The sequence below is a fragment of the Pagrus major genome, chromosome 24, assembly GCF_040436345.1.
Source record: "Pagrus major chromosome 24, Pma_NU_1.0".
NCBI lineage: Eukaryota > Metazoa > Chordata > Actinopteri > Spariformes > Sparidae > Pagrus > Pagrus major.
In genome coordinates, this window is record NC_133238.1 from 4,335,538 (window position 1) to 4,479,716 (window position 144,179).

The 144,179-nt window shown below is 42.0% G+C and overlaps 2 protein-coding genes across 2 annotated transcripts in view; one reads left to right on the forward strand and one right to left on the reverse strand.

Moving 5' to 3' along the window:
- Positions 1-2,147: 2,147 nt before the first annotated feature.
- On the reverse strand, positions 2,148-98,578 carry ptgfrnb (prostaglandin F2 receptor inhibitor b). The gene is made up of 15 exons (XM_073462205.1): positions 98,294-98,578; positions 86,701-86,813; positions 85,310-85,568; positions 76,468-76,875; positions 70,740-71,168; positions 49,849-49,995; positions 49,571-49,731; positions 47,251-47,371; positions 45,785-46,004; positions 44,353-44,540; positions 31,682-31,789; positions 8,679-8,865; positions 8,238-8,356; positions 7,879-7,929; positions 2,148-6,215 (listed from the first exon to the last, which is right to left on the reverse strand). Exons 1-15 carry the CDS (start codon positions 98,337-98,339, stop codon positions 6,103-6,105), a joined length of 2,670 nt encoding a protein of 889 aa, XP_073318306.1. The 5' UTR covers positions 98,340-98,578; the 3' UTR covers positions 2,148-6,102.
- A 42,956-nt stretch (positions 98,579-141,534) lies between these two features.
- Positions 141,535-144,179, forward strand: part of LOC140992435 (uncharacterized) — a 3,352-nt gene continuing 707 nt past the window's right edge. Inside the window, 2 exon segments of the mRNA XM_073462735.1 lie at positions 141,535-143,881; positions 144,063-144,179. The exon segment at positions 144,063-144,179 is cut by the window's right edge and continues 707 nt beyond it. Of these exon segments, the coding sequence (XP_073318836.1) occupies positions 141,535-143,881; positions 144,063-144,179 (2,464 nt within the window).

Sequence of the window (144,179 nt, forward strand, 5' to 3'; positions counted from 1 at the left end):
TACTTCCTTCTGGCACAATCCTGACATGTCTTGAAACCTGTTTTCCAGGATGAATCAAAGTGACAATGTCAACATGTCCTCATACCCAAAGACTGTAGAACATGTAGATTGTCAGTGACTCCTAAAACGACACATCACTGTTCTCGAAAACATGACCATTGACGCGTACCAGCGATGGCCGTACAGGATCTTCATCATGCAGACACAGTTTGATTAGTTTTAGGCAGTAAGATGACTTGTTTCTGTTCATGGAAACATTGTGGTTTGAATTAAAGTAACTATGTTGCTCATGTAACTTCAGTTGCAAACATACCTATGTTAGGTACATGTTGTAGCTTCATTATGCTAGTAAGTTAAAGTAACTCACTGACATATGGTTACACACTGGCCATGAATAGTGGTCTCCTCTTGAACTGTTTCACTCTGACTTCCTCCTTTACTGCCGTGATAATTACTACGGCCACTAGAGGTTGCCGCCTTACAAGAAATGTAAATATTAGTTGTATAATCGTGGTTTTTCTGATAAGGATGGGTTGGACAGTGTTGGTGCTGTAACTCGACTGTTTCAATATCTGTGCACATACTAAACACACTTGGCTGCATCAGCCTGAAGGCTAACATGTTGACTTCTGCTTAGTCCTGTCTGTCATTCAAGCACTGGCAGCTGGGCCCATGAAGCTAACAGCTAACACGAGCTAGCCCACCTCCTTTTTTAAATGCCTAATTGACACAGCAGTGAGTGCGCAGGAGCTGCTGATGACTCAGCAGGAGTTGAAATAACATGAACAAAGCTAGCGTCAAATGGAGAGGGAAGGCTAGGAAGCTAACTTGCTAACATTGGCACAGTTTCTCAAGTGTAATGTAAATTAAACAGCATGATTGGTTGGCCAAATGTTGAATGTAAAATTGACAGTTGACAGTTAAATTGCTAATGGCTGGTTTACCTTGTGAGGCAGCTGCAAGTCCCCAGGAAGAGCACCAGGCTTTGAAGCCAACTTTGGTAGTGGCTAAAGCGTGTAATTACATTGTCACGTGATGCACTGGGGCCCATAAGCGAAATCACAAACCATAAGCTAGCCAACATGGTGAAAGAAGCATTTCTAAAACAGTGGATACATTTTTGTGTCATAACCCCCTCGAAATGACTTGTTTCACTGTCTATAAGAGCTGCAAATTTAAATTATTTTATCTCCATTCAAGTTAGCCAGGCGCTAAACTGGAAATTTGCCGGCTCGATCAGTGGAAGTCTCCAGTGCGCACACTCTATGGGACCCACAATGCGGCAGCTATGCGACAGACAGTCGAGTCATTTTGGTTTCATGTCCCACTGAGCAGCTTTTATAGAAATGAATGGGACTTCGCCTCCATGGCTGTGTCCAGGTATAATTATAACGCCCTTGGGCAGTTGGACTCATGAATCCATCCTACCACGCTTGAAGCTCTGTGCTTGTGGCCAGACCACAGTGGTTTTGAACAATTATCATCCTATGAGGAACTACTTGTAACTATAGGCTTGGTTTAGATGTGAAAGAAGTGACTTTATGATGAAAACAACAATTGCGGGTCCTGAAGATGTTAGCATAGATGCTGCTAAAGCAGTTATATCAGAACTGATGAGCCTTGAACAGTGGCCCTCAGACATCAGTCAGCTGCTGTTGTGGGAATCACCCAGTCAGAGGTTTCTAGAGATATTGTCCAAAACTCCATGGAAATATCTGCAGTATCATTATTATAAGTTTATGTTTCCTCTACAAAAAGTGAAGAGAATCATATTTTCAGGTTGGCTTTAACATTTTTCAGGAACAGCCTTTATTTGCTTGGCCTCTGAGAGAAATTGCGCATTAATTAACTCATCATCTCTTTCTTTAAAGAAAATAATCTGCACACAAACGGTAATGTAAAACGAAAAAGTTGTGGCTTTGAGGGGAGTTTACAGTCTTTGTCTATTCTTTTGTCAAATAATCATTTCTTTGTCAACGGACAGCAGCTACTGGTACAACTGTGACAAGCATTTTCAAGATGAAGCACACAGACATCACTGGGACCGTGGCTTTCACTTTTTGGCATCATATCAAAAACTACATAATCAATGACAATCAATTAATAACACAATAAAATCACACCACATAATTAATTTACAAAATGAATGCATCTTACAAATCTATTTATTTAAAAAACAGGATTCATCATACTCATTGCAATAAAATGACAAAATCAAAGGACACTGGGGAAGTCTTGCAGTGACATGTTCAGTTGTGTATCAATGCTACGTGTGTGTGTGTGTGTTAATGTTTAGAGCATTTGGCACAGAGCCCTATTATTCACCTGTGTGCTCCAGTACTGTGAATGTGTGTGTGCGTGTGTGTGTATTGAAGATAGTGATAAAACCTATACTGAATACTATGCACACACACACACACACACACACACACACACACACACACACACACACACACACACACACACACACACACACACACACACACACACACACACACACACACACACACACACACACACACACACACACACACACACACACACGGAGTGAGTTTATGGAGACTTACTGGAAGTTTCTGAAGTAAATCTCAACATTAATCCAAAACACACACATTGTATAAATATTTCTCAGAGTGGATTTTCAGCCGAGTCTCTCGGTGTCCCTGCTGAAGGAAACAGAACAGCAGCACTTTCGGAGGATCTCTGGTGTCCCGTGGCTTCTTTTACTTGAAGCTGACTGCATTCAGACTAAATCTGCTTATTAAGATTCACTACAAATGTCATCTGTAAAGGTTTGTGTTGGTGAAATTAACCCTGTGGGTATCATCAGTCAGAGACATTTAGAGATGTGGGTGTTGCATTCTGATTACATTATAGTTATAGTTCACACCGTGTCCTGTCTACATGCCACGTGAGCGAGTGTCTGCGACAAAATCAGTTTGATTTCTTTGTTTCCTGTTTTAGTATCTTTACTGGCTGGAAGTGACGCAGAGCAGCGCAACATGGAGCACTTTTTGAGCCTGACGCCATGTTTCTGTTCCAGTAGAGAAACATCTGAATGTCACTGTATAAAACCTGTGTTTTCTGTTTAAAAGTACAAACGTACAAAGATAGGCTGTCTTAACAAACTTAACCCTCTATTACTTGAGTGGTCTCCAGTCTGATGTACAGGACAGCGAGCATCTCACATCACATCAAGTTAGACACTCGCAGGCAGTCAGGACACAGTGTTAAACTAATCTTAACTTTGAGCGTTTTCGCTCTGACTCAGGGTGAAAAATATGTAATGAGTACAGCTTCACACGTGCTGTGACCTGACTACATCATCATATTGCTCAGAAAGTTCAGAATGTTGCTTATAATACCTCTATAAAACCATTTAAACATCAGATAAAGCCCAGTTGGTTCAGGAGGAAGCAGGACTGAAGCCTCCTCACTTCGCGTGTGTTCACACAGCCGTCTACATGATACAACAGTCACGATTCATTCATCTGCTATAAAAACAGCACAGAAACAAGCTCTGAACACGTCTGATTCTCAGGTCTGGCTGCTCACGGTGAGGAAACACCAATTTTCTCTGGGAAGAGTAGAGACCAGACAATTCTAATCAACTGGAAAAGGAACATTTGAGCACTGGAACCATTTTACTGAACTTGGATTTTCTGGATACATTTCAAGCTAGTAAGCAACTTTTAAGGAACAGTTTGACATTTTGAGAAATATGGCAGCTAAACAGAACAAATCTGCCGACTGGTGATGACAGTGTAAAAGCAGAAAAAAATAAAAATAAGGAAATTAGTTATTTAAATGCTAATTGTTACATTTCTGATGGGGCTAGGCTAGCATTTTCCCCGTTTCCTGTCTGTGCTTAGCTAGGCTAAGCACGGCTAGGCTAACCACATGTCAAATCTCAGACAGGGCTTAAACTGATGTCTGTCTTCTCATCTGAGTCTGATTATGAGAGCAAACGTGGATTTCCCACAATGTTAGACTGCTACTTAAACTCCATGAAGTCATGTGATTTTAAAGCAACAGTTCAACATTTAAGCCAATTTGCTGTCTTTTTAAGATATAAATTAAAAAAAGAGAATTAGATAAGAAGATTGATATTATGTCTGTGTGCTGGATACAAAGCTGGAGTCAGAGCATGGCTCGGTTAGCTTAGCATAAAGACTGTAAGCTGAGAGAAACAGCCAGCCTCGGTCTGTCCATAACCCATAAAAATGTCTTCCGAGTACCTCTTATTAACAGTCTCTAATTAACAAAGAGTCCAGCTTGTCTGATCTGTATACAAACATTAATGTAAAAATAATGATAATAAATAATAGACAAGAAAACAGATGTTTCCCCCTGCTTCCTGCCTGTATGCTAAGCTAGGCTAACCACATCCTGACTTTAGCTCCATACTTAATGGGTTACTCCACCAACTGAACACACTGAAGTGTGTTTACAGGTTTTAAACAGGAATATGAATGTGTAGAATAAAACAGCTGATATCTCTGGTTCTTCTGTAGATCATGTGTTTTTAATGAGTCCAACAGTGTTACAGGAGTGCAATGATAGACCTGTGGACTTCCTGTAAACACACTTGAATGTGTAAAACTGGTGGAGTTACCCTTTAATCCACCGATGTGAGTATTACATCGATTTTATAATCCAACCTTTGTAAAAAAAAGTGATAAATGTATTTCGCAAAATATTTTCCTGTTCCTTAAAAGCACAAACTGAAACAGAGAAACATGCACCATCTTCCTGTGCCAACTCTGCAGCTGCTAACAATGGAAGTAACTGAGTTTGTTGCACCGCCCACACTCTCTCACTGTGAGCACATGAGTACATTAGTGGAGCGACAGGTTGAGAATCTGATGGAGACTTAACCCTGAAAGAGGCTTGTTGCTTGTTGCTCATGAGTGACATCAGTGTGTCATTATAAAACAATACATGCAACTGTCTCACATACTGTAGCACAGCACTCACACAGGAACACACACAACAGCTGGATACATTTCTGAATATTTAGAAAAGAAGAGTGCTTGCTGTCACCACTTTGAGTGGCTGTTCAAGTGTTGATCTGGCGATATGAACCAAGCACACGTCTGTTAGTTCAAATATTGGCACCATGTACAGTATATCTCACACACAAACAAACACACTGACTGCATATCTCCTTGTAAAGCTTAAAAATGTCTCTCAGTTTAAAATCTCTCAATTTTCATAAAACTAGAGTTGAGAATAAGGGTAAGTCATTGTCCTCTTGTTAAGGTAGGAATACTCTGGGGTGGAAGTTCTAGTGCAATACCTCACTTTCGTTTTCTGGGATTTCTGCTGCCTGCGTGAACAAGACGTTTAGTCCATGACAGACGTATGGCTCAGGCTGCCTCAACCAACCAGTCTGCGGTTACCACATCACTGTGACTGAACTGGGATATGTTGATACAATGTTCAATCAGACAAGTAAATTAACTTCTGTCTCTCCAACCCCAACCACCCCTCGAACTTCCTGTTCTTCCTCAAGAAGAAGAGGAAGTCCAGGGGGTGCAGTGGTGTCGATGTTAATTTGACAGACTTCATTTCTATCAGAACACAGAGTGGTTGTTCTTAGCAGGGAGCCTTAGCATTGGAAGAAAAAAAAAGGTTGTAGCCTGAGCACTTCATGTGTTATCCCTGGTGGTTACAGAGGTGCTCCTTTATCCCCAAGTGGCAGTGATGTCTAAGAGCCTCCCGCTCCTCAAAAATGTAACACCACATTCTTCAGAGTCTCTCGTGGTGCGGTGGTCTTACAGGGAGCAAATATATCTGTGTAAAAAAAAAGAAATCACTGGAAGCGCCACAGATTTGAATGGATCTTCATAGAAACTGAAGTCTCAAAGGCTAAAAGTCCCCAGCTCCACCACTGCAGAGCTGGAGAGTCCTGGGCACCCCTTAAAGCACTGAGACCAATTGGTCAGGCTTCCATCTCCAGAATGACGCGCCGCTTTATTCCCAACGTCCGTCACCCGGAAACAACTGGGTGTCCCAGAAATCGTCCGTGGGCGTGTGTCTGTTGTGTGTGTGGTGTTTCCTGTGAGCGCTGCAGTGTGTGGGTGCGGGGGAAAGTGTTTGTCAGTCCATCTCCAGGTCCATCAGTTTGTTGCGTGAGCGTGGAGTGTGCGTGGTGTTGCGGCAGCAGCACTGGGCGCAGACCAGACCCAGGACCAGAGAGAAGAGGCCCACACCTGGAGACACAGGACAGGGTAACACATGGATGACACATCAGATTACAGGACAGATACCTCTACTGATTTTAGACTGTTATGGGGTAGGAGACTACAGACTCTGAGATATTGGATATCATTATATCATGATAAGTGTTGTTCACTTACTTACAGTAAATGATGTCATTTTCTGAACCTAGACTGTTCTAATACTTGTCTTTCATTATATCGAAATACTGATGATTATTGATCAAAAATCTCATTATGTTCATATTTTGTTACCAATAGTCATGCCTACAATGCAGTGTTGCAATATCAGTACTGTAATTAGTCATAAATATTGCAATATTTGATTTTGTCATCCAGTCTCCAGAGGAGATTAAATATCTGAATATATATTGTGTCAAAATAAAGCCTACAAATATTGTAATACTATTTTCAATTGTCTAATCTTCTCAGCTTTTACAGGTGTGGTGGAGATGGAAACAGAAATGTGTAATGTGTCAAATGTTTTGATCCAGAGTTCACTCCTGTGGCAGGACGTCTTTATGAAAGTGTTTTAATAAAACTAACTATAACAGCTCCAGATCACGTCTCTTTATCTTGTCCGTTGAGCTGTTAATCTCAAAGTTAGCTGATGTCCAAAGATAACCTCTTCTTTAGTCTGAGTGGCTCCATGTTCAGGAGCATCTGTTCCTGACTGGCAGAAAACAGCAGTTTGAGACATTACTCTAACCATTACAGCTACAGTACTACTGCTACACCAACTACTGACACTACAGCTGCATAGAAGCCAAGATCTCCTTTATTAATAGCAGCTGGGGATGTCCTCCTTACAACATCAGCCTCTGTGCCAATTAAGGCATATTTTATTGATTGCTATTGGGCTTTATTGAGGCCAATAAAATTCAGGTTTTTGTCTTATTTAAATCCACTGTGCACTGACAATGCCAGCTGTCACATGTGTCCTAAATAAGCACAAGCATTGTCAGCTAGTCAAGTGCAGAGTGGCACAAAATACTGTTTCAGTGGAGACGTTCTCACTGACAGCGAACATCAGTGAGCCAAGTGAACAAAGAAAACTCACTTTTAGCCATTTTCAGGACATCATGCTGCTGCTTGTGGCTGAAAACTGAATTTAAACACCAGTGTTCTGTTTGTGCTACCTCGACGTTTCAGTAAGGTAGCTCACGAAAACAGACTTTAATAGTTGGTCACCGTTAAGTTGTGTTGTTGTTTACAAAATGTCTCCACAGAATCAGTACGCAATACTACTGTAGAGGGGATTTGCCAGTCAACAGTAGAAGAAACCATGACAGGAAGCGGTCAGACATGTTGGCAGCTGGCAGACACTCAATATCTAAGGACATGTACCGTATGGGATTAAGTCAGCCAAAAATTAATATTCAGTCATCATCTCCTCCCTCCATGCTGATTTGCATTAAACATCTAGAAAATAACTAAAAGAAGACTCACTACTAGAGAAAACAGCCCAAAATCTAAAACTGACCAGTGCCTGGAAAAAATGTTTTCACCTGCAGTGTCTCCCCTTTAAATCCTGAATAGTAATATTGAAATGAAATACTAGTGTTTAAACAGAGGCTCAAGCAAACACCTGAAAATACAACATGGATGTTATGTACACATTGTCACTTTTACATTAGAGTGTTGATGATTACATTACCTAATGAGGCTGATAGACCATATAAGAGAGGTAACTTCAGGGACTCCCACACTGCAGAAGGGACAGAAAGAGAGATTTATGCTTAACAGGGACAAATCATGTAAACATAACATTCTTTTACATTTCATGTATAAATATGTGAATGTTCATTTTAATCTCATGTCCACAGTAATGCATCCGTTTCTGTCTGTTCTGGCCTACGATCCACACTCAGCTGCTGTTTTCCAGTAGAATAATAACAAAACAGCAATTTGTCAATAAAAAATGAAAATGTTTAAAACTAAATGTCAATTGTATCAACATCAGTGTGGTCATGGTTCATGTGTGAAGTGTGATCAAGTCTAGCACACACTCCTCACCAGCAAATCGGACTGTCAGGAAGATTCGAGAAGACGTCAGATCTCCAGCTTGAGTCCAGGCTCCTGTTGAAGCCGACAGGTACCAGGGAGTGGCCATGCAGTGATACTCACCACTGTCACTGGAAACACACACGCACACACGCACACACGCACACACACACACACACACACACACACACACACACACACACACACACACACACACACACACACACAGTAAGACACTGCAGCTCAGATTGTGGTTGTTATATGATGATACACTGTTAATATTTCAGCCAACAAAGAGTTCACAAAGAAAAAAAACATTTGCAAATGACCCATCACTGTTTACACACACACACACACACACACACACACACACACACACACACACACACACACACACACACACACACACACACACACACACACACACACACACACACACACACACACACTCACCTGTCCTGAGTGCCATGAATGTTCAACATGTAGGTGTGTGTGTCTTTGCGCTCTATTGAAATGTCACTGGATGAGTTACGAGCTTCTTTCCTCACAACTCCAAAGCGGTCGACACTGGCCACCTGTGTCGTCGTCTCTCCACCGCGCAGCCTGGTGAAAAACCAACGCACCTCGTACGCCAGGTCATCTGAGACAGACAGACAGACAGACAGAGAGGGGGAGAGAGGGGGACAGAGGGAGAGAGAGACGGTTAAGTAGAGCTGTGAAACAGTCTTTAAAAAGTGCACTGTTTGCTTGGTAAAACGCATATTTTTTGCAATTTTTTGGGAGCAAGCGTCTTCTGCCCGCTTTCAGTATTTGTGCTACGCTAGGCTAAACCCACCATACACCTCCACTATCTTCACCCTAGAAACACAGATTCAATTTGTACTGGATTCTCAAGATCACCTAATCTTGCAAATGCATCTTTCCAGGCTTCAACATGTGTGTTTGTAGCTGAACACACAGTAGTTCAACCAATGAGAGACTACTGCCAACTGTTTGGAAAAAAACAACAAACAATGGTGGCTCCTCATGATGTTAGCATAGCTACTACAGCATCAGTTCTATCAGAAGTGGAGAGTTTATTTCATTAAAGAAGGACAAAGAACAACACTGAAGGCTTCTCTCCATGACAACATGTTTTTGCTCTCCTGACTGACATATCTATATATCTATATCTATCTATATATATCTATCTATATCTATCTATATATATCTATATCTATATCTACAGTCCTGCTCACCATTATTGGCACCCCTTCATTTTTTGCATAACCTCTACAGTATCGTCAGAAATAAATGGAAATGTACCAAATTTATATCATCAGGATCTTTTAATCGGAGGTCCAAAGTAATTTAACAAAGAAAATTGTTTTTTCAACTTACATATTGTAATTTCAAAGAAGAAACAGAAAAAACAGCATGTGCAGCAATAATGGCACCCCTCTTTAATATCTGGTTGCACACCCTTTGGCAGTGATGACAGCCTCCAAACGTTTCTTATACGCTTCTATAAGCTTCTTGCACTTCTCAGCTGGTATTTTCTCCCACTCTGTCTTTGCAAATTGTTCAAGCTCTTGAACGTTTGCAGGTTTCTTTTCCCCAATGGCAGATTTCAGCTCATACCAAAGATTTTCAATCGGATTGAGATCAGGACTCATGGCTGGCCATTTTAAAACAGTCCATTTTTTCCCTTTCAACCATTCCTGCGTGCTTTTGGATGTGTGCTTTGGGTCTTTGTCTTGCTGGAGGACCCATGATCTTCGACTCAAACCAAGTTTTCTTACACTGGGTAGGACATTTCGCTCTAAAATCTCTTGATAATTCTCTGATTTCATGATTCCTGTGATACGGTCAAGGCCTCCAGTACCAGATGCAGCAAAGCAGCCCCACAGCATTATGGATCCTCCACCATGCTTAACTGTTGGTAGGGTGTTCTTTTCCTTGTAGGCTTCATTGTGTAGTCTATAAAAAAACTGTGGGTGTGCATTGCCAAAAAGTTCTATTTTTGTTTCATCTGTCCACAGAACATTTTCCCAGAAGGATTGTGGTTTGTCCAGGTACTCTTTGGCAAAGATTAGTTGTTCCTTTTTATGTCTTTTCCTCAGCAGTGATGTCTTCCTTGGCCTTCGCCCATGAAGCCCTGTTTGGTTTAGTGTGCGGCGTATGGTACTTGTTGAAACCATGACTCCAGACTGTTCCAGGTTGGCCTTCAGGTCTTTGGATGTTTGACGTGGTGTTTTTTCCACCATTCGCACCAACTTTCGAAGACTTCTCTCATCAATTTTTCTCTTCCCCCCACGCCCAGGGAGGTTCTTGACAGTTCCATGCTTGGCAAACTTCTTAATAACATTACGCACTGTTGAAACAGGGACACCAAGGTCTTTGGAGATGGCCTTATACCCTTTGGAGGTCTTGTGTTTGCCAATTATCGCACTTCTGATGTCCTCAGACAGCTCCTTTGTCTTCACCATTGTGACAAAGGAACAGGGGATAACAGATGGCTTTTTAAAACAGGGAAGTCATCATTCATTGGCTAATTCATGTCACATGGGCACAGACAATTTATCACAGATGATTCTCATTTGTGATTTACCACAGGTGAGTCACAATGTGTTTCCATACTGATTTACAGCAAAGGGTGCCAATACCAGTGACACAGCAAGCTTTAAGTTTTTCTATTTTTTCCTCCCATTGTTAATTGTTTTATATTGTTGTTTATCATTTGCTCTTTTGTATCAAACACGAGTTCTCTATAGAAAAAAAATGTTTCACTTGATTCATTTTTTTCAGAAAATATTCCACATTATGTACTTAAACTTCATGGGTGCCAATAATGGTGAGCAGGACTGTATATAGATATATATATACACACTATACTACTATATAGTGCACTATATGTTACACTATATATTACACTACGTATAACACTATGTATTACACTATGTATTACACTATGTTACACTACGTATTACACTATATGTTACACTATGTATTACACTATATATTACACTATATATTACACTATGTTACACTATGTATTACACTATGTTACACTATATATTACACTATATTACACTATGTATTACACTATATATTACACTACGTAGTACACTACGTATTACACTATATGTTACACTATGTATTACACTATGTGTTACACTATGTATTACACTATGTATTACACTATATGTTACACTATATGTTACACTATATGTTACACTATGTATTACACTATATATTACACTATGTTACACTACGTATTACACTATGTTACACTATGTATTACACTATGTTACACTATGTATTACACTATGTATTACACTATGTTACATTACGTATTACACTATATGTTACACTATGTATTACACTATATGTTACTCTATATATTACACAATATGTTAAACTATATGTTAAAGACGGTTAAAGGATGTCCCTGTGGGATATGCAACAGTTTTGCACACGTGTTGTTTTCTATGTACTTAGAAGTTAAAGAGTGGAGCACAGTTAGCATCACCTGCATCAGTTAAAAACAGTAAAATACACATTTTGTCTGGCTGATGAGGTGTCATTACTGCCTGCATCTGATGTATTTCAAGCCAGTGAAGGGCCAATGATCAGCGTGAATGGCAGGCCTGTTAGTTATGGAGAAGAGGGACGTTTAATTTGATAGCGTGGGTGAAAGGCATGACTGTTGATAGATTTGTGATAACTTTATTGGTTGTACTTCTCAGTTGCTCCAACTTGTGCAGGACGACATCACTGCCATACTGTGAAAGTTTCAAAATGCTGAATCCATGTAGAAATGCTCACAGCCTGTATTCAGATACTGTGCCTTTAAACCAGCTTTCAGGACTTCTGTAAGGTGTACAGTCATCGCCCACAGCTGTGGTTGTAAAAACACTGACAGAGCTGATGTGGAAACACAGTGGGCGGTGCCTGCTCAGGCCTGTGACGGCTGACCAATCAGCGCAGAATGGGCTTTTCAGGAGGGGGTCTTAAAGAGACAGGAACTAAAACAGCTTTCAGACAGAGGGTGAATAGAGGTGCTGCAGCAGTGGACAGTATGAGAAAAAACAATATGTTATTTGAACATTAAAGCATGTAAACATTTAAAACATGAACCTAAAAAATAATATAATATGGGAAGTTTCCACATGCTATTATTAGAAGGATAGACTAGGTTTCATATTTACAGAGAACACTTATTGTAGTTTTTACATTGGGGAAATTGAGGAAGAGAGTATGTTATTTTTGGATATACATTGTAGCCCTAATTTCACTCTGATGACAGAACAGAAGGAGATAACCAAAAACCAGGAAAATCAGCTCAAACCAACATAACAATGGCATTATAACCTCATTAAAACACACACTCACATCACAGACACACACACCGTCTGCTGTTCCTTCTCCTACAGTCAGAGGAAAGATGGGAAAAGACAGGGAGATGGACGTGCAACAGAAAAAGGAGGATAGTGATGACAAAAGAGAGAAAATGGGGACAAGAGAGAATTTGTGATAATAGATGTAATCTTTGGAAAGGGGGGTGAGCGAGCTCATTATCTCCAAGAGCAAGATGGAGAGAGAGAGACAGACAGAAAGACAGAGAGAGAGAGAGAGAGAGAGAGAGAGAGAGAGAGAGAGAGAGACAGACAGACAGACAGACAGACAGACAAAGAGAGAGAGAGAGAGAGAGAGAGAGAGAGAGAGAGAGAGAGAGAGAGAGAAAGAGAGAGAGAGAGAGAGAGTAAAGCACAAACTAGTCATTAGTCTGTCAGGGAGAGAGGGACTATTATCACTGTACCTCCTACATGCACACACACATGCGCACACACACCACAAACACACACACACAGCACAATAAAAACCCCATGGAGTCTTAGTCATCCTCTGTCATTTAGGAGACAAATAGAGGATAGAGATGAAGAAAATAAAGAGAACATTTGTGAACGACAACATGGAAGAAAAGACAAATGATGATGAAAAACAATTATGATAAGAAAAAGCGAAGAATGAGAGACGGAGAAATGAGGAGGATGGAGGAAGAGAATGGAGCGAATATAATGAAGAGAGCGACTGAGGAGAGGAGTGAAGTCAGCCAGAGCAGAGTAATGAATCACATCTCAATTTCTCTCTCCCTCTCTTCACTAATGATTTTAATGTTCAAGTGCTACATCATTAAAATCTGTAGTAGAACTGTAGCAGCAGTAAGAACACCAGCTCTGGTTTTAGTTCAGTGTCCAGTGCTGGCGCTGTGGAAGATCACATGTTTTCATTGTTTTATTTGATTTAACAATACCACAAGTTTACTGCTGCTGACATTCCTCTTTCTAACTGCCCGTTTTTGGTGGCATCTCTCCAATCACTGTGCCAGTGTCAGCTATTTGTACATGGTACACCACCTGCCCTTATATGGTATTGTTGGGACCCACAGAAGAGGTTGTTCATTGTGGATTTCAAAATGGACTCTGAACTGAACTCAGTTCCCCAGAATTCCCCAGTTTTCACACCTAGGTGCAAAGACTGCCAAGATACCGAGCTTTTAGCTACTATTGGTCAGGATGACAGACCCCCCACTGATCAGATAGTCAAAACTTCAGCTCCTTCCTTTGTTCTTGCTCTTCTTCACCTCTCTCCCCATGGGGCTGCCTGCCCCCAAGTTCTCTTCTCCTGGACTCTTCTGGGACCAATAGCTGCTGAGAGCTGCAAGCTACATTTCCAGCAGGCCCAAAGAACTTGTCCTCACAACAGTGACGCGAGGTGCTGATAGTATTCCAGCTCAGTAGCACCAGCAGCTGTGACGCAAAGCTTACAAGCTAACTCCACAATCTGAGGAACACAAAGTAAGTTAGCACCGAGCTGCTATCCCTGCAAAAGCAAAGGAGCAACCAGTTTCCTCCATCCACTGTCTTTCATCGGACCTTGCACAGCAAGAACAGCACTGTTCAACATTGGAATTACAACCTTCTCCTGCTTGGCTCATCAGCCAAGGAACCACCAGCACCTTTTCTTCAAAGACTGGTAACGTTGAACTGGGCCTTGATAGCACACAGCATAGCATAGCACAGCTAAGCACGGGACCTTTAACTCTAGTTGATGTAATGCACATGTTCAATCTCTGTGTTTGTTTACTGTTCAGGTGTTATTGTGATCTCTGTGTAGTGAGGATATTGGCTAATTTGACGTTAGTTGAATTATGTGTCACACAGACTCAGGGTCTTTGCATGCAACTAACCATCTTCTATAACCTGGCAACACACACACACACACACACACACACACACACACACACACACACACCTTCAGCCTGGACCATATCACACCTACTTGTGATATCAGTGAGCATATGGTGTGAGCACCACCATTGTTTCTTTGTTCTCTCCTATCAATGTGAGTGGTGAGCCACCATCCAACCCTTCGATCAGCCATCTTGCAGTCTCCCTTTGATCAGCAACACACCTGTATATAGTACATGTTAGTTAGATCATCTTTGAGTTAAATAAAAGACTTTTGAACCTTCATGCTGTCTATTTAATATTGTACAAGAGTGAATGTTGCCAACCTCTACTCTGTCAAGAACTCCAAAATCCTTTCACCATTACAGCTGTTATGGTAATTTTGGTTGTAGTAATTAAGTTAATTATTAATCAGAGTTACAAACAGTTTATTACCTTTTTATGAGACTGATTTGGTGAATTGGCTATCTTTTCCCTTCTTTAAGGGTGGTGCCCCGAGGTGATCTAATGTAAATTGGATCTTATTATTTATCATAATTAATAATTATCCCTGATAATCAATAATTATTCTTGATAGCTAAATTAAACCTAAACTTCCTATTAATGTAATATAAAGCACTACAGTGTTTAGTAGGCATTACCTATGCTAATTACAAACAATCGGCCATGTGCCTCCAACTTATGATCAAGTGGGATTCATCATTCAGCACACCTGGATTAGAGCAGATTTGGATGGTAAGAACATTTGGTGCATCTGGAGTTGACTTCTCTTATTTTTTCTCTTGACTAAAAAGTAATAGAAAACACAAGAGACATTTAAGAGAATGTTGCTGCATGAGGCCCATTTTGTAAAAAATTACCCAAAAGTCATACTATGGTAAAGATATGGTGTTAAAATATTTCTTTGAAAGTCAGCCATATAAATAGTACTCAAGTAAAAGTCTTGAAGTATCGAATATTAAATGCATTTAAGTATCAAAAGTACAAGTTAGCATAAAATCATACATACGTTTACATATGTAGATAATTTATACTATGGGTCAGATCTGATATTCAGCAGTCTCAGTCTCAAGTCTTTGAGGGGCAAGTCCAAGTCAAGTCTGAAGACTCTTATGGTTGTAATGAGCTTTCTATCATCTGCTGCATGTCATCCGGTCTGCTTAGAACACTGCAAAGTTATATCTAAGGAATTCAAAGCATGTACTGTATTGTCATCCCTCCTTTATCTATTAGCATAGAGTATTATCAGCACTGATTAGTTGTTTGGTATATGATCACTTTAAATAGGCTATTGCAATGCAATATGAAAAAAAAACACACAATGAAAGCTTTCCTTTAAAATTAATAACTATTTTGCTTTGAAATGAATAAATACACAGCTACAGTAGCTAAATGCAAAACACAGTTGCTGCAAAATTATCTATCGGTATTTACATCCAGCTGTGAGTTTCAAAGTTTCAAATCACTAGTGCAGGCAGATCCCTCTTGTGTTTGTGTGTCGCTCCGTCGCTCACAGCAGGATGTAAATACCGGTGTGTATCTATCGCGAGTTCTGTTAATCTTGTCTGGCGCGACTTCTGTAGTGCATACGGCTGTGAGGGAGACTCGCGTGCACGCAGGAGCGTGCCTCTAGGCAAATATAGTATAGTGACTGTTTAGGCTAGAAAAATGTACTAAATGACGTCGTTTCGAGTAAACTCTGGATGTCGCCACTTCAGGACACTTGGATTGCAGCGGACGAGCAGTATGGAGGAATATTACAAAGTTTTTGTGTAGTTTTATGGACCTTTTCGTCTTGGACGCCATTTACGCCCGTTATATGGATTATTGCTGCCGGAGGGTACCCCCGCGGGTCTCCAGCTGTACTTTGAGGAATAAGAAACTACACCGGACTTTTCATCAGCATGAGGGTGAGTCGATAATGACTGAATTTCGCTCTAGAGTGAACTATTCCTTTAAGTCCTTTTCTTACAGAAAAGAACATTTTTGTGGATACAATTATCTGTGTTGTTTAACAGTGAACATCAGCTGACTTTTATTCCTGAAAGAAATGTTTGTGTTTTGGAATGAGGCCCATCAAAACCGTGCTTTCTCTAAGAACCTCACTTAGCTACAAAGCTAGTAGCAAGCTCTCACCAGATGCGTAAGGTTACGCATGAGGGAATGATGTTCAGCTCATCAAACATTTTCTTAATGTTGATGCACCAAAAAAATAAAATAAAGATTGTTTACGAGTCCCAAATCTCGAGTCAGAGTTGAGTCTCAAGTCTTTTGAGGGTGAGTCTCAAGTCAAGTCTCAAGTCACTGAGTGTGCGACTTAAGTGCAACTCGAGTCCAAATCACAAACTTGAGTCCCCATCTTTGGTAGCTGCATCTTACTGTCTGAATAATTTGTCCTTTAAATATCAGGAAACAGACTGCACCTTTGACTTTAGACCAGTTTCTTGTTGGTCTATGACGCTGACACTTTCTGCTGCCTCAAGATAGCAATCCACCATCAGTGCGCCTCACCAGACCTCACTTCAAGACCAACACAATTTAAAACAGACTAAAGTCAAAAATAACAAGAAGATTCCAGATTTTAAAGGTAAAGGAAATAATGAAGCTCACACCATATTGATGTCAAATGCCAGAGATAGAAAAGAAAGATAAACTTAAAATACCACAGCTCCTCATCAACACTCCAACTTAAAAGTCTCCCTCCACACTGTTCTAAAGTGACTAAATAGATGGGACGAGGATGATGGTGATGATGAAGATGCATTAGGACAGTGGAGAGAGGGGCACCATTTTTTTGCACAAAGACAAGTAGACAAGCGCTCCATCCAGCCAAAGAGGAGGAAACAGGAGGTGACACTAAGTGAGGTGGTGAATGGGTTGACTGACCAGACACACACACACACACACACCCCTCCAGACTCGCTGACCAGAATCAACTGATGAGTAAAGTTCTGACAAAGCAAGCGCTTTACTTTACAATGCATTAGATGACCTCACCTCAGCCTATTGGCAATTATAATGGACATTTTTCAGTTTCATGTTGTTTTATAGACAAAACAATTACTCGATTAGTCAAGACCAGTGAGAATAATATGCAAGCATTAATGTTAAAGGAAAAACATGCCTATAAGTTTTACATAAGGACGACTGAATTAAAGCAAAACTAGGAAATATTTTTCAATTTAATCATCAGGCAAAAATGCCAAATATTTGAGGATTCTGGCCTCTCAAATTTGAGGGTTTGCTGTTTTTCACTGTTTTATATCTTTTAAAATGGAATATCTTTGATTTTTTGACACTGGGTTTGACAAAACACGCTCTCTGAAGACATGACTTATAAATATAGAATTAACAACGGAAATTATTGTCATAAAATCTAAAATCTATAATGGAAATCTATGTTGTCATAAAATCTAAATAATAAACCAACCCAAAAGTAATCCCACACTTTTGCTGAGCCTATTAAATCAAAAGTCCTTCCCTAGTGATTGTGGACTATGATTGTCCACAATTGAAGACTGATGCTTATTTCTTACTGTATGTACCCTGGTGCGATCTTTACTGCTGTTGAAGCCCCCTGACCTCCGATTTTGCCAAGAATACTGCTTGAAATACTTCTGTTTAAAAGTGAGTCAGACATATTGTTCACATATGCAGCTTGCCTCACAGTAAGCCTATACTCCACTGAGACCGTCTGCATGGGCGTGGTTGAAGGCTTTTCTGACAGAGGGACACCCCCACCAAACCTGACCCTTCTATTAGTCAGGGCTCCCACTGGTCCATGCTTCAGGAAAGGAAAACAGGCTGAGTTCATGAGATAGATGAAGGATGGCCCGGATAAGAATGATGATCTCTTGGGGTGTGGACTCAGTGTGACCTGATGGAAGAATTATGTCCCGACCTGGATGGATGGATTACAGCAGGAGAGGTTCAAAAAAGGAACAAGCGTATTTTTTTTATTATTATCTAATCTGCAGATATTTTTAATCTGTGACTGATCAAGAACTTGTTTTAAAAAAATGCCCATCCAAATTTCCCCAGAGTTTAATGGCAGGATACTTTTACATTAGCCGTAAGCTAACATTAGCGAGCAATGGCACACACGAATGGTGTGTGTCTGTGAAGTTAAATTCAGGACAACTCTCTGTGAATTCAGTACCCTACTCATCAGGGACTCTGGTTGCCTCTCTTCTTTTTCCCCTCTCCTCTCTGTAACGTTACATTCATAAAGTAAAGTACATTTCCCCTCCAGCTCCCGTCATCAGTCAACATTAGAGAACAGGTCACCTCACTGATCACTGCTGCAGCCAGGTTGATAAACAGGAGTGAAGATAAATCCACTTTTTAATCCTAAAAGTTAAAAAGTCATCGCTGAGCTCTCCTCCTGTCAATAAACGGCTCCGGGTCAGAGCAGAATTTGATGTGACTGGGTGTTAATTCCTCCAGAGGGTCTGCTTTCCTGCTCTAAGCAGCTGAGCAATGGCTCTTGCCCTCCACACTCCGCAGACATCTTTAGTTAGATACAGAGGCCCCTAGCGGCAGAAAATACACATTGTACACTTAAATAGTAAGTTATTTCTTCTCTCATTGGGAGAGAGAACTCTATTCTTTAGTGATTTTATTGGTTGGTAGAGTTGTATTTTCACTTCAGTAAGTAAAAATAACTGACATTATAGTGGCAACACATTAATAGATTTACTTGAACAGAGATGTGACATAATGTATGAAAACTATTTGATTCCCTTTAATAATCACTCTGACTACACTCTTATATAATCACATCATTATAAAACAACGTGGCTGACAGTCAAAGGTGTGTTTCTCTGACGTTCTGATAACACCAGGTTAGTGTCTGACACTGCCGTTACTGATCAAAGACGCATTTTGCATAATTCTGCAGAACTGACGCATGAACTCCGGTTGCTTGTTTCAGCAGCGACACCCATATTGGAGGAATGGAGCTATAATTAGAAAGCCTCTGCTTTCTCACAGTTAGCCTCCATCCTTGACTTTCTTTGTTCTTGATGGCAGACAGGACGGAGCATGAGGAGAGGGACGGCGGGAGAGAAGGGGATTTGAAAATACTTAGTGACTGAGGAGATTATTTTGTTTATCACACAGCCATGAATCAACAGCAAGAGGCACTGAGCAATGTGACAACATCTCAAGCTGTCTTTTTGGAGAGCAAAGAGTATCAGCAGAGACACCCCCACCCTGTGCTTGTGAGAGGTGCTATAGGAGTATCTGATCCTCCACCAGCAGGCTGACACACAGCTTCTTGCCCACAGCTGTTCCTCTGCAGTCCCCCCATACGGACCTCTCTACCCCCCTATATGAACTCACTGACTCCCACCCCACAGTCATCTGATAAGCTACAGGCTCTGTTTACAGCAACTTACAGCACAGCTACCCTGTCTGCACAGAGGGGACAGAAACAGGAAGCTGTGGATATGTTTCTACATGAGCAGTTGCAGACAACTTTTACACTGGTTCCTTTTTAATGAACAAAAAATCATTCAAAATGTTAGATATTAGGGAGAGGGGCCTTTGGTAGATGAATGTGGGATAATCAGGCCATAACAGGTAATCATTGTTCCACATTCAGGCTGGGCGATATATTGATATCAATAGAATCAGCTTAGACTTTCTTTATTGTTATATCAACATATTGCAAAAGTGTTGTCTTTTCCTGGTTTTAAAGGATGCAGTACAGTAAAATGCCATTTTAACCCAAATATGCCAAATTTTCATTAATTTTTTCATTCAGATCCATGCATTATTTCCTGAGAAGTTAACGAAAATGTCAAAAACACAAATGATGGAAATGTTGAAGAATTGGAGAAAAGATTCCTGGGTCCGTCCTTTTACCTGGATCCACACCAAAAGTTAATGGGGTCTATTCTGGACCAAGACCCATCCTCCATCCAAGTGTGGTGGAAATCTGCTTAGTAGTTTAAGTGTAATCTATCCAACCATCCAACCGTCCAATCAATCAACCAACCAACCAACCAACCGTCCAATCAACCATCTGACCGTCCAAACAAACAAACAAACAAACAAACAAACAAACAAACAACCAACCAACTGTCCAATCAACCATCCCACCGTCCAACCAATCAACCGTGCAATCAACCATCTGACCGTCCAACCAACCAACCAACCAACCAAACAACCATCCCCCCGTCCAACCAACCAACCAACCAATTGTCCAATCAACAATCCCACTGTCCAACCAACCAACCGTCCAACCAACCAACCAACCAATCAATAATTGGATCCGCAATACTGGCTTGACAATAATAAAAGGACACTAATGAAATTGTATGTCAGTGATGTGAGCAGTCAGCAGCTGAAAGACTAGCTGATGACTTAGTTTGACAACATGATCTGTCAAAACTTTACAATTATGTGAGCTCCATCTCTAATAACACTGTGTTAGGTGGTGAAGCAGCTTCAGTAGGAAGGAGGGCTGGGGGTGGGGGTTTCTTGTGATTGGATGGCAGAAGAGGAACTACAGTGCATCTCTAATAGAATATCTGGCTGCCTGAGCTAATAAAACTAAAATGGCTGTCTGTGGAAATGAAGACAGTCTGATTGGATTTCTCTGGATTAATCCCTTGAGGAGTGTCCAAGGCGTAAAACTGCCTGAAACACACACACACACGTGTACACACACACACACACACACACACACACACACACACACACACACACACACACACACACACACACACACACACACACACACACACACACACACACACACACACACACAAGAGAATGACAATTACCACCAGTGCTTCTAATGAAACTGTGTGTGTGTTCTCTGCTCCATAAAGCAGGACAGCTCTGGTAGAGTGGAATACTAAACACTATAAAAACACCATTTAGCCTCACAGAAACAAAGCCGCTTGGAAGCAAAGTTTCCCTCATTACTTGCTGCATGCTTAATAAGAGCTCCAGTAAATGAATGCAAATGTTACTTGATATTTGCCATGTTTTACTCACAGATGCCTTCTGAATACATGACCAATAACCTGATGCTGGCCAGTATTCTTCATTAGGCAGACAGCAGTGTTTATTGATTTCTGTGCCGATTTCAAGACATTAAATACTGCTTTGATATTTTTTTATCTATAGCAGGGTGTAAAAACTGTCTGAATGGAAAAAGTTAAGTACTACAAGCTTCGAGCATAAAGCATGAAATAAAGAACAAAAAAAGAAATGCATACATGTCATACATTAACTTAGAGTATGCAAATCTCATGTTACAGTCCTTAAATACTCTGTGTGGCTGTGTGAATATTAAACATCAACAATTGCAGTAACCACTTTAGCTACATAACACTAGAATCTCTGTGTTCACAGTAATACAGGGTATTGAGAGCATTTAGCTAAACACTAGGCGAGGCTGATTTCCGACCAGGCTAATTACTGAAATGAGTTTTTACTGATATCACAGCGGTGGAGAATAAAGAATTATTGTGCCTCGTGAAGCTTATAGCAGTAATATTACAAATCACATTGTCAGTGATTTCAACATCATCATCACCGTAACTAAGAAGGTGAAACAAACCTGTGATTTCAAAATAAAGGTCTCTGAATTCACAACATTTTGACACCAACATTAGTCAAAGCCAGTCCTTGTGACTTGTGACACTCTGGGGTTCCTCCTGCTCCATGTCCCCCCTCAGTGCAGCCAAGATGCTTTATCGCTGCATGCTGAAAACTTCTGATGAAAACTGCTGTCGTCCTGCTCTGATCACACTGAAATCTGCAATTTCCAAGGCTTCCTTTGAAGCTGCATCTCGGCTCCCTTTCCTGTTTAACTGGAAGAACTAATGGAGTGAAAATGATGGCAGTGCTCTGCTGTTCACCACTATCTGCTCAACATTTTCAATTTGTCCTCTCCTCTCCTCTCCTCTCCTCTCCTCTCCTCTCCTCTCCTCTCCTCTCCTCTCCTCTCCTCTCCTCTCAGCTACATTTGCTTTACGGTAGTTTTTTACTTCAGTATTAATATCCAGAGTGAGACAATGTTTGATGCTTTGAATCAAGACTCTTCTTTAACTTCTGCTGAACACCTGAAAAGAAGTTTTTGCAGTCATCTCGAGGCCACTGAAAACTAAAGGATTTCTTGACAACAAATGAATAAATGACTAGTGAATAATTTGCATGAAACTGTTCTTCTGATCTGAATCTTTTCTCATGTCTTGCTACAGTTTGAAATCAAAATGGGGTGAACCAGTAAAGAACGAGCTGTGGGTTTAATCCCCCATAACTGAAAAATTAATTAGATTTGATCATTTTTTATCACTTTCTTGCAATGAGCATTCAGCTTAGTGTGAGAATGAAACTGAATCATTAATCTTTCACTGTCCAAATAGCATGAAAGATAACAGGAAGTTTTCACCAATATGGGCTTTTGGGTTCTTGACATAGAGGCCAAATCTGCATAACACGGTCAGTCAACCACTAGCTTTATTACAGCTGCTTTATGAATAATGGACACTGGTGGCTCCAACTGGAACAGTTAGAAAACCAGAGAGTGTCTGTATTGTATTCTGTGCAAACATCAGTACACAATGCATTTTTCCAGAGATGAAATGGCAACAGGAATGAGTAACATTCTCTATTAGGTCTCAACTTAATCTTGTCGTCAATGGGACCTACGAAACTGGGAAAAAATGGAAGACAGATGATCATATAGAACTACATTTTTTTCCTCAAATTGTTGTGATACACAGCAGGAAAATGCCACATGTTCAAAAAGGTATGACCTCCAATTCAACTGTTCCATATTTCCTGGGTTTTACGGTTATTTTAAAAAAAAGAAAAAAGTATAAAAGGTGTCAGGTGAACCAAACAACCGTATATTCATACTCTGCCTGAGTTTTCCTCAGTACATTTGCTAGCAGAGGTGGCAACCTCCCATCACACAGACCTAAAATATTTATTGATCAGGAACGGGGAAATCAGTGTGGCACGGTTCGATTCATCCAAAAGCGGAAATGGATAAGCTCCAATTAGGTAATCAAAATCATAAAAGCTTAAAAAAATTTCAATTCAACTGTACTGTCATTATGAAATATTATCCTGTCACTCCGAGATAATGTATCTCACTAAAACAGAGAAGAAAAAACAGAACTTAAAAGAATGGCATCATAATAAAAAGCACATAAACTGAAGTGCATTATTAAAGAAAATGGTGGATTATTAAAAAATAGTGTACATACAAAGTCTCCACAGTGTTTGGTGGGTAGCTGAGTTGTTGAGCCTGTTTTGGAGCAGAGATGTGTGGGCTCTGAGGCACCTGTAGCACTGCCCAGATGGCTGATAGTTTGGGAGCAGCATGGAGAGAGTGCTTGCTAATTTGCTTATTACTGCTTCTAAGAAAGTGGCTGATAGCTGGATATTCATGGTGCACTGCACTTTGTTTCAGCCTAAAATGTTAGAATAGTTTCTTATATAGTTTTTAAACTTGAAATTATTGAACTCAACTTACCGTAGTGTTTTATAATCTGCAGTTGTTACTGACTGACCAGATACAGTTAATGGAGAGAAAAGCATTTGGTGTTCCAGTCACCCGCTCTCATCCCTTCACCACTTCTGTCCTCTTCATCCCTCCCTCTCCTCTCTGTTCAACAACTCTTCCCATTCTCTCTCTTGCCTCTTTGGTAGAATTCCCTGCCTTCCTCTCCTTTCTCTCTCTCGTTAGGAAACTTTGCATGCTGTTCTCGAGCCACTCTTCCTCCATTTACTGCCTCCTCTATTCACTCTCTTCCACTCTTGCTCACTTTAACAATCTGTTTCGCTCCCTCCACTTTCCCCCATTCACTCCCACCTTCTCTCCCTCTCTCTCCATCTCGCCATCTATTCTTTCCCTACCTCGTTCTGTCTCCCCAGCCGGCTAACGGAGCGTGAGATTGGCTAATTAACGGCTGCCTGTCGGCCCTGCAAAGACAGCTGGGTAATTTGGTGAGAGTGGAGTGGAGGGAGGGAGGGAGAGAGAAGAGACTGAGGAGGAAGTGAGGAGTAGAGGAGCCAAAAGAGGAGAGAAGGAGGAAGGAGTTATTTTAAAATACTGGTATTGTGTTTTTAAAATATAATTTAGGTTTTCAGGTGTGAATCACCTGTTCCTGTGTGTGTGTGTGTGTGTGTGTGTGTGTGTGTGTGTGTGTGTGTGTGTTCTTTATTTTTGCTGTACACTGAAAACATTTGGGTTTGACACCAAAAGATGAATATGAGACAAGAAATCAGTATGTCAGCATCCATTTCCAGGTATTTACATCTATATCTGTTACAAAACTTAGAAGAGCACCCACCCAAGTGAGCAAAATTATTGGAACACGTGACTGACAGGTGTTTTTTGCTACCCAGGTGTGTCCTATTACATTGATTATTCAAACAATAAATAGGGCTAAATGTCAACTCTCAGTTTCAGCTTTGGGTTTTGCCTTTGTAGACTGCATTTATATTTAAAAAGGTGTAACCAACATGAAGACCAGAGAGCTGTCTATGGGAGAAAAGCAAGCAATTTTGAAGCTGAGAGAAGATGGAAAATCAATCAGAGGTATTGCACAAACATTGGCCATAGCCAGTACAACCATTTAGAATGTCCTGAAGAAGAAAAAAAACACTGGTGTACTCAGCACCAGACGTCGAACTGGTAGACGAAGGAAAACATCAGCAGTTGATGACAGAAACATTGTGAGAGGGCGGCCGTGGCTCAGGGGTAGAGCCAGCATCTTGTTATCGGAGGTCGCTAGTTTGATTCCCCTGGTCTGCATGTTGAAGTGTCCTTGGGCAAGATACTGAACCCCAAACTGCTCCTGATGTGCTGGTCGGCACCTTGCATGGCAGCCACCGCCGTCAGTGTATGAATATATGTATGAATTACTGTAAGTCGCTTTGGACAAAAGCGTCTGCTAAATGCTCTAAACGTAAATGACGCAGTCACTGAAGACTTCAGGAACAAAAGTACAGAGGCTACACTAAAAGATACAAACCACTCATCAGCAACAAGAATAGGAAGGCCAGATTGGATTTGCCAAAAAGTACAGAAACAAGGCTCAAAAGTTCTGGGACAAAGTATTATGGACTGATGAGACAAAGATTAACCTTTACCAAAGTGATGGAAAGGCTAATGTGTGGGGAAAGAAAGATCTGCTCATGATCCCAAACACACAAGCTCATCTTTGAAACAAGGTGGAGGTAATATCATGGCTTGGGCTGCATGGCTTCTTCTGGGACAGGCTCATTGATCTTCATTGATGATGGCAGCAGCAAAATAAACACCAGACTGATCGGGAGGTCCTTCATCATGCAGCAAGACAACGAGTTCATCAGGGGAAAGAAGTGGAAGGTTTTAGACTGGCCAAGTCAATCTCCAGACTTAAACTCCATTGAGCATGGGTTAGGGTCACAAATGTGACTTTCCAATATTAGCCTAATTATTCTCATTCCTGTGTGACTGATGCCATCTTTGGAGGCTACATGAAGTGTGTGTGTGTGTGTGTGTGTGTGTGTGTGTACCAGTGAAGTACAAAGCTTTATTTTCTCCCAGGAGGAGCAGACTGGTATGCTGTTATTTTAACAAAAGAATTTCAGAGCAGAAAAACAGTGATATATGTAGAAGACACAAACTGTGACAGTTTCACTGGTCGTACTTCAAAAAGGAGAGAAAATATCTGTAATGGTGATGTCATCTCACTACCACTGACTTCAAGTCAGCAGCGTCTCACTAACACACACAGCGACGACTGCAACAACATGCCAGTCATTCCAGTGATAATGAATGCTGTGTGTCCACATGCAGCAGCACACTGATGGTGGGCAATGACTTACATTCATTAGATTAAATTCATTTTGATTCCCACAACCTGCTGGACCCCACGCTGTGAGTGGGCTTCCTGTTTTGGGGACCCACAAAAATAGAAAAACAAAGCCACAAACACACACACACACACACACACACGTGTTTTCATCACTTTTTGGAAGATTAGACATAAAATCATTTCCTGGACACCTACCCTGTCCATAACCACCATTTCCCTTAATCTCACCTTACCCTAAACTTAAACCAAGTCTTCACATGTAATGATTCACGAAATGGGGACTTGATGAATGATTACTGAGCTACAATAATGATCCAGTTACTGTTCAGGACAGAGGATGTTACTTGTGTAAAATAACTAAGATTCCAGTGGTCACAAACTGGGGAAGAAGAGAACATAAACTCTTCAGATTTTTACATATTTGTCCACATTCAGTTCTGGCATCAATATTGTCACTGTGGGAAATCTCCAGACTGGAAGTAAAAAGTTAAAGTTTAAAAGTAAACTGAAAGCATCATCATGTCTGAACCTCTCTGAAGCTCACACTCGAGCAGGATTTCTGAGAAACAATTAACCACCATCTGCTGTCTGGGTGTCGGTGTGTGAAACTGCTTAGTGCAGTGTAAATATAAACAAGTTTAAAAGTCGAAATACTACTTCTGGGAGCCTTAACAAGACAAGAGTCTGCTCTTACAAACACTGGCGCTTAGAGCGAAATGCTAATGTCATCATGCTAACATGTTAATATTGATGGATTGATTAAGGACACGTGTGAGCTCTGAGTTTCAGAGCTCGAAACTCAGAGCTCACATGTTTGCCTATGATACAGCACTACAACTAACATGTTCAATTCATCCTATGGGGAACATGGATGTTGCAAATGTCATGGCAATCCATCCCACAGATCTTGGGATATTTTGCTCTGAACCATAATGTCAAAATCATTGAACTCAAGGCTACTGATCAACATTGTCATCCCAAGAGGGATGGCTGAACATTTTGAACTGGCCCTTTGGGTGGAGAGAGCAGTAAGCCAATGACATGAAATTCAACTCCTCTTGGGAGCATGAATGTGCATCGCATTTGTGATGACAATCTTATTATTTGATAATTAGGTATCTTGAATTCAGTTGGACGTTTTGGTGTGGTGACAGCAAAGCTCATGTATAGACCTAATCACCTCTAGTCACTTCAGGGTAGACAGCTGGTGGTTGATTTGCATTGTGCAGATATGAGAAGTTGGCAAACTTGTTTATTTTGGTCATTTCTCATTTTCAGCAGTAACAAATATGATGGTTTGACCCATCTGATGTTTCTACTGTGCTTATTTTATCTACTGTGTTGCTTTGTTAGCATTTTTTATATCTTCCCAACAGAGACATCTCAGAGTAACTGCTGGTTTTGGGTAAACTCAAGCTGTCATTTTCTGTAACAGGTAAATTAGTTCTCTAACTTCACAGTAGTGGAAGTCTTTCTATTAATGAAATATGAAAGGATCAATACATTTCAGATGAATAAGATGTATACACTCTGAAACTCACATTGGGATTGGTTCTAATAGGGAACAAGTCCTAACTGGATTTAGATATTTCTCGTTTTAAAGTTGACATTTATTTCTTTTTCTAGACCTCAGTGTCAGACAGACTAACCCAATCGCCCAACAACCAGAGCAGGTCATGTAAGGTCACACCCCGACACTCACAGTTGTGCTGTTAGTAGTTTATAGCTTCACTGATAAAAGGCTCAATCTGCACCACAGTGAACATTAAGTGACTAAGCAGGAGGAATAATGAGGGATATTTTCACCATGTTTCACCATGCCCGTCATAAAAACAAGCTGCAACAGGAGAGACATTTCAGCCATTTATAAGGAATGTGTCACACACACACACACACACACACAACACACACACACACACACACACACACACACACACACACACACACACACACACACACGCACACACACACACACACACACACACACACACACACACGCACACAGATACATGTTTGAACAGTGTGTATGGCACTGCTAAGATTACTCAATTGGTCTTCACTCTGAACACCAGTACATGCAGAAACAAAGGCGCTGCTTTATTGTGTTATATGCTGTCACACCCAACACAAAGGTGTTTTTACTGTATGTGTGTGTGTGTGTGTGTGTGTGTGTACAGGTTAGTAAGAACACCTGAGGAAGTGAAGGTTTGGCCGTCGTCCAGGCTGAGCCAACAGAAACACCACACCTTTATTGATACAAGGCACTCGATACCAGTTTGCTAACTGGTCCATTACCTAACGTTTTACCCATGTGCCATTCACACTGGTGACTCTGTCAGTTACTTTCGCACAGTCACCCCAGTCACACAGAGCCAGCCTAGAAGTACTGACACCAGTGAAGGTCACTCAACGACGACCATACTCAACCGTTGGTACACGCAAAAAGTTATGTTACCAAAAAGGTATCTATGGAAATATGACCGAGCATCAGCAGTCTCTATATAGAGACAATAGATGTGTTATTGTTAACAGTTATGTCAAGACCACTGGTGCCTATCGGTGATATTCTATAGTATTTAGTGTCAATAGTCAAAGATCAAAACCACAGAGCTCCATTGTTGAGCCACACTGTTACCATGAACACACACACTGTAGTTTACTGCGACTCACTCCCACACACACACACACACACCGCCCTGCTGCGGATTAATCCACATTTGCTGCCCTAAAGAATATTTCCAGTAACTTCTTAGTCCTGTTTGAGTAACAACAAAACTACAGTCCCCAGCTGTTCAGGAGGAGGTGACTCGACAACTTGTGAAAGTGTATCAGGTGTTAAGTGGAACAGATCTTCTGATTAAATTACCTACACTGGCATATAAAGTATGTGAAGAGTATCTCTTCGCTCAAGAAGTGAGAAGTGATTGGACAGGACATGTAACTGGACAGCCACTTAGTAACAGTTTACTTTGAGAGCTGACCACAGGAGACACACACGTCACACACACGCCCTGAGGTGTGACATGAGACATGAGTCACAGTGACTGCACAGGAAACAGCCTAATGAAGAAGAGAAGATAAAGGAACCACATCCTGAAATATTTTTAAAGGGGAACACAAAAGCACAATTAAAAATCTTCACCTCTGGCAGTTTCAGGCCTTGAAGTTTCATTTTATGCAGAGTTTTTTAGATATCCGTCTCTCAAACGTTACAGCTGAAAAAAGGAAAATGTCTTTCAGAACAGTGTCCCTATTACTGTGGATATTCAGCAGAGCTCACTGGGGACACTCCAACAAAAGGTAGTCCCAATGAAAACTGTTCACAATGAGATGAGATACAGAGTAACCAGGACACTGTTTTCTTTAAACACATTCCTGCGTTTTGCTCACCTTAAGCCCCTTAAGACTTTATTTATAATTAACATTAACAATAACACATATGATGAATTGTGTACATTCTAAAAATTGACCAGACCACATTGTGTGGAGAAGAGATTTAGGTTACAGTTTTAATAAACGGTTTCTCAAAAAAAAACACTTGATGGTTTACTGTTTTATCTTCATTTAGTTTAATTATCATTTATTGTTGACTTATTCATGACCCGATTTCATTTTTATTTATCAAAGGTCAGAGTGGCCTCACCCTAAAAATGACTCATTTCCAGGCGTCAGATTTGCTTTATTAGTTATTTTTATGCACCACAGCTGCCCGTCATTAGTTGGAATGACAATGAAACTAACTTCTAAAACACTGTTCACAACAATAATAACACAACACAATCATGTATACTACAACACCCCTTCCCTCCCATTGCGAACACATCCATGCATAACCTCCCTGTCAGCTGTGATACTGAGGGGGGAGCAGCTGTCTGAGAGAGCATGCTCCACAACCACCAGTCCACCAATCCCTGCAGGGCTCCACCGCTGAGAGGGAAGATTTGTGTTTCTATATGGGTGAACGTTACATGGACACATACAAACATACATTCCTGTGAGGACACAGGTGCATAGAAACACATGTCCCAACACTCCAGGAAATGCTTTTCGGCTCTGCCTGTGTTTGCAAGATTATTTTCTAAACAACCAAACACAGACGTAACACAGACGTAACACAGACGTAACACAGACGTACACACACACACACACACACACACACACACACACACACACACACACAGTGAGGAGGTGTGTGATGTGTTTTGTCAGCACACTATGAGAATATAATATAGAAACCACATGTTAGATGTATGGAAAGGGAGAGGCAGAGAGAGATGGTGACAGATGGACAGAGGGAGGTGGTGAGCGATGTATGACATCATGTGATATGCTTAAGTTAAAGAGTATGGAGTGATGAGGAAGAGGAGGGAGGACAGAAGATGGATGGATGTTTAGAGTGAGGGAGGAGAGGAAATGAGGGGGATGAACAGAAGGAGAATTAGATAAATGGAGTGAGGTGGGGAATAACGCTTTGCACATAACTCCTTTTAACAGCATCCAACATCTCTATTCTATGGGGAATGTAACCAAATACATTCTCTGTGCTGTGCAGTTTTGATGATTTGTATTTGAATATTTTCATTTTATAGTATCTTTCCTTTTACTTCATCACATTTCAAAGGGCACTGTACTTCACTACATTTATCTGACAGATTTAGTTACTGATTTCACAGATTGACGAACAATATCTGGCTCTTTAGCTGCTAAATGCTCCACTGTGTTCACCAGCTAGATGCTAACTTCTTCTGGTGGTGATGGGCAGGTAGTGTACTGTGAGTTTATCAGAGCTGAAAACTGCAGCTTGCAGCGTCTAGAATCAACACTGATCAGAGCGGTGAGACTGAACTAAAACAGCTGGTGGTATAACCAAAATAATGAGCTGACAGATGCTGAAAGCTGCAGTGTGATCTGATGAAAATAAGCTCATTTCAGATGTGAAAGGTGATAGTTAATCTACAGTATGACAGGTAACCACGATTTTAAGCTGCAAACATCCACCCACAAAAGAAAGTGAAAGCATTTCAAGGGCTTTGTGTGTCTGTTTGTGTATGTACATGTCCCAACAAGAGCGAGACAGAGTCTATTTCATGTATAAAACCATTTGAAATGAAGGAGTCACATCATTCTTATTAGCAGTGCTGTTGACAGGTTGGCAGGTGAAGAACACAGCAGAAGAATGTCCGTGTGAGTGTATGTGTGTGTGTTACAACTGTTACTTTGCAAGTAACAATCAGCCAACCAAAAAGACAATCAGCCAACTCAAGAAAAAAACAGAAACAGTAACTGGTAGTGATTTATGAGTGTATGTGAGAAAACATCTACAAGTATGTGTGGTCTACCTATGTGTGCGCTCGTCGGTGTGTGTGTGTGAGTGCACATTGGGTTGTACCAGTCTTTGGTGAAGATCCAAGGACACTGAGGGAACACTCCATCTTGGCCGTTTCCCATGGATAAACACTGCTGTCATCTGATTGGATGGCGATGGAGAAGGACGGGCCTGCAATACCAACACATCAGCTCCAATAAGCTTTATTCAAAAAACATTTGACATCTCAACACCGACTGTTTTTAAACTTAACTATACTATGATTCTGCATGCATGTCCCCGAGGACCGGCAGTAGATGTGAGCTTAGTGGGAGAAAATTGTGTTCAGCTCAGCTTTCAGATAGTAAACACTGCTTTAAAGTCACAGTCTGCAATCTCTCTGATATGCTGCAATCCACGAGGAGGAAACAGCTGTGGTGGAGATGAAAAGAAATCCACACAAATAAATATCAGAGTAACTAGCATAAATGTACTCAGTAATGCAGATAAAAATGCCAGTAACAATTCTGGGGTTGAGAGTAAAGTTGAAAAAATTATTGCTAATGCAATCCTGATCCTGCCCCATTTCATGATGTCATAAAGAAGATTTAGAAGCAGATTTCCATATATATCCGCAATGTAGAAAAATGTTTGGAGCACCAAGTAAAAGTATGAGTTTGGGTTCAGGACAGTTTATCACATTAAGTTTCTGTTTCAGATCAGATTCTGTTCTGGTTATTACTCCGCCAAGTAGGTTCTGTTTGTGTCCATTTGTCTGTTTGTTGGTTTGTCAGCAGAATTACACAAAAACTACTGAACAGATTTGGATGGAGAATGGCTCTCAGTCCAAAATAGACCATGTTAATGTTTGGTGCAGGCACAGACAGTGCAGCCAATCATTGGGGTTAGGGTTACTCATTATCAAAAATATAACTTTGGGTCTTTGATCAGGTTCTGGTCTCATATTTGTTTGATTTGTTGTTGATTATGTATTTATTATGTATAGGGAGTCATGCTATGCGGGGTAGAGGTGAAGTCTGAACAAGTGAGTCTTGAGTCTTTTGCGGAAGATGGCGATTGACTCTGCTGTCCTGACATTGGTCGGGAGTTCGTTCCACCACTGGGGTGACAGACCAGAGAAGAGTCGCATCTTTGCTGAGCGGCCTTTGTTTGCTCTTAGCGATGGTGGTAACAGCCAGCCAGCTGATGTAGTAGAGCGAAGTGCTCACGCTGGGGCGTGTGGTCTGACCAGTGTGTTTGGAGGTAGATGGGTGCAGTTCCGTTGACGGCCTTGAAGGCCAGCACCATGGTCTTGAATCGGATGCGGGCTGCAACAGAAAGCCAGTGGAGGTCACGGAGGAGGGGGGTCACATGGGAGAATTTGGGTAGATTGAAAACGAGGCACGCTGCAGTGTTCTGGATACGTTGCAACGGTTTAGTTGCAGAGGCTGGGAGTCCAGCCAAGAGCAAGGATTACACCCAGGTTCCTCACAGTCAATGAAGGCGATACCGTGACGTCCTCGACAGTGACTTACAGGTCCATCTGAGGGCAGTCTTTTCCTGGGATGAAGAGGAGTTCAGTTTTACTAAGGTTGAGCTTGAGATGATGCACAGTTGTCCAAGCGGAGATGTCTGCCAGACATTCCGAGATGCGCGTGGCAACATGGGTATTGGAGGATGGGGGGGAAGGAGAGGAACAGTTGGGTGTCGTCAGCATAACAGTGGTAAGAGAATCCATGTGATGTGATTGCAGAGCCTAGTGATCTAGTGTGATCTGAGCCTTGAGGGACACCAGTTTCCAGAGAGTAGGGTTTGGACAAGGAGCCATTCCACGTGACCTGAAAGGTGCGATTTGTCAGGTATGATGTGAACCAGGTTAGAGCAGAGTCAGTGATGCCAAGTTCGCCAGAGTGGAGGGGAGGATTTGGTGGGGGACTGTGTCAAACGCAGAGGATAAGTCGAGGAGAATGAGGACTGGCGAGTGGGACGAGGCTCTGGCGGCACGGAGGGACTTAGTCACTGTGAGAAGGGCCGTCTCAGTGGAGTGAGCAGTCCTGAAGCCTGACTGATTCGGGTCAAGGAGGTCGTTTTGTGAAAGATAGGAGTACAGTTGGTTGTAGATGGCACGTTCCAGGGTTTTAGAAAGGAATGAAAGAAGAGATACAGGTCTGTAGTTTTGGATGTCAGCTGAGTCTAGGGTGGGTTTCTTTAGGAGTGGCTTTACTGTAGCTGTCTTGAAAGGAGCTGGAATAAGGCCTGAAGTGAGGGAGGAGTTGATCAGGGTGGTGAGGAAAGGCAAGATGTCGTGTGAGATGTTTTGGAGAAGAGAGGAGGGAATCGGGTCAAGGGAACAGGTGGTGGCACGGCTAGACGTCACTAGTGTGTGAACATCTTCAGAGGAGAGAGGGCTGAAGCAGGTAAGGCTGTCATAGGTGAGGGTTGGGGGAGGTGCTTTCTGGAAGGGCATAGGAGTAAATGAGGAGCTTATATATTTTACTTTCTTGGTAAAGTAAGTTGCAAAGTCATCAGCAGTGAGGGAGGGGCGGGGTAGGAGGGGTGAGGAGGGAAGAGAATATGGAGAATAGTTTCCTGGGGTTGGAGGCAGAGGAGTTGATCTGCCTGGGTAATGACATATCTGTCGTGTAAAGTTGTAAAGGTCTTTTAATGGCCGAACTTTTAACTAAACCTGATGTGCAAGGTCGCTCTTGACACAAATCTGGGAAGTTGGAGCTAGAAACTGTTTGGAAAAGAGCACACACTTTCAAAAAATACTTGGCAGGTGACTGGACGATCAATCTGTCCATCACCATATATCTACGATTAACTTAGATCAACAGTTGGAGAGCAATACCACCAGCAGAGCCAGATGGTAAATCAAACTCTTACCAGATCCAGCCGAGTAGAGTAAAAACAAGTTTTCATGGAGAAAAGCCTTCACTGTCATTCTTTGCTCTTCCTTCAATTAAATAAACTCTCCAGTTCTGATAGAACTGATGCTGTAGCAGCTACACTCACTTCTGGACGAGCTGCCATTATTGTCGCCTTTCTTTACTGATTATCACACTTGAACCACACCCTTAGCTGCTTTCTTTAGCCGCCAGTAATTTCTAAAAGGATGCTGATTAGTTTAACTCTGTGTGTTTGTCCACAAGTACATAGCTTGAAGCCTAGTAAGATGGATTTGCAAGATCAAATGATCCAATGATGTCACAAACCTGCTATGCAAGGTGCATTTTGACCTGTCATGATTGAAAAGCACCTGAATTACTAATAACATTAATACAGTACTAGTAAGCCATGACAGTGTGACAGTTGGCCTGCACAATGCCAGGTTGCTTTCTGACTGTCATGTGACTTCCTCAATGAAAAAGACCTATTCTGTGCATTGTATTTTGATATTTCTTGTCAAAATTTTGGACTGATGGTCCTCCTAGAAACTAAAGTCACACAGGTGACCAAATCTTTGACAAGGAGGAACTTTGACTCGGATGTGTCAGCGGAGGATAGGTTATCTGGGGTCACCCACCAAATATCACTGCAGACTTTAATATTTTCCTCTGGACTCATTGGGGACAGATGGCTTGGCGGACAGACACATGGGCAGATGAACCAACTGCTAATCTTAGACCAAGACACTAGTGTTCAGTGGTTCTTTGTTCACTGCTCTGTTAGGAAATAAGTGCTGGCTGAATGTTTGCTTGTTAAGCAGTCATTAACTCTTATGTACACATTAATTCATGTTTGAGTGTGAACAAGTTGATGAGAGCAGCTACAGAAAGAAAGAAGAAAGCTGTCATGGTTTTCAGTGTGATTGTCTTTGATAACATTTCCCTAACAATGCTGTATTACTCATGCTGTCATGCAGACTAATCACTGTATAACACATACACTCTGTGGATAAGACATGGTCCCTGGGTGTTGGCGCTGGTGAATTGTAAGTGAGCAAACCAGCCTTCTGCTGAATCTAACAGGAGAATTCAAGTAACACTTGAGAGAGCCCAGTCCCAAAATGTTCTCTACATAAGACATGTTCATGTTGGGAATCATGGCTACTGTATAATTTCTATCTATATTATGTATATATTGTATTACTGGTGTTTTCTGAGCTCTCTGTCATGAGACTGCTGTGAATATGTTGTCCCCTTTCCTACACTTCTGTAGTACAAAACAATAATGCCTTTTAAATTAATTTGAATGGATGAATGTTGTATTGCCAATTTCAGCTTTCTAACCACACAGATTTCAGAATAATGATGTCAAAAACAACATGAATGTCTCATTAGCTTCCAAGAAGAGCAATGCAGAATTCGGTACAGGCACAATAAATGAATCAAACTGAATATAATCCAGGCCATTAAACAATGAAGATATATGACTAAATCTCTTTGAACAATCTGGGTCTGGTTTGGCTATTAGTGATAATATTTACCCACACATTTCAAAGCAAAGACCTGAATTTGTCCCTAATTTAGCCAAAGTATGTAACCCTCTTAGTTGGAACATACCTCAAGCAATTACAGTGAGAAAAGCAAGTCAAACCAGAGGGCAAATTCTGATCAGTATTTGAATAATATCTTCAACATCATATAACCTGTTCTCATTCCTGGAAAGCAACATAAAATTATCTTCTATCCCAGTCTTGCCCAAAGTAAATTCAAAGCTGTTGAACCATTTGGAGTACAGGCATGGTTTTGGGTTCTTTTGAAAGGTGAATGTGAAAGAAAAAGCTGATGTTTTTTCCCCCAAGCAGTAAGAAGCTCTGTAAGTGCTTCTGGCATTAATCTATAGTAGTTTGAATATATATAGTAGTTTAATTTTTTAATCCAAAAATCAGCCTGCAGATGACCTGTCACTGCCCCTATTCGCTGCAAAAACGCAATGGGTCCACGTCCACGTCATATAGTTTAACATTGTCCAAGTTCAAATTAGATAACAATATCAATGAAAATTAACATTTAACATGTTTTTCTGAGGAAAGATTCAGGTGCTTGGTAAAAAAAATGCCATGTAACAGAGAGAAATACTCATTGTAATTCTTTCTTTCTTTCTTTCTTTCTTTCTACTAAGTTTGTGCTTAGGTGGAAAAACAGCCTAGTCAAAGAGAAAAACACACAAAACTTCATAAACATGCATAAATTCCAGGTTTAGGGCTTTATAAACTGATATAAACTATACATTACTGGATTTGAAATCACATTGGCTACATGATGCATCAATCATCCAGAGTCTGGTGTTTAACTGGTTCAGGAGGGAAGAGAAGGAAGAATGTGTCACTTGTCTACACAATCACTCATTGGCTATTTCAGGCTCTAGGGCGGACATACAAGCTCCTATTTGCTCGCTCAAATGAGCTGTAAATCAAACAGCTGCCATCTCAGGATCTCTGGTGTAGAGGGATTATGGAGTGTGCTGTGAAATGAGGAGTCTTTTTACAAGGAAAGGTGTGTTTTGGGCTAAATATGTTTGGATCTACTGGACATTTGTGAATGAGAGAAGACAGCTTTTGTTGGAGTATGATGTACTGGAGCACTTTATTGGTGCACTGGTATAACTTCATACATGCTAGTTTGCTAGCTTGTTTGTACTGTTTATGTACATTATGTAGCTTTTTTACCTTCAAAATCATATGAATATTAACAGTGATTTGTAATAGCAGGTTGTATGGTGTCTCATACTGTTGCAACCCTACTTGAACTTAAATGATTTAAAACTTTGTAGAGTCACTGTGTGCTCAGATGTCAGTGGTGAAGTCAGAGGTAAGAGTTAGAGGAATGATATCCTGAAGTATAAAAATTAGATCCAGGTTATAAAAATATAGATTTCCCCTGAACATTTGGGAATATTGGAAATGTCTGAACGGTCGGATTTTAAAATGTTACCATCCATCTACAGAAGTCACTTACACTGAATTATTTAACAATTTATGTGCTCGTGAGACTTTGCATTGCCATATACGTCCTCACAGAGGATCCCTGTACAGGCAGAATACCACAACACGTCTGAAACATTCAAGATACAGCTGGAACTGGAGGGTTGCCAGATTGTGGATGTGCTTGTAACACACACACACACACACACACACACACACACACACACACACACACACACACACACACACACACACACAAGTGCACAGACGTTCAGTCCCCTAAGGCGAGTATAAGGGGTTCTTGAAAACTGCTCAGCTTGAAGCTTGAAAGCAGTCAGTGTGTCGGTTTGTGTGTGTGTGTGTGTGTGTGTGTGTGTGTGTGTGTGTGTGTGTGTTGAGGTGAGGAGGGAGCTCTGTGTGGGGTCAGCTCAAAATGTTCAACTTGGATACACAAGCTTGAACACTTGAAAGATTACACACACACACACAGGCAGGCAGAGAAAGAAAAGGAAAGCAGCGGTGCAGATCTCCGCAGCTGGCTGATTGGCCAAAGGGCTTCACTTTGAAGATGTCCCTGTGAGAGAGGGAGAGAGGGGCGAGAGAGGTAGAGGGAGACAGTGGGGGTGAGAGAGTGAAAAGATGGTGGAGAGAACGGGGGAGGAAAAACAGCATATGATAGAGAGAGAAAGAGGAAGTAATGCTCACGGGCTCCTGTCCTCCCCAGAGAGAGAGAGAAGATATCTTCAGTCTATCGCTCTCTCCTTTGCCATCTCCTTTCTTTCTCTCCTTCTTCATCTCAAAGCCTTTCTACCTCCTACAAACCTCCTTCACATGGTTCAAAATGCTGCAGCTCATCTTCTAGAAAAGATGTGGAACACACTGATGTGTAGGGAGGGTCTAAATGCTCCATGAGCAGATTTAGCAGTTTTGTATTGCATGTAGTTGCCAGCTTGCCAGTATCCACTCCCAACAGAGCTCAACATGTTTTGAAGCTAATGCAAATCTAAATATTCTAGATTTAAACGTACTACAAGGAGTTTCTAACAGGTTGGTAACAGTCTCAGTTTAATACTGATGACACTATATGAATACATCAGCAAACAAGACCACCAGTGAGAACATTGGCTGTTGGCTAAACAGTTATTATAGTTCTTCTTAATGCCTCACCTGGTCGGATTTGGTTTTATCCAGGTCTAGTAGGTGTTTCTTGTAGCCACTTTTTAAAAAAATAATATCATCATATAATCATACATTAGTTTTTAACATATACAAATATATATCATTTAAATCCCTTACATTTGTATTGGGGCTCAATGTAACAATTTAATTCAACTTTATTGTATTAATCATTTATTTATTGGCCAAAAGCAAGGAGATTATATCGTGCTGTAAAAAATGAGACCTTCCTCGTCTCTCTCTGTTGTCTCTACAAGCCGTGGATGATGTGTTGAAGTTGTTTAATGCTGCTGGACTCTCCATTTCTTTGTGAAGGACATGGGTCAGATTTTCCACGACAGTCCAAAGGATGTGGCTTTATACACGTTCTCGAGTGCCTCGTCTCAGAGCCTCTCTCCGCTCCGCTAACGGAGAGCAACAGTAGCTAACATTTAGAAATGGAGTCTGCTAACTTTAACTAACAAAGGGAAAGCTTTTGCTTTTTTCTGAGTGGAACACCACTGTGGTAAATACAAATCCCAGGTGTGTAAGAGTTTGTCAGACATAATGTAGGTGCTAACTACAAACAAAACTTGTGACATCATAACAATGTGATGTGTTGAAAACAGCATACAGTTCAATTTACCAATTTGTTTTTGCTTGTTTATTTGTCTAGTCTTATCTTGTCTTGCTATCCACATTGTTTACACTCTTTTTTGTCTTTTTTTGTTAGTGTTGTTTGTATCATGTCTCTCACTTGTCTTGTGTTGCATCACTTAATAAAAAAAAAAGAAAACTTGTATGTTGAAATAAACACATATGTAACGCTGTGATCCTACCCCGCTGTGATCCTACCCGCTGTGATCCTACCCTGAACTGACATAGTGCAGAAACAAGTGACAGAGACACCATTCACCCTGTTACAAGACACTAATCAAAATCCAGAACTTTCCCAGCTCACAAAATGGATTTTCTCAACAAAAAAAAAAAAAAAAAAAACTAATGTTGAAAGTTTTATCAAATTTATGGGACCTTACAAAATCAAACTGTGACCTGCACATTTCCTGAACCCAATGGAAAACAGACAGGTATCACAGAAAGATAGAAAACCTTCAACTCATCACAGTACAAATATCTACAGAGAAAATAAAAGCACTGAATGTGATGTTACAGACAGTTTTTATATATTTTTAAAATATCAACACTTTCACAAGCAAAGGTTTCAAGGAAATTAAAATAATCCTTTGTGGGAATATCTACAGTCAAAATAACCAGAAAAGTGTATTTTTCAGCTCTGAAGCAATATTTAACTAGATCTGGGGCACTTTATGTAGGACCAAATAACTTCTAGATGTAACAGAGCTACAGTAACACTACACAGAACTACAGTAACACTACACAGAGCTACAGTAATACTACACAGAGCTATAGTAATACTACACAGAGCTACAGTAACACTACACAGAGCTACAGTAATACTACACAGAGCTACAGTAGCACTACACAGAGCTACAGTAATACTACACAGAGCTACAGTAACACTACACAGAGCTACAGTAATACTACACAGAGCTACAGTAGCACTACACAGAGCTACAGTAGCACTACACAGAGCTACAGTAAGACTACACAGAGCTACAGTAATACTACACAGAGCTACAGTAACACTACACAGAGCTACAGTAGCACTACACAGAGCTACAGTAACACTACACCGAGCTACAGTAATACTACACAGAGCTACATTAACACTACACAGAGCTACAGTAATACTACACAGAGCTACATTAACACTACACAGAGCTACATTAATACTACACAGAGCTACAGTAATACTACACAGCTACAGTAATACTACACAGCTACAGTAACACTACACAGAGCTACATTAATACTACACAGAGCTACAGTAATACTACACAGCTACAGTAACACTACACAGAGCTACATTAATACTACACAGAGCTACATTAACACTACACAGAGCTACATTAACACTACAGAGCTGCAGTAATACTACACAGAGCTACAGTAATACTACACAGCTACAGTAACACTACACAGAGCTACATTAATACTACACAGAGCTACATTAACACTACACAGAGCTACATTAACACTACAGAGCTGCAGTAATACTACACAGAGCTACATTAACACTACACAGAACTACATTAATACTAAAGAGAACCAACATTCTGATTCTGGTGCCAAATGTGAAAACTAGTGGAGATTTTTGAAAAAAAACCCCAAAAAGACTCCCTATGATGAAAGTGATTACTGTAACCATTCAACAACAGCTATTTATATAAATGCATGTTGCCAAGTTTCCTTAGGGTCTCTTGGATATTCAGGACATTTTTCAATTCAATCCAGTGAAAAATCAGAGATTGCTAAGGTTTAAACTACACATATAAAGACTCATAAAAATGCTGAAATTTAGCTCAGAGGGCCAAACTTCCAAAAATCATAACTTAAAAATAATTTGGAGTACAGCTACAGGATTTGGCCAGGTCCCGTGAATTTTTGAAGTTTTAACATACATTTTTTGAGAAAATCCTTGACAGACAGACAGTTCCACTTGGCTCCTCCCCTGAAATAAAATAATACAAAATAAATGTTTTATTTTTCTCTAAAAAACATTGAGTTAAATAGAGTGTTTTTATGGACTTATTGGTAATCTGTCTGTTTCTGTCGATTTAACAGCTTCGAAGCTTTCAACAGCCATATTTATGTCTGACATAACAGTTTGAACTCCAATTAAAAAAACATCTTCAAAACAAATCTTCATGGCAGCACTGAACCATGATCAGTTTCTTCCGTGCACTATATTTGCTGCCTTTCCCCTTAAAATGTTGAAATACTTCGATATTCAAAACTCTCTGATCATCTTATTCAAGTGACAACTATTTAAAACTTTAATACTCATTAATTCTCACTTTTCTGATCTCATCTTGTGTTTTACATCAATTCTATGACATTATTATATTAATTCTTGGTTGGTCTTGTGTGTTACTACCTACCTTGATACTTTGTGTTAAAGGCTTTAATTATGAAGAACCTTGTAACTTTTATCTTGATAAGTGCTATAATATTTTACTGTACTCCTCTACCTTTGCCCCTTTCTCTATTCTATCTATCCATCAATTAATCCTTCCATTTCCTTCTCCCTTCCTTTAGTGTCCTTCCTCTTTTTCCGTTCCCATATGTCCCCACTTTGTCTCTCTCCACTTTGTTTCTGTTTCTCTCCCTCTGCCTCACCCTTTGTCTTCGTCTCCTTTCCACGTCCAACTCACCACCTCCTTCTTTGTCTTCCTCCCTGTTGCCCCCTTCTTCTTCCTCCTATGCTTTCTAATGCTCCTGTTCCTCTTGCTCCTCCCACTGTCCCACTGTCTCCCACTTCCCAGTCAGATCAAAGACAGTTAAGTAGGCCAGTGGCTGTGGTGGGCGTCAAAGGGCTTAGGGTGTGTGTGTGTGTGCGTCTTTATTGTGCACATATTATTAGAGAACTGGTGTTGGTTATCATTAACTAACATTAGTCACTGTGTAGGTGGAGTGTAAGTGTGTATATTGTGTCTACAAATGTACAGAGCAGAACTAATACATACATTCTACTGAGAGACAGTTAATATAGGATTTACAGATAAGAAACACAGACTTATTCTCGTATTTGTTTGATTGTTTTGAAAGTGGTTGAATGTCTGGATAATGGTTTTAAAATTAATGTTGAATCTCACCACAGAGCTAAAAAATATTTAGTCTTCTGTTATTCTCTTTGTACACAGACGTAGGATATTTCAATAAATAAGCACAATGTATTAAAAAGAAAAGACTGCTTCAAGAACAACGAGTGAGACAGACCCAAAGGGTTAAAGATGGGACACAATTAGAAACAGGAAGTAGTCGGACAGTGCGCAGAGGAAGTTTTTCACCCTATCAACCTGTGTTCAACACAGCTGCTGGCATTTTCACATGAGAACATTAACTCTCACTGTTCCTCTTCACGCAACTATCAGAGCCTCGTGAATCATTTTAATAAGGGTGTCACGATTTCGATTTTGAATCGAAATCGATCAAAATTAATTCACAATCTCGAACTTTGAATTAAAAAATAGAATCGTCGATGCTGCCACACCCCCATGTCACGTCCGGTCGGCTTGCCAAGGGGAAAAAAACACACACGTGTTGAAGTGCTGCGAGTCAACCTCCTCTAACTTAGCTACTAGCTAAGCCAGTAGCTATTAGCTACAGCCAGTCAAACGATAGCATGGTGTTACACCATTCCTGTTCGGCTCCCGGACCGTGGTCGGGAAGCACAGGGGAGATGATTTCCTCCAGGGCCGAAGTTTATGTTTACCTTCGGGGTGAACCCCCTTTCACGTGTTAAGCTGGTCGGGAAATAATACCAGGGAGCTTTGCTGTATCTTGAGGAGCCGTCTCCTTTAATCACAGCCAAACTGCAGCCTATATTGTACACTTTATTGCTGTCGCTACTACTGCTACTCCTTTCGCTTCTCCTTCCTCTCCCATTCATTCACTGTCCGCACGTACGCACGCTCCCTCACTCTCGCTCGCCCACTCACACCTTACATATACAAGCTTGTATATGTCCAACTGTTCGGAAATAGTTTGTTAAGACACTTAATTGTTCAGAGAAGACTGTGGACATGGCTGTTTTATTTTTTTGTTTGTTTCGTTGTGAACTTGAATGTCATCTTCTGTGAAGAAGACTGCAGTTACAAAAGAGAAACTAGATGGCAGGTTATTTTGTTTAAGTTTCCAGTTGACTTAAGATATAAGTTATTGTTACATTATGTTGTTAATAAATGTTTTAAATTTGACAATATAGTGTGGTACATTGCGAACAAAGGTCAGATATTATATTGCATAAAAGTCTAGTTTAAAAATGGCATAGCAACCTGTGCTTTAAAAAAAATAAATGTAAAAATCGAGAATCGAATCGAACCGTGACCTTAGAATCGAAAATTTAATCGAATAGAGGATTTGGAGAATCGTGACACCCCTACATTTTAATGATACTATTTTTTTTGTTTCAACTTCACCTCTGAGAACAACAGTTTGTCCATGAGATGGCATGCCACTTAATACTACAGTACACATGAACCACTTTGAATTGCAGTAGAGAACACAAGGGCTGGAAGCATTAAATCAGAAACCTGGTCAGAATCCTCCAGTCTGGGTAAAGTATGAAAAAAGGCAAAGACACACAATCAGAACTGACCAAAATGGATCTGAATTCCTAAAGTGCTCTAGAAAGAAAAATGTTCCACAAAGCTCTACATTTGACTTTTAGCAAAATAATTATTTTGTATGGCTCTGCGCACCAGTCAAGTTGTAGTTTACATCCATGTGTGTCCAGACTCACTCTCAGATATAATTCTGTATATGTAGAGAAGGCCCTGAAGGAATTAACAATTAGGTGTAGTTCTTGATGAAATGGAAGATGTTTGGCCAAGTCAGTGATGCAAATGCTTAAAGTAGTTTATTACATTGATGCAAAAATAAAATCTGAGATCTCTGGGGCTTTGAACAACAATTCTGTGGGTTCTGGGGAAATATCCCACACATCCAAGTGTTGGAAACATCACATGACTTTCCAAAGATGTGATTGGCCAATCAGTGTTTTCAGCTTTGACAAAGTAATGAAATGTTTTGAAACTCAGTGCAAGTTGTGTGGACAAATGAACACATCACAAACGCATTGACCTACCATTTTCTTGAAAGTCGATCTTGACTTTGTTAGACTCTGCGCTAGTGGCTCTGGTCCATGTTTGTCCTGGCTGCTGTTTTGTCCACGCAGTGATGTCACACCAGTAGTAACCTCTGTCAGACAACTGGACACCTGCCAGGCGAAACCGGAACTCTGCTGGACCAGACTTTGTCAGAACCAGACTGTCTCTGAGTAGAGGTAGAGGGTGACAGAGAGAGAGAGAGAGAGAGAGAGAGAGAGAGAGAGAGAGGGGGAGAGAAATGCATTTCAAAACAATTAATTAATCAATCAATCAATCAATCAATCAATCAATCAATAATTCAAACTTTATTAATATAGCACCTTTCAAAGAAATCAAAATGCAATTCCAAGTGCTTTACAAGTGACTGACAAAAAAAAACATGGGAGATTAATGCACAAGAATTGCAATAAAATGCATAGTTAAAATAATAAAAGATACAAACAAGCAATTAAAACAACAATAAAGATAAAAATGACAAAAAATATTGCATGTAAAAGCTGATTTAAAACTAGAGAAGGCAATTTCAGAAGAAATTGCAGTGTGAATGCTGGATGTGGAAAAACTGACACTAAACTGCATTGCTGGCTTTAAAAGTTGACTATTACCAGTAATGTATGGAAGATGCAGAATAGGCTGATGCTAAACTGCACTGCTGAATTTATTTTAGTTGAAGTAGCATCTGAAGGAGTTCTAGTTGTAGTATTAAAGTGCAGTGAGGTTGAAGGATTCAAAATACACTATAGGCTGGGAGTTAAACTGCATTGCAGGCTTGAATTTGTATGGAGAAGCAGCAGAAAGAGTATGACGGGTTGTAACTTTGGGAGTCAATTCCAATGAACGCGGCTGAAAAGTTGAATAAATCTCATAATGTATCACAGATGGAGAATATACTAAGCTTAAAATGGAGTTTCTGGCTGTAAGAATGAAGAATCATGTAAAAGTTGAATAAAGAAGAAATGGCCGGTTAAGTGTGAAGGGAATGAAGGGTGCAAAATATACTATAAGCTCGGAGCTAAACTGCATGGCTTGAGTAACAGCAGGCAGTTAACTGCATCGCTGGCTTGAATTTGTATGTAGACACAGCTGAAGTAGACTGAAGAGTTGTAAAAGTGGGGAAGGGATGAAAGATGCAGTATATAGTGTAAGCCGGAAGCTAAACTGCATGGCTTGAGTAATAGCTTGGAGCTACACTGCAAAGCTGGCTTTGTTTGTATCAAGAAGCAACTGAAGAAGAATAAATACTTGGAAAAATTAAAGTCAATTCTTATAATTACAACAGAAAAGTTGAATAAATCTCAAAGATGTGGAACATTATAAAGTCTTGATGGAGTTTGTGGCTTAAAGTATGAACAAGGAGATAAAAGTTGAAAATAATGTGCATTAATGTTAACCATGTAACCAGGTGTGTACCTCCTGTTGGGGTCTGTAGCTCCTCCGTGCTGCAGGACATTGTCAGGACTGAGAGTCATGATGGTTCTCACATTGCTCTCCAGACTGTCCTGTGATTGGATGAGCACTGAGTAGCCCACCTCCCCAAGGTTCTCAGTTGCCACGGTACAGCTCACCTCAAAGGTAGCCCCACCCACTGAGGCTGCACGGACTTGTTTGGCAACGACGTTCAGAGAGGGACCTGAAAATACAGACAGTCCATCAGTGATCAACTGATTAATCAATTCGCTTTAAGAAGGACATCATTCAGCCCAGCAGAGCGTCTGAGGGGGGAAATCCCCCACAGTGGGCAGCAGGAAGTGATAGGCGATGACACTATGAACTTATTCTGCTTGCTCCCTCACACACAAGTTTAAAAGCAAACTGCTTTTTGGGGTTTAAAACAAAACTGGGGGAGAGTTCCTGCCTCAAGTGGAGGAGTTTAAGTATCTCGGGGTCTTGTTCACGAGTGAGGGAAGGATGGAGCGTGAGATTGACAGGCGGATCGGTGCGGCGGCCGCAGTAATGCGGTCGTTGTATCGGTCTGTCGTGGTGAAGAGAGAGCTGAGCCGAAAGGCGAAGCTCTCGATTTACCGGTCAGTCTACGTTCCTACCCTCACCTATGGTCATGAACTTTGGGTCATGACCGAAAGAATAAGATCCCGGATACAAGCGGCCGAAATGAGTTTCCTCCGCAGGGTGGCAGGGCGCTCCCTTAGAGATAGGGTGAGGAGCTCTGTCACACGGGAGGAGCTCGAAGTAGAACCGCTGCTCCTCCACATCGAGAGGAGTCAGCTGAGGTGGCTCGGGCATCTGTATCGGATGCCCCCTGGACGCCTCCCTCGGGAGGTGTTCCAGGCATGCCCCACCGGGAGGAAGAGACCCCGAGGAAGACCCAGGACACGCTGGAGTGACTATGTCACCCGGCTGACCTGGGAACGCCTTGGGATCCTCCCGGAGGAGCTGGAGGAAGTGTCTGGGGAGAGGGAAGTCTGGGTATCCCTGCTCAGGCAGCTGCCCCCGCGACCCAGCCCCGGATAAGCGGCAGATAATGGATGGATGGATGGAAAACAAAACTCATGGTTCTGTTACTAGCATGTTTTTTTCTGATTATGTCACATAACCTTTTAAGGTAATGTGTTAAGGAATCCAGGAGGAATTTAAACTAATGAATTTGAAAGTAAAGTTGGTTCTGGCACCATCACAAAACACTATCCATTAAGATTATTTTGCTGATCAAAAATCTCTAAGAGGTTCTAATTGAGTGTTCCAAGGTTAAGTCCTTTTGCTTTCTTGACAGGACATGCAGACAAAGATGCAAAGATATATACAAACAGAACATTAGCTTTCTTTGGATTTATCAAATGACATCAAATGACTCAATAATTCAATAATAAAACTCAACAAACAATAGAAATCAGAAGGGCAGATAAATTAATTTTTCTTACGTTTGGTAACCCATTGTACAGTGTGCGGTGAGCTCTGGTGCTCAGCGGTCTTCACCATGTCACCCTGGCTGTTAACACTCCAAGCAGACACAGTGCAGACATACTGGCCCATGTCGATCTCCTACAGACAGAGTAAAATTAAGACAGTGGTCACCAGTTTCAGTTTTTAGAATTTAAGCTCTAACGATGTTGTTTAGCCCTGGGACTTGCCCTTGGGCTGCGTTTTTCTGCCTGGACCCAGTCCGAGAGAGTAGTAACCAAGTCCGACCCAAACTGTACCCAAAGCAAACCAAAGCCAACTTGAGCCCAATACAATCAATGTATGCTGAAACACTAAGTTTGTGTTACCCATTTCACTCAGTTGTTATGACTTATTTTTACATTATATGTATTTATTTTGACAATATATTGTCACTAAAAGAACTTGTAAGCCCCATGTCAAACGATGAGACCGAATTCGACCCGAACCTGGAAATCATTTCTAAACTTTGGTCCAAACCCAGCCAGGCCTGTGGGGTCCTGACAGGTCCTGGCAGTTTGGGTTAGGTATCCATATCCATGCTCTAGAATCAAGAAGGCAAGTTGTTAAGTCACTATTTTATAGTGTAGTTCAACATCTGTTCTTCTGATTAATTCCAAATATTGTGTGTCCTTTAGATTTGCATTGTTGCATTGTTTAATCATATACAGTTGTGTTCGAAATAATAGCAGTGTGTTTGAGTAAAGCTCAAAATCGTTACAATAGCTTTTATTTCCATACACGCAAATGCACTGGGAACACTGCACATTCTATTCCAAATCAAAACATGAAGAAAAATCTATCAGATTTGTTATTACTTTACAAAAAGGAATATTAATGTGTTAGTGTTTACTGTATAAACTGAAAAATACTTGAAGATTTAGCTTTCCTGTGAATCACTAAACAAATATTTAGTTGTATAACCACTGTTTCTGAGAACTGCTTCACATCTGTGTTGCATGGAGTCGACTAACTTCTGGCCTGTGAACAGGTATTCCAGCCCAGGTCGATTGGACTACCTTCCACAATTCCTCTGCATTTCTTGGTTTTGCCACAGAAACAGCATTTTTGATGTCACCCCACAAGTTTTCTATTGGATTAAGGTCCGGGGATTGGGCTGGCCACTCCATAACATTAATCTTTTTGGTCTGGAACCAAGATGCTGCTCGCTTACTGGTGTGTTTGGGGTCGTTGTCTTGTTGAAACACCCATTTCAAGGGCGTTTCCTCTTCGGCATAAGGCAACATGACCTCTTCAAGTATTTTGATGTATTCAAACTGATCCATGATCCCTGGTATGCGATAAATAGGCCCGACACCATAGTATGAGAAACATCCCCATATTATGATGCTTGCGCCACCATGCTTCACTGTCTTCACAATGTACTGTGCAGACCTGCCAACCTTGTAGAAATTTTATGCGTACAATTGCATTGGCTGAGAACTATAGGGATACAGGCGATTAGCAGTGACAGCAAGCGGGCGAAGTGGGATCGGTTATCCAGCCACTCTGGCTTGCTTGAGGCACTGAATTGAATTGAACACGCGAAGCATTTGGCTAGGAGGAGCAGGTGAGCGAGGGTGTTAACATGTAGCGCTCTGATGGCCAAAAGCTTTTCACTCCACTTACACGCAGATTGTTGTGGCTCAGCGGCAGAATCAACTTCATAGATTGAACCTGCATAGAAACTGAAAGCGGTGAACTGCGAGATGCAACAAAATGCGTACCTGGAGAGCAGCAATTCGTACAAGCACACTTAAAGTGAAACTCTCGCCAAAATGCAACCTAGGCTTTTTTTGTGAAGGAACCCAAGTCAAACCTTCGTGTAAAAGCATAATTATGACGAAAAAGCCACTTTTAAGATTTACCGTATTTTCGTTTTCGGGTCAAAATCATTTTCAATTGCGTGCTAGGGGCAACTTTACGGTAGCATCAAAATCGCTATTTTTAAAACACTAAGAAGACTCGACACAGCATGAAACTTTGCTCGTAGTATCACCAGGGTCTCTACACATGAACACGAGCATTGAGAACATTGTTTGTGTACACAGAGTTTACTAAAAAGAAGGTTCCCAGAGTGCAACGTAACATGGAGCTTTCCACCTTTACTCTCCTCCATGTTACGTCGCACTTGGGGATCGACGCTTCTCGACTGCCAGGAGGGTGGCGAGCAGAGCAAGCTACTGCTAGTGTGAGTTGTTCAAAAACCTTCTTTTTAGTAAACTAATCACAGGTACATTAATAGTACTCCAACACTTCTTCCATCGGTTATTATGTTCACAGCTCTCTCTCTGTTGCTACCTGTGTGCGAAGGAATCGCAGTTTGAATGTGTTGGGCTGGACTCTGGTCAGAGACAACAAGCCGCTCTTCAGCCTGTCAGAATAAGTCGATCCTGGCAACAGGTTGCCATTGCCATCCAGGGAGCCAATGGGATGTGAGGTCTGAGGATCATCCCCTATACCTGCGGGTGATTGGACAGATTGAGAAACAAATTAGTGAGTCTGTTAGAGCTTTTGTAGTATTTTTAAGTCTGTGGAAATCACATTATGGATTTGGACAAAGGCTGAAGTAAAAGTACCAGGAAGTGTGGTGTGCTCCCAGGTGACACCCAGTCTGCCTCCATGGGGTAAATGAGTAATATTGGTCACATGACATGCCAGTTCTGTGGGTTCAGCTGCCATCTGGGGGTTCAGGATGGGTTCCAGGGTCAGTGTAAAGCTAGGTTCTGGGAAGAAAAAGGGAGGAAGTACAAAGTTAAACTCAATTTGTTGATGAATTTCAAACAGAGAGTTAAACTGACAAAACAAGTACTAAAAGGATAATGAAGTATTTGTGAAATGTCTGATAATTCCGCTGAATTCATTTGTAATGTCTTTGCCCAAATGTGAAATAATCACCTTTTTTACACGCTTAGACTATACAGATAAAGGGTCAATTCCATCAAGGAAGCGAGCCACTACAAATATATCTACAGGTACAGGACAGCTACATTTTAAAGCTCAACATTATGTTCAGCTCTTGGCCGAATCTTTGTCAGCTACTGAAGCAACAAAATCCTAATTCCGACAAGGGGGGTGGAAGTGAGGTGGAACAAACACGGTGCAACCTGAGACACTTGTCTGCAGCAGCAAACACACCCCACAACATACAAGACCAAACAAATGTAACAAAAGCCCAACCCAAAACCTTTGTGAAGGCAAACAACTGCAGCTGAGAAGCAAAATACTGCACTGTACTACAAAGTGGAACACCTGTATGGCTCATCAGCTCTCTCGACAATACCATGCAGCCAATACATCTAAGGTATGGTAGGTCTCACAGCCTCAGACATGCACATCAATACATAAATGTGCTGAAATAAACCAGGGTCTAATGTCTGGTTAAGCCCCCCAAAAGCAATTTTCTGTTAAAGACATTACCACCAACATTTCTGTACAACATTCAATGCAGCTCAAGTGGAAATGAAATGCTTTTACCTTAATGTAAATGATACATCAGCATGAGGTTAAATATGCTGAGAGATGTTAAATGCACATCTAGTACAGTCTTCTTTATCCTAAACTGCAAAGTCAGTTTTATAATCCATCACTGAGGCCTTCCTGTCATTATTTCACACCTGGAGCACTATCTGTGTGGGTCCTGTCATGTATGAGTATCACCTTCATGGACAACTTATGTAACCTATGCTTGAAAGCCCAAAACTCATCAGCTTAACAGACTGTTGGGGCAAGTACAGATACCATGTCTAAGAGAGTTTTTACATTGGAACTCAGGAAGGGTGCAGGCTACAATTTTAAAGGCAAGGCACCACAGCCTTACAATCCCACCTGCTGATCCTCTTGAAGCCAAGTCCATAAAAAAAGAGGTTTTGCTAGTTTGGTGAGGAGGAACCTCACTAGCCTGCACAGAAACTTCAACCCAAACCAAGAGCTTTAGGATGAATGAATGAAACAGGGACTACCAGCCAGGCCTCACACATCGACTGTAGAAAACATGGAGATATTTTCTGTCACATCATCCAAAGGTTTCTGATGAGCCATTGTAAAGTCAAGTGTGGTGGCTACAGCCATTGCCATCTTCCAGATTTTGGGACCTGGCAGCAGGGATTTGCTCCCATCCAGCCACAAGAACAACGCTGATGTTGGGCGATAGGGTCAACTGCAGTTCCTCAAATGGCCACATGAGGCTGGCTCTAAAAGCAAGTCAATGCCCATTAGAGGTGAAAATTTTCACTGGCCTCACGATTCAATTACGATTCAGCTGTCAACAATTCGAATGCAAAACAATCCCGATGCATCTTGATGCATCTCAGTGTATGGCATCCTCAATGATCTATATTACTGCACATAGCTACTTTTTCATCATTTAAATTCCCCTTTTATTCAGAAAGTGCTTCCAATAATCACAACAGTCTAACTTCAGCAGTCTACATAATAAAAGCTGCATCTTTTCAATACATAAACACTACAAAAACAAAACATTTATCCATCTGCCAGCCATGTTTGTTGTAATCTACAATAATATTGTTTTCACGTGGCAGCTTTAAGAGAAGGCATTTATTGACTGGCTGAGAAGCTGGGCTTGCTGTAACAGTTATTATTTATGGCTGCAGACGTTAGCTTCAGGTGAAAATGGCTAACATGATTAGTAATTGTTGTGAGGCACAAGTCACGCTCAGCCTGGGTCTCATTCAGTTCGTGTTTCCCAGCAAGGTCACAAAATCCGACATGTGCCCGAGAGATGTAAGTTTAAAAAAATATTAGGCGAGTTTTTATTATCATTCGCAGATGATCTCTGCCTCCCTCCTACGTGCCTCCTACATAAGTTATGTTAGCCTAATGTCCGATTCAAAGCAAAGCATGGGAACAATGGTGCAATGTAACTGTATTGTCCAGCTGAGGCCGGACAGTAAACAATCAGCTTAAGCGGCAGACTCTCGATTCTGCTGTCTCTGCATCAATGCAGAATCTTCCATGTTTGCATCAGCATGTATCTTGTAATCGGGAAATTTCCACACCTCTAATGCCCATAAGAGCCCGTGTTACTTTACAGCAGATACGGCAGATAGCCATATAACCCAGGCATAATGTTGACATCATCTTATTTTATACAGACAGCATATTTAATTATCTTTATCATTGTTAGCTGTCTGTATCACTAGGGCTGAAATTAAAACTAGTTTCAAGAGAAGAATCAGCAGCCTGATGAACACCTCAAACATAATAATACCACACGCTGAGTTACTGAGCTGCCTCCAGAGAACTGATTCCCATCCCAGCAGGGAATAACTTTCATCAGTCATTGCCAGGTTTTTTCATTTTACAACAGCTCAGAATCACCAGACAAATGCAAAGTGAAGCCTGTTTTTTATTCAGTGGTTCAGTCCTTAAATAGAGCTGAGAGAAGGAGCCAGACAACAGAAATAGACCTGCAATAACACTGTTTACTAGATGAGGTGTGTGTGTGTGTGCGCGTGTGTGCGTGATGAGGCAGGTACTCTCAGTCAGATATCCTGATCCAGATTGCACCTTTACGCATCAATGAACAGGAAACACACAAAGATTTCCACCCGCCTAACTGTGAAATATCACACACACACACACACACACACACACACACACACACACACACACACACACACAGACGTGTATATACAAGTTGTCACTGCCACAAGTTTATTTGCATACTGATACGTTCTACTGACCAACTTACACACACACACACACACACACACACACACAGCAATACATGCATAAGAATGTGTCTGAGTGTGTGTTTGCCCAAGGAGGGGGTTTGTGTGATGTCATTTGGACGTCACACACACACACACACACACACACACACACACACACAGTCACCATCTGCTGTGAAACACACGCGCACACATACATACACACACACACACACACACACACACACACACACACACACACACACACTTTGATCGATGAGAATGTGTGAAGCTTCTCTGCCAATTAGCCACACGCCTCTCGCACACTGAAATGTTGCCTTATTTAGTAGAGAAACATGCACACTCCCCAGCTGATCAGGAGCTCTCATACTGAATGACAGTAGACTGCATCTGACTAATATAGACTTTGAAAGCCTATACTTATACTGATATTTCTGTGCCAGAATTCTATATAAAATGTGAAAATGTTGTTTTTTCCCTGGATAACAAAAAGGAGACACCAAGTTTCATCAAATTAGGCTGTAAGCCTTTTCAGAAATTATGTGAACAGATAAGACTAATTTTATCCAAAAAAATTAAAATAAAAGTAACTTCTCAGAGATTTCAGAAATATCTAAGGCATGTAACATCAATTCATTATACTGTATTCTAGCTCATTTAAGGCCATAAACTTGAGAAAACCTCCTATTTTCAAATTCTTCCCCTACCCCTCATTTTAGAATGCCCCCTTGCCTCTGAGAGCAGCTAGTGGTTGAAATCTCCTCCTATAAATCAGACAACCCATCCTGATCCTCATACATTATCAGTAATTGTGAACGCAATGGTGAACATTTCCAATATGGCGTCTTCAGCTGTGGGGATTTCTCTTGTTTTACTGTTACAACCCTGGTATTATCACAATGTCTTGTAATAATCATTATTATTATTATTAATGTCATTTATCTGATGGAGACAGAAAAACATGGACGCTCACAATTCATTCACAACTTCACACCAAGTCATCAAATAAAAAGACACTGGCTTCATTAGCTGGACACTAGCGGTGCTTTATAGGCTAACATTAGCATCCCGCCTGGCAGTCTGCTCTGATATTAGAGGAGCGGTCGGAAGAGTAACAACTTCACTGCTGGACTTGGCAACAACGTAACATTAGGCAGCTAGCTAGTTAGCCACTGACAAATCAGTAAACTAGCAGCGGTTGTTTTCTGCTTGTTATAAAGAAAAGGACCATAATACATTGAAACTACAGAGAGTTCTCTTATAACCCTCAGTTTGAAGTGTGCCTCCGAAAAACCTCCATTTGGAGGTCCATGGAGCCCTAACACCTCACCCTACATCTCTATCCCAACAAGAATCAGGACATACCATACACCAAGACGTGATCACACACAATGGAGGGGGAGGGCTAAATGGTCGGGGCTAGGGGTGTATTGGGTTTGCATAATTTCAAGGACATGCAATCACCCTTATGGATAACATGACTACGGCTTAGTGCTATAAAGATGAGAAATGATTCAGGACAAAATGCTTGCTTAAAAAAATTACCACACATCAAAATCATCGCACTGATTCGGGGGTTATGTAACATGTTAATCTGTAGGAGCTGTTGGAAGCTGGTGTTTGTGTACAGGCAGTATACTGCACGTTGAGCAGACCAAACTATGTCTACAAGTCACTGCCAAAACAACCAAGACAGCTGTTTTATTGATTGTTTATTCAAAACAAAAGGACCAAACTATTAATGCATCTTTTATGTCATACACCAACAGATACTGAACAAGACTGAATTCAAAGCCTTGGCAATTCTGGACAATCAGACAATAAGTCATTGGAGCACCTCACTTTAGCCCAGGAGCACCTTAATACATTAGGATTAATGGACAAAATAATTGATCGTTTTATCGATAATTGTTGCATCTTGGGTGGTTCGTTCTAATGGATCCCACTGTTTTTCTTGCCAAGACCCACCCTATACCATCTCTGATTGGTTGCCTTTCTTGGTTTGGTTGGTTGGGTTTTGGCATGAGGACCGAGATTAGTTAGAATATCAGGAGAAGCCAATCAGATGCAGAGAAGGGTGGGTCCTGGCAAGAAAAGCAGTAGGCTCCATAATGATGCACAATGTTTTACTAGTATAATGGTTACAGCAATATTAAAGACATTTAAAGGGAGTTTGGTTAGATTCTCCCAGCATGACAATTGAGTATGTGGTAGTTACTGTAGATAAAGCCAGAAGAAGACATTCTTCACAAACATGGCTGACATACTGTACTTTTGCTTGACTTGGCAACAATATAATGCATGCGTTCCCTCCCCTCCGACTCTCATTGTGATTCGTTATTTTTCTCTTCAGTACCGCAGATGAACCAACACAGATGTTATCTCTGACACAGCCTTCTTTGCTGACAGTCGACTGCAGCAGTATGACAATGATTTGATTGAGGCTCTGTACAACACTTACCACAGTCACTTAGTGGTTTGCTGCTGAAACCCAGCAGTACAACACACAATTTCTAACAATGCCACAACAATCCTGGATAATGTGCAATGCAAGACATCACCATCTCAAGCCACCGTTCATTCAACAACCTGCAGCTCCTATGAATATGTAACATGTTAAAGAGTCAATGGTGCTGCTGACCTCATGTCATGTCCTCACAACTCAGTCTGACTCGTAGCATGAACTGCTCTTCCTGACTCTCTACACGCTGTAGAGTTTAGCAAAGCAGAAATTGTGTAAAAAAACAAGCTTTAAAAAGAAGAAAAGGCTCTATTAGTGTGTGGCTTGGGGAGGCAGAGGGAGAAAAAAATAGGTCAATGTCAATAACACAACAAACTGCTTTCATCTGCATCGCACTGCGTGTGTTTAGTTGAAGAGGCTACGGGTAGTTAGAGACTCTTAGTTTGCAGTGAGTGTAGTGGTGACATTATGGTTCAAACATTATGATATTGCATTCATTATTTTTCTGCTACTCATTGCAAATCATTAGCAAACACACTGACTCTCCACTTCAGAGAGTGAAAGCACTACTGCTGTAGAGCTGCAACCAACAATCGTTTTCACCGCTATTATTTTCTTAACTAATCATTTGGTCAATAAAATGTCAGCAAATGGTGAAACATGTCCTCAGAAGGGCTGCGTCAATGTCCAACAACAGCCCCAAACCCAGAGACATTCAGTTTGATTTAATAGACAAGTGGACGTAAGTATGGGATAATGTATAGTTCGGAGGTTGTCATGGAGAAATAAACCCCGACAGGTTGTATGGAACATACAATTATACAGAAATAACGGACCGTAGAACGCAGCGATGGACCAATCAGAGAGCAGCATTCAATAGACCCGTGTAATAACATTTTATAATAACCATCAATAACATATGGTAAATTTATAGTATATTTAATTCACTGTTACCAAACAATAGAATACTTAAAAAACTATTTATTAAGCAATTGTAAAGCTTTATAAACATCAGTTTCAACTTAACAATAGAGAATTGCTTAATAAGTCTAGGTTTTTTGTGATAAACTAACGGACAACAAGCAGTGTAGTAGGATGGGGGTGACAACAGTGATCCACAGCCATGCAGAAGTGACTATGGTGATGTGTGTTTGGGCTATAAAATGGTTGAACCACACATGAAAAAAGTTAATTTTCTCTAAATGGATGTGAATTTTCAGACATGTCCAAGAATCCTTGAGAGTGAACGTAAGTCTTCATAGCACACGAGTACACACACACACACACACACACACATACACACACAGTGTAACAGCAAACAAGGAAGTGTAGCCTTCAGATAAAGATGAAGAGGGCGTGACGCCGGGCTTTCACAGGAACGTGTCTGGTCGGTGTGTTTTCTGCTTCGGCTCATCTACAGGTGGGCTCTACACCATGATATTAACATGTTTTTAACCAGCAGAGGAGGGAAAGAGAAGTGCCGACCTTGGCAGTGAACGTGCCATTGGTCAGGGCAGAGAGTTGAACTCCCAACCACGGTCGAGTCAGTTGTTTCCACGAACTGAAGAATGCTGTATTCTGCCAAAACAACCAAAGGCATGTGAGACGCTCTAGTTTCACTGGAGTGTGCAGGCGTGTGTGTGCAGTGTGTGAGAGTGTGTGTGCGATAGAAAATCTAGATATGAATAAGCCACTCGAGCCTTTCCCTTTTTCTGTCAACACCCTCTGAGTCTCGCAGGATGGAGGGGAAGTACGGCTGACACACACTGAGCAGATGGATTTTTTACATCACAATTTACAGCTGAAACAACATGTAATCAGATTACTGTGTGTGCAGGCAGATTACAGTCATCTGTTACTACCCATGTCAGGCTTCCAAATGACTTATATTATTACAGACACTGACAGCCAAACATTTTTACACATCCAGTATCAGAAAGAATATATATGTGGCTGTGGGTCCCACTGAGGCTGATATATACTTACAAGATGAAATATTAATCATGACTGCTGTGCAAGCAAACAGTTCTAATCTTCATGCTACATGTCATGCAGATGTTCAGAAATTAAAATGAGTGCAGCCTGTTGTAGCTCTGTGTATGATATATAAAGATAAATAATAAATACTCGTCAAATAATATATGAAGAATGTGAAGATCCTGCCAACATTGGCTCCACTGGTAGAGTGACTGAAGGTGGAAGCTCAGCAGACAGGCAGACACTGAACAGTATACATACTACACATCTTAAAACCACAAACTGGAGCTCTACGCAGCCATGTGGCGACGCACAGCCTCCTTCATTTAGCTGCTTTACATTTCACTGAGATTAGGAACCTGCTGGAGAGCTGCAGGAAGCACCTCCGACCTGTCAATCCTGTTTGAAATGAAGGCACCTACAGTTAACTCATGCTACCCTCACGCAAACAGAGATCAAATCATGACTGGAACAGTTCACCCCCACACAAAAAATGACATTTTTCTCTTAGTGCCATTTATCCATCAACATTGTTTTGATGTGAGTTGCAGGGTTTAGGCTGTATCGGCTGTAGAGATGTCTGCCTTCTCTCCAATATAATGAACTAGATGGTATGCTTGTGGTGGCACCAAAAAAATTCATTTGAAAAATTCAACAACAATGTCTCTATATAGAAATCATAAGCCGGCTACTTAAAATAACCTCTGTCATCCCATCCGTGAGAGTGCACAATGTAAATATCAATGGTGTCTTCCTCAGTTGAACTGTAACGAAACTGAGTAACCGGACCATGATTTCTGAAAAGAGACATGGCTGTTGAGTGCTTCAGTTTTTGTTTTTTTGCTATGAGCACCACAAGCTGAGTGCCATCTAGTTCTGTTATATTGGAGAGAAGGCAGACATCTCTACAGCTGATACCTCCAAAACTCTGCAACTCACACCAAAACTATGTATTTTTGATTTTGGGGCAAACTGCCCCTTTAAGATACTGGCAAACCAGTTCTGCCTACAGCTACAGACCCCCCAGAGCAAAAATATACCAACCTGATCATGACAGAAAAATACAAGGCCAGTAGGAAACTAAAGCTGTGTTCAGACTGACATCAGCACAGTGTTAACACAGCTCTCAATGTTAACCTAACATGAGAAGGAGCACATTCCTGCTAGATTACTTTGTGATGCGAGAGGGCTAATTTCACTGTTTACCTTGCAATCACAGAGACAGAGTGAAAATAAAATAATTGCTGTCATGATCACTTTCCAGGGTTTTAAAATCCTGTCTCCTAACATGATAAAGTGCTGTGCAGTGTTTTAACTTGCTTTAAACTTATGGATTCATTACTGGGACTGGAATACCTGCACCAAATGTTATCATCTCACGGATGTCTGATGCAACATACCCACACAAACAGTCAGAGCCCAGTTATGGATCCCATACTCCATAATCACACTCTCTCAGATTTACTTTCTTTCAAAGAACTATAACTAACAGCAAACACAAACATTTTTGTAATGTTTTTTTTAATGGAAATTCAATGTTCAGTGTCCATCATTAAAGACCGACTACAAGTAACTCTCACATTTTCTCCCAAACTGCACCAGGTCACAGCACCTTGTCTCAAACTCATTAAGCAACTCTGAAAATAAACGGTATAGGACAGAGCCAAGCTGTATGAATGAAATCAAGCTGAAAATGAATTCAGTACATCACAATTCATCTCACATTTTGTAAGACATTTAATGAGTGACTTGGTGGGGAATTAACAGAGTCTGCCATTTGGTGCTGAACAGGCAGCAGGTTGGTGGGAGTGGAGTTTGTGGATTGGAAAACCAAAACAATGAGCTTAAAGAAACTAAAACCTCAGTGAAGCTTCAAGGCTGCAGAGTTGGGTAATATTTCTCTGTGTTGTCCCTTAAACATCTGATCTGCTGTTTATAGAAATATTGATGAGCGCAGCAGGGTTGGTTTCACTCCATGCTGTGTGAGGACCAAGACACATTCCTTTATATCCTCAAGCAATTTCCTAGAGCTCCACCTGGCCCTTGCAGGTCAGCTGTGGGACGCAATCCCTTCAGGATGTCTGCACTGAGGTCTCGGAGTCTCTTATATGTCATGCTGAAGCACTTCCAAAGAGTGGGGCTGTGATCTCAATCTGTCTGAAGCACCTCCACTGGCCTCTCTCAGTGTGGAGGAACAGCTGCACTGTGCAGAGATCCACTTTGCCTCAGAAGAGAGGAGACAAGGCACTGAAAGCATTCTGAATACAAAAGTCTGTAACACCAGAGATGGTGGTTGTACGATACATATCCTGCCTCTGTGCTTTATCACAGTCTAACCAGGAAACATATCAGCCAATCATGTTGTTGCACTGACACAAGCGGACAGTTGAGATTCACGACAGTTTCAACACATGTGTGGCGGCTGCAGACAGACCTCTTATAAGCAAAGAAGAAAAGGATATCACACTGACGTACAGGATTACAAAGCAAGGTGAGGTGACTTCAACATTACACATGAAACTCTCATTTGTTTAAGTGCTCTGGTGGGATGCGCTGACAACATCACGTCCTGATGCTCTGGACTGAACTGTAAAATAAGTTTGGTGCCATTAAACCATGCGCATGCACAGTAGAAGTAAAACCTGTCAGAAGGAGGCATTTCAAACCTTAACACCTTAAAAAAGTGTTGTTTTTTTTTAAATCAAATTTGACTGGTGACTATGCATGCAGTTTTAATGTCTCTGTGAGCATTAAATGTAAAGTTTCGGCTCTTTCCATTCATTTAGAATGAGGACTTTGTCTTGTTAGCTCTAAATAACTTCCCAGGGGCGCTGTCAACATGGCTGCTGAGTGGCAAGGCTAAAACCTATAAGGACTTTGACATTGCGTTGTAGGGAGACTGGATTTAGACTGTTAACTTTCTACTCACTGCACAAACAGGTGGACTAGTTAAAGTTGATCAGCTCTCTGTTCTATACCACTGTTTCTACCATCTTCATCATTTCCAGTGTTTATCTGAGATCAGAGCCTGATGAAGACTGGACAGCCACCTCAACGTGTTCACGTGAACGTGACAATATTCCTTGCAAACGTTTCTGATTAATGCACACCGTTTTTGTAATAGTTTTATGGTCCAAAATGTCGACCTTGATAGGAATAAACCGACTGCCACAGCAGTGAATTTTGTCATTTCTCCATGTTTTAACAAAGTCCATTGAATACAATGAAAAGAAGAAGAAGGAGCAGAAGGCTGCAGTTCAATTCAGGCTCCGGGGAGTGTTAGGGAACTTTGAGCCACTCCTCTAGCTGGGCCTTGGATCAAATGCCTCTGCCACATGTATCTGGTGGCTGACAGCTAGTGGCTAATTGAAAGCAAACCGCTCGACTACACCAGAACAGGCAGCCACCTGTCTCCTTTGTACCCTCTACCTCCAACACAGGTACTTGTGAAAAACACACGTTTGCCACCAACTCAGGGAGTCTACATTCATTAAACATTTCAGATTTGCACCCTTTTTCAACACAAAGTTCACAAAGAGTCTGACACTGTATAGAAGGGTGAACATGTATCTCTATGATAACTATAGGATCACTATACGGATACAACAGAATCATACTGTCACAACCCTACGGTGAGGGCAGCCCAGTTATTTAAAAGGATCATTCTAATTCGTTATTTTCACCATTTCTAACAGTAATAACAACATTGTACCAACCATGTCAACTGATGAGATGTGGAGCATGGTTACATCACTAAAAAGAAGTCTGATGAGGCAGTAGTCAGCTGAGGTTGCAGAGGAGTCAGAGAAAACTGAGGTGTTCAGTCAAAGTATTACTGTTCTAAACATCCATCAGATTACAGACCCACTTCCTGGTTTTCACCTGCTGGACTTCCTGTAGTTGTGTACAACTGGTGTCCTGTGTTAGAAACACTTTTGGTTTGACCTCCAAATACAGTGGTTTTGTTTAATTGTCTCAACAGTCACCTTCAGGAGTATAAGGACTGCCAAATGGACACCACAGGTACATGGTGGTTCTGTTTACACTACTTTCATGAGTCCTCTTGGAGGATGAATTCCACACACACGTAAACATATTCCTTGTTGTGGCGTAGTGTAAGGCTGCACAATATATTGTTTCAGCATCAACACTGCAATGTTCAGTTCATCAGTTCAGTTCATTATCTTGATATATCTTATATATATATATACATATACATATATATATATACACACACACACACACACATATATATATATATAACAAATGAAAGTACAAATGCAGACTTGACTAATGTACAAACATGGCCACACTGGAGGCGATGACTGGGCCAAACCGGAGTAGAATGCATACGTCGACATTGCGTCTCTGTGTGAACGTGATACTGGTCGGGTTTGAACACGATAAAATACATGCTCAGTACTGGAAGCTTCATGTATGAGTGGAACTCTTTAACAACATTATCTCCATTCAAGATCCCACATTCATAGTTCACTGATGTGAAGTGACAGTGATACTGAATAAATATGAGCAAAAGGTCATGCCTATGCAATACTGAACTATACAGACATTCCATTATACAGTACACCACACCATTCAGAAACACTCTGATGAACTGTGAAGCATAACAAACATGAGTGTATGAAATATATAAACAGCCTTTTACTGAGTGAAGTGTTTCCACTGACAACAACTTCAGCGCGCACACACACACACACACACACACACACACACACACACACACACACACACACACACACACACACACACACACACACACACACACACACACGCGGGAAGTGTAGCCAGGGGTGAGGAATGACACCCTCTTTAACTGTACACTGTGTGTGTGTGTGTGTGTGTGTGTGTGTGTGTGTGTGTGTGTGTGTGTGTGTGTGTGTGTGTGTGTGTGTGTGTTCCTTCCATGGGGAGCTCCTTAACAAGTTCTCCAAGTCTTTCTGTGCTTCCTGGTAGGCTGTGCTTGCAGCAAAGCATCGTGGGAAGACGGGGCAACCTCAAGGCCGCACATCAATAGAATAGGAACTGACGGGTTGCTAACACACACACACACACATTCCTCTTGAGTATCAGGATGAAATATGTGAGCTATAGTCAATTAGAAATGTTGCTCTCATGCTGTATGTGTGTGTGTGTGTGTGTGTGTGTGTGTGTGTGTGTGTGTGTGTGTGTGTGTGTGTGTGTGTGTGTGTGTGTGTGCGCGTGCGCGTGCGCAGAGGCAGTATGAAGGAATGCATACCCCGAGGCTAAAATGTAGGAGTTCCACCAGCGAAAACAGCCTCATACCCTCAGTATGTGGGACACACACACACACACACACAGAAAAAGACAGTGTTTGAAGCATGCATATGTGGTGTCGCATTTACTCTCCAGACAAAGTCTTTAACAAACCTAGTTTCACTTTCACACACTTAATGTACAATGTTTGGCACACGCACGTATGCACACACAAACACACACAGCAGAGGTTGACAAAATGTTCCTGATCACGTTCCTTTATATTTCAGCTGTGCCCTCACACTTACTCTATGTGTGTGTGTGTGTGTGTGTGTGTGTGTGTGTGTGTGTGTGTGTGTATTTGCCCATAAAGCCTGGTTGATATTTCTAAATGTAACTCAGAACCTCGAGGCTTGTCATATGTCATATAAAGACTCCAGTTGACATACAGGATGTGCGTCCACTAACAATGACTGGTTTGGTTGATAAATGAGGTTGAGGTTAATCAATGTAGATCTAGAGCACAGTAAATTAGCACATTTTGCAAGTTTCGTATTGTTTCTTTCTGAAACTACCCTGGTCAGTTCTGCAGGACATCTTTATAAAAACTACAACTTCCAACAGTCCTGCTGTATGTATTCTATAGCTGCTTAAAGAAGTACTTCACCGCTGGAAAGACCGCCCTTGCATGAAACTGGATTGTCTCTGCAGAAGAAGGACACAAATACTTTTGAAATGAATGCTAGAGAAGACAGAGACAAAGGGCTGTGTTATTCAAACAGCAATTTGAGCCATTTGGCAGATTTTTTCCAGCAAAAAAGTGGGGGCTGGAGAGAAGTTTAACATTGTTCAGTTGTGGTGATTCAAAGGTGGTTGAAAATTGGCAAAGGTCCCATTTAATGCTAATGAGTGTTTTGAAGCATATTTAAATAAAATTGGATGGAGACAAGAGGACACTGCAGGCCACAGAACAGGGAAGTCACAGCTAAAACAATGGGGGAAACACGTGAGGAGGCAAGTGACAGCAGTGCAACATAAACACAGTAAAGAGATGTGTGGAACTGACAGTCTGTCAGTCAATACTATCTATCATTCAAGCTCCATTAAACTGGCTATAGACACCTTTTATGCTTTAACTTCTCATTCTGAAGTAAATACTGATGTCACAGTTAAATGGCTGTCGAAAGAAGACTGGTTCACTATAAACCTCACCTTTCACTATGATATTCAGTCTGAAACCAGGCTGAATTTGTCATGCAAAAAACAATGTGAGATGGTAGTCTTCCTTCATGCCATAATTTGTCCAACAAAAACAGTGGCATAGTTTTCCCCGGTCACTATCCCCAGGTAACAGTGGAACAACTGGAATAACTGTCAAAAGAAAAAGAAGCCTGTTGATGGAGGAGGCAAAGAGGGCGAAGAGGGAGAGTGATAGAAACTGAGGTAAAACAAGAGTGAAAGGACGGGCATTCACTGGATGAAGAGCGCTCCGGTGTTGTGTCAAAATCTGTTCCCCCGTTGATATGCGTTTCCTTGCTTTAAAACCGGCATTCTTTCTACGAGATCAGTAAGTAAAAAAATCTGCCTACTTATTAATACAACCAGCGATTCTATCGGTATGTTGTAGCACAACAGTCTACAGGAGAACGCCTGGTTTGCCGTACTCATGAGTCCATCAAAAAGTGTTAGAAGGTAGTAACAGAAGTAGCCATTGTAAGAGTTGAATGTTGCTTTGTGATATTTGTTTTCCAATACTACGGTAACCTGTTGGAATTTTGGCCAACGCCATAGCTATATCTCGACCATCACTGCTTGAAGTCCCTAATGTCTTTGTGACAACGCCGCCAACAGTAATACCACAGGGAAACACTAGGATGGGGGAAAAGTAGAAGTAGTCCGTTTCCACTTAAATTGAATACATCTTATTGCGTTTTATTGAATGCAGTTTCAATTTAATTTGATCTATTACAATATTTGTTGAGAGAATTGGGTTTCTGTTACCACTAAATAGCTGTGGTGAGCGTTTTAGTTTGGTTAGTCGTGGAGTTTCCATGACTAACAAACGGTCACATGCTGTGTCCAAAGTCTGTTTCACAGGCTTTTTCAGAATAACGTCATGGCAGAAGAGAAATTATTATGCTTAAATGAAAATGACAAAAGTATGTAAATATTGTGCACTGGCAAAAAATACCAATATTAAAAAAGATATGCTATTACTGACCCTCCCAAAGCTCAGCAGTCAAGCTCTAAACAGAGAGGAGGTAGACTCTGCCAACAGTACTAATGACCAATTCAAACAAAACCAAAAAATGCTCTATGCACATGTTTTATCATTTATGTCTAAAAACAAAAAAAAACAATCTAAAATCAACTTCGATGTCATGGAATAGGTCACTTTTAAAGGAAACATTTCCTAGTTTGTTTCAGATCTGATTCCCTAAAAGTAAAAATTAATTTTCAAATTGTTTAATTAAAGCAGAGAAAAGATGGCAGGTTTAGAGTGAACAGCAGGGATTTATGGGTTAATGGTACATTACTAAATGTCCCAAATACTTCACGTGTCTAATTTCTTGTTGATGTCCATATCATGTGTCACCCTTGCAATCCAAAGCCCTTAGAGGAAATAAATCACTGACAACATTAGGACCAAGAAGCATTAAAACAAACTGGACTCCATAAATGTTTTAATATACTTCAATTCTCTACATATAGAAGCTTTGATTATTGATTTTAGACGTAAGAAGGAAATTCCTACTGAGTGCATCATACATAACGAAAAAGTTGAAATTGTCTCATCATACAAATACTTGGAGACCTTTTTTGATGACCATCTCAAATTTGATGTGAACACGGATTTTATTGTGAAGCGAGGACAACAGAGAATTCATCTTCTCAGGAAACTAAATTTTTTCTCTGCCAGGCCTGTTATACTCTGTCGTTTTTATCAAGCATTTATTGAGAGCCTTATGTGTTTTTCCTTTGTTTTCTGGTTTCACTGTCTTTCAGTTAAAGACAGAAACAGCCTGACCAGTATTGTTTTATTCTTTTTCTTATTTCTTAATTCTTTGAAGCAATGTGTTTTGTAAATTCTTTTAATTATACAGTAGGCTATCACAGGCTCTTATAGTTATTATCCATACTAAGCTCCATGTTGTCTGATGTGATGTACTGACTATTTATTGACTATTTATTGTGGGCCATGTAGGCTATATGAACCACGACAACCTGCTGCTCAAAACTAATTGCCCCTTGTGGGATTAATAAAGTTGTTTGAATTGATTGAATTGAATTGAATTACCCACCCAAAAAAGACCAGGGAGCAGAAAAGAGTAATTGCCACTTGCCTAAAATCAAATGACACATTGGCACTCTGGAGTTCTCAGTAAAATGTCATCAAGTCGATTTACCAAAACACTTCCTGGGAAATCCCAACAGCATTAAATATAGTACTGTAGCTGAAGTGAGAGTGATTATGTAACATGTCTCGATTTATTCATTAAAGTCCATTTTATCATTGGGAATTGGGAGTTTGTCAGAAATCCAACTGTTATGGCACAACAGCAGCTGGCTTTCTGATCAGTCCAAAGACTCCTTTCTGTCAGAGCCAACATGGGTACTGAAGGCAGGAGCAAACAAGCATGTAGAACGTTACATTCAAACTTTGGGCCACATGTTGACAGGGGGGTGCTAGAGACACACTTCAGCATCCCGAAAAGAAACTGGAACAAAAAACCATTGTGTGTGTGTGGGGTGAAATGGGCGTCTGAATAAGTGTTTTGTTACAAACACGGCAACGTTACAATGTGACAACTAACACTAACTTCACACATACACTGTCCCAGCTTTTTATCCAGCAATGCAATCAGACTTCAGTCTAACATCAGTAGCTCTGACCAGCTGTTCTCAGGCGTTTGGGGAGTGGCCCAGTGCATTCTGGTTGTTGTAGGTTTTCTACATTTAGTCAAAGCGAATGCCACAGCCTTTTTTTATTCTTTGTTTTCTCTGGTCAAGTAGCAACAATTTCAAAAAGTCTGCCTCTTTCTACTGCATTGATGACAGTCTATGAAAAGACCATCTATCCAGCAGTGAAAAACCCTTTTCACCTCCAATATCTCTGAGTAAGGTCAAAGAGTGCTGGACTAGATTACCACCTCGCAGTTCTAATCCTCCACACACCTTTCATGTTGCATTTTACATATGTATCTGTCTAGACTCATATAATATATGTAGTGAAGACTTTTCAAGTTATTAAGTGTAGATCTTGGTGAAATGGAAGTTCTCACTATATTGACGTGTGATTCCAGCAGTGTTGGGGGTAACGCGTTACTGTAATCAGATTACATTTGTCTGTAACGCAGTAATGTAACGCATTACTGTTGATAACGTCAGTAATCACATTACAGTTACAAATCAAAAATTATCTCGTTACTTGCGCTTATTTACGGGAGGACGCATGTCACGTCACATGACATGTAGACGTGACCATAGTGTGGACGTGACTCGAGCAGGAGCAGAAGACGAGCGAAAGACGAAGAAGACGAGGAAGGAGAGTAGAGGGGACAGAATGGAAACATCATCATTTGAGAGATGGAAATTCGGCCACTACTTCGAACTTGTAGAAAGAAAAGAAAAAAATTTGACTGTGAAATGTAAGCTGTGCCTGGGGCAGAAACAGCTATCCACCGCTGCCATCACAACCTCCAACCTGACCAAGCACCTGCAGCGGCAACATGCTACCATGAAGCTAGTACTGCTAAAGATCGGACCGAGAGTGATGCTGAAGAGAAGATGCTGCCGAGTCCGACACCAACAAAACAGGCAAGGCTTGACTTTGAGCAAAAATTAGAAAAGATTCATGCTGATTTAGGCATCTTGTTTCATTTTATAGTGTTAATTGGCAATTAAGGTATGGTGCATCTCAGGTGATGTCATGGAGTAATCCAAAAGTAATGTAACTACTAGTGTAACTAATTACTTTAAGCAGCGAGTAATAAAGTAAAGTAAGGCATTACTTTTTTTAAAAGTAACTAGTAATGTGTAATGGATTACTTTTTTCAGTAACTACCCCAACACTGGATTCCAGTGAATAATTTCCAGTGAGAAACATGCTGTCTTCACTTCGAGACTATTTTTACAGAGGAGTACAGAGGACTGATAGAGAGCTTCATCACATGGGGTAACTGCAATAGCTAAAGATCAGTATCAGCTTCTAGTAGACCACTGCTGTATGCCTGTTAGTGTGGAAGTTTATTAAGAGAAACAAAAAACTGTCAGATTCCTTCTATGTGTTCATGTTTGATTAATAAAGCTGATTCTGACCAAACAGGAAGAATCTACAAATTGTAAAACATGGACGCTTGACACGTATGTTGAATCCAGCAGCACATTTTAAAGGATGACACCCAAGATTAGTGTCACCAATTCAACAGAAAAATCATTGATAGAAAAGTGTTTTTGTAGAACATTACACTTTCACAGCGGAGTTGACCCTTGACCTGTTGGGTATAAAATGTCATCACTTCATCATTTTATCCTGGCTGGCAATTCAATGCGAGTCCGACAACAAAATACGTGTTAAAATTCCAAAGGATGCTGTAAATTCACTATTTTCTTCCTGGCAACAAATCCATGTTGAAATTGGCAGAAGAGAGCTAGTTAGCTGCTAGACGCCAGTGAGCAGCAGAGTCCTGCCATGTTTGGACAAGAGAGCTAACAGCTATAGGAGCTAATAGCTTACAGTTTACACAGCTACTAAGAGCTAAAGAAGCTACATGCAGAGTAGGGCTGAGAGCATTAGTGAAGTTGCATGTGACAACACAACACATTTAAAGTAAATGAATATACTTAAGTACTTCAGCTGAGTACAGATTGGAGGTAATAGTGCACTAAATGATAATATTTTTCACTTACTACAGATAATAACAAAGCAAAGCATAAGAGCAATTTTGATTTTGGGATGGTTTATATTTATCTTGGGACTGCCCCTTTTCTTTTTTTCCCCCGAATGGTGGTTAGCAAGTTAGTCTGGAGCCCTGTTGTTGTCTTCAAATATTAGGCATGTTTTAAGAGACCATGCCACAGGTTTTGCCCAATCAACAACAATTTCTGGTGTGGCTGTAACTCACTGAGAAATCTGGAAGAGAAAAATGTACTGTAAATGACATCAAATGCTCCTCCAGCTTCAGTTTCTTATTCACATTCACCATATAAGCTGTACATCCAGAGGCTAACCAACTATCATGCTCTAACTAACAGACAAATGTCCCACTGAAAAAGCTTTCTGGTTAGAACGCACATTCCTTCATGTGCCGAGACTGATTGAAACATCCTTCTTAAGTCAAATCAAAGAGAAAAAGAAAAGTGCGAGCGAAAGAGCATCACACATTTTATCATTAAAACGAAACAAATTCTACATCTAATTGCAGAACTAGTAACACCACCTTTACAAGCCAACTACATTCCCAGAGAAAATTCAACACCATGCAAAATTAAAGAACGCAGTGAGAGGGATGGAAACAGACAGACAGAGACCACCCACCATGTCAGCAATTGATTGCTGTGTCAACTGTGTTTGACACCATTGCTCTTTAGAGGCAGGATCAGAGCCACACACACAGAGAGAGAGAGAGAGAGAGCGAGAGAGAGAGCACAGTGCAGGACAGGCATGGCTAATCAATCTTCCTCGCTGCAGGAGTTGACAGGCTGACTAGAGGATTAAAGAGTTTCCCCTTGAGACTCCAGATTCATCTGTGGCACCACAGCACGCTTACACATCCACAAATCATGAAATCATTCAGACAGAACATGCACATGGCCCTCTACATCTACTCTGTCCCTCGCTTTATTCACTCTCTGTGTTGGACATCTGAACTGTCTCCAAACACACACCGTCCTTGATGAATGTGGCTAAAAATGGCTGACCACTCCAGTGTAAAACGAACTGGACTGCTCACTTCAACAGTTATAATATGAAGGATTTTTGCTTTTCTTAAGATACAGTTTTGATAAATTAAAATAACTGACAACATTAATCAGTACACAGAACACATGTCTACAGCGCTATAATCCAATAAGACCACTTCACAGCATTATTAATTCATATGCTAATTAGCAAATGAGCACCACAGGAATCATCAGGACCCACAGTGACAAATCAACGACATCAAACGATTTGTGTTCAGCGCTCTGATCAAACTGCACCTAGAGCCCACTGAAATCTGTTCAAAACATTCAAAGCTGTCACAATACACGAATATCGACTGTGGTCTGCATCAGCCATTCCTTGTTCACTCCACTCAACGAAAACAGGATTTAGACAGCAACAGGATAACATTTAAGCAACATCATGATCAACTCAATTCCAGACAATTCAGCCTCATATCAGGATGACAAAAATTGCTGTTTCTCTGTTTGTGCCCTAAAGCAATGTGCTTTTGTGCTGCAAGTAATATTGATGCCGTGGCACACAGTGTGCTGTGACATGCAGGGCACAGGCAGACGGCCAGGGCCTGCCAGTCACTGAAGTTGTCTTTTGAGACAACCATATGGAAGTCCATTCTGGGCAGCAAAAATGAATGACTTCAATAAATAAATAAATAAATAAATCAATGAATAAAAATGAGAAAACTCATGAGTTTTTCATATATCTTACTTCGAAAGTTGGGTTGTCATAATTCATTTAAAATAAAAAAAATAAAAATTTAGGTCTGATGTGATGCTGTTGTTGGCCTATCAAATCTAAATTTGTAAAGGTCAACACATTACTGCTTTTATCCTATCGCTATACTGCCTTTGACTTTGATGATCGGACAGTAAAAAAAATGTCTTCACAATTCATATTTTTTATCTCGTAAATAAATTAATCCTGACAGTACTTTTACAATTTTTAAGTTGAAGTTATTTATTACAAAAAATATTTAGTCAAGGAACCATCGTTTAATCATTACACTCATTTATATTTGGGTTATGAATTGTTGTTTGAACAGAGGTAGCAATTTAATGTTGTTCAATAATTAACAATAATTAAATTAGCATTTAATACTTCAAACTTACTTGGTAACTCAATTGTTAGACTGAGACTGAAACATGCTGTACTTTCACTCACTGATCTGTGACACCTTCACTGTCACTGGGCTGGACGTCTTCTCGGCCGCCATGTGCCACCTCCCTCCTCCTCCCGTACTCCTTCCTCCTTTCTCGATGAAGGCTCGGATGCGGCAGGCGTACACCCCTTCGTCCTCTCCGCTCACCCCCCTCACCCCCAGCCTGTATTCTCCAGCTCCCGTCCGCTCCAGGCTCGCCTCCCCCCGCTTTCCTTGAGCTCCGCTCGAGGACGTGTTGGAGATCACCACCCCACTACGCTCCATGGTGATGATCTCGCGCCCGTCTGCCAGCCAGGTCACTTCCAGGGCGAGGGCGGGCAGGTTGTCGGCCGCAACGGAGCAGAGGAGGGTCAGCGCGTTACCGGGTGAGAGGAGCAGAGCCGCGGAGGAGGGAGAGGAGGAGGATGAAGCTTTCACGCTGAGGGACTGACCTTGAGAGGACGGAGACAGAGACAGTATCAGTCACATTATCCTAATGTGTGCAAAGCCACAATAACACACAGAGCTGGTCTGTGAGTGACTGAATATTGACTTTACAGACTCTGCATTATTGAAGATAGAAAATACAGAAAATAGAAAAATGGTCAACTTTAATTTCTCAAGTGTGGGATGGATGAACATGGGTAAAGAATGCCATTTTCAAAAATGAAGATCTGTGACGGGTTTTGGACTTTTATCAGACTAAGTAAACAGTTTGAGCACATCACATTGAGGAAACAATGGACTTATCTAAATGATGGATTTTTTGAACCACTCAGTTTATTAACAGGCCTTTGGCACAGCCACTACCTGTCTGAGGGCGCCTATGCACAGTGTGCTGATAACAATCCAAGCGTGTCCCACTGTGAGATGTGTCTAACAGAGCTACCACCTCCACTGATTTCTAATTGATTCTTTTTGATTCAGTATGGATTCAGTTTGGGATATTTCAGTTACAATGCAACATTTAGTTTGGATGTGAAAGAGATTCTGAGAGAAAGAATGCTGTAAATAGTACAAGGAGTGCATTACTTAAAAAAAATTGAAGTTTACATTAAGAATAGGCTTGTGCGATATCCAAATTTTTAAATCACAATAATATTGTCACTCGTTCTACGCTGAGTGATGGACTCAGGTGAGAAGACAACATGCAGCCTCATTGAAATCCATTGGCTCACCATTTTCTCATGCTTTAAACCAGAAATATTGCCATATTGGCGAACTGGCATTCTTCTAAGAAACTAAGTCCTCCATGTCTGTACGTGCATACCCCTACGTCACGTTACTTCTGCTGCCACAACAGTCCTGCGTGCATTTTCTTTTCATAATAAGAGCCAGAGGATGCTGTAACAGCTGTTCAATGTTCAGTACTGTGAAAAATATTGCACTGACCTGACCAGTGTTCACGTCTGGATGAGCAGTAACTGAGATTTTTGGAAATGATAACGTGATTCAGTTTGTATGTTGGACAAATGGATGTTATGGTGAAAACATTGAAATACAACAATGGAAAAGAGAAGCAACAACAGCTGCTGACATTGTTTGCTAACTAAGCAGCCAATGACAGACAGACAGATACAATCTGTTTACTCCTGTTTACACCGGTATGCACGTGTTCAGTGTATGTGAATGGTCATGTGATCTGTGTTTTCAGGTGTGTTAGCATGAACAGGGATTTTTGGATATTTTGGTTTTAAAACACAGTTTCAAAAATAACCGTATAAGTGTGGACTAGATCTGAGTCGTTTCCGAGCAAGGACATGGTGAGGTTCACCACTTTGTGAAGCACCTGAGACAATGAAAATGCAAATTCAAAAAAGCTTTCCACAGAAAAACCATTAGAGTCAACTGGACATCCTGAGAGCGGAGATGTTAAAGACAAAGTAAAGAGTCATCTCTAAATGTCAGAGACACAGAGGAAGGCACTGATGTGTGTTTGGTTTCTCTCAGCACTGATGCTTCAGAAGACTTTTACAATCCTTTCCATTAAAAATCTTTTGTTCATCTTCAAACCAGCAGTTGGTCTCCAGTAACAACTTCGACTGCAGTATGTGGGGAAGAGTCTCTGTATGGTGTCTGGAAGAGGACAAAAGGGACAAAGCCCACTCTGTTTGACTTTTCTCATCCTCTTTACTCGAGTCAGTAAGTCAATATGAACTGACTGGGACACAATAGACCTGTGTGTATGTGTGTGTGTGTGTGTGTGTGTGTGTGTGTGTGTGTGCGCATGCCTGCGTGTGTGTGTGCGTGCATGCGCGTGTGTGTTGCTCAGCTCTGGTTTCATTACAAACCACTGTGTGTTTTAGCACTTAAGAGGATATGGTAACCCAGAAGGATATAAGATATGGTGACCACGGCAACTGCAGTGAATGAGTGAGAGAGAGAGTGTGAGTGCAGGGGGCCTCTCTCAGGACAGACAGACAGACAGACAGACAGACAGACAGTGAGGGTCACGGGCATCCTGGGACAGAGCGAGACAGAGTCTCCCAGAGGAGAGGATGCCATTCAAATAAAGACAGTCACACAACAGAGAGACAACTCTCCCACGTCCCTCCCTCGCTTCTCAGCCTTCACTTCCTTCCAATATCGCTCCAGATCCAACACAGCAGCACTGGACACTGAAACTCATCCAGTCTAGTGGCCAAGACTCAGAGAGAGATTTTAAGATGATCTATTGCTCTCTTTGGTGTAATTACTTCCAGATTCTTATTACTACAGCACTATGACTTCAGGCTTAATTACTGAAGGGATGTGCAGGGAACCCCGGATGGCAAGTTTATGTTGCACAGGATCACTTGACAGTAGCACTGCCATGTTGGCGTTGGAGACATATATTGTGCGAGCCGATGTAGTTCACTAAGCAGCTTTACACAAAACAAATATTAATTTACTACTTTATTTTATACTTTCTGGACTTGTCTGTGACAAACATCGTACGGCCCAATTTAAACAGTATCAAAAAATGATCCGTCTATTGCCATTAACCACCATGCATTATTTTTCTGAAATAAGGTCCGATGAGGAAACTGGAAGAGGAGGGACTTCACTGATCTATTCAGACCTGTTATGCTCGTACCAGCTAGCATAGCCTCAAGCTGCTAACCTCAAGCCTGGATGAGGAGCAGCTACACTCTCTTCCTCCTTTTTTTATCATATAAGTGACAGAGCTGAAAGTCACAGATTCTAGCCTTGCATGAGTTGATTCGCTCTCTTGTGGTCTATAATGTACATGTCAAACATGTGAACACATTCCCACTGCCAGACAGATAATTACCTGTGGCCTGCATCCGGTCACAACTATTGTAAGCTGCCAACAGCAGCAACAATGGCTTTTTAAGGCAGCCAAATGATGAAACAAAATCCAATAAAATGACTCGCCTCCACAGTGTTAAATCTCTAGAGTAAACACTGCAGCGAGCAGCTTTAATGAACTGCAAGTCCACAACTCAGCTCAACAAACAAACTCCTGAAAAGGCATGATTCTATGGTTTTGGCAGTGATGTTAAGGAAGTTACTACGAATGACAGAGCAGAGACTGTGTAAACAGCAATAAGCTGTGACAGCTTTATTGCTATGACCCAAATATGCTAATTCACTTTCTCATAGACAATTATATAAAAAGATCGATACCACCTTTATATGCTTGGAGAATCCACCATCCAGGAAATGAAAAAATAACCAGTTTTTACTTAAATCATTTTTGCATCAGGTTATCTGACATTTTGTTACACCACTGCTGCTAGAATTTAGCCTTGGTCCGCTCTAATAAAGCTCACTGACAGGCTGATCGTAACATTTCAATCTTGACTGAACTGAACATGAACAACAGGCGCACAAAGTTCAACATACAGTAGCAGAGGCGTGTATGTGCTCAAAACAAGGAAGGTTTCCACCACTGTAAAGCAAGCCTGGCCTCCCACTGGGCCTAAGCATCAGTGATCTTTTTTTGTATATAGCCTATTTTTATCAAATATAATGTTTGGAAAGCTCATGAGCAACATCTGTTGGTTAAAACATGAACTCGATCTAGGAAAACAGCAGGTCTGAGATCAATGTTCTTTACAGTCATGACATTCAACACTTGATGCTTCCAACTGTCACAAGCTAACTATAGCTTGCTAGCAGACTCAGCTTAATGGACAAAAAGTCAGTAAGACAAATAACTACTTCCTTTGTGACATTTAGCAATAATTTAATTTAGGGAAAGCTAAAAGCCATATAACATTAGGCAGCCTTTGTCAGACGACCAAACACTGGAGGTGATTGGTGATGAGGAAGACACACTGCTCATGTCTATGTTAGCCCAAGAGATAATGCTGGCCATCCTGCATTTGAATTCAGTTAAGGTCTAGGCTACTTTATGCAAATCGGGGGGCCCCCAAAGCGACTCACCACTTCTGAAACGACCTGTGAACTTAAATACTGTTTTCAATTTAAAAACAAAGAATGATTCAGCAACTGTGTGGCTCGCCTAAAACTTTTTCTGAAACACATTTCGGTTAACTTTTTCATTTATTTAAGAGGACATTCCAGACAAGCTGCTACGTTGATCCAGTTTAAAATATGGGAGCAGAGAGCCTTACCCTGTTTTATGTAGTTCTAGGAGCGTGTTGGTTATTTCAAGCAGTGGTAAACATCAAGTCAGGTGAGTTGCACTGGACCCCACTGAACCCAAATGAATGGTTGAAAAGAGACTGGATAGCTGGGAGTTGATAGCAGTTCCTAAGCAAGGTTTGGGCTTGGATGGCTGGCTATGAAACTATACCGGGTCCTTCTGTTAAAACATGTTCAACTTTTCATACATTTCACAGGCTGGGAATTTTGTGAACTGACCAATCACATCCTGGATTGGGCGGGACATTGAAAAAAGGTTGACGTTTCAATAGTTTACTGTAGTATGTCAAAGTTAGTACTAAGCCCATTGTGGATAGTGGTAGTGGCGGGGGGCACAAGGGCTGTCGCGGTGAAGAAATTTCCCATGCAGTGACTAAAAGGGTCAATAACACAGTACGCAGTATTACGGTCACTTCATCATTTTTCTTGTTTAGCAAACAAGGGTGTCAAGGGTACAGCAGGAAAATGTTTCATCTCATTGCCTGCTTGTCCCCTGCACTCTCTCTCCTTCTGCCTCCTGGGTCTGCCAGCGAGCCACGGGATGCTAACGCCACAGCTATAATGCGTTGAGATAATTACATAATAATATGACTTTCTACAAAGACAGTGCTGGTGTTTCCAGCTGTGAGTACCAGAGCAAGTGAGGTGCAGGCTCTGTGACTTTCTCCTGTGTGGCATTATAATCCAGGGCAAAGTTTCAATCCGATCCTGGGACTATTGTGCTGTTGATTCTGTGAATTGGGGGATATTTAGTAGCAGAGAGCAAATCCTCCTGCATTAAGCACTTCTGCTTTGTCGAATCACTTTAGCCTCGCCGCTTTGGGATGCAGATTTCGTATATTTCCTTTACTAACTTAGCCGGCTCTCTGTTCATTCAGTTGAAAGCATAAATGTTCCCAAACCTAAATGCTAACGTTTACATGCTAAGGTGCTCATGATGACTGTGTTACCGCGCTGGTGTTCAACAGGTATAATATTTGTCATGTTCACCATCTTAGTTAAGCATGTTAACATGCTATCAGATGTCGTTAGTTTTGGAGGCATTTGGTCATAAACCAAAATATTGGACTTATTAACACTTTGACCTGATGATGTCACTCGTTGAAAAAGCTGTCTGGACTCTTTGCTTTCCCTTACCTGTAGGAGTAACAGCAACAGTTCCCATCTCTCTTGTGCTCTCCACAATCTTTATCCATTTCCCTCCATTTTCATGCGTCCATTCCGTTCCGTTGCATTCATAAATTCCTTCATCTGATGATGTCACTCTGGAAATCACCAATTCAAACACTCCATTCTTCCCGGGAACCAAACGGATGCCTCCGTCAGCATAGCGCCGGGCGAACTTCGACCCTGCAACCACGTCTCCCTGAGGGCCAAATGTCAAAATGTCCTCTGTTGCTCCTCCCTTCTTCACCGACCAGGTGACGGACAGGTAGGTGGGATGGGTGAGTTCCCGGGTGACGTTGCAGGACAGCGTGAAGTCACTTCCTTCTGGAATGACGGGGGGTGGGGTCTGGTGGGAGACCCTGAGGGTGTTGGAGATGACTGACAAGAAAACAGACAAAAAAAGGCATTTTAAAAATACATTCATAACACTGAAACCCTGAAGCTGAATATCACTGTATACAAATGTGAAAGATAATATCGTGCGTCGATTCTCCGCCTCACCATCTGTGTGAAAGTTACAGATGCAGATAGGGCGGACAATTTCGCTGCGGCTGTGATCCGCCTCCAGAGGTAGTATCAGAAGCCCTTTTCACACAGCCTCCACATTTTTGCTGCAACGAAGGCTCGCCTTTACTTGCTCACATTGAACCAAGCAGCCCCGGCTTAAAGCCGCTCTAGTGTGTCACCAGTGTGTCTGGTGTGAACACCATCTGATCGACACACCCCTGATCCATGATGCTGGCTTTTCCATTCACACAGACGCCGCCTTGCCTCGCGGTCAGGATCTCAATCACAACACATTATAACAGTATCCATATGATTATAAACAGTCAGCAGATACATGTTAAGATTTACAGGGGAAACGTAAAAAAAAAAAAAAAATTTGGATGTCCACTTCATGATGTGTACCGTCACGCCTCTTTTGGTTCAGTGTGAACAAACAAAGGTGACGTAAAGGTGAGCCTTTGCTGCGGCGATAATGCGAATGGAGTCTCTGTGTGAAAAGGGCTTAAGTCGTCACCAAAAAATGTAATGATCTACATTATGGAGTCCAACATTTTGGTCCCCACAAAGCTATTGGATCCCATACTATGAGGGGGCTCTTGGATTTTGGACCCGTCAAATACAGAAAAAAAGACCAAAACCAGTATAGACTGTATATGGAGACACAATCAAGCAGAATGGAGGTTTTGTTTCGTATTTCTTCCTTTACTGTGTGTTCTTCTTTCATTGCATTTGGATATCTTTGCTTTTAAAAGTAAATATTTAGCAGAAAGAGGTCAGTGTCACAGTATGAATTTCTGTATTTCCGTAGTTCTGTTGGCTTGGCATGTCTGTGTACTTTGCTAGTATTCTGTATTCCTGCAGCTGCCTCACAGTAAAACCCTTCTACTGATAACAAGTTATGGCTGTTATGAAGGCTGCTGCTGAGTGACAGTGCAGCACAGGTTGGTCCAATTTTCAATGGAGCTTACAAGTCAATTAAATCTACAGTGAGACATCAAGCACTGAGGCACCCTTTGGAGTTTAGAGTACACAAAACCTCTTGCTCATTAAAAAAACCCAACACAAAATACATTTATAGAGCTGTTTATTTGGTTTGGTGGATAGTCAGCGACATATTTGCATTTTCTCCTCATTTCTCTATTACTGGAAGCCTTTTCTGAAGAACTTGTTTTTCGCGATGATCTGTTTAAATAAAAAACTGCATAGCTTTTGGGTGAAGAAACTAAAGTAATGACATAATGACACCAGCAAGGTAGGCAGTGCCTTCTGAGTTATTTTGCCTTCTCCATCCTTTAGTACTTCGATGTTGGAAAAAGGAAAACTCGGTACAGATATAGAAAGAGGATGAGCCAGAGAAGCAGGTCTGATTAAAAGCAGACATGTTAAAATGGAAGTGCATACATGTGAATAGAAAAATAACATCAAAGGGAGTTTAAATGTTACAGAAAAATACTAAATGTTTAGAAATAAAGGGCTTAAGATTAAACTCCAACCATTCACTGCAGGCAATTATTAGGGGGAAGGACACAATCATAAGAATTAGGGTTAGGGTTACCCTAACTAGAATGGCACTCAGTAGAGTGCATACCGCCACCAAGGCCCAACAGCCGCCCTATCTCGCAGTGATAAAAAGGTTTTGTGTAATCCTGCTAACATAAACCAACCAACAAACAGACACAGGCGAAAACATAAGCATAATTATGATGACTTCCTACATTTATACACCAGTAGAAGTCTGATAAAGGACAAGTTCACCCAAAACTGAAAAATCATTCATTATCCCCTCCCCCCATGCTGATGGAAAGTCAGGTGAAGTTTAGTAGTCCACAAAAGCTTTTTATAATGTGGTAGACAACCAAAAAACTATAAAAAGGCTCCATACAGCTCGTCCGGTGTAATTCAAATCTCCAGAAGCCCCGAGAGCCCAAACTGATTTGAACAGACATTATTTACACCCTCAACATGTGGTCGAGCTTGTGCACCCACAGCAGACAGGGTGTATGCTAACACTTTTATCTCAGCAGCTACAGTGAAGATTTCAGCTTATAAAAGGGTAGTATGGGACAGACAAGCAGTATGGAGACATTTGATGTTTCTTTGGTTGTTTTTCTGTTTTAAATCAAGTCTCCAGCTACTTCAGTTGTTTAGGAGAATGTTGCAACTCTGTTTTACTGTGAAGCTCCAGAAATGTCAACGAAATGTCTACTATGAAACTTGATGGAGGGAGAGATGATGACTGGATTTTACTGTTTGGGTGAACTGTTCCTTTAGTTGGGGTATGGTTAAGATTATGGTAACCTTGCAGGGATTCATGTCAGTCGGCACAATTTCAAAGTCAAACTCTTGTCAAGGTTACTGGCTGAAGGAGAGTTAGCAAACATGCAGCTTCAGATAAAGAAGCTGTGTGTGTGTGTGTGTGTGTGTGTGTGTGTGTGTGTGTGTGTGTGTGTGTGTGTGTGTGTGTGTGTGTGTGTAAAACACACCCAGGAGAGTGTTCATAAAGGCTAATGACTTGCCTGCTCAGGTAACACTGTAAAGTGTCTTCCACTCATTCACTTTGTTCTAATAATGAAAATGTTCCCATTTCAAATCAGCTCTCAGCTTCCTGAAATATGAGCAGGTCTTACCACAGAAACTTTCGCCACTGCTTTGGTTTGTTTTTTTAAACTTAGTCTGATGCATAAAGAAGGTTTATGAGTCACTCTGTGAGGGGAAATTAAAAAAAAGTGACACTTCTGACTGCTGGTTCTCCTGTTGGGAAACAACTTTGCTTTCAAATGCCTCCACAACAATAACAATACAATTAAGTTTTAAGTACCTCTGCTTCTCACCACATGGGAGAAAAGATGCTTTGATGAATGACATGTCTGCAGTGAGGATGCGGGGGGTTGAGTGGCAGGCTCAGCTGACTGCTAAACACAAATTACAGGCTGTGTTTTATTATCCTCAACTTATTTCCTTCCTTCACATATGAATAGACAAAAAAGAGAAATTATGAGTGAGAGCTGGGGTGTGTCTTTTTCCACGTATACTATATTGACTTCAGGTATGATATTTAATTAACAATCTACTTACAAACACATTAATACAGATATCAAAGCTCTAAACTCCTTCAGATCTCAAGTTTCAGCCCCAAATTTTTGACATCAATAGTGAACAATGATCTCTTTTGGAAGCTAATCGTGAAATGAATCCAAGAAGTGGCAGATGGCCTGGAATATGGAGCACGAAGCTATGCATTGTGGGACCTACATTCATGGCACATTCGTGACTTGTGGGAAATTCAGATTTTTAAGTGTCTCAGCTTAAGATGGTAAATAATAGTAAAATACTGGATAACAGTAGGGATGGTCAGTATATCAATATTATATCATTATCCTGATATGAGACTATACTGTATAAGGTGTCGATGTTGGATATCATTATATGGTGATATGTCATAAGTGTTGTCTTTTCCTGGTTCAAAAGGCTCATTACAGTAAGATGATGTAAGTTTCTGAACTCACCAGACTGTTATTCTTGTTCCAATACTTGTATTTACCCACTTAGTCATTATATCCACATTACTGATGATAATTGATTAGAAATATCATTGTGTTGATTTATTTGACATATTTTGTCAAAGTTCCAACAGTCACAATATCAATGTCGAGGTATTTTGTAAAAAATATTGTGATTTTTGATTTTGTTGTCCAGTCTGAGCACTTATTAAGAGCTTCTGAAGACATTTCAAAATATCCAGATATATATCATGCATCGCAATACAGCCTAAATATATTGCGATACTATTTTGAGGCCATGTCGCCCAGCCCTAGCACTGCGTCATCAATGGCTAAATTCATTATGTTCATGATGAAAACATCTGTTGTTAAGTGGTCATCTTAAGTGTGAATCTTTATTCATATAGATTCAATTTCCCTATAAATAAATGTTTAAAATATCAAACATAACATTATAAATCTCCGTCTGTCTTTGGTTTGCATATCTCGAGAACCGTTCACTTGGCAGATAACACTTAGAAGGTTTGTTGCTGAGGACCCAAGGAAGTGCAGTGTTGAATTTGGTGCAATTTGGAAAGACCAGTTCAATGTTAATACATTTTGAATAAACAGCCAACTCCAGGGGTCAGGGGTTGGGCTTCAGCACTATGGCTTCATGGCTCTGCAGACTGAAGCTGGGCTCACATTTGAACCCTCTCACGTGATCTCATGGGGAAGCAGATGTAAACAAAATAGAGATTAGTGTGGTGCAACAACTTGCTGTACAACTTGCTGATGAGTGGTGAGACGCAGTCAACAAGTGCCTCATTGCTAGTAATCATCCAGATTTTAAATCATAAATATCAAACGTGTTTGATATTATTGAAGTGGCCCGATGAGCCCATGAGCAGTTCAGACTGGATCTGTAAAGCCCTCGCATTACCAGATCATCTCGGCTGGACAACGGTACCGGTATTACAACTTTCCATGTGAACACCATCTATAACAACTTTTATTTGATCATCCTTTTCTTGATTCCAATTCAAGGATCATTTATTTTGATCAAACCACCTCTTAAGTTCTGTCTGGTCGGCCTATTGTCAAGCTGATATTGTGCAGTCTGAACCCAGTATAAATTGTGTAGAGAGTTGGATTAAAACAAATTAACACAACATACAAGATCAATAAAATCCCCAAATGTCTGTCCAGCTCCAGTAGCTCAGACTCCAGGGATATGTGTATAAGTGTGTCACGACTCTGAGAAGAAGGTGTGGGTTTGGTTCAACAGGGTTAAAGTACTTTTATTGGGTCTTTAAGGTAACTCTGACATGTGGATGTAACAGGGCAGTAATGGAAACCAATAAGACTTGTAGTGGAAGTGAGAGAATAGAGCAGTGCTGCTGTGCTGCAGTGATGTGAGTGTCTCTGGCAGATAACGAAGGCAGGACGAATAATCTGCGATTTGCTCTATCAATTAAAATTAGCCTGAAAGGAGTTTTCAAACCCTCAGCGAACTGTACTTCACTTGCTTCTTACATAACCAAACAGCCTCAGTGGGCCGATGGAAGGAATGTGTGTGCGTGTGTGTGTGTTCATGAGCGTGGTGCACAAGTCTCGACTGGTATAAACCCTACAGCAGCAAATCTAACTCATCATCTTGGTTAACGACTGACAGTCTCGTTCACACACACAAACATTCTTCCCTCCGTGCACTACAAAACACACCGCTCACTAATACATACGCCCTGCACATACACAACACCATCTCTCTGGCACATAAACAGCGCTGCCTAGTTAATTCAGGTCTAAATTTAACAAGGTGTCTGGGGAGCCATGCTGGGAAGCAGAGAGCAGCTGAACATGATGGTGCATTATGGAGCTAACTAACCTGCTGTCAGACAATCCCGCTTTGTGACTTCACCTCTCAAACTTGACAGTTCACAGGAGGAAATGTTCCTGAAGCACTCAAATGTATAGTTTCTAAATAAGGAAGAGCCATCTTTAAACAGCCTGTGTGTTTGGGCTCAGGTTAAGGGGGATGTAAACCGACAGTCACCAAAATATGTGTGTAATTACTGCGAGCGAAAAACCCAATTAAATTCAAAGGAAAATGCTGAGCATGGGTTTCTCCCTTTCCTTCTGCTTCTGCATTAGAAAACAGTCCAAATTAAAAATGTGCAGAGTGAGGGCTGGAGACGATCGTCAGGAACCATGAGATTGTTTCTGGACACACATCCACTGTGTGTCTAAGAATCTCTACAAGAGCGAAACTTGCAGTACTAGCCAGATACAAATACAAATAAACGAACAAATAAATACATTAATTAATACAAATACCCCAAGCTGTTATGGAGCTCTTATTCATAAAGACACATGTCAACAAAAGTTTTCTACTTAAGTGACCTAGGGCTGGGTGATATGGACCAAAAGTATGTTTTAGAGCTACAGTGATTGAAAATTTTGCAGCGCAGGCCACAAAGCTGTAGTATAGTATACTTTAGTACAGTACTACCTTTACTTAGTTATCAAGATTATTTATGCATATAGCATGGACAGAGAGAAAGAGAGAGACTTTGTCCATGTTATACATGTCTCGTGTATGAAATGTCTGTATCGTCACTGCACTGTATTTTATCAACACCTCTGTTGCCACATTCAGACAGTCACTTTCACACAACAGACTACGACCATGAAGTAGAAAAGCGATGCATTATGATACACCTCAGACACAAACAAGCACACAAACCCTCACCTGACGAAAACAAGTGGCTCTGTCTCTCTCACACACACACACACACACACACACACACACACACACACACACACACACACACACAGTACAACACTGTATTGCACAGGTGCTACTGTGGTACAGTAATTCCATTCATCTCACTGACAGATTTCTGTGTAGCATGTGCAAAATACAGGCCTTTATCACACTGTTGATGAGACGCAAACTGGCATGGCTTTCAAGAAAAAATGCGATGTGTAGTGCAACATAACCCCAATATCAAAATAAACAGTATTTTCTAAAACTATATCCCGTTTGAAAATATATAGATGTATCTTAAAAAGTTGAGATATTGGCCAGCCCTACTGCAGGTGTTGTCAAAGTAAGAGCGTTGGAGATTTCAAATGTTATCGGGCTGAATCATTCCATAGTGATCAGTGCTTACAGAGGCTTCTTTCACAATGTAGGAGAAGTCTTTTTGAGGCCCCTGCACATCACGTAACCATGTAATTACATGGTTTGGTCAAAGCCTGGCGCTCTACCTGGGGGCTTGATAAGGATGCACCACCCTGGCTTTCTATCTGACGTTATTTTTAGTATGCTAGCTTCAGGCAAAAAACCTTCAATAATTAGTCCTTTGACAGAAAAACAGTTGTCCGCTATTTTGACAATCAATTCAGTGTTTCCCACACATTAATTTATTTGTGGTGGTCTGCCACAATATCAACATTGGCCACCACATTGATTTTCTATTTCTGAAGCTGCGCATCGCATTCTCACTCACTCAGGACAGGCACCCGTCAGTGAATAGCATGATGCTATATATTCCGATACAGTGGATGGCGGTGTGGTTTTTAGTCCGCCGGTAAAACCAACGAAGAAGAGAAGGACTATTTAATGCAGTTGGCTTGACCATAACTTCCTCTGCAAAGAAGACGGCTGGCCTCGTCGTTGAGATCAAGCCCCCACAAAGAGCCCCAGGCCTTGAAGCCAGTTTTTGTCATGGCCAAGCCGTGTAATTACATAGTCATGTGATGCACTGGGGACTTTTTCCAACATTGTGAAAGACGCGTCTGTAAGACGGTAATAAAAGCCTCACAACCCCCGTGAAATGACTTGTTTTACTGTCCAATAAAATTTGGAAAGTCTAAAAATTAGTTAGAAGAAGTTAGAAATCTCGAGTGTGCATGCTCCATGGCACCCCAGCTGGACAGCCACCGCCACAATTAAAGTCTGATTCTGTGGGAAACACCGCAATTAATAATTTTCTCCAAAAATACTGGACTGTTGCTGTCCAAAACAGACATTTGAAGATGACATCTTGGGTGCTGACTAGTAATGATGGGTATTTTTAATTTTTTTTTTTACAATTTCTTATATTTTAAAGACTAAGCAACAAAATGTCTGCACTCATTATAGACAGCTTAATACTAGAAACGCTATCATTAGTCCTTGTGGAGTTCTTTCATTATATGTCATATGATGGTATTTATATTCTCAGCCTTTGTGTTTCATTCCCCAAATCTCTCTCTCCCTGGACCTCATTTGACACAAGCCAAGTTCTCCCACCTGACATCTGCTCCCCACCACGAGCGTGACTGTATGAGTGTGTTGTGTGTCTTGTAAAAGCCAAATTACAAGCCAATAATTGTCTAAAACCAGCAGGAGTGTGTGTGTGTGTGTGTGTGTGTGTGTGTGTGTGTGTAAGGGAGGATATATACATGGTCAGCAGAGCATCACTAAGTCATGGGGATAGCTGTTAAATGAACCAATACAGCAAGTTAGCTTCATACACAACCAAACACACTGTAAAACACAGTCATGACAGCTAGCCCTGGTCAGATGATTACATGCTATTGTGAATTATTACATTTAATTAAATTAAACACACACACACACACACACACACACACACACACACACACTTGTACTTCTACACTACTAATTCTAACCTTACCCTTAAAACCAATATGTAGGCTCCAAACAGCCTTTTGAGGCTGTAAGAGGACCAAAATGTCCTCACTTCGCAGGTTAAAAAACTACCTCTGGTCCTCACTATGTGGCAAACACACACACACGCACGTTTCTTCCATACCAGTGAGTTGGACCTGAGCCTCATAGTTGCCACTGATGACGGAGTCAGTGCTCGGTGTTTGACACCAGTAAAAACCGGCGTCCAGTGCCTTCGCCTCTGCTATCTTCAGCTCCACCTCATTGTCCTGCAGCCGCACCACCGAGATGTCGCCAGACGCAACGCGCTTGCTAAGCGATGGGTTGGAGTAGCTGGCGTCAAATGTGGAGATTATCTTTATCCTCTGGGCGTTGGCATCCCTGGACATCATCCACTCGAAATCCTGCAGGACAAAGTGGGATGATAATCACGAGAGACAACATTTTGTTTTACAGTATATTCACCTCTGAATAAAGTGAGGAACTGTGCAGCTGATGGAGACATTAGGAACATTTGAGCGTGAAAGTTTCTTGACTTTAGTTGAAGAAAATAATGTTAACTCAAGATGACAATGGAGGAGGAAGAGGATCAGACTTCATGATGTCGGTGACCTCAGGGGGTGAATCTGACCTAACCAATTCTCAAACACTGTCATGTGGACAAATCCCCATTTATACTTCATATCAAACTCTAATCCTCCAGAGGATGAATCAAGATTTTACTAGCTTTCCCCTGGTGCAAACCTCACATTCAACTGTCATCTCTGTAGAAGGATATCAGGAACATATGATCAGATGACCATGACTAGCACTCCTTTTGATGAATTTAATAGTTTAATACAACAGGCTGGAGGTATAACTATGTGTAGAGAAGGGTAAGAAACACCTGAGTGTCACACTGAAATCAAACATACAGTCGACTCCTGCTTGAGTAATGTTTGCTTAAAACTATGGAGCCCAGCTGATATGGAAATGATTTAACATTTATTTCAAAAAAATTAACTATACATGTGTGGCACATTCTTACAGATCATTATCAGCTGTGTCCTTTAAAATTGTGATTTGTCAGAAACATGCCACAGAAGGATGACATGCATCCATATGTAATATGGAGTGAGCAATATATCAATATTATATCGCTATGGTGATAGTGATATGAGACTATGTATCATCTTAGATGTTGATATGGTTAATTGGTTATATGTCATAAATATTGTCTTTTCCTGGTTTTAAAGGCTGCATTACAGTAAAGTGATGTTATTTTCTTTCATTCTCCTACTTGTTCTAATACTTGTCTTTACCCAATAAGCCATTGTAATGAAATCTCATTTTGTTCATATTTTGTACCAATGGTCATTCCTACAATACCAATACTGAAGTATTTGGTCAAAAATATTGTGATATTTGATTGTGATGACCAGTCTGAGCATTTTAAGAGCTTTAGAGGAGATATTTAAAATATCAAGATTTATATTGTGTATTATTTTGACACCATATCCTCCAGCCCTAATATGAAGGCTAATATAAGACGCTTACCTGCTCACGAGGTCCCCCATACTCATTGACATCACATCTGATGGAGACCGACTGACCCTCCACCCGAATTAATGGACCAGGTGACACCGTCACCACCCGGGCCAGGCACCCACCTTTGGGGCAGAGAGAATATTTAACAAAACACAACAATATAACTATAGACAAAGTTCACGGCTGAGTATAAATAGTTAAACAGTTTTCAGTTGCTATCATTTCACAATCAATATTACGAGCAGAAACAAACTAGTGAAACTGAGGCTGGGTCGGTCCATCTTACTGTCCAACTCAACTTCACCAAGAAAAAACCTGACTATCTTTATTCTACACAGTGAGACAAACCAAAGTTATCTGTAGTGATTCACTGAGCCACAAATTTGTTTTCCAACAACTGGTCGAGCCATCCTCAATTACCTGGTCTTTATTCTGAAATTTGGCCTCAAAAGCATCCAACCCCCCCCCCCCCCCCCCACAAAAACCTGATTATCCACTCCATGTGCATGATCACACGTACATCTCATGCCCGCATAATCTTATTTGGCAAGAACATTAGCCACTGGTTATATATCAGCACTCTAGAAAATTTCAAAGATTCCCCAGAGTCAGAAACCAAGAGTGAGATTTATGCATAAAAGTGCCTCTCTACTTTAGTCACCATTGTTTATCATATCATTAATGCAGTTAGGTTACATTTGAAGGTTTGGTTGTATCAGATCAAGCCATCTGGTTTACATTCCTCCTCAGTCAAACTAAATGTGTGAGTGTAAAACTCACTGACTGAAGCATGTAGCAACACGGCAGAGTGTGACTGAGCTCAGTAGAGTCCGTCTCTTCCTGGTTGATGAAATCTGGCTCCAGACCTCCACATTCCAACTCCGACCTTGCTCAGCTCTCTCGCTTTGTATGTACCAACAGTGCTAAGGAACGACAGTTGAACATTATCTTTTTCTTGGCAGGTAACCTGTTCTTTATATTTTTATTTTGCCAGTTATAGGTGACTTGATTAAGACAAGTTTCGTATAAACAGGTGCTTTTGTTGAGATGTGTCTTCTTTGGTTAAAGTCTATTCCTTCTTGTGTTTTATTTTTGTAGCTCTGGCCATCGGTTCTCTCGCTGGGCAATATAGCATTACAACAATATTGCAAAACATATGTATCTTGATATTTTGAAATCTCTTCAGAAACACTTGATTAATGTTAGGACTGGGCATAAAAATCAAATACTGCAACATTGTGGACCAAATACCTTAATATCGATATGGTGACAAATAATGTATCAAAACAAGTAGATATACACATAATATCATTATATTGCCCAGCCCCGGCTCCTACAGATGCACTGACATACACTCCAACTTTTTCTGTCCTCAAACCAATTCTCATACTTCAGCTCAGCAGGGTATCTGCCAATAACGAGTACCATATTGATATTGGTGCCCTCTTTTATTTCAATGTAAATTTACAATCATCACTCTAATTGGGATTATTTTTTTGGAGGGTAAGATGAGGTCATGGATTGCTTTGGCACAAAAAACTGTGTCAGCCCATAGTGATTGATTGAATGAATGTAACTGATAGGAGGAAGAACTGAATCTTGTAAAGGTGTTAACCAAGAAACTGGACTGGTCATGCCATAGCATACCTGATCAGAAAAGGTCAGTGTCTGCACTGATACCAATTATGTGTACCAGATCAGTGCATCCCTACACTGTACTCACCAAAGCAATTGGTGAGCACACTGGGAACTAGAGGTCGACCGATTAATCGGTTTGGCCGATTAATCCACGCCGATAGGAAGTTTTACAAACTATCGGAATCGGCAGAACTTAGCTCCGATAGTGGCCGATGGCTGCAGTTTTTTTCCACAGCGCCATAAACTGCTTCTTCCCTGCGCTGCTCTCTGTCTCTCTAAAAAAAAAAAAAAAAAAGCTCCCTGTCGCTCTGATCACTGAGGGGCGGGGCTGCTCTTCAAACAGAGAGAGCATGGGAGAGAGAGAGACGGGCGTATGCAGCGGCAGCAGAGAGAGGAGAGAAGTGAAGAAGATAACTCGAGACGACGACACGTGTTATTGTAAGTGCAATAAAACCTTCACGAGTTGAAAGTCAACAAACATCAACAAGCATAAACGTGCATCATATTTCAGCATAAACAGCGACATTTCCACCGGCATGTTTTAGCCTACATGACTGCAGTGCTTGTTAAGCTAACAATTAACAGCTTGTTAAGAACACGCTAAAATGAAAGCTGTCTGTGTGTAGTCTGTTCATCTTAGTTTGCCATGAATCTTAAAATTTGGCAATTTCTTGTAAACTTTAGCTGCTGGCTGAGACAAACCAGCCCCCCCTCGATTTGTTTCCAGATATTACTGAGTTTATATAGTGACTTTGCTGTTGTAAACTTTACTGTTGCTGCAGTGGAAACAATATGTAGTTATATTTGAAATATAAATGAATTCCTGTTCTGAATTTATTCTTTTAAAAAACAAACTAACTAACTAAAAACAAACAAATTAAAAAAACAAACCATTCTTTAGTATTGATAAAGAACAGGACTGTTAAGAGTATGGATAAGATAAAGATAAAATCCTAACATACCATCCCTATAGCTGGTTACTGGTTACAGCCTGACTATGGGAGGATGAGAAAATCACAGTTCAAATCCTTTCACTATACGCCTTGTTTAACCAGTGTTATTTTGTGATTATTATTTTTTATGGCACACAGTGCCATCACTCACAAAAATGTGAAGGATCACTTAATTTCCCCCCATATTAAAGTGCAACTTAAATCATCCATGTAGATTTTAATAGATATTGAACACATACAAGTTTAAATTAAATATATGAATATTATATAATATTAATTATATATTAATCACATATAATAACATATAGCTAATAGCTATATGTTATTATATGTTATTATATTTACATGAGTGACATCGGCCGATTAATCGGCTATCGGCTTTTTCCTGCTCCAAACTATCGTTATTATATCGGCCTTTAAAAATCCACTATCGGTCGACCTCTACTGGGAACACAGCAACATCACTTGAAATAGGTCCAACAGGTCGAGAAACAGGAGCAGTCAGACAATTAGACAGGTTAGAAACAAACCTCAAGCTTAACTTAACTTGTTTGGAAGAGAAATGAAAGGTGTAAATTTATGAACCAACATGTCTATAGTAAATGTCCATCACAGTTTACTTCCTGGCTCAACTGTGACTGAGGATGAATCCAAATGATGCATCCTATGGATTTGTGGACTGAGCCCTCTCCATGTGTTCACTGAAAGTTCACTTGAGGCCATTAATGAATAGGTTTGGACTACCCCCAGCACTCTCAGACTCCCAAAAAACAAGCCCGCAAAGTCCAAGTCTGCGAGAGAAGAATACTTTGGTATGTTCAAATTTATCATAATCAATATTGTTGATGAAGGTTCTCAGTCATCCAGGTCATGGTAAATCTAGGTGCTGTATCATAGGCAACTGGACATGTTTCAGTTTCTTGAAGACATTTCAGTGTGAGCTCTGAGTTTCAGAGTCATTAGGGCCGCTTGTGGGTCGTTGGTCAAACCAGCCTTCATGTGGGTTGCAAAGGCTAGGTGAGCCCAGGTGTGAATGGTTGTTAAGCTGTCTGGGGAGAGAACTCAGAACAGCATTGTAAGACATTACTTATCACCCACTTACAATGTACGTCTTCAAGAAACTGAAACAAGTCCAGTCCAAGTTGTAATAAAGCGTACTTTGTCTTTTAATTAGAAAATAAAAACATGTTTTTACAACAGAAATGTAGGTACTGTAGGAAGCATTCTTTTGGTTTCGTAATGGCACAGGTCTTGAAAAATGTCAGATGAGCCCTAACTCAAATCATAATTCAGCTTTGCCTGATAACTGAACTTTCCCTTTTAAAGTTCAACACACAGTACTTTTAAGTATTTTCTTATATTTTAAACATATTATCCAATGTGTAACGCAGATGATTTATACTGTCAGATTACATTCACTGTGATACTATTTATTAAAATTTCTATCATATTTATATTAAAGTTAACAGCCATAAAGATCAGTTTCAGAATATTTTTTCATACTTAATATTTTATCATTTTGAAAAGTGCTTCAATCCTCTGAATCCATCTTTAGAAATAGACACATTTGGTCATTTTGGACTGAGTATTGACCCTTGGTATATTTGGAGAAGTGGACTGTGTCCATACCAATCATATCAGAAACTATCAAATTCTGAAAGAACAACAAGTAAAATGTTTGGTCAGATTCATAGTCTCATGAACTTATTATTGGGTCAAATATTACCTGACATAGCAATTCTGTCATTTTTTTCAATCGTATTTCATTGAGATGAAGAGATAAAGTTTGATGACATCACAAAGTATCGTGGGATCGTGGGAGTTGTCAATGTAAAACAACTACAACTGCTGATGACAATCTATCAACAATACAACAACAATATAGTGGTCGCCCACCTCCTTTCTCACTCTCTGACATACCATCTCGGGACTCATGAAACAGACTTGTGATCAATTTTGATCCTAACTTCAGTAGAAAACTACATACAAGTAGTTATTCATAAAACCTTACTCTGACATGGAAATGATTTCATCTCTGAGCAAAGTGTCCATTTAGTAATATGTGTTGCCTGGCTTCAGTCTCCTCTACCATCAACATGATCTCATCTTCCAAAAAGTTTTATCTTCTCTTTTGGTCCATCTCTACTCCTGACTAAACCCTCATCTGTGCTGTATTATATAAGGGTAAATCATAAGACAGGTGCTGTCAGTGTCAGGGGATTAGAGATTTATAGATCACAGTGTGTAAGTTACAGATGGGATTCTTAGAACTTGCTTAGGTTTTTCAAGCTCTGCACACAGCTGGACATGATCTTAAGACTTAATTTAAGTGTAAATCTAAGAAGATTTTCAGAATTGAGGACCCTGGTGTTTACCGTCTTTCCCCGAGGGTCATAGATAGGCAACCAAATAAAAATGCGCAATTATTCTAAATCCGATTACTGATTACTCTGGGTTACGCATTTTTGTAAACATTTGGGAAGTACACAACTCATCAAAATATTTAACAAAGGTCTAGTTGTTTTTAGACATGTTAATGCGGAAATGTTGCATACTATACAGTTAAGACGTCACTAAAATCTGCTACATTTGAGAAGTCTGCAAAAATGGAAGGAAATTTGGATCAGCGTTGGTTTAAATAAAGTGCCTCATAAACAAGTCCTGTGCTTGTATGGTCCATCAATGCTTGAGTTTTTGGCAGTTGGCCGGGTGTTATGTGTGTGAGAGCCTGCTGACTGTGAGCTTTTTCTGCTTCAGTAAGTAACAAGACACAATGAAATAAGTCCCACATAAAACCTGCTGTATGTTTCAGTTCCTGTTTACTATTTCTGTCAGGAGTGGTCTGAGGCATTCTTCATATATAAACCACAGACTGATGGATCCCTCACTTTGTCTCCGGGAGTGTGACAATGTTACTATAACAGTGAAAAAAATGAATCATGTAGCGAGTGCTATAAGATGACAAATAAATAAGATGACAATAAAGCTTGTTGCAGCCATATTTCAAGCTATAATGACAAAGTGATTAATTTTACTCAAAAAATCCTGTCTGAATATTGTCTGAGGATCAGCAACTGAAATACATCTGTGTTTTTTTGTGCATTACTGCAATATTCAATATTCAAATATTGCAATATTCAAAATTCCAATTCCTGTTAGTGCATTGTTCATTATACATGGTTAATGCAGTTATCATCTGACTTGTGCCACGCGAAACGTCCACTTCCCCTCCGCACCATAGATCATGGCATATTGTCAAACCGACTTGAAAGTCAGTTTGGCATCTCTGGCCTTACTCTCGATTGGCTAAAGTCCTACTTGTCCAAAATAACACAATGTGTTTCTTACAATAATACTACATCAATATTTACTGATGTGAAGTATGGACTTCCCCAGGGCTCTGTTCTGGGCCCTTTGCTCTTCTCTTTATATATTTCACCTCTTGGCCAAATTATTTAGAGTTATGGAATACATTTCCACTGCTATGCGGATGACACTAAGCTGTATGTGCCCATAAAAGCTGATGATAAATCTCAAATCATGAAATTAGAGACATGCTTGTATGCAGTGAAGAAATGGATGTCAGAAAACTTCCTGCTCCTGAATTCAGATAAAACTGAGATGCTGGTCACTGCTCCCACTCTGATCAGGTGACCATAACTCTTGACAACTGTGTTTTTTCTCAAAGTTCAACTCAAGTCAAGAATCAAGGTGTGACTTTTGATTCTACCCTCTCTTTCAATCAGCACATCAAAAGAAATTACCACAATTGCTTTTTACCACCTGCGCAACATAGCTAAAATTAGGTCCTTCTTGTCTACAGCTGACGCAGAGATCCTGATTCATGCCTTTGTTTCGTCAGAATGCTGCAGCTAGAGTCTTAACACGTACAAGAGAATTTGATCATATTACACCAATCCTAGCCTCACTGCACTGGCTCCCAATACATATAAGATCAGACTTTAAGGTGCTGCTGATGACATACAAAACTGTACACGGCCTTGCCCCATCATACATGTCAGATCTTATTATACTATATATATATATTTCGACTGGTGCATTATGCTCTCAAAATTCATCTCTCTGTTTTACTGCCAATTATCCTGTGTGTCCTGCCCTCTTCCAGGTCACCACGATGGAGAGGAGTTCGTGTGGCTCGTGCACCACTTGGCAATGCCTCGTCCTGCTCAGTCATCTCCTGGATCCACATACTTTACCTATATTATAATTTGCAGCTTGTAAACTGTGATTTGCTGTTCTTTTCTGTACACGTGACATCTATTGCATGTCTGTCCGTCCTGGGAGAGGGATCCCTCCTCTGTGGCTCTTCCTGAGGTTTCTTCCATCTTCTTTTTTTTCCTCAACATGGCAAGTTTTTCCTCACTCAAATCGAGGGACAGAGGATGTTGTTCACTGTACAGTTTGTAAAGCCACATGATTTGATTTGAAGGCACCCAGAGAGTTAAATAATAAAAACAATTTAAAAAAGAGGACATACTCATACATGTGGGATGAGTGGAAGAGAAAGGACGAGGTACCATGCCATCGAGTGCACCTGCTGTGAAGGTCCAATAGATTCGGACAACATTCCTGCTACACTGATGTTGTGTGTCATGGGTGGGTGAGACCTGAGTGTCGACTGGATGTGGAGTAGGATTGGCCAGCTCTTCCCCACTCCACAACAATGGCAGCTGCTCTTGTCACAAATCCAAAAGTAACTTTTGTTCCCAGTTTAGGAACATTTTCAATCAAATGAAAAGGTATAGCTGGCCAATTTGGACAAGGCAATACACAAAATTTGTGGCAAGGCTGAAGAGAAAGTCACATAGCCACCACCTCAACTGCTCTGGTACACCAGAGTGGAAATACCAGCAATCTTTTGGTAGAAACCTCATCCGTTTTCACCACAGCTGTGGCATTTGACATTTGCCAGCATGGGTCATGAGGCAGGAGGACACAGAGTGCATGTAATTAGTACAAGAAGGTACAGAGATGAAATATTATCCCGCTGTACCCCTTACAAAGTCATGTGCAAAAACAAAACAACAAAAATTATGGCACTAGTACCATACATCATGCTGCTGAGCCTCCCTGAATCACCTCAGGAGATATTCCTCCATCCTTCCTACATTTGAAGCTACAACAAGGATATGGTTAGTTTAGCTTAGCATTAACACTAGAAACAGAAAAGATAACAAAATCAGCCAAGTAGCAAAAATCATATCACGATTATTTTGACAGAAATTACAATTGAGATATGATTAATGATTAGTAGGAATGATCATTTTGCATCACAATTTTCATTTTCACTGTAACAACTATTAAAATTCTGATGATGTGACATTTGTTGGGGACTGTACCAAACAAACATGTTTTCTTCCATCTAGAGAAGAAGATCTGAAATCCAGGACATCTCTGCAGCTCTACACTACATCATTATAATGCGGTTTTGTACATATTGTGATTTCAATAATATTTCCATTAATTGTGCAGCCCTGCTGATGAACATGTTGTGTCTTGTTTGTTTAATCTGTAAAAAAAATGTAAAGTGTAAAAATGATAAGTGAAGACCCTTGTTTATACAATCAGCTTTGATCATTTCTGTCATTTAAAGACAAACTCTCACTGGATTATTAACCTTGTATTGTATTTTTCAATCCTGTTCCTGGGCCCCTGTCCTGCAAGTTGTAGATGTTTCCCTGCTCCAACACACCTGATTCAGATCATCAGCTCGTCATCAAGCTCTGCTGAAGCCTGATAAGGACCCCTTCATCTGAATCAGGTGTGTCAGAGCAGGGAAACTCCGACAACATGCAGGACAGGGGGCCCAGGAACAGAATTGAGAGACACTGATGTAGAGCAAATGATGCATATTATGGACTGTACTTTGATTGCCACATACATATCTGGTTCTACTTCAAATTTCAGATGGTCAATACTAAAAAAAACAACTGTTCCCTCAACTTCCAGACAGTAGATTAGCCCTGACAGAACCCAGTTTGTTTTTGAGGGAAGTTCACTTTGAAGCAGACTGTATTAATAAATGCCAAAAAATTGAAAGCTTAATGGTAAGTGTGCTTTTAGTTTCTCATCATCTGCTCCAAGGTCAAAGCTGTACAGGTTAATGTTGGCTGTCCGCCGACAGCGTGTGCATATCCACATAATAAATGGTGACGACAGTGGCATTTTAATGTGTGCACTCTGATTGAAAGTCTCAGTGGTCAGTTCATATTAGTTCTAAAACAAGAGAACAGACCCAGCAAAGGCTCAGTAATCTCCACATTTAACCATTCCATTACTGTTGGATGGCACAGAACCTGTTAGTCTTAATGGTGGCAGTGGGAAGAGGGTCCCAGGAATGACCAAAATAAGAAAGTAAGAAAATAAGAATGAGCACACACAGTAAATATAGCATGTCTATGCCTCTAGAGGCACTCTAATTTGCTCACTGAATATCTATAAAGTCATTTACATTGTTGCTTTAATTCACTTCTGTGTCTACTACACTGAAACACAACAATCCAAGGGTTCAGCTGAGGACACTTCCATCATTACAACTGATTATCAGTTCTAACCAATATCTGTTTTTTCTTGCTGATAAATCAACTTAAAAATTAAATATTTTGGCTCTGATGCAGCATCCTTTATCTGTCTCAATGTACTGCCAATATCACTCTCTGATTGGTTACACGTCACAAGTAATAATGTTTATACTCAATCTGCAAAGTAACTTAAGTTATCAAATAAATGTAGTGGAAGTACAAAGTAGTAGAAAACGGAAATACTCAAGTAAAGTACCTCAAAGTTGTACTTAAGTGCAGTACTTGAGAAAACTGTACTTCGATTCCATCACTGTTTACTCAATATGCCAATATGCCAATGCCAATATTTTTATTCTTATTGCAAATATACACGGATCAGCCACAACATTCAAACCACTGACAGGTGATGTGAGTTACATTGATCATCTCATTACAATGCAATGGTCTGCTAGGAAACCTTGAGTCCTGGTATCTATGTGGATGCCTTTTGACATGCACCACCCATCCAAACACCATTGTGGACTAAGCACACCCCCTCATGGCATGGCTGTTTTGGCTGCACAAGGGAAAGCTGCACAATATTATGCAGGTGGTTTTAATGCTGAGGCTGATCGGTGTACATCGCTTCCAAATATGGGTTAAAAACCCTATCAGTCGATCCCTAATATGAATGGCAGCACCTGAGGTTTTCCCAGCAGAACACTGCACTGTAACAAGATAATCAATGTTATTCATTCACCTGTCAGTGGTTTCAATGTTGTAGCTGATTGGTGTATATTAATTTGCGTCATATTGCCAAGTCAGAAACAGCTGTTTGTAACCAACATGGACAACAACAACAACACATTACCAACAGACATGTCCGTGGTACAATACAAGAACAATATGAGGGTAGACAGCCGTCATGTGTCAAGGTAACTCAGACTGAAATGCAAATGCTCTACAGGCTGTCACAGTGAAGGAAACAGAAAGTGTGGTGGTGACATTAAAGCAGACTTTGCCCTCCTGGGAGTCTGAATGTGCAGCAGATTTCATGCCAGTGTGGCCACGATATGACTGGCTACTGCACACTGTCAGGAGTGTAACCCTCACCCTGGTACCTGTCTGTGGTATCTCTCTTTCAATTTAGTTCAAGCAGTTTGTGTGTTGTGGCCACTTTTCCATTAGCAGCGTCACCACACACACAGACACAGACACAGACACAGACACAGACACACACACACACACACACACGCACACACACGCACACACACCACAGGAGAGCTGGCGACATTTGATCATCTTACACTGCACTAATTTAAGCCACGTCTCTCTCTCCCACACACACAAGAGAGAGTCCCTGTGACATTCACTGTTATGCCCACAAACATATGGCTGGATCGGTAAGCTCTGTTTGAGGCTTGTTTGGCCCCAAGGTGGGCCAATGAACAAGCCCTGGTTTGTCACTGTGGTGAAACCAGCCTAATGACTAAGCACCAGCCTGGCCCTGGTTTAAACCAGTCTGATAATTAGTCAGCCTGGTTTGACTCTGGAACATATACAAGGCCAAAAATAATGAGACTAATCATGACTGCCAGTCTGGTTTGACTTCTAAGTGGGCTAATAGGATCACCTCATGTTGGCCCTAATTGAAGTACAGCCTTCTGACTCAGATGGGAGGAAACGCATCAAACTTTGGACTATTGTCTACCTCACTCCTCACTCGGTCATGTATTATTCATTAGTCATTTATTGAATAAAAAGTCAACTTTTACCGGCCTTAAATATGAATTCTTTACCGTCTCAGTCATAGTCTTCAGTGAATAATTATTCATCCATCGAAATTAATTCATCACATTAGCTAAACCCAACTGTACAGCAGTTTCCACACCGTGAGAAAGTTGTGAACAGTGAAAGGGGAAAATCTATCCAGAAGCTTGCTGAAGGGTTCAGTCGTCCCTCACAGCCAGAGACTATGGTGCCAGACTCCGTTTAACAACATGGCATTTAGGCATTTTTGTTTATCGTCACATGCAGAAATCTTTAAGAACATAGCATAATGATTTATTTTAATGTCTCTGATCCATCCTTCAATTCGGCATGATCCAGTAAACCAAACGACGCTTCCTTCGCACTTACATTTTTAGTTTTCTAATCTGTTTGCTTGTTGCACAGCCGAACCCCTTCCTTCAAAATACACAGCGACTGGCAGCAGCTAGCAGTGTGAACCCTTGTAAAGGTTTAGAATCGATTGTAATTGCGTGCTAAAAGATGAATTTGATGTATGCCGGACTAGGTAGTGGATGTTAAAGATACGGAAAACGCTTTAACTGATCTTTTACAAGACAAGTACGTTTGCCGACAAGCAAGCGAACATTTAATTGACATATTTCTAAACGGGGTTTAACATTGGGTTCTCCTTGCTGGAGAATGCCAACATGCATCGGAGTTAATTAGCTATCAACAGTGAAGCAAAGAAACGTTTCTTACCGAGCATTAAAAGACCAAAGACGACAACGAGGAGACACTTCTCCATGTTCACTCGTCTCTCCTGTTTCCCTTAATTTCCCCGGCCGGTCGCTCTCTTTGTCCTGTGAGGGAACAGCAGTCCTCTCCCGCCGCTGTCGGTCAATCCAATAAACTCTCAGATGTGAGGAGTCCGCCGCACACACCGGGCGGAGCCGCACAGCAAAACCGATGAACACCGCGGGTCCTAATCCACAGAAACGGAGTTCACATCCGTATCCGCACACTGACACTGGACCGGGTCGGTCAGTGTGTGTGTGTGTGTGTGTGTGTGTGTGGGAATGAAGGCGAGATTGATAGAGAGAGAGAGAGAGAGAGAGAGAGAGAGAGGCTGATTGAGAAGTGAGGCAGAGAGACAGTGGCCGGAAGTTAGGTGACGAGCTGGAGGAGGAGTGGAGGGAAGCAGGGAGGTCCCAGGTGGAGACAGACAGACAAACAGACGGACGGATGGACAGACGGACTCAGAGCAGTCTCTCAGTGTCTGTCTCAGGGATTGTCAGCGTCTGTGTCAGGGGTTTACGGTCGCCTGCAGGTATCAGACGTTATTACATGTCACACACTGGAGCCCTCTCATGTGATGGATTGTTTAAATGACTGCTGATGCTCATGTCTCAGTGGTTTATCAACAAAATGCATCCATGCTCAGTGTCACCGACTGTTATCTTACTATCTACATCTGGCTTTGACTTATAGATCTATTACTAACCAATTTAAACATTAGTCCATAATTCACATGTCAGCACTAAAGCTGCTTGCTATGTACACTATGTGTTCTGCTTGTTTACAATGTTAGCAGTTCCTTTTGCTTGTGTTATTTTTGCTCTCCTTGCCTTGTTGTATTGTAGGAAGCCTTTCTAACACCAGGGGAATACGGATGAATCATAACCTTTTGGCTAATTCTGGCGTTTTGTCCCCTCATGTATCACCATGTGATTTTTTTATTTGCACTTTCCACACTTAAATTAACTGAACTAAACTATTTGAACCCTGTTGGTCTCTCTGTCCTGGTTACAAGTAATGTTATGATCAATACTGCCTTTGACTGTGTGTCCTCCTTCTGAATTGTAGCTACTAGGTCACATTTTTGGAAAATACACTGAACATGTGTATTACACTTGCGTTACACTCATCACATATAAGCAGGGGTCCTCCCCCAGGAAATTTTGAGCATCAAATACTTCATATCCATCATTCTGGGGCATATTTTTCTGCATGTATTTGTACCTTTTCTCTATTGATTAAAAGTGGAAGTCTTCATGCCCCAAGTGAAAATCTCCTCTACTTTTTTGGGGGGATCTGTCCCCTCTACTCTCCCTGAAATCTACACATGTTGGCATGGTAAATATGTATTTGGCAGGTGCCAGCAGCCAGTTAACTTAGCCTAGCATAATGAGTTGAAACAACTGGAAATTCCTAATTAGAGCATGACCGATAATTCAGTTAGCTGATATTGGCACAGATATACAAATATATTAGCTATATATGTTGCATATCTCACAGATAAATCAGTATCAACGTATATGTTGCTTGATATGGACTGTAATGAAAGCTCTTTTTTTTAGATGGGATGGGTCAAGCTGTATTCCTAAAGTCTTAACTGGTCACTCCACTCATGAAGCAGCCTGTCACATAACCTCCTGTAAAACAGCTAATTGTCACTTTGACACTTTGGTTATCGGTTATAGTACGATGATCCTAGCCTCTGTTTTGTTGAAGCAAATGAGGAACTTACCCATAAATGAGCAACATTGTTGTTCGTGTTTTCCATGTGGTCTAAAAATCATGTTTTCTTCCTCATAAAACAAAGTTCAAGGTTCATTTAATTGTCACTCTACAGCACAGGGTTGTAAAACAATATGTAAGTTGTGGCCTCTTTATGCTACACAAGAAAAAATGTTTTTTATGATGGAGTGTTGAGGATGAATTGAGCAGTCTCAGTCTGAGAAATGAAGCAGCTCCTCTGCCTGGTGGTATGACAGCAGATACTTCTGTATCTGTTGTCAGATGGCAGCTGGGTGGGTGTTGTCTTTTAGTATCTTTCGGCTCTGTGCAGACATCTCACTATACTGATGTCCCTGATGCTCTGTAGATGGTACCAGTGATGTTCTGGTGGTTTGAATCACCTGCTGTAGAGCTCTGCAGGGAATGGGATGCAAATGGACCTGCCTTACCTTGCCTGATGCACATTGACCAAAACTTTGATCCTCTTCAATGAAAGACACAGAAACATCTTGGTTGAACAGGTGCAGTAGGTTCCTGTAAAAGCTGCAAACCTTTAACCCTTTAATCTTGACATTTTGTAACTCCTGATGACACTAACCAAAGTGATGTAATTGGTGGGAAATGAAATCCATAAAAATAATATGCATGGACAGTTGAAGACAACATTGTGATAATGGGAAACAATAGGATGTATTATAGGAATAAATGCTAAGAAATTACACCCATGTGATGGAGGACAAAAGGGAGTGGTGAAGGACTTTACAGCAGGTATCAGGAGCCACAACAACATTACAGATAGTTTTTGTCATCGTATAAGCATGTACTGTACAAGTGACCTAGTGACACTGATAAAGTGTCCTAGTGAACTATTTTCTCGCATTTAAAGTAGAATTTTACCTCAACTTTTTAACAGGTTTCATCAATTTTCCTTTTCCGTGCAGACTGCCCTCATAACAAGGCTGACACATGCCTGCTGGCTGCCATGCTGTATATTTACACAGCCCCAGTAAGCAGGCCAAAGTTCAGCACTCAGTCAGAGGAGGTGAGAAGTTTGGGTCTTTAACCTTGGTGTCAAAGGTCACAGCTTCATGGGTCATCTGCTGTGATACATGTGAGTATCCTATTTTTAAAATGTGTGTGTGTGGCAGGGCGGAGTCAAGCCCAAGTGTGTCACCTCCGACTGTATGTGGTCCCAACACAGTCACATCTGTTCCTCACACGACATCTGTAGAGTCCAACACACGGACACAGTCTTATCTCACTGCCCTACTCTGCTATCAGTCATTAACCAGCTCAGGGCTTCTTGGCTGCTTCTGCTTTTAATGGACTAACAGTTTTTTGTTCGGACCAGTCACTGCCAGCCAGCTCACAAGCATTTTAGACGATAAACCAGACCTGAACTCTCTCTTCCACCTCAGACATATTTACTGTAAGAAAGCAAAGCTGGAGGCAAACAATAATGTGATCACGTCCAGAGTCATAATATAGTCAAAGAAACTAAACAAGTGAAGTTGTTGGGGACTAAAACAAGAGAAAACAAGCTCAACTGCAAGTCGAGGGTGTAAATTATGTTTTTTCAGTTCAGTTTGTGATCTCTTCTCTTCTGCAGACTGTGATTACAGTAGACGAGCTGTATGGAGACATCTGATGTTTCTTTGGTTGTTTTTCTGTTTTAAATCAAGTCTCCAGCTACTTCAGTTGTTTAGCAGAATGCTGCAACTCTGTTTTACTGTGAAGCTCCAGAAATGTCTTGTGGACTATGAGACTTCACCTGACTTTCCATCAGCATGGAGGGAGGAGATGATGACTGGATTTTTACTGGTTTGGGTGAACTGTTCCTTTAAGTTTGGTGAGTATGTTTGGAACATTTTCAAAGAAAACACACAAATAAAAATGATTTTAATACATTCAATTATCACAAAATCAGGATTGTAGAAGAAACAAATCTGAAGCAAACACAACACATGTGTGCGAAGTGAAAATCACAGAAAAACAATATTTCTATTGATCTTACACTTCTTGCTTGAAAAGAAAAACTGAATCACCCATTAATTTGTGTTCTCTTTAGGCATTTGTGCTAACTGGAAGACATTTAGTGAGTGGAAAGATGGAATCAGATTTGAGTTCAAAGCTTAATTTGTGTTACAAGTGAAAGTTGTTGTGTATAAAAAGCAGCACAGTATTCCTGTTCAGAGCTGATGAATTAAAAGTTGAAGATTACTGAAGAAACTGTTTTAATCAAAAATGATTTAACAGCTGATCTGGGTACACATGATTACAGGCAGACACTGTAATGCTCGTGTTAAGTCTGTGTTAACTGAGACAAACCCACCTGTAACCTGATCTGACTTTGACGGATGATTAAGACTGAACTGGATCCAAACTATGATTGAATCTACCTCAGTTGGTTCTGGTGTGAGATTTCCCCTCAAAATGTCAACATGCTGACCTAATGTAGAAAACATGAACATGTAGCTCCATCTGCTGGCCTCAGAGGAAACATTTCAACAGTGTGGATAAAGGTAGTGCAAACCTCATATGTGGACTGACATGTTAAAGCGGCAGAGGAGAATTTGCTTGTATTATTGGATGTGTATTGACTGTGTGACGTGTGACATCATTATCATCACTGATATAACATGTAGCTTTGAAACAATTGTCCCTCACATCTAAAATATTGATCTCATCCTGTTTCTCCAGTGAGTCTTAAAAGGTGAACAGGCAGCACAGTTGCACTCCCAGGTCGTCACAAAGCGACGCTTGGTCAGGATCCTTTGGTGTCATTTTTTGACGCACCAGCTCCCGCTGAGCGTCTGTTGCAGTTACTCATACTGTGGAAGTTAATGAAGAACTGCAGAGTTTTTCTGAGGATTATATTGCAGTCATTTTTTCCCCTGCAAACCATGTTAGTTTTCAAACGTTTCAGATTTTTGTATGCCTTAACCATTTGTGAAGCGGATCTCCCAAAGTCATTGTGTTGTCTTTGCTCCTGCTAATGCTACATCATCATCACTTCCATCACTCGCTAACATCATCGTCACATCTGCTAACAGCTACATCTTCATTACTTTCTCATGTTGTCAATTTACACACTTCTGTCATTTGCAGGCTATCTAGGTTCTCTAATTAAGCATTAAGTCATTGATGACAATGGCATGCTTTGTTTCTGGTTAGTACTATAATTAATTTGCTTCATGTTCAATGTTTTCGCAAGTGCAGTCATGACACCCAGTCAATGCTCAAGGTCACCAGGGCCCCCCACCACAGCTTGTGTATCCTAAATGCATCACATTTCCACTGCAGTCAGTGAAGCTCCAGGTCCCTAAGGCCTTCACAGCTTACATAAAGCATTTGCATATAACTGGTGGTTGGTGGTGTACGTTTTGCTTCACCTATTATTTAGCTACTCTCCCTAATTACTAACTCTCAGGTCACTGTTGACCTCTTGTGGCCAAACCATTCACCTGACTTTCTTGGCAAAGCTTAATCTTTCCGATGTATGTAATTCCTGTCTCCTAGTCATTGCTGGCTGTGCTTTTCAGGGCACCACTGGCCATATGGCCAAAATAATTCAGGTCAGAAATTCAGGTCTATGTCCTCAAAAATGAAAGAATGACATGTTAAAGTGGGGAGTAATAGAGGCTTTATTGCCTAAGTTTAATCATTTCTATGTTACTTTTTCTTAAGGTGCTAAGCTTGAAAGCATTGTACACGCTGATACCCATGGTCTACACAAACCTCATGCATCATTCATGGTATGTTCAGTTCTGTTACTGGACCTTCATGTTTTTTTGTCATGGCTGACCTTAATTTTTGTTTGGTCTCGTGATCTTTTTTTTCAGTTTGTTCCTGGCTGATCTTTTTATAATGTTGTAAATTCTGGTACCCATCATCAACACAACCTTATGCATCACTCATGGTATGTTCAATTTGTTTGTCCATCTCAAATTCTATCCAGCGTCAGTTTGTTCTGTGATGTTTCGTTCCTCATCCATGTTGTTCGGTGTTACTATCTTGGTTTGCATCCTCCATGTTGTCCATGCTACTCCGTCTTGGTCCGTCTTCCCCCCTGTTGCCTCCCAGCATTCTTCTCCAGTGTCTCCTCCTGTGTCTCCCCATTGGTATGTTTGGATTTTGACTCCTTGATTTTTCATTTGATTTGTACTTTGCTTTTGGTTGAACTTTGTTTGACCTTTTGTTGCAACTTTGTTTTTTGTCTATTGTGACTCGTTCTTGGTTTATTCTGGATTTCTTGGTTTTTGTATTTTCAGCTTTATTTAATTAAAGCTTGCTTTTGGTTCCCCTATTTCCTGCCTCCTGTGTGTTGTCTGCATTTGGGTCCTCACCTCGTTTGAGTGTATCAGAACGCACTGACCATAATTATGGACCCAACAGACATTTGCACACTTGTGGGAATTCAAGACACATGGTTTGCTTCTCTGGGAAGCAGGATAAAACTGGTGAATGCGCTTCAGGCCTTCTTAGATTTTGAGAAGGAACTGTTTGATAGGGCCTCATTGAGGGAGATTCAGGGTACTGTGGGAATTGTATCGGGGCAAAGAGACTGAAGGGGCTTATGGATGAGTTGCAGGGCAGTGCTTCCCATTTAGCTGCTAGCCACCCGCCTGTTAGCCTCTCGTCAGCTCCAGTGCTAGCTAGCCGTCAGCCAGCTAGCCTCCTGTCAGCTCCAGGACCTGCCAGTTTTTCAATGTCAACGGCCCAGTCGACACCTGCCAGCGGTTCCACGTCGGCGGCCCGGTCAACACCTGCCAGTGGTTCCAACATCTCCCAGCTCAGCCATCAGATCAACCTGCTTGCCTCCCAGCCACCTGCACCCCCCTCTGCTACAACCTCCACTGTGAGTAACCCACCTACTATGAACTCTGCCCGACCTCATTTTCCCCCTGCCAGAGAGCCTTTTGTTCCACCCCAAGACATTATTCGGGTGACGCAGGCTCTTGTGGCAGTTTTTTGTTAGTGTCGCACGTATTTAATTTACAACCTTCCAGTTATGCCTCTGATAAATCACAACCCCATCCTCCTTGGACATTTCAAGTATCTAGTGATGCCTTTCGGCATTACTAATGCCCCAGCTGTTTTTCTTTTTGACATTTTCTCCTTTATTTGGTTTCACATCTTCACAACCATTCAACATTCTTATTTAGGTATGACCTTACATAGTGTGACTTTAAAACAAAAGAAGGGCGTTTCGGGGAAATGTACTTTTTTCCAAATTTCCTTAAATTTATGTTCCTCGAGCCTCATTGGAAAGGTAATTATTTCCATTACAAAGATTCCATAGATAATATTGTACCAAATCTCTATAGATGGAGCATTTGGCTGGAGCCATTTCTTTGTAATTGCTTTTCTAGCAGCAATACCAAATAAGTGTTTTGTTTTAATATGTAGAAGTTGAACATAAAAGGCCAAAGAGTTCATCCCATTTATTTTTTGTCCCAAATATAGTAACTAATTCTGACTAAATCTTGCGCCAAAAGGCATTTACTTTTGGACAGGCCCAAGACAAGTGATAGTGGTCGGCTTCCTGGGAGCCACATTTCCTCCAGCAGCTCGAGCTGCCTGAGTGATGATTTCTGCACTGGTGTAATAAAAAAATCTACAAACACTCTTCCAGCCGAACACCCTCCATGCAACTGAGCTCGATATCCTCCACTGAAATTCACAATATTCCTTCCAAACTTCTTCTGAGATACAACTTCCCTCTCCCATTTTTGTTTTATATGGTGGAGCTTGTTAACTTAATCTCTTGACGAGCCCTGTATAGTCTTGAAATTACTTTAAGGCCTGAATCTGTTTTAGCTCTTTAGCGATGTTTACACCTAGATATTTAATGATCCATATCCCAATTTAATTTGATCTTGGAGCTGATGATCGGGCTAGGTCTATAGTTGAAACTTAATATTTGGGACTTTGAAATATTCATTTTGTATCCTGATACAGAGGTAAAGGCATCTAAAAATGACAACAATTTCAAGATCAAACACTCTGGGTGGGACAAGTAGACTAAAACATCATCCGCAAATAAGGAAATTTAGTGTTCTTGGCCTAACATTGTAATGCCTGTAATATTATCATCTTGAGTAATCCCCGGACTTAACTGTTTGCAATTTTTATAGAAGCATTAAGGACTTAGTGGACAGCCCTGTCTGGTCCCTCTTTCCAGGCCAAATGAGATTGATACCGCTCCATTTATTTTTACTCTTGCCTTTGGGTTATTATATAAGGCTTTAATAGTTTTAATAAAGGTCTGATGAAATTCAAGTTTTCCTAATACACTATATAAGAATTCCCAGCTGACTCGATCAAATGCCTTTTCTGCATCGAGGCTCAACAGTACTGCCTGAAGTTTATTTTTTTAATATTTTCTATTACATGTAACATTCGGCGAATGTTATCTTGTGTCTGCCCTTGATGGATAAAGCCTGTCTGGTCTAGACTTATTATCTGGGGGAGGATTTTTTTGAGTCTTTTTGCCAAAATTTGTGAAGATTTTGTAATCCTGATTGAGAACACTTACTGGATGATAACTTCCACACTCAGTTTTGTCTTTCCCCTCTTTTGGTATCAGAGAAATCACTGCATCTCTCCAAGAAGGAGTTATGCTAATCTTAATAACGTGGTTATGTGTCCATCAATGGGATCAGCAAATCTTTCATTTCTTTGTACCACTCTGAAGGTAAACCATCGGGTCCTGCTGCCTTATTGGGTTTTAAATTTGATACTGCCTTTTTAATTTCTTCATCTGTAAATTCTTCAATTAAACCTTTATTTTGTTCGTCCCCCACTTTAGGTAGAGTTATCAGGTCTAAGAAAGCTTCCGTCTTTGTTTTATCTGTTTTAGGGTGTGTGTGTGCGTGTGTGTGTATAAGCTTTTATAAAAAGTTTCAAAAGATTGCTGTATATCTTTCTTTTATATTGAATGGAATTTGTTTTAGGGTCCTTTTTTAAAATTTTATGAATAGTTTTCAGCTTGTTGCTTTGTCATGGTCATGGTAAGTCTACATGCTGTATTGTGGGCAACTGCACTTCAGTTTCTTGAAGATGTTTCACCTCTCATCCAAGAGGCTTCTTCAGTTCTAACTAACTGGAGGGGAGTTGCAGTTTTAAACTCTGTGAGGAAAAAAGAGTGGTTTTGGCTCTCCAGAAGTGGCAACACTGATTGGCCCTTCGCTGCGTCACAGCCCGTCATCCCACTTCCTGGTCCTATTTTCTCCTCTGGGTGGAATATGCCTATAATTCTCTCATCAGCTCTGCTACAGGTATGACCCTCCATCCAGGCTTATGTCAACTGCTGCAAGGCGGTATGGAGGTGTGCCTGTGATGCCCTTACCCGCTCCACCTGGGCGGAGTCAGCATTTGGCAGATCGTCACCGTCTGCCCCACACTCGCTGACGCACACTCACACCTGCAGCAGGTTGGCAACCAGTGCCTGCTGAAAAGCCCTGATCTTCACGTTACCTGCTGCCAGATGGATTTCGTCAGTTCGACGTGGTATATGGCTCCCGTTAAGTCACTTCACAAAGCCTCTGGTCAGTTTATTTGTGTTTTCTCATTGAGATCTAATTGTTGTCTGTTCCACCTCCTGCGTTCCCACTTCCCAGCTACCAGTGGCTCAGCGTCCAGCAACCCAGCTCTCAGCACCTCTGCTGCCAACACCCTCACCCTGAGCTTACCTGAGCCTCCACCCGCTACACAATCCACTAGCGTCACAGTGAGCAACCTCTCCTCCAACATCTCCCTCCTTTCCGAAGGACTCTCCAGCCGGAGTTCCTCTACACCTTCACTTGCATATTGATTGTGAAGTATCGATAAATCTTCCTGCACTCTACCCCTGCCTCGTTGTCCCCTTTTGGGTCTTACCAAGCACCGCACAGCGTAACAGTTATATGTTGATGGAGAAGGGTCTCAGCAATTATGCAATATTTCGATGCAACCTCCTGAGTTTGTACTTTTTTAATTAAATACGCATTTTTCCTGTCAATACTAAGTGTTTGTCAACACTGTCAGACACCATAAAAAGCTAATTATTCCTATTTATTTAGGCTTGCATAGATTCAGAGCTGCTTACTTATGTCTATACCATAAGTACACATTCTATTAAATGTTCAATATTTACTTTTGATAATTTTGTATACCACTTCACATGTACTCCTTAAGAAACTCTTACATCATGCAACTTTTATAATTGGCATTAAATAAACAAAAGAATTTTGGACATTAAAACTTTTTCATTTTGAGAGAATTACTTTAATGAATCAACTACATTTGAGGAACAGATTGTAAACAACTTCATTTTTGTGACTCAGACCTGACGTTTACATGGAGCTGATGGTAGTGACTGAGGCCACCAGTCAATGTTGCATTGATTAATAAACTATATATAGGTCTATACAACCGTTTGGTGCTACAAATAATTTTTCATGCACATTTTATACTTTTGTAATTAACATTTGGTAAATCATTGAATGCTTTGATGCCCTGAATCCAATCGTGCCCTTCATCAGGGCAACTTTAAAGGAATAGTTTACTCTAGAACGAAATTCAGTCATTATCGACTCACCCTCATGCTGATGAGAAATCAGGTGTAGTTTTTTATTCCACAAAGTGCAGCTGGAGACCCGCCGGGGTACCGTCCTGCAGCAAAAATCCATATAACGGGCGTCAATGGTGCCCGAGACGAAAAGGTCCATAAGACTACACAAAAACTTTAATATTCCTCCATACTGCCCCTCTGCTGCAATCCAAGTGTCCTGAAGTGGCGACATCTAGAGTTTACTTGAAACGACGTCATTTAGTTCATTTTTATAGCCTAAACAGTCACTTTACTATATTTAATTTTTAAAGATATTTTACATTTTACTCTTTCATCTGGAATATGTATTATACATTTTACATGATTTTTTCAGTTTGTATCAAATTTAAATATTCTCTTGTTTTGGGACAACTGGTTTTGTGGGTACTGGGCTGACGTATAATCATGTAAATTATAAAATTAGGAACACACATATGTAACAAACACACTTGTGCAAAAGACCCACAGATGATCAACAATGATTATTTTAAACAAGAAAATTTTATTCATTTTCAACAGAATTAGCACTTTTCTTTGTGGGACATGTTTTTGCCAAAGTCTCAAGAATCAGTGATATATAATATGTTGAAGGTTCTCAGTCATCCAGGTCATGGTAAATCCATGTGCTGTATTGTGGGTAACTGGACTTCAGTTTCTTGAAGATGTTTCACCTCTCATCCAAGAGGCTTCTTCAGTTCTAACTAACTGGAGGTGAGTTGCAGACTCTGTGTGGGAGTGTCCTTACAGAGTTGTTAAGAACAGTGTGAGCTCGGATTTTCAGAGTCGTTTGGGCCACTTGTGGGTCATTGACTTAACCGGCCTTCATGTGGGTTGCTAAGGCTAGGTGAGCCCAGGTGTGAATGGTTGTTAAGCTGTCTGGGAACGGAACTCGGTACAGCATTGTAGATGGGTGATAACAGACATATATACATAGACGCCTCACTGAGCGGGTTGGCCCGTTGCTGCGATACATCGACGTCGCCATATTGGATGTGTGGCAGATCTGCCAAGTGAAGTAATACAAGTCAATGGAGTGAACTTTATAAAGCACCCTTCTCAAAGTGCTATAAGTAAATGCCTCATTTACCCATTCACACACGTACAAATATATTTGGAAAAAAGGTAACAAAAAACGTAACATTCTCTGATGATTATAAACGTTAACTACTCCTTATATGTTTAGTATACAGGTAGGCACCAAACCGACGTATGTACTTTCCTAATGTTTGTATGAGTGTTTACAGCTACCAATGTATGTAACGCTGTAACTGTGATGATAAATGACAGTTAAATATTGAATCTGTCTAATAACCAGATCCTGACATCTGTGGGAATGGGATGTGGGACTACTTATAAGGACAATCATTGGGACAAAAAAATTAACAAAGTCTGCAAATCAAAATAAGACACTGCAATTGGCTGGCTGGCTTTTACATAGAGCAGACCGTACTCTTTAAATTAATTTAAAGAGACCCAACATTCCCACATGAGCAAGCACTTGGCGACAGTGGCAAGGTATATCTATACAGCTGTATGTGCAAGGAAGCACACTGAAGAACATATACATATCTCTATACAGCTGAAATAAAGGATTAGCTGACTGTGTCTGTCCTGAGTAGACTGTTGCTGGTGTGGGGAAACGAACCCACCAGAGATGATCGATCAGAATCATGAGCCAGTAGTTCAGGTTTAGTTCAATTCTTTATTGATGCTTAAAGCGTAATAGGTGTGGTTTCCTATAAAGGAAATAAACAGAAATAATGATTACCAAATTCAGGCTGGTGACTGTTTAAAGTGAGAAGTATATTGAAGTTTCTGTTGCACAAAGTGCTCTTTAGAACCACCATAAGTGCATCATAAGTGACAATCATCCATAAATCATTAAACCAGTCGAGCACCCAGTGAACCAACATCCCAACAAATGTGATCAACAAACCCAACACCAGCTCCCATAATGCGTACAACCTATAGTAAACATCACATCAAGAACACCAAGTCATGACGGACAAAGACTGGCTGTGTGGGAGAGGACCAACTTTATAGGGGATAACAGGTGGACTAATTAGGTGCACTGCAGGTGACAATGGCCCATCTCCCGGAATGTACCATTGCTGTGAAATCTGTACAATCATAACAGCCAAATATATTTGGAAAAAAGGTAACAAAAAACGTAACATTCTCTGATGATTATAAACGTTAACTACTCCTTATATGTTTAGTATACAGGTAGGCACCAAACCGACGTATGTACTTTCCTAATGTTTGTATGAGTGTTTACTTAAACACTCATACAAACACTAATCATACAAACACTAATCATAACAGCCCTAGTGTTTCATGACTTAAGTGCTATAAGCTCATTAGCCAATGACAATAGTCTGAGTAGCTGTACGTGCCTCCATCTCCTCCTGCTGAGGATCTCTGACTGGGTACACCACTTTAGGCAGGGATGCATCGAGCTGCCCAAAAAGCAAGGTGTTTCGGAGTGACCGGGTCAGGGTCAGCAACATCTGAAAAAAATATCCTAATGGCTTAGAGTTGAGGATCTCCTCCACTTTAATGAGTACAGACCTCAGGACCTCTTCGCTAACACTCTGGATCTGGAGGACGGCGGCGAGGGCGTAGGCTGGGACGCTCTGGAGGCCGGCGGCAAGGGCGTAGGCTGGGACACTCTGTCTTACATTCCCAATGGACACAGAGTCACTGTAGTGTAATATAACCATATAATCATAATTAAGTAGTTAGTGGTAACATATAATCATAAATAAGTAGTTAGTGGTTATGACAACTGGCAACAAGTACTGAAATATACAGAATCTAATCAAAATGTGAATGAATCATAAATGAATGGTTAAAAACATGTATTGCTCTGCACTAGTTGATTGAACAGGCACCTATTGATCGAAGTGATGATTAAACTACTGAATTGTGTTACTTTGGAGTGAAATATAACCACAAATGAAAGAGTGAAGTCACTTAATAATATTGTTGTTTAGTCAGTAGGGCAGATCATGGAGGAGAGAAGGAGTTGCTCTGCTTACAGAGAAGCCAAGGTCAAACATGTAGATAAGGAGTCAGTGCAGCTGCCAGCCCCACCTTTCCAGCTCCGCCTTGCCCGGCCTCCAAGATTTGAAGTTGCCGCCATGGTAGAGCAGAAAAGGATGAGCAGAGAATAACGCAGAGAGGTCGTAGGATGGGCAAGAGTCGATAGGGGAGGGGGAACGTGTTTTTGCCACGAGAAGGAAAGTACCCAAGTCAGCAAAATTTGGATGTAAACAAAAGAATGAGCCAGGATTGACCATGGGGCCCAGCCCCCGAATTAGTGAATATAAGGAGTATGTTTTGTATTGAGAAGTTGGGTCTTATCAGATGAACTTTTGTCTGTATGATCTCATGCTTTAATTGTCGACAATTAAACATTACTGCACTCAGCTTTGGAGGACTCGTGGAGATTATTTCCTTTTTAATGGTGACTTTTTGAAACTCTGAAACACCTTTTTGGACAAATAAAGATTAAGAAGTCGATACACGACATTTTGCGACCGCGGCAGGACTGGAATCGAGCCATCAAGTGGGTCCACCAAAGGGAGGAGGTCAACCTGCATTTCAGCACCAGGCCACCAAAAGTCTAAAAGGTAAGCAGAGCCTTTAATATCTGCACATTTGAATTGGTGACTGAATGCAGGTGTGATTTCCGCCCAAAGGTAAAAACCCTATAAGAGCTCACCAGTTTGAAACTAATTTGACACTAAAACTAACAACTAAGACAATCACCAAAGGGAGAAAACAAGGCTGGGTGCAATCTGTGTTGTGTTTGTCTTGTATGTTACTGTGTTTGTGTTTGTAACTGAATCCGAGGGTTGAGGAAGTGTATCTCGGATTAAAGACAGAAGGAAAATCTTGAGTGTTGGGGAAGTGTATCGCAAGATTAAATCGGAAGGAAAATCTTGAGTGTTGGGGAAGTGTATCGCAAGATTAAATCGGAAGGAAAATCTTGAGTGTTGGGGAAGTGTATCTCAAGATTAAATCGGAAAGTTGTGGGGGGGACTTCCGGGTCACTGATGGAGTAGACGTGCTTTCCTCAAGCTCCTGCTCAACTCTGCATATAAATCGGTTTCAGAGCCTCACTTGCATATGCAATCGAACTGAACCAAACAATTAATGCACAGAGAACCCTTTTTCTCTAAAAAACACAGAAATGGCTGCGAAATCCAACAAAAAGAAGGACTCATCCGTCCTGGCCTCATCCGCCCCTGCCCCGGCCTCGGCCTCACCCGCCCCAGCTTCCACCCAAGACATCATGGCTAACATGACGAGGGTCCTCAAGCAACATAAAGAAGCCCTCTCACTTGAATTCAAATCGGCTATTACACAGCTGGATCAGAAACTGGACTATGTTCAAGCCACGGTCACCGACCACGGACACCGTTTGACCTCACTCGAGGAGAATGCTAACCAACTCAGCGACCAAATGGGGATGCTACAGGCTAAGTGTGAGGCTATGGAAGAGAGCTATGCTAAGCTAAAGGCTAAAACCATCGATCTTGATTCCCGTTGCCGCCTCAATAATATAAGAATAATCGGCCTACCATTCTTTAATGTCCAACATTTTTCTCCAAGCTGCTGGTAGACATTCTCGGCGAAGGGACCCTCCATGCACCCCCGGAGCTCGACCATGCCCACAGAGCCCTCACAGCAAAACCAGCCCCGGGGTCCAGGCCTAGAGCGGTAATCGTCCGTGTACACCATTACAAAACCAAGGAAGCGATCATCCAGGAGGCCAGAAGAAGAGGTGAGCTGTCCTATCAGGGAAAACTGGTGGCTGGTGACTACTGCCCCGAGGTCATCGAACAACGCACAGCGTACCGGGAGGTGATGTCAAAGCTGTACCAACAAGGCCTGAAGCCATCACTGTTGTACCCAGCTAGGCTACGGATCACAACTAAAGACGGGAGGAAAAAGATGTTCACATCAGTGGAGGATGCCGAGGCTTTCATGACACGCAGCGATGATGCACCACACTCACGAGCCAGGGAAAGGCGGTAACTCACTCAGGGTGGCCAATGCTAGAGCAAAGCTGTTATCTTCTTTGAGTAACGTTATATTAGCATGACAAGCTAATGTTTACAACGAATGTTGCGTTCGCTTTCTCCGTTCACACCTCGTAGGCCTTTTTATAGCACTTTGAATGCATAATACAATCTATACATGGATTCCACGTTTTCTCTGGACTGTCTTTATAGTGATGCTTCTGTACATTCGGCTGCCCTGTAGTTTGTCAACTACTTTTTTCTTTTTCTTTTTTTTTGCAACAAGCTACTGTGATAACATTTCCACATGGCTACTACGGGGGCCGCTCTATTTGTTGTTTACACGGAGACTGTTTCATACTCTTGCATAGCACAGTGACATGTGACTGTGAGCTCAGCCACCATACACTGCACTTGGCTGAGGCTCCTCACAACTCCAGAAAGACTTAATGTGTACAACTTCTCATATCCAAAGCACCTTGAATCTTTACTTTACTCTTTGTTACTTACTATTATTGTGACTATTATTATTGGTACTGTCTTTTAATTTATTTTACTACTATTACTATTATTATAGCTCTGTATCTGTTCGTCCACCTTAGTGGCATTTGACACGAGTGTTCAATAAGACAGCTTCTATTTATTTGAGGCACCTTAAATCTTTACTTTTTGTCACTTATAATTATTTTGACTATTATCATTGGTACTATTTTTTAATTTATTTTACTATTACTACTATTATTATAGCTCTGTATCTGTTCATCCGCCTTAGTGGCATTTGACAGAGGAGTGTTCCAAAAGACAGCTTTTATTTGAGGCACCTTGAATCTTTACTTTACTTTTTGTTACTTACTATTATTGTGACTATTATTATTGGTACTATTTCTTAGTTTATTCTACTATTACTACTATTAATTTAGCTCTGTATCTGTTCATCCGCCTTAGTGGCATTTGACAGAGGAGTGTTCCAAAAGACAGCTTTTATTTGAGGCACCTTGAATCTTTACTTTACTTTTTGTTACTTACTATTATTGTGACTATTATTATTGGTACTATTTCTTAGTTTATTCTACTATTACTACTATTAATTTAGCTCTGTATCTGTTCATCCACCTTAGTGGCATTTGATAGACGAGTGTTCAAAAAGACAGCTTTTAGCCGAGGCACCTGTTATCATATGGGATTGAGGTAATTCCACAGGAAGTATATGTACAGTTCTGCAAAAGTTAGGAAGAGCTTGCAACTGGCTGTTGCAGTTGCTATCTGTGATTTACATGACATTCTCATTTTGTTTTTGTTTTGGGGTTTTGGGGGATTTTTGGGAGTCTCTCTGGGACAGAGACTGAGGGATGTGTTACTGTGACCCAAACTAGGCACACTACTGTGTTTTTTCAGGGAGTCTGCGGCGTTGCTACCTCACGGAGTCTGTTTCATTTGGAAACTTTTCATTCCACATTTTATACAGGATTCATGGGTAGCCCCCTTAATTTTGTGAGTTGGAATGTCAAGGGCCTAAACCACCCAGTAAAAAGAAAGAAAATATTCACCCATCTCAAACAGCTTAAAACAGATATCGTCCTTCTACAGGAAACGCATGTGCGCTCCTCTGATAACTCCAAACTTATGGTGTGCTGGGCGGGGCAGCATTTCCACTCCACCTTCCAGGCAAAGGCAAGAGGGGTCTCCATCCTGGTAGCCAAACACATATTATTTGAACCAAACAATGTTACAGCAGATAAAAATGGAAGATTTGTAATCGTCTCTGGGAAGCTATTTAACACAAAAATTATCCTTGCTAATGTATACGCTCCAAATGTAGATGATGTCAGCTTTTTTGACTGTGTTTTCTCTCTCCTCCATGACCTTGACTCACACTTCCTAATACTCGGGGGGGACTTCAACTGTTGGTTGGACCCAACTTCAGATCGCTCTTCTAGCAGACCTGGGGCAGTGAATAAATCGGCCTTGTGTATTCAGTCTTTTCTCTCAGAGTTTGGGGTATCGGATATATGGCGGTTCTTTCACCCGCGGGACAGACAGTATTCCTTTTTCTCCAGCACCCATCATTCGTACTCGAGAATAGACTACATCTTTATTGACAATAGATTGATCCCCCAAGTTCGCTCTTGTACATACCACGGTATCGTCATATCCGACCACGCCCCTGTAGTGATGGCACTGTTTCTCCCTAACGCACCACAACCCATGAGGCAATGGCGCTTTAATTCAACCCTATTCTCAGATAGCAACTTTATCAGATTTATTGAACAAAAAATCAGCTTCTCTTTTTTAAACTAACATCACTCCAGATGTGTCTGCTCTCGTGATCTGGGATACACTTAAGGCCTACTTAAGGGGGGAAATCATAGCGTTCACCGTAAATAAGAAAAGACTTTCTCAGAAAGACCAACTAGACTTGACATCCAAAATTAAAGAGATTGATCAACAATATGCACATACTCAAACTCCCGAACTATATAACAAACATCTGGAACTAAAAACTAGGTTTGACCTTCTTACCACCTACCAATCACAGAACATACTGTTAAAAAACAAGAGTAATTACTATGAACACGGCGAGAAATGCGGAAAGCTGTTGGCTAGCCAACTAAAAGGGGCTAAACAACTCATAAAAAGTAGCAACACTAAAAGTGGAGTGGTAACTGTAGATCACACTAAAATAAATGACACCTTTCAGGATTTCTACTCTGAACTGTACACCTCCCAATGCGATGGAGGCGTTGCACCAATTAAGGCATTTCTTGACCCACTGCCCATTCCATTTTCTCTCCTGAACACGGACGCGAAAATCTTCGCCAAGACGTTAGCACATAGACTGGATGATGTGGCCCCTTCAATAATAACACAAGATCAGACGGGTTTTATTAAGAACCGCCATTCATTCTTTAATGTCCAACGTTTATTTAACATTCTGTACCCCACCTCAAACAACACACCTGAGTGTGTTTTATCCTTAGACACCGAAAAGGCTTTCGATCGGGTGGAGTGGGTGTACTTATTTAAGGTCTTGGAGAAGTTTGGATTTGGACCGTCATTTATAGCTTATATCAAGTTACTGTATACCTCTCCCATTGCAAAAGTTCAAACAAATAGCATAATATCTCAACCTTTTACCCTAAGCAGTGGAACCCGTCAGGGCTGCCCACTGAACCTGATCCTTTTTGACCTAGCAATCGAACCACTTGCAGTGGCCCTCTGAAGTAATTTAAACATCCCCGGCATCTCGAGAGCAGACACCGAACATAAAGTCTCGCTATATGCAGACGATCTCTTATTATATTTGTCAGATCCGATTGCATCGCTACCCACAGTGCTCACCTTGCTCAAACAGTTTGGATCGATATCCGGGTACAAGGTTAACATGCATAAGAGTCAGCTGTTTCCAATCACCAGTGAGGCACTTGACCTTGATTATAGCAATATACCATTTAAAATTGAAAGGAAACAGTTTCCTTACCTGGGAGTAGCAGTCACACGACAATTCAAAAATCTTCTGAGAGAAAATTTTCTCACCTTGCTAAATCAGGTAAAGACTTTGCTCACACAGTTGTCCCCCCTCAAGCTATCACTTGCTGGACGAGTAAACTCCATAAAAATGAATATCCTCCCGAAATTCACATATCTATTTCAGTGCATCCCAATATTTATTCCCAGTTCATTTTTTCTGTCACTCAATTCGATCATCTCTTCATATATATGGCAGGGTAAGAGGCCTAGACTTAACAAAACCTTGCTTCAAAGGCCCAAAAAAGATGGAGCTATGGGGCTCCCTGACTTCTGCCACTACTATTGGGCCGCTAACATTCGCTGCATGGCCTTCTGGACCCACCCTCATCTCCGGTCTAAGGGTCCAGACTGGACCTTCTTGGAGCTCAATTCATGCAAAGATGTCTCTCTTGAGGCACTCTTGGGTTCACCCCTCGATGGCCCTTCCCCAAAACCTTTAGACAATCCGGTGGTGCGTCACACCTTTAAGATATGGGCCCAGTTTCGGAAGTTCTTTGGCCTAAGATGCTTAAGATACCTTTCCCTTTTTGTGGATAGATACTTTGCCTCCTTCAACCAATTGTCTGTGAAATACAACCTACCAAAAACCCACTTTTTTCGATATTTACAGGTTAGACAGTACATTCGCTCCCACCTACCTAGCTTTCCCTCAAAACCAGACATCAACCCGATAGATACCTTTCTTTCTTTTGACCCATTATCTAAAGGTTCAATGTCTAAATTATACAGAAACATATCAATATTGTCGCGCCTATCCCTGGATAGGATTAGATCGGCCTGGGAACAGGATCTGGGACCCTTGTATGATGACCAGTGGGACTCTATATTATGGGCAATACACAAAACCTCACTCTGTTCAAGACATTGTATGCTTCAGTTCAAAATTGTCCACCGTGCTCACATGTCTAAGACTAAGCTGTCTAGTTTTTACCCAAGCTTAGGTCCAATCTGTGATAAATGCAAAACCAACGACGGTATTCTCTTCCACATGTATTGGCTGTGCCCCAAAATACAGATATTCTGGAACAATGTTTTCAATACCTTATCTAAAATATTGGGCAGGGATTTCGCCCCTAGCCCTACTCTAGCTCTATTTGGCATTGCCACTGGTGACACATTTGACACTTAGTAAGCAACATATGGTCCCTTTTGCCTTGCTTCTGGCCAGATGCGCAATTCTGCTTAGATGGAGGGATGCTGCCCCGCCCACGCTGAGCCAATGGCTTCAAGGCATAATGACCTGTCTCAAATTGGAGATGCTGCGCTTCTCTATCGGCAGCTCGGAGAAAAAGTTCTATAAAAAATGGGAGCCTTTTTTATTACATTTTCATAATACCCAAACAACATGAACTTGAAATGCGCCCAGTTTTGACCCTCGACATAAGCATTCGCAGCCTGACTCCCGGGAGGGGGCTACACCGTAAGCTAATCTTTAGAACTGTGCCTTAAAATGCTGATTAAATTGGAAAGTTGTTGTATTGTGCACTCTGTGTTGTGTTGTCTTGTATGTTACTGTGTTTGTGTTTGTAACTGAATCCGAGTGTTGAGGAAGTGTACCCCGGATTAAAGACAGAAGGAAAATCTTGAGTGTTGGGGAAGTGTATCACAAGATTAAATCGAAAGGAAAATCTTGAGTGTTGGGGAAGTGTATCTCAAGATTAAATTGGAAAGTTGTTGTATTGTGCACTCTGCAGGTCAAATACCTCATTAAATAACAGAAGCAAAACAAAGCAGAGCAACCTATTGTAGTGGAGTACAGTGAAATAGACTGTGTAAAAATCCCTGATGCGATACTGATGCTGAAAAAGTGTGTTTAAAATTATGTTGAATTTTGATGTTGCAGCTTTAAAAATTTGAAGTTTTCAAGATTGGGACCTAATGAAAAGAGTGTGCATCATAAGGAATCAAGAGGGCATAGTTATTGTGATATATCAGTGCAAACAAGGCACAGTTGTTGTATGTTGTATGATGTTTGTAAAGTTGTAGATTAGGGGAAGAGATAAAGCACTGGGGGTTGTGACCTGTTTTTTCCAGCCAAACGGCATTAGCCAGCCGGGGAAGACAGGTCTACACAGAACAGTAGGCTTGCTCAGAAGCGCTAAAGTAGCGCTGTCACTGGGGAGTGACCATAGTGAAAGAAAAGAGATAAAGCACTGGGGGTTGCGACCTGTTTTCTTTTTCCAGCCAAACAACATTAGCCAGCCGGGGAAGAAAGGTCTGCACAGAACAGTAGGCTTGCTCAAAAGTGCTAAAGTAGCGCTGTCACTAGGAACAGCATATAGATGTCAGCATATGCACCGACAGCATGGTATCAGGAAAAAGCGGAGCCAACACCAGAGGGCGCCAGAGCAGAAAAAACACAGATGGGCAGGGGGCTCAAAGGACATGCAGCTCTGGAACCTGAACAGCAAGAGAAAGATATGATAAGCTGGTCAAAGATGAAAGCCCATGAGAGGGAGATAGAAACCGATACCGATGCCTGGGGACAAGGTCGAAGAACGATTCAGAGGGGGAAGAAAGCGAAGAAGAAACCAACGCCAAAGCAATGTACCAGAAGAAACACAAGAAGCTATCGACCTCAAGAGATAGAAGAACAATTCCTCACGCAGCTCCAAACCAAGAAAAAGTGGAGAAGTGGTGCAGCGGATCACAGCTGCTTGAAGAACAGTTTGAGCAGTTGGAGAAACTACATAATGAAGAGAGACAGCTTGAAGCTGGATTGGCAAAACTACGAGAGGAAGCAGACAAAATAAAAGCATGTCCTCCAACGATGAAACTGAAGCTAACAGGAACAGTGGAGCCAAATAATGGCTAGGAAAATGAAGAAATCTCCCAACAACTGGACCACTCTAACCAACCTGGTGGGTCATCAAGCTAGTCAACTGACCACCATGTTTCCACTGATGGCAAAGCCCGGACAGCGCCAACCACAATATGTGCCATGGTCATTCTGTGACATGATTGGATTGGCAGGCAGGCTACCAGACCTTACTGAAGGAGCCAACAAATGGATTACAGCGCTGGAAGAGAACACAGCAGGGGTAACATTAGCATTGGGAGACATCAAAGCACTGCTGATGCATGTGGGTGGCAAACACGTCACTGAAGAAATCTTCTATGCTGCTCAACTGCCCCTGGTGGTGCAAGGCAACAGAGCTGATGACTTAAGGTTCAACAGTTTCCACAACCGCATCTGGACTGAATTAAGAAAACAATACCCGGAGAAGATGGATCCCTCAAAGCTGGAAGGAGAGACACTGAAAGATGGGGAATGTCCAGCCAAGTTCCTACGCTTGTTCCATGGAAAATGGAGGGAGGAGACTGGCAACACCTGGAACCTCAACAACACCACCCAGAGCCTGTTCAAAGTAGTGGTGAAAAAGGCCATGCCACAAGAAGTACAGAAGCGGCTAGACAACGTGGTGGGACTCAAGAAGATGGAGTGGCCATTGTTCTCAGAACATCTGGTTCACCACGTGGAGAGCGTCAGGAAAGAAAAACAAAGAGAAGAGGAGGCAAACAAACATCTGACAAATAAACTGGCACAACTGCAGTTGAGTGAACTAAACACCAAACAGAAGAAAGGCAAAGTACAGGCGCCAGTATAACTGCGGGACAAGCTCATGCAAAAACCACTGCAACAATGGCACCTCAGAGTCCAACTGGACCCCCACCACCTCCACAGATGCAAGTCCCGTGGGTGACTGAACAACCAGCGTCACTCACATCTCCCATTCCACTGCCACCTATCCACGTATACTTACCTGATGGAGACATACGCTACAAAGGGCAAACGCTACAGAGAGGAGGTCCATATCATAGAGGATGGGGCTATGCCCTAAACCAATATGGACAGTCAAGACCCCAAAGTCGCCTGAATATGAACCAAGAAGACGATCAGATCTGCTGGAGATGCAACAAAAAGGGAGACCGCCAAAGAGAATGTCCAACAAACCCATGGGTAGGACCAGCAAGAGAGTGGCAATAGGGGTGCCCAGAGAAGCCTAAAGGGGAGCTTATGACACCAATGGTCTCTATGCAACCACAAGATGAGCCAACAATACAGGTAATAATACAAAACCAAAAACACACATTTATGGTGGACACAGGGGCCACCTATTCCTGTATTGGAAACGCCGGCTCCAGACTCCCCCTATCAGGATCATCGGTAAAAACCGTAGGCTTCTCTGGGAAAACACAGGTAATACCCCTAACACAGCCCGTCGCAATGCTGATCGCTGGAAAAACCATAACAGCACCCCTATTGTACTCAGAAAATACACCCATCAACCTACTAGGAAGAGACATTTTATGCCCATTAAAGGCTAACATAATATGCACACAGGAAAGACTGAGTGTGGATTTCTCCAACAACCTCATCCACAGACTGATGACAGTGCAAGTAATAAAAGAACCCATCACCCAAGTCCAACCTGCTGTGTACTGGATCCACTGGCCCTCAGCATCAGAGTTGAAACAGAAATGGGAGCCCTGGAAAGACTGGATGGTGAAACAAATGGGAACTGCATATGAACCTGAGTTGCCGCCACACTGCACAATGATGTATGATGAAGACCAGTCACATACAGACTATAAGGAGTGTTGGGAAGAACTGATCAACAAGAAACCATTCTATGTGGTCAGCTCTAACATATATATAGGACCACAAGGAGCAGCAGCTGCAGTAACCCTCCCAACCGAATTACAATCATGGTTCCAAGTCCCAGACTCCGTCCCACATGTCACACTCATGACAGCAGACGGTCATGAGTCACACGACCTCGGGTCCATGATGAAATCAGCATTACAGGAGCAACAGTGGCTTCCAACATGAAGTAAAAACAATTACATCACTGCTAACAAACAATATATAAGAATATCATTGAGGGCAAGTGATGAAGGGACAGCAGAAAGGGTATTAGTGAGTAGCAGGTCACCCACACAAATGATGACACCAATAGAACAAGAGGTTTTGCTAAAACAAATATCACAGGAATTATGGTCACAACATAAAACAGATGTAGGTTTGGTGAAATCAGCACAACCTGTTCAGATCAAGCTAAAAAGTGGAATAGTGTTGCCATATCAGAGACAATATCCTCTCAGACAACAAGCTATAGATGGCATCAGGCCAGCAATTGAAGGTCTGATAAATGCAGGTGTACTTATTAAAACTCGTAGTCCCTGCAACATGCCGATCTTTCCAATCAAAAAGCCACACACAGTTGATTATCAATTGGTACATGATCTGCGTGCTATCAACGCTATAGTGGATGTTGAAACACCCATTGTCCCAGACCTCCATACTCTATTGTCGAACATCCCTCCATCTGCTCAATGGTACACAGTGATTGATTTATGTTCTGCATTTTTCAGTGTACCACTGCATACAGACTCACGATATCTGTTTGCATTTACTTATCAAGGTCAACAATATACGTACACACGGCTTGCACAAGGCTATGTAGACAGCCCCTCCATTTTTAACAAAGTGCTGGCTGACGACTTGCAACACCTAAATGTAGCAAGTACAGTAATTCAGTACGTAGATGACCTCCTGATCTGTAGTCCCACCAAAGAGCAGTGTGAAAAAGACTCAACTGCAGTGTTGACTGCATTAGCAAAGGGGGGACACAAAGTAAGTAAAACTAAATTACAGTTCTGCCAAACTGAGGTTGAATACTTAGGCAGACTCTTGAAGGGAAATAAAAGAAGCATAGCTCCCTCCCAGGTTGAAGCTTTAATCAAAGCTCCTAAACCACAAACAGTTGGACAAATGTTGTCTTTCCTGGGGATGGCGTGGTACAGCCGGCCGTGGATTTGCGATTATGCTATCAAGACAGCTCCTTTACGAGGCTTAATCCGCGCAGCAGGTCAAACAAAATCCTCCACAGAGTTACAGTGGACAGCAGAAGCAGAAGGTGCTTTTCAGGCTCTGAAATCAGATATGCAGTCAGCTTCTGCACTTGGTAACCCTGACTATGCTAAACCTTGTCATGTGTATGTTGCAGAGAGGGCTGGGTTTGCATGTGGAGTTTTGATGCAGGACACACCAACTGGTAAGCAACCATTAGCATATTATAGCACCAAATTAGACAACATTGAGGCTGGTCTGCCTCCCTGTTACCAGGGACTTGCAGCAGCAGTGTTTGCTTTTCAGAAAGCCTCAACAATAGCTATGGAACACTCAACCATCCTGCACACGTCCCATCAAATACATGCCCTCCTCACTAGTCCCAGGTTTGTACTTACACAAGCTAGGAAAACAGGTTATGAAGTTGTGCTTTCAGCACCAGAACTAAGAGTTCTACGTTGCACTACAGTTAACCCTGCAACAAGAATGGTGATACCAATAGATGGGTCACCACATGACTGCCTTCAAGCCACAGATGTGTTTCTGAAAGATATGCATAACCAACCAATAACAGCAGATCTTACTTTGTTTGTAGATGGATCCTGCTTCAGAGATGCGACAGGTAACCATGCAGGTTACGCCATCATACAGTTACTGCCAGATGACACGTTCACCACAGTCCAAACAACTCAACTTGCTCAGCCAAAGCATTGACTGCAGCATGTAGATTAGCACAAAGTCAACGCCTAAATGTGTACACAGACTCACAGTATGCATATGCAGTTTGTCACGTGCATGGTAATATTTGGAAACAAAGAGGTTTTCTTAGAGCAGATGGCACACCTGTAACACATGGGGAAGCTATCTCAGAACTATTAGAAGCTATTCATCTGCCAAATGCAGTAGCTATCATCAAATGTGCACCACACCAAAAACCAAATTCCCTAATAGCCAAAGGCAACAATCTGGCAGATGAAGAAGCTAAACAAGCTGCAACTAGCACATGTGTAGGACAACTGTTGGTAGCTGAAGACTGTGAACCACTCACCACCTTAGCATCTTTAATAATGGCCCAAGAAAAAGCTGACGTATATGAACAATCAGTATGGTTCAAACGAGGTGCTATCAAAAATACTCAAGAAGGACCACAAAAGGGTTTATGGCGTAGTGCACGTGGTCATTTTGTGTTACCCGCAGGGTTGTTGAAAATTGCTATTCGTGATGCGCATGGCTCTGACCATTGCGCAAGGGGGGAGGTGATCAGAAGGCTTCAAGCTGTTTGGTGGACACCATTTTTGTCAAGAACAGTTGACAGAACATTAGCAGAATGTGATGTTTGTGCACACCATAATGTAAGAAAAGCATTTTCAGCGCTGATTGCACACATCCCGCCACCTAGTGGACCATTTCGCCATCTGATGATGGACCACATAGATATGACAGAACGTGTGAAAGGGTTCAGATACATTCTGGTTGTTGTTGACAGATTCAGCAGATGGGTGGAAGCCGTCCCAACAAAGGGCCCAGATTGCAGATCAGCAGCAAAATTCCTATGCAAAGAGGTGTTTCCGCATTTTGGCTTCCCAGATTGTATAAGTTCTGATAACGGACCAGCATTTGTTGCAGATATGATGAAAGTAGCAATGAAAATGTTAGGGATCAAACAGAAGTTTGGGTGTGTGTATCATCCACAATCACAGGGTGCTGTAGAACGCGCTAATGGAACATTGAAAGCAAAACTGGCCAAAATCATGGCAAACAGTGAGTACAAGGTTAATTGGGTGGATGCACTGCCCCTGGCGCTTATGTCTATGCGAACACAAGCTAACAGACTAACCCACCTAACACCGCATGAGATGATGACAGGGAGACCAATGCTAGTTCCCTACCTAAGAGGTCCTTACAATGGACCATCACTTGAACAATGTGAAAAAGAACTAACAAACTATCTGCGCCATCTAACGCAAATACACAAAGTTATATTCCAACAGGTAAAACGTGCAACTGACAACAGAGACGCAGCTATCCCAGACGCACAGCTGAGAATCGAACCAGGTGACTGGGTCTACGTAAAGGTGTTCAAACGAAAGTGGGACCAACCCAGACGACAAGGTCCTTTTAAGGTCACCCTAGCCACCCCAACCACGCTCAAAGTCGAAGGTAAGAGTGTTTGGTTCCATTTAAACCATTGCTGTCGAGCCAGAGATCCAAGTGAGACACCAAGAGTACATTGTGAACCAGAAAGGGATGGCGACGCCGCCCAACTGGAAGATAGCCAGCCCCTAGCACCTCAGGAAGAGAGACATAGGGAAGGCGACGCCTCCCCACATGCAGCAAGACAATCACAGAGACTGATTAAGAGTCACGGGGAAGGCGACGCCTCCCCACATGCAGCAAGACAATCACAGAGACTGACTGAGAGACGAAGAAGAGAAAACATAAGCCCTGCGAGTAGTGGATCACTAGCACTTAGACTAAGTCAAGACAGTAGTCCAGATAATCAGGATGAAGTTAGTAACCAAGACAGATCAGACAGTGAAACAAAAACAGCAAACAGACAGAAGGCACCAGGTGAAGAGCAAGAGTCAAGCCCAGAAGCAGGACCAAGTATCAGGCCAGAGCAGGAAGAGCAATCAGATCTTCCCCCGTATGAGGACCCACTTACAACATTTAATTGGACTACAGGAGAATGGGAGAGAAGTGAGGATTAGGAGAAGGAGAATAAGGAGTTGGGTAGTAAGGGCAATTAGGATAATAGGGTGGATAATGATGTGCACATGTCTGATCAACTTAGGTATAGAATCAATGCCAAAAACAAAACAGGAAAAATGGACAGAATGTGCACTAGCAATAGGGGTGTTAGCTGCAGAACAGAAGAAAGTACCAATTGACAAAATAATAGAGTTCACTTATGTCAAATCAGCAACACATGACCAAGCATTAATCACAGACCTAATAACATTGTGATATAGAGGGAATGACAGCAGTGTTAATGATGTGTACTACTCAACTATGCACTGACCAATAATAAAACTGATGAACAGGATGTGCCTCGACATGCGGAGAGCAAATGCAGCTATCATCAGAGAGAGACATCCAATTCCCACAGTGGATGAGCTTCTACAAGGGATGAATGGATCAACCATTTTCAGCAAACTGGATCTAAAGTGGGCATACCACCCGCTGGAGCTCACACCAGAGTCAAGAGGTATCACCACGTTTGCTGTCCACACAGGTACGTTTAGGTACAAAAGACTCATATTTGGTGTTTCCTCGGCAAGCGAACAATATCAACACGAAATTGCAACAGCCTTGACGGGCATCGAGGGGGTGGAGCATATTTCTGATGACATCATCGTCCATGCCCCTGACCAGGAAACCCATGATCAACGGTTGCATGCAGTTCTGTCGAGGCTGGAGAAGTGCGGGCTGACATTAAATGCAGATAAATGTCAATTCAACATGGATAAGCTGATCTTCATGGGCATATTACTGTCACAGAAAGGCATCGGCCCCACTACTGAAAGAGTGAGAGCTGTAGCGGAGGCACGGGAACCTGAAAATGCATCAGAGGTACGCAGCTTCCTCAGTTTAGCTGGCTACAGTAGCCGTTTCATACCCCAGTTTGCCAGCATATCAGAGCCGCTGCGCAGATTCACTAAAAAAGACACACCATTTGATTTCGGGCCGGAGCAGAAACAAGCTTTTCAAGTACTTAAGAAAAAACTAGTTGAGGCTGGTACTCTGGCATATTTTGACAAGGATGCTCCCACTAAAGTCATAGCGGATGCGGGACCAGTTGGCATAGGAGCTGTGCTAGTGCAGGAACAACAACGGGAAATGGTACCAATATGCTATGTGAGCAGAAGTCTCACAGACTGTGAAAGGAGATATTCACAGACTGAGCGTGAGGCGCTTGCACTAGTCTGGGCCTGCGAGAGACTGCACCCCTACATCTATGGGAAAAAGTTTGACTTGGTGACTGATCACAAAGCGTTGGAGGCAATCTACAGTCCCACATCAAAACCATGTGCAAGTGTTAAAAGGTGGGTTCTGAGACTCCAACCATATGATTTTAGGGTGGTTCATATTCCAGGAAAAGACAATATTGCAGATCCCCTATCACGACTGCTGGGAAAGAGTGCCACAGAACAGACTCATGAACATAGAGCAGAGGAATACGTGAGGTTGGTCGCTACAAGCGCCACTCCCAGAGCATTGATTACAAGAGAAGTCGAGGAGGCTTCAGCAGCTGATGATGAACTGAGAGAGGTGAGAAATGCTGTACAGAGCGGCTGTTTTGACAGGTGCCAGACATATACGCCAATAGCATATGAGCTGTGTGTGATTGGACAGTTAGTGTTGAGAGGGACACGCATCGTTTTAACCACACACACTGAGAGCCAGAGCTCTAGCTTTAGCCTATGAGGGACATTTGGGCATAGTGGGCACAAAGCAGCTCCTCAGGAGCAAAGTATGGTGGCCAGGAATGGATCGGGCGGCAGAGAGACATGTGAAGTCCTGTCATGGATGCCAGGTAGACTCACGGCCTGATGTGCCTGAACCACTACGCCTGACAGCGTTACCAGATGGGCCATGGCAAGATGTTGCCACCGACCTACTGGGTCCATTACCAACAGGACATTCTATACTGGTAATTGTAGATTATTTGGTGGGCCCACCCAAGTGGGCACAAGCCAATGGTGAAGTGGAGAGACAAAATGCTTCACTGATGAAAAGGATACGCATTGCACAGTCTGAGGGATTGGACTGGAAGAGAGAGCTCCGGAAGTATGTCACAATCTACCGATCTATTGACCACTCCACAACTGGAAAGAGTCCGGCAGAGCTACTCTTCAAAAGGAAAATACATGGAAAGCTCCCTGACATAACCACACCACAAAGAGATCTAGAGACGAGAGACGTAGATGCTGAAAGGAAGAGAAGATCAAAGATCTACACCGACAACAAGAATAGAGCAAAACACTCGGATGTGACAGTTGGAGATCAGGTTCTACTGAAACAAGATAAGGTGGACAGATTCTCCACTACATTCAACAAGACACCACATAAGGTAATCAGGAAGGACGGTAACAACGTGGTTGTCAAATCACCAAGTGGAGCTACATACTCTAGAAATACCACATTCGTGAAAAAGTACTACACTGAGGCCATTGCTCCACAAACAACTGACAAAACACAAATGACATGGACTGAGAAGGAGGGGCAGGGAAACAAACAGGCTGCAGAGTCCAGTGCAGAGTATCTGACTCAGACTCACAGTGAGGGGATCAGGACTGAGCCTCTCACACCCAAGCAGGAGAGACCCCACCGGCAGATTAAACTGCCACAGAAATTAACTGACTTTATCCTTAAGTGGGCCTTCCAGGGTTAAAGATGAAAAGTTGAAAATTGTAATGTTTACTTGTTTGTTCTAAACATAAACTAATGTGCCTCTCATGTATGTCAGAGACTGGTTGATAGAGAAGAGCATATATAAGAGAAAAAAAAAGTTCTGTCAGGAATAAAAATGTTCTGTGAAAGGAAGTTAGATAGGCTGAGATAAATGTGGTGATGACTGTTTATGAGTAATACTCTGATGGGGAAATGTTTCCAATTTTATTGATACAGAGTTAAGAGTTTAATTCCAAGTAAAGGGGGGATGTCGTGTATTGATGAGGTCATTAACAGGAGACGATTGTGTATATAGCTGTGTCCAAATTCAGGGGCTGCATCCTTCGAAGGGCGCATTCGAAGGCCAGTTACGTCACAACGCTGCGCGAAGGCTGTCCAAATTCGAAGGCTCCTCCAAATGCAGCCCACAAATGCAGCCTTCTTTTCCCTCTTTCTGGAGGACGCACCGCTACTATCCTTCGCGGCCTCCCATATCCCAAGATCCTTTGCGCGCCGCTGCTCAGTCCCGAAAAAGAAGAGGGAAAAGAGAACAATGGCGACATCAAGTGGCGCGGACATGACATATAAATGTAAGTAATGGGTTTATACTCGGTTTTTACTCATTTGAACATCCGACGCCAGATATGTTAAACTTCAGATGTAACTTAAAACCTCCAAATTTTAACTTTCAGTTAAAATACGTGACGCTGGTAATGCATTAGCATACGGCATAAGTAAGGCCGGCAGAAGTAAGGCCTTAAAAGCCTTCACTTTCAAAATGTTAGACGTTCAGGTTGACTTATCTTATTGTGACGAGATTTTATTTTTACTTCGTGTACATAAATGGACCAAGATGAACAAATTTAGATTAGGCTGTGATCCCTGCTTTATTTCCAAACTGTAAAACTGTAAAGTCTAGTTAAACGTTTGGATTGAATGAAGAGCTAAGTTTAGGATCATCATCATCATCAATTATAATAATAATTATTATTATATTTTTGCTGTATCAGAACCCTTTTGTCTGTTGACATAACACAACACGTGTTTTACATGTCATTTTGTTTTAGGGAGCAAGGAGCAAACAGGAGCCCCTGCAGGCAAAAAAAAAATGGGATAATTTAAAGAAGAAATATAAGGTAGGTGCAGGTGTGAATGATGATGTGGAAACTACATTTTATTTGTTTTACCATACAATTTAATAAATACTTTGCTGAAAATTGCTGACGTGATTGATTTCCACTGCCTTAGGATTGCAAATATCCAGCGAGTGGAGAGGGGGTCGGCGGGAAGCCAACCGCTGCCACTTGGCCCTGGTTTGTCCTCATGGACGAGGTGTTGGGACAGAGGCCGTCCATTGCCCCCCCCGTCCTGATTGCCTCGTTGCCTGAGGACACACCAGGGCCAAGTGGAGTGGTTGAGCAGGAGGAGGATGAAGATGAGGAGGAGGAGAGTCAGCCTGGGCGGAGAAAGAGGAAGAGGGAGGATGACTTGTTAACCTTAGTGAGGGAGGATATGAGGCTGCAGAGGGAGGCAGAAGAGAGGAGTAGCGCCAGGATGGACAGGTTGCTCTCGCTCCTTGAGCGCTTGGCTGAGCGCTGATTTTTTCTTTTGACGATCATTTATTCTGTTCATTTGTTCTAATTGTTCAATGTTCTAATTGTTTGTTATTTATTTTATTAATTAATTAAATATTGTCATTTTTCACACGTTGTCTATTCCATTTAGTATTCACAAGGTTTTTAAAACATCAAACCTTTCTTTCACTTTCTGTCCCATATTGCACCTTCAGCATACTAAATATAGTTGTTATTCGCCAATGGGTTAATGTTTATTTTGTAATGTTGATACAGAAATGAATGTACACGATAGATTCGAAACAAAACAGACTTTAATGCAACAAACATAAAAACATTAAACATTAATCGGCACTGGCCAACAAATATCTCATTTTGAGTGAGAGGGAATAGTCTGTCAAGGCAGTGTGGCACACAGGCACACTTCCAACAAAATCTCCTCACTGAGCAGGAGTCCCTGGCAGTGCTGCTGGGTTGGATGGGATGCCACAATAAAGACCCTGGTGTCAGTGGGACATCATCTGGGGTGGTATTCAGGGTGTTTGGGGGGTGTAGTCTCCACTGTCCACCGCATCATCCATCAACAGGGTTTGCAGGGCTGACTCGATCGACGGCTGCCATGTCACTAAGAATTTTTTAAGAAAGAGGAAAGAATTATGATTTCATAATGTGAGCATAATAATAATAAAGACTTACAACAAACAAATCTATCAACCAAACACTTTAAATTGGAATAATGCCTTTAAGATTATTTTACTTGCCAACTAAAGATAGTCGTGGTCAGGGATCACCTCCTCCAGGGCAGACACCTCCGCAGACAGCTGGTCCCGCCATGGAGCACCACTGGCTGCCTCCAACATCCCCTCCCCCTCATCCTCTAGCATGACGTCCTGCAGCTCATCCTCTGGGGGCATGATGTCACCTGCCCCCAGGCAGATGTTGTGCAGGACCGCACAAGCTGTTATGACCTGAAATGAAAAAAAATATTCATTAATTTTCATTTACTCTGCTTCAGTACTCAAAGAAACAAAAAAAGACTCCTGTTGTGTTATGACGTACCTGAGGCACAAAGGTGTGGTGCACCTCCAGCGCTTGCAGGAAGATGGACCTGAACCTGGTCTTCATCATTCCAAAGGCACGCTCAATGATAGAGCGTGCCCTGGAATGATGGACATTAAAGCGCTGGGGTCCCACACCTTGTACAGGCCGCTTGTAGGGAGTGATGAGGGGGAGGGGATGTTGGAGGCACGGGTACCCGCCGTCTGCGAGGATGAAGTGCCCTGGAGGAGGGTAGATAGCCTGCCTGTACAGTGGGCTGTGTCGGAGTACTCTGGAGTCGTGCACCGACCCCGGCCAGCCCACGTACGTGTCCGTGAAGCGGCCCTGATGGTCACATACTGCCTGCAGGATGATGGAGGAGAACAGTTTTCTGTTCTTGTAGCAGTGACCATCAGGGCCGCTTGGTGGCTTGATCCTCACATGGCAGCCGTCGATTGCTCCAGCAGCTTTTAAAAAAGCTCTATATCTTGCCAGCCCTGCAAACCCCCGAGTTACTGCAGCCAGGTCTTCAGCGGTCTTTGGGAGGTGGATGACCTTGTGGCGAATGGCCACCACCTCCCCAGTAACTCGGTGGACGATCCAGTGGACGGTGGAGCGAGGCATCCCAAACACCCTTGAGACCACCCTGTATGACGCCCCACTCGCCAGCCAGAAGAGGAACACCAAGGTCTCTATTGTGGCACCCCATCCGTGTCTCTGATCCTGCTGGAGAAGGTTCAGCAGCACTGCCAGGGACTCTCTGCTCAGCCGGAAATCCTGCCTGGTGTCCCCGTCCTCGAAAAACCTGTCGAGGACGGGAACAGCCAGGTTGACCCTGCAGTACAGGGGTCTGGTCTGGATTGGGAAGGGAGAGGCAGAACAGGAGAAGAAAAATGGTTAATTAGACAATAGCTACATAATTTTAGTTAATAAGATAATTCTAGTTCATTTTAGAGCTTTGGTAGATAATACTAAATCTGTTTATCAATCCACTTATCAGTCTATCTTCTCAATCTGGTTTTGATGATTCATGACAAAATATTTAATATTAAATTAAGCTCAGGGTTCTTTAACTATTAATCAATTGTCAAGGTTATATGGCATTAACCATATGTGCCGTTCTACAGTTTATATGTCTAGCATTAACGTAATGTATTGGTATGTTAATGACCCCAAACTGTTAGCTAGCTAATAATGATAATAATAACATTACTATGGGTTCAAATAACAGGTTTACCTCTCCACGTTCCTCTCTCAGCCGGAGATACACCAGCCGCCGGAGGCGCCGACGGACCCGCATCACCTCTTCCTCCAACATGAGGAAGATTAAAAAGATTAAAAAGAAATGTAAAACATCTAAAGCCTCAAACATCTTCATCTCCAACTCTTCTGTCTTTGTTAATTATCTGTCTTTCGCGGGCCTGGGCTGCAGAAATCGAGACGTAAGGGTAAGGGCGGGAACATCTGGTGACGCAACCAGGAAATACTCCGAAGGCTAGACCGTCCAATTTAACAACAGTTGACGCGGCCGTCGAAGGACTCTCCGAAGGACCCGGCCTTCGGAGTCCACAAAGGCTGGGTCCTTCGAAGGATGCAGCCCCTGAATTTGGACACAGCTTATGTATGAGTTCAACAGGCGGGGGTGCTATACTGGGATATGGCACAGCAGTAGTTCAATAAAGCTGGTTGTTAACTACAGAGCTGGAGTAAAATTATTGATCCCATGTACAATCAGTATCGAACAGATGGAGTTTGCTGAAAACTATTTGATGTGAATGTTTTATGGAATTCTGCTCATAAAGCAATAAATCTGTGTTGTACGTGACTTTAACATCGAATTATTAGAAAATGCTACATTAAAATACTTGGAAATGATCATAAATGATACAAGTTTGCTTGAACTTTTTCCTCAACTACACCCGGGAACGTCCTGCAGTCGGCTTCCCTGAGTTCTACTGGCTGTTCGACAGGAAAGAAGATCTGCCTCCAGGGGTAGGTGAGGATGAGTAAATGATAGTATAAATTGTCAATCAATTCTGTGTTACACCTTTAGTCTTACTTCAGTCCAACCCATTACCACAAATTGTTCCCTTTGTTTTGGAATTTAGGGCCAATTGACCTTGTTTACATAAAAGTATTCCCTGTTTTTGAGTGAAAATAAAATAAAACAATGAATTATTTTGACTTCATATCATTTTGACTATTTGACTTATCACAGAGTGGTATATGTCAAAGTTTAGTGAGGATTTTTGAATCATTTGAATTTGTTAAATGTCTGGTGACCCTGTCTGGTTTGACTGTTATTTAAAGAATATAAAGTCAAGTCAAGTCAGGTCAAATTTATTTATATAGCACATTTCATACGACAAGCGTGAACTCAATGTGCTTCAAAAATAAAAACAAAGATACATTGTATAACATAAAATAACATATAGGATAAGAAAATATTACAAAATATTACAAGTATAAAAAACATTTAGGACATTATAAAAACACAAGAATGTTTTATTATCATCATTTAAAAAGGGAGATGATATTAATAATAATAATAATAATAACAATTCTTAAAGCAAAGGAGAAAGACAGAAATAAAACTCACGCTTTAAACATAACTAAAAGCTTGCGAAAAAAGATATGTATTTAGTTTGCTTTTAAAAGAGGACACTGTTGTAGCAGACCGTAGTTCATGTGGAAGAGAATTCCAGAGAGTAGGACCATAGTGGCTGAAAGCGCCATGAGCTGATTTGGAGTTGATTCTAGGTATAGTGAAGAGATCTTTATTTGATGATCTAAGGGATCTCTCTGGTGTGTATTCAGTGAGCATGTCAGCAACGTAGGAGGGAGCTAAGCCATTACAACATTTAAAAACAATAAGAAGTATTTTAAAATCAATTCTTTGTTTTACTGGGAGCCAATGAAGAGATGATAAAATAGGAGTGATGTGCTCAAACCCTTTTGGTTTTTGTTAGTACTCTGGCTGCAGCATTCTGAATAAGCTGGAGTTTATTTAATGTCTGCTTTTTCAGTCCAGCAAAAAGAGCATTTCAGTAGTCCAGTCTACTGGAAATAAAAGCATGAACCAGCTTTTCAGAGTCTGACTGAGACAGGAAACATCTAACTTTTGATATGTTTCTAAGATGATAAAAAGCAGTCTTAGAAATATTAGAGATATGCCTTTGGAAGGTAAGATCAACATCAAAAATCACACCCAAGTTTTTGACATGCTCACATGGTTTTACAGACAGAGGAGTTAACAGGGATTGAATATTTTGCCTCAGAGCCTTAGGACCTACCAAAAGAATCTCTGTTTTGTCCTCATTAAGTTGTAAAACATTTTTGACCATCCAGAGTCTGATATCTGTGATGCACTGGATGAGATCATTCACTGGGCTTAGATTATTGATAGAAACAGAAATGTATAACTGTGTCGTCGGCATATGATCGATATGAAATATTATGTTGCTGTATAATGGACCCAAGTGAAAGCATGTACAAGTTGAACAACAAAGGACCGAGAATTGACCCCTGAGGGACTCCATATGAAATGCCAACCTCATCAGATTCACAATTATCAATAGACACAGAGAAGGATCTTCCAGTAAGATATGAAGAAAACCAGTTAAGAAATGTGCCTTTAAGGCCTAAACAGTGTTCGAGGCGCTGAAGAAGAATTGCATGATCGACAGTATCAAATGCTGCACTGAGGTCGAGAAGTGCTAGAATAGAAAGTTCATGATTGTCTGTACTAATTTTAAGATCATTAACAACTCTGATCAGGGCAGTTTCGGTACTGTGGTTAACTCTAAAACCGGACTGGTAAACATCAAACAAATTGTGGTTTGACAGATACCTGTATAATTGTTGGTGAACAACCTTTTCAAGAATTTTCCCCAAAAATGGAAGGTTTGATATTGGTCTGTAATTCTTGAATACAAGTGGATCAAGATGACTCTTTTTTAACAGTGGTGTTACAATAGCATGTTTGGGACATGAGGGGAAGATTCCAGAATGTAGGGAGGCGTTAACAATCTCAAGGACATCCTCTATCAAACAGCTAAAAACATTTTTGAACAATTTTGTAGGCATTAGATCAAGAGAACATGTTGCAGAACTGAGCTGTTGCACCACATCTTGTAGCTCACTAGAATGAAACAGTGCGAAGCTGGAAAGTCTCTGCTAAGGACTCGTGTGAAGGTGTGTTTGAGGTCACTTTCCCTTTATTTTATGACGACACATACACTTTTAAGGTTGTATCAGAGAGTTCTTGTACAGTGAGGCCTAGTTCTTCTGCGATGGGGCGTGGTTTCTTTGCCTGCTGCGGACATACCCCCACCGTCCTGAGGCAGAGAATGCTGCTCATTTATTGACAACTTTGATGCATAATTTTATATACTTCACGACTTTTTTAGTCCTTCAAATTTGACAGAGTGGTTAATAATATGTTTTCCTGTGGTATTTTTAAACTTAGAACATATTTATTATAGTACAATATATTTATTATTAGTACAATTCAATTTCAAAGATCTGATATTGCAAAAGAACTACTTTTGCCTTTTCTTTTTTTTTCTTTTAACACATATCAATGTGCAGTTCCTTTATATGTTTAATACTATATACTTACTTGCTTCTGGCATTGGGTACGGGGAGTTTTTTTTCTGTACTGGAGTGGTTGATGGTCCTCTTGAGAGAGACAGAGAAGATTGACTCCTCTGGTCTTCTGCAGTGGGCTGAGTTTCCTGGGAAGCTACAAGAATCAAAGAAAATGTAATAGTTAAGCTATTTTTCAGACTAAACTTAAGACAAATCATTTCCAATGTAAATTACTTTTGCAGTTAAAGGAGCTGTATAAGAAATGTACAGCAAGTAATCATAAAATCACTCAATGTCACCAGAGACTAATCATATTAATTTGAAATACTGATCTAGTACAGCGAGAATATTCGCATTTAAAAATGTTATTTGCATTTGACTGGGACCACTGAGCTGCAGCTACGACTGGGAGATAAAATTATCTCCAATTGAGATTGAGATTTTAAAAAAAAAAGAAGATAGATTTCTATTATCGGTTATTATGATCATTTCCTTGATATCACACGGTACAAATAAGCAGCTTGTCTCTCTGCCGTCTGATAGGCCTCCTCCTGTCGTGAGAAGATAGTTAGTTTGAGCTGCAGCACCTAAAGCCAAAGAGAAGTACAAAGTGAAAGTTGGAAAAGAGGGAGGAAATGAGGTGAAATGGAGCCGATGGTTAATAAAGTGATGGTGAACGTGTGGAACAGTTCATGAGACGAGTCCAGCCGGTCAGGTCGCCTGTCTCCGGTTGCCATGTGTTATGATCTGACAGTCAGAAAGTGGAGGAGAAAACTCTGAGTGTTAAAACATGGAAGTGCTCGTGTGCCAGCGCTGCGCACACACAGACACACACACGGGGCGTAGTGTCAAAGTGGTGAAGTGAAACAATAACCTGCAGATCACAGATGTAGATATAGCCTACTGCTGCTTCATCCCTCTGACTGCAGGTAGTAACTAATGCAGTCTAACAGGTTTTAGAGAGACATGATTATTAGGGATAGACCGTTTATCGGCCGGGCCGATTATCGGCGCCGATATTCGGCATTTTGAAGCATATCGGCATCGGCCTTTTTTTTAATCCGACGGCCGATAAGAGATCAATTTAAAACTGGGTTATTTTGGCTCTGATGCAGCCGCGCCTCTCTGTCTGCTGGCACTACTCTGTCTCCAGCATTGTCCCACCCACAGCACCATCTGATTGGTTACACGCTCTGGTTACACGCAGAGCCACGGCACAGGTAACAGCCAATCAGCAGTGAAAGCTGTGCATGCACAGTGCTCACGTGAGTTGTAGGCTGTGTCCAAATTCAGGGGCTGCATCCTTCAAGGACGCGGCCTATGCGGCCCACGAAGGCCGGGTCCTTCGGAGAGACCTTGAAGGCCGCGTCCACCGTTGTTAAATGGGACGGTCTAGCCTTCGGAGTATTTCCTGGTTGCGGCACCAGGTGTTCATGCATTAAAGTCTGTTTTGGTTCAAATCTATCAAACGCGTACATTTATTTGTGTGTGTACAAAAATTAATGACAAAATGTGTCAAATCTAAATTGAATAATCAACATTACAAAATAAACATTAACCCATTGGTGATTAACAACTATATTTACTATAGCAGTACCAGCGTCACATATTTTAACTCAAATGAGTAAAAACCGAGTATAAACCCATTACTTAAATTTGAATGTCATGTCTGCGCCACTTGATGTCGCCATTTTCTCTTGCTTCCTCTTCTGTTTCGTGACTGAGCAGCGGTGCGCGAAGGATCTTGGGACATAGTAGTGGTGCGTCCTCCAAAAAGAGGGAAGGGCAGGCTGCATTTGTGGGCTGCATTTGAAGAAGCCCTCGAATTTGGACAGCCTTCGTGCGGCGTTGTGACGTAATTGGCCTTCAAATGCGCCCTTCGAGGGCTGCAGCCCCTGAATTTGGACCCAGCCGTAGAGTTTCGCTACAGTCTGCTGAGCGTGTAGAGCCAAGCGGACCGGTGGGCTAACGTTACGCTAATGCTAATCAGCCTTCACCTCAACGTGCTTCCCTGCAATAAAACTGGACTGAATTGAGTTCATTAGGTTTTTACTCTCTCGCTCACACACACACAGACTGCGAGCGAGCAGAGCTGCCGCTTATGTTTATATAACGTTAATGGGCTCACAGTAATGTTACTAGTAGTGGTTGAGTGTAGAGGACTGGGATGTTTATTACAATTTCGGGAGAGTCTGCTGCGTTAACTTACCTTCGAAACCAAGCCCCCAGGAACAGCGCCGGTTCCATTTGGCAAAACTTTTTCTCCTCTCCGCTTGCAGTCCCTCCAGACGTGCTTGTTAATCACTTGAAACAAAGTTGCTGATAATATCAATATGGAAATAGTCCGTGATAGTAACGTAGCCCGCCGGTAGCCCCACCGGTCCGCTTTCTCCTTCTGGCTCTGGACGCTCAGCAGACTGTAGCGAAACTCTACAACTCACGACTACCAATGTTACTGTGAGGCCCAATACGTTAGCGGCAGCTGTCTGTTCCTATAATAAACACTGATTATTAAAGTGAAGATGCTGTAGGCTATTTAGTGTTTTTAACGGTTTAATCACTTGAAACAAGGTTGCTGATAATATTGATAGGGAATTAGTCAGTGATCAAAGTAAGAAGTGTTTGTGTGTGTGTGAGAGTAAAATTCAGTTAGTTTTATTGCAGGGAAGCACGTTGAGGGGATGGCTAGAGAATAGTGTGTGTGTGTGTGTGTGTGTGTAAGCCACATGAGAAGCTGCAGAAACTGACAGCAAAGCACCGTCTGTCTGAGAAAAAACTGTAGGGCAATAATGACTGTTTAACTGCCAAGTTATTTTACTTTACCTTTTTTTGTGCTGATTGAGAGATCCCAAGCAGCAGAAAATGACATATTGTTAGATGAAGTGTGTCCTGAAGCTGTCTTTGACAGTTTCTTGTAGAGAGGAGCAGGATATTGCTGTTCAAGACTTAAGACATAATGTAATTGCATCAAGGCCAATATTTTCCCTTTTACTGCAAATTAATATCGGCTCCAAATATCGGTTATCGGCCTCCTTGACTACTAATAATCGGTATCGGCCCTGAAAAAACCATATCGGTCTATCTCTAATGATTATCTTACTTTGAGACTGACTGTGTGAGTGTGCAGAGCAGAGGTTAGCATGTCGCTATCTGGCAACCTCGAGTCTGGGGGCGAGGGGAGGGGGAAACGACTGCAGCAACAGTTTTGGCCACAGTCTTACATACAGCTCCTTTAAGTACAAGTTCAATATATCCACCAAATCTGATCCATCAGCTCCTTTCCTGTAGCAACAACCTGCAGTGTAATTCTGCAACATTACAAATGTTAAAAAAAATATATTAAAGATAATATTTTTTAATACATCTGAACATTGAGCAAAACTGGTCTTATGTGAACAACCAATGACTACTTCCATATTGCAGCTGCAGCAGCCATAAGCCAGAGGCTTGGATGCTCTGAGTCCACTGCCGTGCTCTCAGGAAAACAACACCACATCATGACCTATATTAGGATTTTTTGAAGTAGTGGCGGTACTTCACCCAGTACTACCGGAGACTCAAAAACGATCTCCATGAAACACACTCTTCTTGTGTGTGTCTGCGTGTGTGGAGGGAGGGAGGGGGGTTGACAGAGGCTAATAGAGGAACCTGACGGTGTATCGTCTTGAAATTTCCAACCAAGTCGCAGACTTTACTTTCACTTTCGTCAGCTTACTACGACGTGTACGAGCTGCGATTGGCTTAATGTCCGACTATCAGAATAAAGTGACAGTTCCAGCAAATATGACTGAATACTTGTTACCTACTGAAGCTTTAAATACCCACACGGGCAGTTTAACAGCCCAGTTCTCTTTCATAATATTTCGTTCGATGTCTCACTATGGGATGCATGCCTCGCTGCAGCCCTCAGAAGCATTAATCTCATTACGCCAATCCTGATTGGCTGGTGAAACGTGTCCGTCCGCCTCAGGTAGTCCCCTCTACCTTAAATAGCGCATGCGGACGGCACCACGTCATTCAAACACCTCTTCTCACTCGCAGCATATCTCACGTCCAAGGCTAGCTAGCTAAACTGTCCACAGGCGGACCTTATTTAGCTTCCGTCGCCGGGCGCTACTAGCTTTTGGATATCTTTTTTCTTTGCTTCATTGATCACACCAGATCGAACCAGTGCTTTCCTTGCTCTCCACAGCTTGGCCAGCACTGTCCTCGACGCCCCACCACGGCAGTTCGAGCACCGAGTATTAGCACACCAGCTAATTTTCGGCTTCTTCACGTTAGCACACCAGCTAACTGCCTCGACTCCCCGCCTGCACACCAGCTCGCGAGGAATGGAGGCTAAATCCCCTCACACCAGAGGGCACGGAGACTCTGGGGCCCGACTCTGTCGTTGCGGGAATAAGATATCGAGTATAGATCCACACCAGGTCTGCTCGAGCTGCCTGGGGCTGCAACACGCCCGGCTAGCTATCGACGTCCCCGGCTCGTGTCAACACTGTGCGGTGTTCACCGTCAAGAGTCTCCGCAGACGGCTAGCCCGCCAAGCTAGTTTGTCTGGACATGACCCCTATCTCCCTCCCGGCGGCCCCGCCGTCGAAGGCGGAGAGGAGATGGAGGTCGCTGCGGTGGCGATACCGGAGGCTAGCGCCAGCTGGGGCTCCCAGCTCGACCTAGCCGCGGATCCCCCGCAGGAGGAAGACGTCCTGGAACTGGACTATGGGGACGATGACGATGGCGCCTCGGAACTCCTCATCTCAGAGGATGAAGAAGAGGACGACATCTTCATCACTCCGGCCCGGGCTGCGCAGCCCGCGGCCTCCGTCGCCTCTCGGGATGGAGATGAGAGTAACACACCAGCTTCTCCCCTCCCCAGTTCGGACCTGCTCGACGTGTGCAAACGCGCTGCTGCCCGACTGGATATCCCCTGGTCCGCTGTCGTAGCTGAGACCACGAGATCCCGCTACGAGGGGAAGAAATTGCCCTTGGCTAAGAGTGCGACGAAGCAACGTCTCCCTGTCTTCCCAGAGCTGCTGGATGAGGTGGCGCGCTCATGGAGAGACTGCCCTTACAGCAGCAGGAGCCCGATTCCCGGAGCCTCATCCCTCGACTGTGAAGCGAAGGAGAGCCTGGGTCTGCTCCGCATGCCTCCGATGGAGCCACTCATTGCGCACCTTCACCCACGGCTGTCAGCGGTGTCCTCCCGGAGCCCCAGCCTGCCATCCAAGTCTGACCGTTTTCAGTCAACTCTGACTGAAAAGGCATACAAGGCGGCGGCGCTTTCGGCCAGAGCGCTCAATGTCCTCTCCCTGCTCACGGCTTATCAGGCTGAGTTATGCGAGGATTTTGTGCAAACTCAGGACCCAGCTACGTGGGAGGAGATACCGGTCATCACCGACCTGTGCCTCCGTATCCAACGCTGTGCAGTCCAGGCCACGGGAAGGCCGATGGGGGCAATGGTTCTGCAGGAACGAGCGCGGTGGCTCAACCTCGCCAACCTGTCAGACAGAGAGGACGACGTCCTGGACATGCCCATTGTCCCGGAGGGGATTTTTGGTTCCGCGTTGGCTTCGATGCAACGGCGGTGTGAAGCCAAAAAGAAGGAAGACGAAGCTCTCCAGCTCTGCCTCCCTCGAAAGCCCCAAGCTCCCTCTCTGCCTGCACAGCGGAAAACCTTCGCGCAGGCTGCTGCCCAAGTTTCGCAGTTTAAAATACCTAAACTGTCGAAACCCCGGCCCGCCCCACCTCCCCTGCCCAGCCGGGCCGGCTGGTCCAAGAAACCCTCGGCCCCGGCTGCAGCTCCGCCGGCACAGCCCACGCAAGCTGCCACTAACCAGGCCAGGAGGAAGAAGAGAGCGTCCTGAAGGCCCCTCTCTTCACCGGTGATGCAGCTGGAAGTTCCCCCGTTCTCCAGCTCCACCTGTTCGGCTTTCGAGCGTGCGCTCAGGGGCCCCCCACGCCCCCGTCTCCCAGCTGCCACGGACCTTGCCAGAGCAAGCCGGGAGAGACGGACATTTGACGGCAGAGGGTTCAGCAGTTGCCCCTCCCTCATGTCCACGAGCACGCACACACACACAAGTTTTCATAAAGAAAATAAATTGTGTTCCGCAGGCCGAGTGCCGAGGGCGCAGCTAATAAAAAAAGCCAAAACTATCAGAATAAGCAGCGCGGTGGGGACATCCGCTGTCCCCCCTCGGCGGAAAGCTGCGGCTTTTCCCGTGGGGGGGGCTGTGGGGTCCCCGCTGCTGTGCTGTCTTCCCGGGCGGAAATGCACAGCACCGCCCGGGAGCCATGTCACTACCCCACCAAGGGAGAGCCCCACCGCACCGCGGCTGGAGCCTCTCATGGTGGAGGGGCTCCGGTGCGTGTCCACTCTCTCCCTCAGATGCGAGAGATGGGCCACGCTCGCAGCTCCACCCTGGGTGTTGAGGACGATCGTGAAGGGATACAGGCTGCAGTTCTCAGCTGTTCCTCCGCGATTCGCCGGTATAATACACTCCCAGGCTCAGGGAGAGTCAGCTCGCGTTTTACAGGAGGAAATCCTCTCACTGTTAAACAAAGGAGCAATTTGTGTCGTCCCTCCCGCACAGTGTCAGAGCGGTTTTTACTCCAGGTATTTTCTGGTCCCCAAACGTGGGGGGAGCGGTATTCGCCCTATCCTGGATTTACGTGCTCTGAACAAATATGTCAGGAAATACAAGTTCAGGATGCTTACGCACGCATCCCTGCTGCGCCTTGTGAGACAGAACGATTGGTTCACTTCTGTCGATCTGAAAGACGCGTATTTCCATATCCCGATTTATCCTCCCCACAGAAAGTATCTGAGATTCGCTTTCCAAGGGAGCTGTTACGAGTACCGCGTGCTCCCTTTCGGTCTGTCTTTAAGCCCGAGGGTGTTTGTGCGGTGCACAGAAGCGGCAATAGCCCCGCTGAGACGGCAGGGCATCCGCTTGGCCACATATCTGGACGATTGGCTGCTGTTGGCACAGTCGGAGCAGGAGGCCAGGGCGCACACGCGTATTCTCATACGTCATCTAATCGATCTGGGTTTCGTGATAAACGCGGAAAAGAGCATGCTATCCCCAGCGCAGGGCATAATCTTTCTGGGATTATCTCTGGACTCGGTGACTTTCACAGCGCGCCTCTCGGCGGAGCGAGTGAGAACTTTCAGGGCATGTCTCGCGCTCTTTCATCCAGGCAAATCTGTTCAATTCAGATTGTGTCTTCGATTACTCGGGCTGATGGCGTCTGCCATTCTCGTAGTCCATCTTGGTCGCCTCCACATGAGGGAATTCCAGCTTTGGGTGGCCTCATGCGGGCTGGATCCCGTGCGTCATGGCGCATGGAGGATACTGGTCACACCAGGGTGCGCCAGGGCGCTGTGCCACTAGCGCGTCCCGTCCTTTCTGACACAAGGGGTGCCCATGGGCTCCGTCTTGTCCAGGAAGGTGGTCACTACGGACGCCAGCCTGACGGGCTGGGGCGGAATTCACGAGGGCCGGTCTGTGAGGGGCCACTGGAGTGTGGACCTCCAGCGGTCTCACATAAATTTTCTGGAACTGTCAGCGGTGTTCCTCTCCCTGAAACATTTCCTTCCATCTCTCACGGGTCATCATGTCCTGGTGAGGACGGACAATACGACGACAGTGGCGTACATCAACCGTCAGGGGGGGTTACGCTCCCGTCGGTTGTACATGCTGGCACGCAAACTGATCCTGTGGAGCTGCGGTCGTCTCCTCTCCCTGAGAGCGACGCACGTCCCAGGAGCCCTGAACACAGGCGCGGACCTGTTGTCCAGGGGCGCGTCAGTATACGGGGAGTGGACTCTACACCCGGAAATTGTGGAACAGATATGGGGCCGTTACGGTCGGGCCACGGTGGATCTGTTCGCGTCGAGAGGAAACGCGCAGTGCGCGCTGTTTTACTCTCTGCGCAGCATGGATGCTCCCCTCGGCGTCGACGCACTAGCGCACGCCTGGCCGCACGAGCTTCTTTACGCGTTCCCTCCCCTGGCCTTGATACCCCCCACTCTGTCCAGAGTGAGGGAGCACGGCCACGCACTGATTTTGATGGCTCCGCATTGGCCTGCAATGCATTGGCTGGCGGAGATATATCGGTTGCTGTGCGCTCAGCCCTGGCAGCTCCCGCTGCGCAGGGACCTGCTATTGCAGGGGGGGGGGGCGGTCTTCCACCCGCACCCAGAACGCATGGCGCTGTGGGCTTGGCCCCTGAGTGGCTCAGTCTGTCAGCTGTGGGACTCTCACAGCGCGTGATTTCCACCATACAAAGTGCTCGAGCCTCCTCCACTAGGTCCCTGTACGACTGTAAGTGGAGAGTGTTTGAGGGGTGGTGTCACAGAAATGGCCACATTCCCTTTCAGTGTCCAGTAGGAGTGATATTATCATTCTTGCAGGACCTGACAAACGAAAAGCCTTCTCCACGGTTAAGGTGTACTTGGCAGCTATCGCCGCCTGTCACGTGGGGTTTGGGAAGCAAACAGCGAGCCAGCACCCGCTGGATTGCCGTTTTA

Bases quoted from the DNA above. Each gene is read 5' to 3' on its own strand.
- ptgfrnb (XM_073462205.1), bottom strand. From the start codon at position 98,339: ATGGAGAAGTGTCTCCTCGTTGTCGTCTTTGGTCTTTTAATGCTCG. The intron at 49,732-49,848 runs GTACTTTTACTT...AATCACCCGCAG, and splicing joins GGAGCACACCACACTTCCTG to GTATAGGGGATGATCCTCAG. The intron at 46,005-47,250 runs GTAAGAAAAATT...CTGTATTTTCAG, and splicing joins TGTACAATGGGTTACCAAAC to GTCCCTCTCTGAACGTCGTT.